We start from the raw sequence: 143858 nt of genomic DNA, 5'->3' as shown, positions 1-143858 counted from the left end.
GATGATTTTATGAGCTTGTTTTGGATAACTGAGCCCCTTGAGGACCACGAGAATGAGTGTGTTGTCATTCTGCCTGGATCCCACTATTCAACCACTGCTGCACAAATCCACGGACCCCATGAGACCCGATCTGTTGTGATTCTCCTACGTGTCACCCCAGAGGTGTCTTGTGACTAGTCAGTTCCAGCAAGCCTCATGTCCCTCCATCTGTTCATATTAATCATCCTTCAGAGTCCAACCCAAACACTGCATCCTTCACACGAAGCTCCCCTGGCCTCTACCTCAGTATTTTCAATTCTGGCTGCACATTAGAATCTCATGGGAAGTTTTCAACCATACCATACAAAAGCCAGGGCCCACGTGAAAGGTCCTGATGTAATTGGTGCGGAGTAAAGCCTGGGTATTAGGATTATTTAAAAATCTCCTCAGATGATTCTAACATGGATTAAGGACCATTGCTCTGGCCAGAAGAATCCTTTCTCCTGTGAACTTTATAGCAGTTTCTCTTTAATGGCACTCAACAAAACTTTAAAAACATGTTCTACATTTAATTGAAATTGTATAAATATGTATTTTATTTCTCCAGATGGGCCACAAGCTCTTTGAGGACAGAGCCTGTGTTTGATCTGCGTCCTCCAGTCTCCAGTGGGGTTTACCCAGGGACGTTTGTGTATACCATCACCTGAGCTCAATAAACACTTGTTAAATTCACACCCGAAGCCTATCCCTGAAAAAAGAACTAAAAATAGCAAGAGCTGCATGACCTTAGGCAAGTTACATAACCTCTGAGCCTCAGGTGAAAGACTGGGTTCCAACCGTGTCCATCTCGCCTTATGGTGGAAACGTGTAGGAGCCAGCAGGGCAGGAAGTTATCATGGGCTAACCCTTCCTTGGCCACCCTCTCCCCGCATTTCCTGTTTTTCCTTCCCTGATTTGCTTTTTCTCCTTGAGACTTAGCACATGTTCTGTGTTTTTACCCGTTTATCTTCTTTACTGTGTGTCTCCACCCACCCCCAATGGAAGCTCCCTGAGGATAGAGAATTTTGTCAGTTTGGTTCACTGCAGTATCCTCAGCACTCAGAACAGTGTCTTGCACATAGTAGGTGCTCAATTTATTTGTTAAAAGGATAAATAAATGTTAGCCTATTTTTATTTATTTTTATTTATTTATTGAACCCCTGGAGAGCTTGCTGAAACTGATTGCCAGCTCCCTGCCCCTAGAGTTTCTGATCCTGGAGATCAGGGCTAGGGCCTGAGAATCTGCATTTCTTGGTTTTTTTTTTTTAAAGATTGGCCCTGAGCTAACGTCTGTTGCCAATCTTCCTTTTTTTTCTTTTCCCCAAACCCCCCCAGTACATAGTTGTATATTCTAGTTGCAGGTCCTCCTGGTTCTGCTATGTGGGATGTTGCTTCAGCGTGGTTTGATGAGTGGTGCTCAGTCTGCACTGTTGAAACCCTGGGCTGCCCAAGTGGAGCACATGAAATTAACCACTGGGCCACAGGCCAGCCCCTGGCTATTTTTAAAAAGAAGTTTAATCCCTTTCCTCTACACCAGTAACATAAGTCACTTTTTTGGTAAATAATTGTAATTGTTTATTATGAAAACTTCCTTTTCCAGTAAAATTCTATTTCTAACATAAACATATATATTCTGCATTCATTAAGTTTTGGAAATACAGTCTCACTTCTGAGCTAGTCAGCAGTTCTGTTTAAGTGCAGGAAGGGCTGGAGCAGGAGTCAGGGGCATAGTTGGAACTGTGTATGCAGATTGCAGCAGAGGAACAGGGTCTGGGATGGTCATTTGAAGCCAAAGAAACCTGAACATGGGGCGCCCCCGCAATGTTGATTCCTAGGTGTTCCAGAGGACGATGACTGTGATGACAGAGGATGCCAAAAAAAGGAGGTAGAGGCGGAAGAGGAAGGTGTCCATCCTGCAGCCGAACTCCATCCACAGGTCAGTTAGCTGGGCCCTTGTCAATTCTGAGCCCCCATTTCGCTTTGCCTCTCTGGGTCCCGGCTCCTTCCCTACCAACTCTCCCGGCTCCTTCAGGCCTGTGGAGAGGACAGAGACTCAGCTGTGAAGTGGGAAGGAGACAGGATTAGAGAACTGGGGCGTTGGGGAAGTCAAGAGTGTGTGGACAGGGTTGACTTCTCTCACCAGGCAGGTGGGAGGGGGTGAGGCCCAGGCCCTTGTTTTCCTTCTGGTGTGCAGTGGGGTAGCATCTCCTTGAGCCGGTGCAGTATAGAAGCAGGGAATGGAGCCACCGAGGCATGGGTGGGGGCTGGGTGGTGGCCAGGTGCAGCAGGTGGGTGATGAAGATGGTCTCCAGCAGGCTGACCACCATCAGGGACAGACACAGTGCAAAGTAGACACCTGAGGGCAAAGAAAATTGTGAATAACCCAGGGCAGATTCATCTCTACGCTTTTCTTAAGCTTCTTTCCCCAAATCCAGTCTTTCCTCAGAACCCCTTCCCTCCTCAAGTGGAGAGGCAGCCAGCTCTCCTGGTTCCCCTCCCTGTCCGCTGCTGCCTTTGCTTGGTGGGGAGTGGCAGGGGCCATACTGATGAGGGGGGTGCCACTGGCAGGGAGCAAGTCGCTCATCCTGAGCAGGAAGACGTTGTAGCCCAGCAGGAGGGTTATCTTGAATGGAGCACGATTCTCATTTTCTGCCGGCAGGTAGAAGCTGAGGGCGTCGATGGCTATCAGAAAGCTGCTGGGCACCAGAAGGTTTATGACGTAGAGGCTGGGCCTGCGCCTGATGGCCAACTAGTGGGGAGGAGAGAGCAGAGAGCCAGGTGAAGCTAGGGCTGAAGGGAGACTGAGGAATGGTTCCAGCCCCTTCTTTCCTTGGTGTCCTCACCCCAGCAAGGGGCATTTCTAGAACAGGATGAGAAGCAGCGTTCATGTGACTAAAGAGACTCTCCCATACCCATCAAAGAAAACCTAAGCCAGACCTGGCAGATTCAGAAAGGGGGGCTGCATTGGAGGGCTTGGGGGAGAGGCAGGCTGTGAGAGTTACGGTTCCCAGGGGCTTTCTGGTCTTGGGCAAGTAGTGAGAGGGACTTAAAAGAAAGGGAGGGAGATATGGAGAATGGGTAGCCATGCCAGAATCTCTGGGCTTACAAAGAACGCGATCCGGTCAAAAAGTCTGGAGCCCACAAACGTCTTCAGGGTGGCCTTGCTGATACCCAGGAGCTCCCACTCCCCTTGCCTGAAAACAATGTCACGCGAGGTGTCCACTATCTCCCACACTTCCCTGTCCATGCCCAGTGACATGGTTTCCGCTGCAGAGGAGACAAACATTCATTCAACACACATCTTTTCAGCACCTGCTCTGTGCAGGGCTCTGAGTGATGAATTAGAAAACTGCTTCAGCTGCCTTTTTCAGATTGCCCTGCAACATGGCTTCCTCACTGCTCAATGGCCTTCTTTCGATTTTTCAGGAAGTATTGTCCTCTCTTAAGTTCAAGTGCCTCCCACCCCACCATCCACACATCTTCAACTAGCAAATACTCCACTGTCCTTTTTTATGCATTAAAATAAACCCCACTTTGCCTGTGTGTGATTTTTGGCTGCCCCACTGGTTGATCCCACAACCTCCACTGCAACTCACCTGTGTAGATGAAAGAGCTAAAGGTGAGCGTGCAGTTCTGCTGGTCAAAGGGGAAGTAGAAGATGTCCAGGCTACAGACACTGGTGATCCGTGCTGGTTTGTTATACACGATGTCACCTTCGTGAGTCATATATGCAGAGAGGCCTTCTGGGATCTGATCCACATCCGTGCTAAGCGGCAGAATGGGAGGGAGGCAAATGCTCTGGGTTTCATGTCAGTTTAAGTTTCTCTCTTAAGGCGGGGCTTCCCAATGTTGCTCATTATGGCCACTCTGTCATCTTTTTCCCATTTCCAGGGGAGAAGTTAATGACCTGTGATTGTGCTCTTCTCTGAACGAGTTTTTAGTGGTCCCACTGAATGGGTTTGCCCTGCACTGCCCTGGCCTGCTCCTTGCAGAAGGGTCTTCCCTCCAGCTTTCCCCAGCCCTGATACCCACGATTCCACGATGAAGATGTCTGGGAGCCACAGATTCTCAGCTGTCACAGCGAATTTATTGATATTACCACATTCTTTTGGGTTCCAGCTGATGAATGGGTTATTCCAAATCTAGGGCACAGAGAGACGATTATGGCTGAAACCTGGAGCTAGTTTATGTCAACATCTCCTACCCTTTCATTCTCTTAAAAATATACACATAGGCATGTATTTTTTTCTAAATGTAGGGACTATAGGCATATGATAAAACTTCAACCATTTCAGAAAGGTGTGATATAAATCACCATCTTCTCCCTCCTCAGTTCACTCCAACTCAGTCCACATCCCCAACACAGTCCTATTATTAACAGTTTCTTGTGTATCATTCAGAAAAAAGTTAATAGATATTCTAGCATTCTTTTAAATTTACACAGATAGAATCATACTGTGCACACTGATGCACAGGTTTTTTTTTGAGCTCATCTCCTTTTAAACTCTGATTCCCCTTCTTACCCTAGTGACGTCTCCCTTTCTCTAGCTGACAAAGTCTTACTGACCTTTTCCTTCCCACTCAAGGGAAATCTTAAGCTGGGTGCTGGATACAGGTGGGAGCTGAAGCTTGCTTAGGGGCCTCCAACTGTACTGCCCTCCTTCTGTGTATTTTCCATCTATATCTTTCAAAGATGATTGGCAGCCCAGAAAGCTATTTGTCAACACTGCTGACCACATTCTGGTTGGATTTGTCTATTCCCTTGGGTACTGTCGATTTGAACAAATGTCATTTTTGCAAACAAAGCCAGAAAAAAAAGGGGAGGAGAAAAAGAAAAGAAGAAAGCTGAATTCACATACCATCTTTACCCACAGAAATGACGTCAGCAGCTGAAGTTGTACATTCTGACAACAAACAGGCAAAAAACATTCAGGATCATTAATGCCATGAATTCAAGTCCTAGCCTACCTCCTGCCTTTGTTTCCTAAGTGGTCCCTTGTGACAGCTCAGCTTTTCAATCACAAGTTCCAAAAGAAAGGTAGGTCAGAAAAATGCAGGTTGCATGGAAAAAATAGGGGAAAAAACAGCATGGGGGCCCATTGGGAATATATTTTTTGTAGAATATTCCCATACAGGCAGGACTCAAGGACAAAAGTTCTCTGCAGAAGTGTTACTGCAACATTCCCCTTCATGTCTCTCTCCCCTACAGGATAAACACCTAGCTTGTGCAAAATCCATTCAGGGGACTCATTGCTTACCCCTGGACCAGTGCATTGTTGGTTGACAGGGTAAAGAGTCTTTGGTCCCTATAAGAAGCCTATAGAAAGAATGTAGGAGTCAGCACTCACCACTTCCAGGATGGCAGACAGGGTGAAGGAGATGTTGACATGAGTGGGGATGCTGTAGTTGATGAACGGACGGAAGTCCTTCTGGTCAAAGATAGCCTGGAGGACAGCAGGGTTCACCCCATACTGGTCAAAGCCTGAGCAATTGATGGTGAAAGCGTTTGCCCTTCCTATAGAGAACAGAGACCCTCTGAGATGGGAATAGGGCTTTTGTGTTTCCTAAGTGAGAGGAGTACCAGGGCTGGGGCCTGAGAGACTCTCTGCAGAGAAAGAAGATGTGGACATGGTTGAGGCATGTGAGCCCCTCCTTTCTGGGCCACGACTCCCTAGGGGGCCAAGCCTTTCCTCCCAGGGCTGGGGAGGATGGGCTGGGCTGGCTGGTAGGCAAATGGCGGAAGTGGATGTGAGCTGAGTCAGGGCTCAGACCATTCTTCCTGTGCTTTTCTCCCTCATAAAGCCTACCCAAATCTGTATGCAAACAGCCACTCTGGGGAGTCCTATTCGTTCCATACTCGCAACTCTGAAGTTTTGGCCATTATCTGACCACACTTTTTTCTTTCCAGCTCTATTATGAGTCTTCCTCATAGTCACTGAACAAAATTTCCCTAAAATTTTTTCTCTCAATTTTCCCTTTCTACATCCATGTTTTCCCATTTCCAGAAAGGAAAAATTTGGAGAGAAGTAAATATAAGTGTGATGTAAAATACGTGGGAACTTAAGGAATGTTGTATTCAATGTGAATTTACTATCTTCTATGTGCTGTGATCTCTGCCCTTCTCAAATTCAGTGACTTCTAAGATCTGTGCCATTTTCCTTCAAGCCATTTTCCTCATCACCATCTTGAGAAGATCTCATTGATCATCTGCCATGGGGTTGGCGGAGCTATACAATGAAATGTAAAAGCCCTTCTGCCCACCTCAGCCACACCCCAACCCCAGATGACTCTGTGCTTATTCCTGTAACTATGAGCCAGCAAGTTTTTTCCCATAGCTCTTCCACTATCTCCCCATACCAGTAAACTCATAAGGTACATCTCCAAACTAGAGAGAAACAAAACCCAGGGGGGAGAAACCGTTGTCCTTCACCGCCCCCCCCCCACCCCGCCCCACATCACCTCCTCTATGACAAGATCTTCCTAAGTGAAATGGGAAAGGAGTTATGTTATTGTCAATAGGACCTAAGCTACCCTGTTCATAGTTGCTACATCTTGGTGGAAAGGAAAAGTTGGACATTATAAAGGGGTGGAGTTGGAGAGGTCGTAAAATGGAAGGAAAGACAATTTGGTAGATGCCTATGCAGGCAAATTAGAGAGGGGCTGTGTGTACTGATCAGTGAAATGGGTTTTTCTGTCCCCAAAGGAAGCCAAAACATAGATACTACAGAGAAAGGAAATGTTTAACCCAGCTACTTCAGATGCTCTCTGGTTCTGGAGAATGAGAAGGTTTCTGGATTTTGCCCAGAACAGCATTTTTATCTTTCCACGTTCTTGCCCTATCTTACCTTGAAGTAGAAGGCTGACAGTGAGGCAGAGGAGGAATCCGCCTCTCAGAGGCCACCCCCCTTCCATCTTGCTCTTCTGGACTCTTCTCTGGGGAATCACCAGGAACCCCCAAACCCTTGAGCTTAAAGAAGCTCAGACCACACCTTGGTTCCTGGTTTTGAATACTGCTCATGACAGGTGACCGCTGACTGATGAGAAGCTGTGGCCAGAGAGGTCACAGCAGAGTGTCGTGCTGTGTCCCTGTCCAGGTATGCCTTCCGGGCTCCAGGCAGGGAGGAAGTTGGGCCGGGACTAGGGGAGAAGCAGCCTTGTCTAGGTACATGGTTTAAAATCTGAATTCCAAGTACGTTTCAGGGAAAATAGGAGACTTGGGAGATAGGGCAGCGGAGGGTGTTGATAAAGCCTCATCAGGTCCTTATGGAACTATCGTGCCTCAGAGAAAGAAAGAGCATGGACCACCAGGAAAGGGATGGTGGTGCTCTCTTGTAATTTTGTAAGGCAAAAACATGTAATTATTTTATTGCAGACCTAGAAATGTGTCCTTTCTCCAACTGTGGACTTTAGGGATTGTTGTCAATATTGAACTAAGAAGCTGGATTGAGGAGTAAGCTCCTTCTTCATGACATAAACCTAACAGGTCTCTGCTCCCATAGCTGGCACTGTAGCACACATCTGCATCCTCCCTTGTTTGCACTATTGCTATAGCCTCTTTGTAAGGCGTCCTCTATATAGTTTCCCCCCATCTAATCCTTCATTTTGCCATTCTGCTAAAATGGAACTCTCCTGCTTACCCTTCCATATCTAATGTCTCTAAAGGCCTACAGCCCTGGGGCCCTCAGGGTGTGTGTGTGAGCAGAAAATAATTTGATGAGCCTTTTGAAAATACCTGGACTCATCCCCTACCTTCCCTATGGAATTGTGTGTGTCTGTGTTTAAATTTACACACAGTGAGTGTGGTTCTATTCACACTCACTGTATTGAAAACCATTGTGCTGGACTATGTTACAATATAACAATCAGGATATTGACATTGATACGGTCAAGATATAGAGCAGCAATGCCAGGATCCCTCATGTCACCCTTTTATAGTGACAACAACCTCCCTCCCCACTCCCCACTGCCTGGCAACTATTAATCTGTTCTCCATTTCTATAATTTTGTCATTTCAAAAATGTTATATAAGTCAAATCATACAGTATGTAACCTTTTGGGAATGGCTTTTTTCACTCAACGTAATTTTCTGGAGATGCATCCAGATTGTTGCATGTATCAGTACTCATTCTTTTTTATTGCTGAGCAGTATTCCATGGTGTGGAGTACCACAGTTTGTTTAGTCACTTACTCATTGAAGGACATCTGAGTTGAAAGGGAAAACGCTTATTTCCTGTATTTTATTCACAACACTTCTGACACCAACTGTGTGTTTTTTTCCACACACCAAGCAATTCTGACACTGACTACCCAGAGTTAACACAGATACAACAGGTTAAGGGCTCAGTCCCATAAGACTACCCCCAACTTCAGACACCATCCCGAGTCCAGACTTCCCATACTTCTGACCAACTGACCGTGAACCGAGGGTTCCCACAGCCAACCCCCTCCTCAGGTTCGATAATTTGCTATAATGGCTCACAGAACTCATGGAAACACTTGCTTATGTTTACCGGCTTATTATAAAGGATATAATAAAGGATACAGATGAACAGCCAGACGAAAATGTACACATGGCAAGATCTGGAAGATTCAGGAGCTTCTGTCCCTCCCCATGGAGTGCCACCCTCCCGGCACATGGATGTGTTTGCCAATTCAGCAGCTCTCCGAACCCACAGTTTACGGAGTTTTAAAGGAAGCTTCATCACATAGGCATGATTGATTATTAACTCATCCTCTTCAGAGGATGAGGATTGGGGCTGAAAGTGCCAAATTTCTAATCACGGCATGGTCCTTCTGGTGATCGGCCCCCACCCTGAAGCTATCCAGGAGTCTACCAAGAGTTGCCTCATTAGAACAAAAGATGCTCCTGTCATCCAGGAAATCCCAAGGGATGTAGGAGCTCTGTGTCAGGAACCAGAGTCAAAGACCAAATACTAGAACAAAAGATGCTCCTGACACCCCCATCACTCAGGAAATTACAGGGGTTTTAGAAATTCTGAGTCATGAACTGGGAGCAGAGACCAAATACACATTTTCTTTGCAGAGTTGTAAGCAAAGTTGTTTACAATTTTTGTCTATTATGTATAAAGCTACTGCAAACATTTGTGTGCAGGTTTTTGTGTGAACATAAATCTTCTGGAATAAATATCCAGCAGTACAGTTGCTGGGTTGCATGGTATTTGCAGGGACAGTTTTTAAAGAAACTACAGAACTCTCCCAGAGTGGCTGTACCATTCTACATCCCCACCAGCAATGCACGAGTGATCCAGTTTCTCTGCATTTTTAAAGGTTTAGAACTTTGGATAAGCAAGGATTTCTTAAAGCAGGATCCCCAAATCATAAACATAAAGGAAAAGATTGATAAATTGAGCGACATTAAAAATTTTAAACTTTTGTTCATCAAAGGACACAAAATGTGAAAAGTCAAATCACAACCTGGGAAAATATCTTTGCAACACTTAAAACTAAAACAAAAAGTAAGAGAATAATAAGTACAAAATTCATAACTGTTGTTAGCTACTTGGAGGAAAGGGAGATGGATATGTTGGGAAGGTTCTCACAGAAGACTCAGAGAGGCGGACGGCCCCATGGCCCAGTGGTTAAGTTCACGCGCTCTGCTTCGGAGGCCCGGGGTTTCGCCGCTTTGGATCCTGGCACTGCTCATCAGGCCACGCTGAGGCAGCGCCCCACATGCCACAACTAGAAGGACCCACAACTAAAATATACAACTATGTACCGGGGGTGCTTTGGGGAGAAAAAGGAAAAAATAAAATCTTTTTTTTAAAAAGGGAAGACTTCAAAGACAGTTGTTGTAGGTGGAGATGCAGACAGACTTTTACTTTTCACTCTACACCCCATATATAATGTTTACATTTTTTACTCATGGGCATATTTTAAAAACAGTTTTATTGAGGTACAATTGACATAAAATAAATGGTTTAAAGACTATGCTTTCACAAGTTTTAACATATATATACACCCATGAAACCATCACCACAATCAAGATAATGAGCGTATTCATCATCCTCCATAATTTTCTGTGTCCCTTTGCCATCCCTCCACACTGCCCTTGTAATTCCTCCCCTTCTTCTGACCCCCAGGTAACCACTGATCCGTTACTATGAGTTACTTTTACATTTCCTAGAATTTTTACATCCTCTCTTCTTTCCTTATATAGTTATTTAAAGCTATACATTTCCTTTGAAACACTTATCCCCAGTAGTTTTCATATGTACTAGTTTCAGTTCTAGAGATTGTTTTAAATTCAATTTTTCTTTTCTTTTCTTTTTTTTTTAAAGATTGGCACCTGGGCTAACAACTGTTGCCAATCTTTTTTTTTTTTTCTGCTTTTTCTCCCCAAATCCCCCAAGTATACAGTTATATATTTTAGTTGTGGGTCCTTCTAGTTTTAGCATGTGGGACACCTCCGCAACGTGGCCTAATGAGTGGTGCCATGTCTGTGCCCAGGATCCAAACTGGCAAAACCCTGGGCCACCAAAGCGGAGCGCGGGAACTTAACCACTCGGCCAGGGACTGGCCCCCCCCCTTTTTTTTAAGATAATTTTTTTTGTTTTTATTTATTTATTTATTTTTGAGGAAGATTAGCCCTGAGCTAATGTCCACCACCAGTCTCCTCTTTTTGTTGAGGAAAGTTGGCCCTGAGCTAAAATCCTTGCCCATCTTTCTCTACTTTATATGTGGGATGCCGCCACAGCATGGCTTGATAAGTGGTGCATAGGTCTGCACCCAGGATCCAAACTGGTGAACCCCAGGCCATGGAAGCAGAGTGCATGAACTTAACTGCTACGCCACTGGGCCAGCCCCGATTTTTCTCTTTGACTTGTTGAGTTATTTAGAAATATACTTTTTAGTCTACAAATGTGGAAGAGGGTAGGTTATTTTTTTTTGTTATCAAGTCCTAGTTTAATTGTTTTGTGATTAAAGAGGCAGCATAAAAAAGTGGTTAAGAATATGCGCTTTAAAGCTAGACTCCCTTGAATCCTAGGTCCACTATTTATAAGCTGTAAAATCTTGGGCTTAAATTACTTAAGTTACTTAACCTCTTTGCCTCAGTTTCTTCATCTATAGAATGGATGACAATAACAGCTGCTATCTCATAGGGTTATTAAGAGGATTAAATGGAATAATAATTATAAAATGCTTAGAACAATGCTGGTACCTAATCAGCACTGCATAAGTGTTTGTTAATGACAATAAAAATAAAATATCAGAGAACACAGTCTGATTGCTACTAAATTTTGAGACTTGCTTTATAGCCCATGCATACTTATTTTTCATATTCTATATGTGCTTGAAAGAATGCACATCTTTCGATCGTTGAGTGTAGAGTTTTGCATATCCTCATTAAATCTAATTTAACTGTGTCAAGTCTATTTCTTTCCTAATGTGTTATTCACTGAAATATGTTGAAATTTCTCATTATAATGGTAGATCTGTCACTTTCTCTTTGTAATTCTTTCAATTTTTGCTTTATATATTTTCATGCTATTTTACTAGGTGCATTCAAGTTTACAATGTTTATATCCTCCAAGTGATTAAACATTTTATCATAACGTAGCAATCTTCTTTATCCTGAATAATTGTTTTGTCTTCTTTTTAGAGTTTTTAAAAGTATAATTTTCAGTAGAAATGTGACATACGTACAGAAGAGGGCTCAAATCGTTAGTGTACAGCCTGATGCATTTTCATACACACACCTGTATAGCCACCCCTCAGAACAAGAAATAGAACTTGATAGGTACTGCAGGAGCTCCCTCCACCCTCTTCCCAGTTGAATAGCAGAATGTTAAACAGCGTATGAGGCAGTCTTTATGATAGGTGGATGCCAGCCCTGCCTTTGAGCTCTTGGGTTACAGGAAAGACACCCTCCTTTCACGATATTGAGTAGAATATGTCACTGGCCTGTGGATCAAGGTCATACTTTTTTTAAGTCCCCATTTCAGATGGGGCACTTACAGACATAAAAGTATGTATTCCAGAGACGTGCCTTTTCAAAGTTCATTTTGGTCATGGGACTCATTGTAACAAAGGGTTTATTTTTTGACATTAACCTTTAAAGGGAGTTTTTCCAAGTAGCCAAACAAGCCCCAAGACTAATATATACGTAGTACTCATGGGTTCTCAAAGGTCAGTTAATTGGTAAACATTCCGTGACCCATACAGCAATAGGTGCCCTTTCCCCTGCTGTCCACAGAGCTTGAGTGAGCCAGCAGTGTGTTTACAGGTGTCGTAATCACTTTAAGGGGAGGGCAACTGATTTTGGTTTTCACTTCTGATTTCAGTTTCAATATTATTTATTATTGGAGTATAGCAAAAGTGGCTGTTTGAAAGTTTAGCCTGTTACATGCTAGTTTGAGTAAGTATTTTAGATGCTTCTGTGCAGTTGAATGAATGAGAAGGATCACCAATGACCTTGCCCAAGGGCTCTATTACCTGGCATCCTGCCAGCGCAGGCTCCTTGTGGGCGCACCAGGAGCTGGCAGTGTCACATTTCCCTGTGAGAGCAATGAGGCGAGTTCTTCAAACATTGCTCTGCTCACTGGAGACACTGATTGGAGACTCTTTGATTCCAGCCATTTCACAGAGGGACATCACGTTTACCGAATCTAAAATATTTTTGCTGTGATTATTGGAATGCTATGAGATGCTTTTCCATCAACTTAAAATTTTTTAACTCAATTTTTTGTGTAGAGAATACAAACCCTTAATACAGAGTTCTAAAGATGCCAGCAGGGTATATAGGGAAGTGTCACCATTTCCACCTCTGCCCTCAGTGTTAACCTCACTAGAGGTAGCCATTATTTTTAGTTTTATTGTTTTTATTCTATACTGTATACAATATAGGATAAATATATCCTTCCAAAGACAGCAAACTCTATTTAACATTCCTTTTTTTGTTAACAATAGTTCTATTGAGATAATCACATACCATACATTTCACCCTTCACACACTATTCTACATCTTGCTTTGGTTGTTTATCAACTTTTTATTATGAAAAGTGGTAAACATACAGGAAGGAGAGAATAGTTTGAAGAACCTCCATATACCCATCAACCCAGACTCAACAGTTATCAAGACTTTGTCACACATGTTTTATCTAGCTCTGTTTTCTTCTTTCCTCTGCTCCTTTCTCCTCCCCTTCCTCCTTCTCTTTTGTGCTAAAATGTTAGAAAGCAAATCCCAGACACTATATCTGCCTTGTTTATTTTTGCTTTTTCTGAGGAAAACTTGCCCTGAGCTAACATCTGTGTCAACCTTCCTCTATTTTTTTTAGGTGGGATGCCACCACAGCGTGGCTTGATGGGTGGTGCTACGTCCACGCATGGGAGTTGAACCCAGGAACGTAGGGCTGCCTAAGGGGAGTGTGCGAACTTAACCACTATACCACTGGGCCAGCCTCATATCTGCCTTGTTTTTTCTTACTGATGATTTTGTCTGAGATTGACAAGCCATTCCAACTTACTCCTGATTAGTATTTGCCTTAAATATCTTTTCCTAACATTTACCTTTAGCTTTTCTGTGTCCTTATGTTTTAGGTGTGTCTTTAAAATCCAACTTTACAAACGCTGACTAAATTGTTGAGTTTAATCCACTTACATTTATTTTGATTACTAATATATTTGGATTTATTTCTGCCATTTCATTTCACACTGTTTCTTTTTTTCCTCCTTGCTTGCCTTCTTTTGGATTCATTTAGGATTTTCTCTCTTTATTTCATTTTCCATTTTTTACTGATTTGGAAATCATATACTCTATTTCTGTTATTTTGGTGGATGCCCTTGACATTTTACCATTCAGACTGTGAAAGATTGTGACCCAGATGAGTAAGTGCCCAGAAGCCCAGGCCTATTCTCTTCCTACATTGCATCTTTCTTCTCAACATATACCAGTGGCCTTATGGGAGGTTCCCTGTCATCAGTTGAACAAGGAAGAAAGGTTTGGGTACAGTTTACACGTGGTTCTGTACAATATACTGACGCTACCCCAAAGTGTACAGCTATAGCACTACAGCCTCACTCCAAGATGGCGCCAAAGGACAGTGGTGAAGGGAAAAACTCCTGGGGGACAAAACTTTCAGCAATGTGCCTGGCTGTTCATTCTTCCTGGAAGGAGAGATGGCTGGAGGTATAAATTTATGTGATTATAATCCATGTGCAGGGGGTAATGGTTTAGTTGGGTGTTCAGGTAACTTGTAAAAAACAACTGGAATATTGGTAACAAGAAGATCTAGGGAAGAGATTTGTGAATAGACCTCTTCAATCGGGCACAGAATGTGAAGATATTTTTGTCTTGAGCAACCTCAGCAGAGGAAGATGTTAATAATCAAGTTGACAAGATGACCGAAGCTGTGAGAAAATGTCAGCCTCTTCCCTGAGCTACCCATGCCCCTGCTCAATGGACTCATGAACAACACGGCTGTGGTGAGAGAGATTTTGTGTGAGCTCCACAATGTAGACTTTCACACACTAAGGCCTACCTTGTTACAGTCACCGCTGAGTGCCCAACCTGCTAAGAAAAGAGACAAACACTGAGTTTCCAATATGGCACTGTTTCCCAGGGGGTGATCAGCTAGCTACACAGGGCAGTTTGGTTACACAGAACCAATTTCATCATGAAAGGGGCAGAGTTTTGTTCTCACTGGAATAGATACTCGTGCTGAATGTGATTTCCCTCCCTGCAATCAATGCTTCTGCCAAAACTACTATCTGTGAACTTATAAAATGCCTTATTCCACCATGAATCCATACAGTCTTACCCTTGACCGAAGAACTCATTTTATAGCAAATGAAGTATGGCATTAGGCTCATGCTCATAGGATTCATTGGTTTTATCACATGCCCCATTAATCTGAACCAGCTAGCCTGATAGAACAATAGAATGGCCTTCTGAGGGGCTGGCTCAGTGGCACAGTGGTTAAGTTCGCACATTCCCCTTCAGTGGCCCCGGGTTCACCGGTTCCGATCCAGGGTGCGGACATGGCACCACTTGGTAAGCCATGCTGTGGCAGCCATCCCACATATAAAGTAGAGGAAGATGGGCACGGATGTTAACTCAGGGCCAGTCTTCCTCACCAAAAAGAGGAGGATTGGCAGCAGATGTTAGCTCAGGGCTAATCTTCCTTAAAAAAAGAATGGCCTTTTGAAGACTTACCTATGATGGCAGCTGGGTGGCAACATCATGGGGGAGTGGGAGTAAAGTTTTCCAAGGTATGGTGTATGCTATAAGTTAGTGATCAATATATGGTGCCATTTACCCTATAGGCAGGATTCAAAGTCTAGGAATCAAGGGAGGGAAATAGGAAAGGTTCCTCTCACTATTATCCCTAGTAAGCCACTAACAAAATGTTTGCTTCCTATTCCTGAAATTTTGGGTTCTGCTGTTCCTGAAGTCTTAGTTCCCAATAGAGTAATGCTTCCACCAGGGGAGATAGCAATGGTTCCAATAAACTAGAAGTTGAGACTGCCACTTGACCTTGTCTTTGCTTTTCTGAATTTTCAATATGATATACATAGATATGGGTTTCTTTTCATTTATTCTAATTGATATCTGTAATGAGCTGACTTGTGTCTCCTCAAAATTCGTATGTTGAATCACTAACCCCCAGTATTTTAGAATGTGACCGTATTTGGAGATAGTGTCTTTAAAGAGGCAATTAGGTTAAAATGGATCTTTAGGATGGATCATAACCCAACATGACTGGTGTCCTTATAACAAGAGGAGAGATAACCTTATAACAAGAGGATGAGAGACACCAGTCATGTCCACAGACAGAGGGATGACCATTTGAGGGCACGGTGAGAAGGTGGCTATCTGAAAGCCAAAGAGAGAGGCCTCAGAAGAAATAAAACCTGTTGACACCTTGATCTTGGACTTCTAGCCTCTAGAATTATGAGAAAATAAATTTCTGTTGTTTAAGCCACCTAGTCTGTGGTATTTTGTTATGTAGCACTAGCAAAGTAATACAGCATTCAATCATTTCTAGAAAATTCTCAGCCATTATATCTTCAGTATTTCCTCTTCCTCATTCTCTCTTTTCTTCAGGAAACTACCATTAGACTCATATTCAGTCTTGTAATTCATACCTTTGAACTTCTTCTTAATATATTTTGCATCTCTTTGTGTCTCTCTGCCAATTTCTGTGTAAGTTTTTCACGTTTGTCTTCTAGGTTACCAATTCTCTTTTATCTGTGTCTAATTTGCTTTAACCCATTCATGGAGATTTCTTAAAATTTCAATAATTATATTTTCCATTTTCAGAAATTATACTTGCTTCTGCTAATACACCTGGTTATTTTTATAGTCCTTTCTTCAATCTACAAAATCTTTGCCTACCACAGTGTTGCAATATGTTTTGCTATATTTTCTTCTAGAAGTTTTAGAGGTTCAACTTTTATGTTTATGCCTATGATAAATTTTAAGTAAATTTCGCATAAGGTGTGAGATAAGGGTAGATATCTACATTCCACATAAATATCTAGTTGTTTCAGTACAATTTGTTAAAAGGATTACTCTTTCTCCGTTGGATTATTTTGGCCCCTTGTCAAAAATCAATTGACCATAAATGCATAGATCTATTTCTAGAGCCTCTATTCTGTTCCATTGATCTACATCTATACTTACATTGTCTCACTTACTGCATCTTTACAGTAAGACAAAATCAAATTGTGTAATTCCTCCACCTTTGTTCTTCTTTTAAAAAATTATTATGCATTTGCAATTCTATATATATTTTAGCATCAGCTTGTCAACTTTTACAAGAACAAACGAAAACTCCTGTGCTTTCTTGTGAATTAAGCAATGCTTTTCAAGAAATTAATAACCTAAAAATTTAGAGGAGGAAACAGATGGTGACATAAGAGTCTCCTAAACGTCCCTCCTCCCACAGACACACAGAGAAATTCCGTCTGAGAGAAATCCAGAAACTAGCTGAGTGACTCCTACACATCAGCCAAATGAGAGAATATCCACATCAAAATGGGTAGAGAAGATGGAGACACTTTCGCCATAAACACCACCTGTGGTACAGCACCATGTAATTTGGAGGAAACCCTCAATTTCCAGCTTCTCCCTGAGGAGTGAAGTGTTTGGACTGCACATCGGAATGCACAGCATTCCAACTTTTAAGGCTCCCACCCAAGGGTTGGGTGCCCAAAACACCTATCTCTGAAAGCCAATAGGGCTTGCATCCACAAGCAGATTTTTCAGCAGAGACTTTTCAGGCCAGAAAAAAGTGGGATGATATATTCAAAGTGCTGAAAGAAAAAACCCTGCAAACTAAGAATGCTCTTCCCAACAAAGCTGTCCTTCAGAACTGAAGAAGAGATGAAGAATTTTCCAGACAAACAAAAGTGTAGGAGTTCCACCCCACTAGACCAGCCTTACAAGAGATGCTCAAGGGAGTTCTCCAAGCTGAAATGAAAGGTTGCTAATTAGTAACGTGAAAACACATAAAAGTATGAAACTCACTGATAAAGGTAAATACATAGTTAAATTCAGGATATTGTAATATTGTAATAGTGGTGGATAAATTACTCATAACTCTAGTATAAATACTTGAAGACAAAAGTTTTAAAACTACCTGTAACCACAATAATTTGTTAATGGATATACAATAAGAGAAGATGTAAATAGCGACATTGAAAACATAAAATGTGGAGGAGGGTGTATAAAAATGTAGAGCTTTTGTATGCACTTGAAGTTAAAATTTTATCAGCTTAAAATAGACTGTTATAACTCTGAGATGTTTTATGTAAGCCTCATGGTAACCACAAAGCAAAAACCTATAGTAGACACAAAAAATAAAGAGAAGGGAATCAAATCATACCACTATAAAAAAAATCATCAAATCACAAAGGAAGAGGTCAAGAGAGGAAGAAAAGAACAAAGGAATTAGAAAACACCCGGAAATAATTAACAAAATGGTAAGTCCATACCTATCAATAATTACTTTAGATGTAAATAGAATCAATTCTCCAATCAAAAGATATAGAATAGTTGAATGAATAAAAAACAAGACCCAACTATATGTTACCTACAAGAGATTCACTTTAGCTTTAAGGACACAGGCAGAAAGTAAAGTGATAGAAAAAGATATTCCATGTAAATGGAAACCAAAAGAAAGCAGAGGTAGCTATACTTATATCAGACAAAATAGACTTTATGGCAAACACTGTAACAAGAGACAAAGAAGGTCATTATATAATGATAAGGAATCAATTCATCAAAAGAATATAACAATTGTAAATATTTATGCACCCAACATTGGAGCACCTAAATATACAAAGCAAATATTAACATCTGAAGAGAGACATAGAAAGAATACAGTAATAGTAGGGAACTTCAATATCCTACTTTCAACAATAGCTAGATCACCCAGACAGAAAATCAATAAGAAAACTTTGGACTTAAACTACACGTTAGACCAGGTGGACCTAACAGATATATACAGAAAATTCCATCCAACAGCAACAGAATACACATTCTTCTCAAGTGCACATAGAAAATTCTCCAAGATAGATCCTATGTTAGGTCACAAAACAAGTCTTAATAAGTTTAAGAAGATTGACATCATATCAAGCATCTTTTCCAACCACAATGGAATGAAACTAGAAACTAGAAAGCAGTTACAAAAAGAAAACTGGAAAATTCACAAATATGTGGATATTAAATAACACACTCCTGAACAACCAATGGTAAAAGAAGAAATTGAAAGAGAAATAAAAAAATATTTTGAGATAAATGAAAATGAAAACACAATATACCAAAACTTATGGGATGCAGCAAAAGCAGTTCCAAGAGGGAAGTTTATAGTGATAAGCCACCTACATTAAGAAAAAAGATCTCAAATAAACAACCTAACTTTACACCTCAAGGAACTAGAAAAAGAACTAGCAAAAATAGACTAATTCTGAAGTTAGTAGAAGGAAGGAAATAAGAAAGATCAGAGCAGAAATAAATGAAATAGAGACTAAAAAGATGACAGAAAAGACCAATGAAACGAAGAGCTGTTTTTTTGAAAAGATAAACAAAACTAACAAATCTTTAGCTACACTAAGAAAAAAAAGAGAGAAGATTCAAATAAATAAAATCAGAAATGAAAGAGGAGACATTACAACTGGTAACAGAAATACTACGAATAATAAGAAACAGCTATGAACAACTATATGCCAACAAATTAGACAACCTAGAATAAATGGATAAATTCCTAGAAACATACAACCTACAAAGACTGAATCACGAAGAAACAGAAAATCTGAACAGACCAATTTCTAATAAGAAGATGAACTCAGTAATCAAAAACTTGCCAACAAGATGTTACTCAAAGAGAAAAAACCTCCAGTTATAGGATTAATAAATTTGGGGATCTAATGTACAGCATGGTGATTATAGCTAATAATTCTGTATCATATACTTGAATGTTGCTAAGAGAGTAGATCTCAAAAGTTCTCACCACAAAAAAGAAAAGGTACCCATGGGATGGGATGGAAGTGGTAGCTAATACTATGGTGATAACCATTTTGCAATTTATAAATGTATCAGATCAACACATTGTATACCTGAAACTTACACTTCTAAACTCATTTACAAGGCCAGCATTAGCCTGATACCAAAGCCAGACAAGGACACTATAAGAAAATAAAATTACAAGCCAATATCCCTGATGAACATAGAAGGAAAAATCCTCAACAATATATTAGCAAACCAAATTCAACAGTACATTAAAAGGATCACACACCGTGATCAAGTGGGATTTATTCCTGGGATGCAAGAATGGTTTGACATAGGCAAATCAATAAAAGTGACACATCACCTTAACAAAATTAAGAATAAAAATCAGATGATCATCTCAATAGATACAGAGGAAGCATTTGACAAAATTCAACATCCTTTCATGATAGAAATTCTCAACAAACTGGGTATGGAAGTAACATACCTCAACATAATAAAGGTGGTATATGACAAGCCCACAGCTAACAGCATGCTTAATGATGAAAAGTTGAAAGCTTTTCCTCTAAGATCAGGAACAAGACAAGGCTCCCCACTCTCACCACTCCTACTCAGCTTAGTACTGAAAGTCCTCGCCACAGCAAGGAAAAAAAATAAAAGACATCAGAATTGGAAAGGAAGGAGTAAGATTGTCTCTATTTGCAGATGACATGATTTTCTATGTAGAAAATCCTAAAAACTCCACCAAGAAACTATTAGATCTAATCAACAAATTCAATAAAGTTGGAGGATACAAAATTAACATACAAAAGTTAATAGCATTTCTGTACATTAACAACAAATGAAATGAAAAAGAAATAAAGAAAATGATCCCATTTACAATAGCATCAAAAATAATAAAATATTAGGCATACATTTAGCCAGGAAGGTGAAAGATCTTTACACTGAAAACTTCAAGACATTTGATGAAAGAAATTGAAGGAGATGCAAATAAATGGAAAGATATCCTATGCTCTTGGATTGCAAGAATTAATATTGTCAAACTCTCCATATTACTGAAAGCCATCTATAGATTCAATGCAATCCCTATCAAGATTCCAATGGCATTTTTTACAGAAATAGATTTCATAATTTTTTATTCCATTTTACTTATTTTGCTTGTCTCATTTCTGGTTTTGTAACAGCATTTTTAGCTTAGCATATTTAACTGACTGTTTCATTGCCCATATACAATATTTCAGCTGCCTTATGGGCTATACAGACATAAAAATATGCTAACTTGGCTGGTGAGAGCTGTTTAAAATATGTTGCTATAGAAAGTATATTCTGAATCCTAAACCAATGATTTTATAGATTAACATTTGGAATATAGATCATCTGTCAGTTGGTAATCATCTAAATGTAGTAATTAATATTGTAAAAGTTAAAAACTGGCAGTTTTTCAGTGTCACATTTTTGGTCTTTGAATGTCTATATTTATTTGCTTATTCATTCTCTTCCTTGTTACAAAAAAGATTTAAGATATTTTACCCAAATGCATAGAACTGAGAGTATAAAGGGAGATAAGCAAGTAAATTAATTTCTCTAGGTTAATGCATGATTGAATGTATAACATTTGTCAATGTTCTTTTTCTTTTCAATGTGCTTGAGGAAGCTTACTGCAGTCTATCCAGAATGGGTTTTTTTGGTTTATAACATCACATAAATTTCAGGTGTACATCATTATATTTCGACTTCTGTATAGATTACATCATGTTCACCACCAAAATTCTAGTTGCCATCCATCACTGTACACAGGTGCCCGTTTACCCCTTTTGCCCTCCCTCACTGGTGACCACCAATATTCTTTTAATACCAATTAGTAATTTTAATCTAATGTAAGCTCGAGTCAGTTAGCTCCATAAATAAGACTACAATTACTAATCTAAAAATAACTAAGTGAAAACCTATACAACAATAAAGATGAACAAACTGTTGCTATTCACACAGCATGGATAATCTCACAAACATAGTATTGAGGAAAAGAAGCCAGACATAAAATAATACGTACTGTAATTTCATTGATATAAAATTCATGAACAGGCAAAACTAATCTAGAAGTTAGATTAGTGATTACCCTTGGAGAGAGTGAATGGGAGTAATGATTGGGAGGGACCTCAAAGAGGGTTTTCTCAAGAGTTGGTCTATTTCTTTACCTGGGTGGTGATTATACAGGTGTGGTCAATTTTAATAATTCGTTGAGTGGTACACATGTGATTTGTACACTTTTCTGTATGTATGTTATATTCCAATAAAAAGTTTAATTTAAAAAATTAAGTGAAGGAATATAAACTTTTTTTTTATTGTGTAAGGTTTAGGCATACCAGCTGTGTGTTGCACTCAATATATTAAAAGGCTGAGTTAGTAATTTAAGATATTGCTTAAGAATTATTGAATATTGAAATAAGAAATGGGGTGTCTATTTCATGTCTAGTGAAGATCATATTAGAACAGGGTGAAGCAGGTCACTGAGGAGTAAGCAAGACCTTGGCACAGGAAATGTTGGCTTTGGGTAACTTGGCAGAATTATTGAATTATCCTGAAGGGAAGAATCTTGAAGAATGACATTTCCTAATTGCATTTATCTTCTACCTGTTAAATTATGCCTTTATAAGTCCTCGTGCTTGCTTAGTAAGGAGCTCCAAACCTTTCTGGTGGTTCCTTGAGACAGGTAGCCACACATGCTGTGGAATATCCTCATGGTGTACTTGAAAAATGCTGCTTATTTTGTATAGATTCCGACAACATGCTATATATGTGGAATAATTAATATCAGGAGTATCAATTCTGAATTATTAAGGATGATGATATAGACTAATTGTTCTAAATGCCAGAGATGGATGGGAGCCTTTCAAAAGAACTGGTAAAAAGATAAAGGAGAAATAATAGTGAAAGATGTTAGTATACGAAAGATACAAGGGAAAATACAAGAGGAGTTACAGAGGAAGGTGAGAGAAAATGGTGCTGAAAGAACAGAGAGATGAGCTTGCTTTTCAGAGAGATGAAAGAAGAGAGGGGATGTGTATGAAATATGGTACTGTCTGTAGATATTCTGGATTTCCAGGAAGTAGAAGGAATCAGAGACAGTGATGAGACAAAACATACAATGAGAATGGTCAGATATATGGGGTGCCAAAAGAATAAGTAGGGAGAAATTCTTCTCAGAATTGTTTAAAGAATAAGAAAATAAACAATGAGGTGTTAGAAGATTGTGAGGATACTCTTGGATACTGCTAATGAAGGGACAGAGTGGGAAGCTGGTAGAAATGATGACCCAAGAAGTTAGAAACATAATCAAGCATTTGAGGAGAGTGGTATATCCAGGGCCAATGGTCTGGGTTTTACAAGGAGTTCATAAATTTCCAATGCACGCTCTTAACAGAGGTTTACAATAGGAAATGGAGGAAAAGGAAATAAAGTTATCACAAGGGCTACTTCATATATATATATATAACATATATTCATATTCATATATATTATATGTAATAATATTTATTATATATACTATATATATAATATAATAATATTATATATACTATATATTTATATATTTTAATATATATAATTTATATGATTATATATTATAATATATAATAAATATTATTATATATTATAATATATATGTATTTTTTTTAATGGGAGAATGATATTGGAAACCAGAAGCACTCCTTCCCAAATTGTGAAATACCCCTCGCATTCCTGCTTACATGTCTAGGCTAGCACTAGTTTAAAATGTTTTGCTTCACTGTCAGATTGTGTTTTAGACCACAAGCCTCACCTCAACTCTAACATACAATCAGGACGTTCTTTTGCAAAGGACATCAATATGTATATAGATCACCATATCAATATATATCTACCTATAAATATCAATATAGATATAGATATAGATTGATGATATATATATATGTCAATATCAAATATAATAGTTTTGGCACAGAAAACCTAAATTCACATACACATGAGGTAGGAAAAAATTACAAGATGACAGACATCGAGAGAAGTATCAATGTGGAGATGGGAAAGGAAAAAAGATGATGCAAAGCTGATCTTAAGAAATTTGAAATTCCTCAAAGGTGCAGTAAACACTCTTCATTTTAAGTTATTGGCAAAAGTAAAGGACGAGTTTCTCAGTGATAAATATGTTTCAAGTAATGGAAAGAAAGAAACACAAGAGAATCTGCAAGCAGAAATGCCTTCACCAGTGTATAAGTTACGTCTCTAAGAACCCAAAGATACTTAAGTTGACACGTAAAAATGGGCTGCTAATTTTCCACATTAGATATGGAAAAATAAAATAAAAATAAATACCAGTATGGGATAAAGGGATTACACCTAGAGCTGGTAAAATACTGACTCTTGGTCAACTGGCATTCGTTCATACGTTTAATCATTCGACAAGCCTGTATTAAGCTCCTGTGATGCGTCAGGCGTGGTACCATAGACTGAGCTGTAAAATGGATGAGACTTTGCACCTGCCCTTGAGAAAAGCACACTCTCTTAAGGGAGGCAGAAATGTAAATAAATCCGTAAAATGTATTCACTGAATTGAAATATAATCCAGAAATTTGCCTTTGGTATTCTTTTCACTCTCCTCTCAGTCTCTGGCCTTCCCCAGGGCCTTGGTCCACCTCGCTATTCGAGTCCACGAGGATGAAGTCTGCTGATGAAGGCTGCAATACTGTTAATAGGGAACTCTGTTTTAAAATAGGGTGTATTTGATAGTAAAAATAATACATGCTCATTGAAAACAATTAAGAAAATACAGACAAGGATATAAAAGAAAATAGCAATCGCTCATAACCCCATTATCCAGGACAAAGTTTGCTCATGTTTCAGTGTCTAGCCAACTATATCTTTTTTTCCTGCATTTCTATTTAGCACTCTTTTTTTTTTTTTTTTTTTTACAGAAATTATGTATACGTACCGTTTTGTAACTTGTTTTCTCCACTTTATATGCCACGGACCTGTTTCCATGGTATTAACATACATCTATCTACATTCGTACTTTAAACAGCTGCATAGCATGCTGTTGTTCGGTTGTGTGATCACTTTTTAACTTGAACCCTTTAACTGAGATCCTTAACGGCTCTTCCCAGCCCTCCTTGAAGCATATGTATTCAGAAGGCCCTCTCTATTTGATTCTGTGAAATCAGAGGAACCTGTCAGAATAAAAAAAGTGACACAATGTATTATTTATTTCAAAGAGCAATTTCAGGAAGGAGAGAGGTAAAGGAAAGTGAAATGGAAACGGTTGATGAGAGGAATATTTTGTGACTGTAAATATTTTATAGTAATTTCTTGCAAATGAGACTTGATCTTTTCATTCTTTTAAACTTCGAAAGCGACTGAAAGACAACATCAAATCAGATTCCACCTGTTTAGGGTGAAGTATCAAGCTTCTGCAGAGGACTCGCCACTCTAGTGTTTGTGGACCTGTCATAAATGTACTGAGGAGCCACTGCTTCCTGAGAAGTCGTTTATTGGGACAATCAATCAAGGAGAGACTCGACTGACTCTGACCTCTGCTGATGAAGGAGTCAGAAGTTCGGTGTGGCTAAGGAAAACTGAAAGTGCGCAGGAATGAGGAACATGGCATATGAGAAGTCAGGAAATTGTCTAGGGCTGTTCTGAACCTGATTGGTGGGGCTGTGTTAGAATTTTGGGAGTATAGTAGGGAACAAGATAGTCACTGGGGATAAGTGGCCAAGATTAGGAAAGGGGCCAGATGTGGCTGACTTTAAGACAAGGAGAAACTCCAAGCTGTGGTTTACAGGGAGAGGTGGTCATGGATGCCTAGGTGTTCCAGAGGATGATGACTGTGACAACGGAGGCGGCCATGAAGAGCAGATAGAGGCAGAAGAGCAGGGTGTCCATCGTGTAGCTGAACTGCACCCACAGTCTGACCAAATTTTGCCCTTCATCACTATCATCAGGGACAGACATAGGACACAGTAGACATCTGAGGGCAAAACAAATTGTAAATAGCCCAGGGCAGATCCATCTCTAGACTTTTCTTAAGCTTCTTTCCCCAAATCCAATCTTTTCTCAGAACCCCTTCCCTGCTTAAGTAGAGAGGCAGCCAATTCTCTTGGTCCCACCCCCCCTGCCTTTGCTTCCTGGGGAAGGGGGAGAGGCCATACTGAGGACAGGGGTACCACTGGCAGGGATTAAATCATTTATTGTGAGCAGGAAGATGTTGTAGCCCAGCAGGGCTATCTTGAATAGGGCATGTTTCTTGTTTTCTGCCGTCAGGTAGAAGCTAAGGGCGTTGATGGTTATCAGAAAGCTACTGGGAATCAGAAGATTTATGACATAGGGGCTGGGCCTGCACCTGATGGCTGCGTGATGGGAAGGAGAGAGTGTAGAGAATATGCCAAATAAACTGAAGCCAGAGGGCTCACTTTGTATACAGTAGTTGCCTCTTATCTGCAAGGGATACATTCCAAGACCTCCAGTGGGTGCCTGAAACCGTGAATAGTACTCAACCCTATATACACCATGTTTTTCCTATACGTACACACCCACGATAAAGTTTAATTTATAAATTAGGCACAGTAAGACATTAACAACCATAACTAATAATGAAGTAGAACAATTATAAGAAAATACTGTAATAAAAATTATGTGAATGTGGTCTCTCTCTAAACATCTTATTGTACAATTTTCCATCTTAATGCCTTTTCCATCTCAACTAAGCACTTACCATGCACTTGCAGTGTGAGGTGTGACAGCAAAATCAGCATGAATTTCTTTTCCTTCTTCACAATTTCATGAATAGAAGACTCAGTCTTACTGTAGATCTTAGCAACCTCAATGAACGATATTTTTCTTTCTTTATTAAATTGAGAACTTTCACCTTTTCATTTTAAAGGAAGCACTTTATGGCTTCTTTTTGGCATATCTGAACTACCAGCATCAGTACTCTTGCACTTTGGGACCATTATTAAGTACAATAAGGGTGACTTGAGCACAAGCACTGTGATACAGCGACAGTCGATCTGATAACCGTGAGGGCTACTGAGTGACTGGCCAGTGGGTAGTGGGTACAACGCGGATACACTGGACAAAGGGATGACTCACGTCCCAGGTGGGAGGGGGCAAGATTTCATCACACTACTGAGAATGGTGTGCAATTTAAAACTTACGAACTGTTCATTACTGGAATTTTCCATTTAATATTTTAGGACTACAGGTAACTGAAACTGCAGAAGGCGAGGCCACGGATAAGTGGAAACTCCTGTATTTGACTATCTAATCCTTCCTGATGTACTCTTGGGCTGGCTATGGGTGACCTCGTTAGGTAACACATGCACTGAATTGTGCCCTCTATAGAAGCACCCCCAATTTGTTGTCTAGTTTTCATTTGTGTCCAATAAGCTGGAAACACAAAGATTGTAGACTTTTTCAGGACAAGTAGGGCCCTTTGAACCATCACATAGGTGGCTGTTCCATTCTGAGCAGTAGTGCTTATAACAGCTCAGTCGCTTCTCTTCTCTGCAGGGTGGGAAGGGAGAGGTGGCACTGGGAGGCCCAGGGATCCTTCTTTAGGGCAGTTAGGGTAGAGAGTGGAGTGGGGAGCAGGTGCTTAACCCGATGGAGCTTCTTTTCACATCTCAAAGGGCCTTTGATCAAGAGGAAAATCACAGAGCAACTGGGATCAGAAGTCAAACAGGGACTCCTGGACTTATATAAAACATGATCTGGTCATATAAGTTGCTGCCCACTGACATCTTTAGGGTGGCCTTGTTGATGCCAGGAGCTCCCATTCTGCCTGGGTCTGAATGATGTTATGAGACATGTCTGTTGTCTCCCACACTTCCTGTCCATGCCCAGGAGTCAGCTTTCCTCTGCGAGGGTAGTGGGGGCAGCTCAGGCTGGAAGTGCTCCCAAGCCTCCTGCCCACAAAATTCGATTCCTCTCCCATTAAGCATCTTCAACAAATTTTCCTCCCTGTCCTTTTAAAGCAGGGCACCCACGTTTTCTATTAAGTGGGTTACGGGACGAGCGATTCGTGTGTGTATGGGCTGGAGCATTGATTTTTTTGTTGTTGAAAACAAGAGCGAGTCAAAGTTGTCATGGGAATATTGGATATAACTCAAACTTTCCAAAGAACTTTTGGAGTCATTCCTATTTTTCTTCTCAATTCCCCAATTGTATGATATTGTTTTAGTGGAATCAAACTTGAATAGCTCAACATTTTTATAACACATGCCTGCCTGTTATGAGGATTAATTTATCTAAATCTGCCACATGACACCTGGTGGCATTCAGTCGCATTGATTTACTGGTTTAAGTGTGTTAGCTATTAAAGTTAAAAGGTTTGAGCTAAACATTATAGGGGTCCAGCAGCTCAGGGTCAGGTGGGCCTTCTTTGGTGCAAAGGCCATCCAAGATCTAAAGCAGTAGTTTTTTAAAACTTTGTTGAGGAATTAAAGCAGGAGCTCTTAACCCTGTCTGCACCTTAGCATCATCTAGGGGGATATGAAAAATAACAGTACCTGGGCCCCACCTTAAATGATTAAGTTGGAATCTTTGGGGTAGTGCATAGTAATTGGTATTTTGAAACTGCTTTAGTGGGCAGACAAGGTTGAGAAACACTGATCTAAAACCTTCCCCAATAGTACCTACACCACTTACATATCTTCCCCTGAATCTGAAATAGCTACCAAAACATGTCTTGCTCACCTGTGTAGAGGAAGGACCTGAAGGTGAAGGTGCGGTTCTGTTCGTCAGAAGGGAAGTAGAAGATGTCCAGGTTACAGACGCTGGTCACCTGCACTGGCCTGTAGTACTTTATCCAATCTTCACTGCTGACATGCGTGGGGAGACCTGGACGTGCCCAATCCACATGAATGCTGCTTGTGAGAGAGAGGGAGAGGTGGGCGCTGGGGGTGACTTAATCAGCTGTCTCTCTCTTTCTTCCTGGGTCTTCCCCCACTGTGCTCTCTTTTTGGCTCTTTCTCTATGTCGCTTTCTCTTGCCTATTCTGCTCCTCACAGTGGTTTGCAGGAGTCAATTAATTGACACTGTGCCCCTGTCTGAACCTTTTGGTGTCCCTGTGCCCTGCGCTGACCCTAGGCTGGTATTTGCAGATGGGTTTCATGCTGGCTTTCCCCAGCTCAGATACACACGATTCCATGATGACGATGTGTTGGAGCCACGGGTTTTCAGCTGATACCGTGAGTTTATCGATGCTGACACACTCTTCCGGGTTCCAACTGATGAAACAATTGTCCCACATCTGTAGCCAGGGCAGTGGGAACAGAGGTGAGTGATGGTGGAGCTTGTCCAGGCAGCTTCTCCTGTCCTTCGCATTCTTCTTTAAACTCTGATCCTCTAATCCCACTCATGTCCCTAAGACCACAGCCTATCTCTCTTCTTTATCTAGCTAGATGTCATTGGAAAAGTACTCCTTAATGGCCTTTTTTTCCGGGAAAACCTTAAATATGGCCTAAAACCACTTGTACCCAGAAACACACCACTATATTGGCCTGCAACCACTTGGCCATTTTCTTGGATAACTATTTCTACCTTCCTAAGCTGCCCAGGGAGATTTGTGTCCCCAGGGCCAGTCCTGTTCTAGATGGAGTTATTTGATCCTAGAAAGATTTGTACATTGGGTAGAAGTTTGGACTGGAAAATCTTTAAGGCACTGCTCAAATTTAAACTTATAAATGGAAGTGCAAAGAGGATAGCTGAATCTGCCTTAACAAATTAATCCACAGGAAGGATGTCAAAAGCTGGAGCCGTGCATCCTGGTAAAGAAATTCCCATCTAGGGGACTAGCCTGGTAGCACAGTGGTTAAGTTTGCGCACTCCGCTTCAGCAGCGCAGGTTCGCATCCTGGGCACAGACCTACACACCGCTCATCAAGCCATGCTGTGGTAGCGTCCCACATATAAAATAGAGGAAGATTGGCATGGATATTAGCTCAAAGATAATCTTCCTCAAGCACAAAGAGGGAGATTGGCAACAGATGTTGGCTCAGGGCCAATCTTCCTCACCCCTCCCCCCCAAATAAAAGAAAGAAAAGAAAAGAAAATCCCATCCAGGATTATTAGTGCAAAAAGACTTGGCCCATGCCTATCTCATATTCTTACCAATATTTACCAACTTATTGGGCCAGACATAGTTCTAGATGTTCGACTGTCTTTTCTTTACTTGTCTCCCCTTGTACAAGGGACAATTCAGGTTTTAATTGACATATAGATCACTTCTTTCTAGAGCATTCCAGAAAGGACAGGACTCAAGGACAAATCCTTCCTGAAAAAATATCATGGTAATATTCTTCTTTATGTCCCCCTATCCCATAGGAAAACCCTCTAATTTATACAAAATCCATTCAAAGTACCTATTGTTCACCACTGGACCCATACAATGTTGGGATGACAGGGCACAGGGTCCTTGTTTCCTATTAGAAACTGTGGAAAGTGGGGACCAGGTCTCACCACTTCCAGGATGGCAGACAGGATGAAAAAGATGTTGACATGAGTAGGGCTGCTGTAGCTGATGAGTGGACGGAAGGCCTTTCTGTCAAACCCTGCTTGGAAGGCAGCAGGATCCACTCCATGCTGGTCAAAGCCTGACCAATTGGTGGTGAAAGCGTCTCCTCTTCCTGTAGAGAGCAGGGAGTTGATGAGAGAGGGCCTCTAGTGCCAGGGTTGGAGCCTCTCTGTGGAGACAGGAAAGAGAGGACACACTGGGAAAAGCAAGTGAGCCCCTCCTTCCTGGGCCAACACTCCCCACGGCCAAAGCCCTTCCTGCCAGGGCTGGAAAGGATGAGCTGGTCCAGTAGGCAAATGGTGGAAGTTGATGTGGTGAGCTGAGTCAGTACTCTATTCTCATTCCCGTTGTTTCATCCTCATGCAAAACCTGCCCAAATCTGTATGCAAAATCGACTTTGGTGCAACGGCAGTCACTCCAAGGAGTCCTTTAGTGGACCCATCACAGGCCTCTTGGGTCCACCTAGTAGGACCACTCAGCACTGCCCTAAAGCTTGAAGTCCAGGCCATTTAGAAATTTGCTCTAATGTATTTCTCTTCCTCACTCTCAGGGACTTCTGTTTACTAAAGCAAGAACTAACTGATTTATCAAGAAGATAAGAGAAGGAAACAACTGCACTCATGTAGGTAGATTATTTGGGAAACACGTAGTAGGTATTCTGAATGGGTGCTTACCTCGGTATTCTGTGTTTATTTTGCCCTTCTCAGATTTAGTGACCTCAGGTATTTGGGGTTTATTTCCAGCATCCGGATCATTAGGCAATGTCACTGTGCATATACCATATGTCACATATTTCACATAGTGAGGTCTGCGTGGTTGTTGTCTCTTGGCCATGGCCAGGGAGCTCTCTGTGTAGTTCCTGTGCAGAATCTTTGCCTCATTTCCATCTTCATGTGATCTTTTTCTCTTCCTTCTCCTCTACAACTCCATCTCTTTCCGTGTTTAAGGTATGTACCCAGACTGGGAACAAATATTCCCTCGTGGAAGCAAAGATTCCACTCCCTTCCACCTCAGGTTGACTCCCACTCCCCCTTGGCACTTTATTTATTCCCTCAGAGCACATTTAAAGGTTTTATTTTTCCTTTTTCTCCCCAACGCCTCCTGCTACATAGTCATGTACTTTTTTTTTAGTTGTGGGTCTTTCCAGTTGTGGCATGCAGGATGCCGCCCCAGCATGGCCCGATGAGCGGTGCCATGTCCACACCCAGGATCTGAACCAGTGAAACCCGGGGCCGCTGAAGTGGAGCGAACAAACCCAACCACTTGGCCAGAGGGCTGGCCCCTCAGAGCACATTTAAAATCAGTGGCTACTCTTATCAGAGATATCACATCAAGGGAAAAAAAGACAGGCAGAGTGGGACGGCGGGAGCGGCATTGGAGGTCAATGACAAGGTGGAATTGGAGAGGTGGTGAAATGGGTCAGTTTGGCAGAACTCTATGCAGGCAGAAATAGAGAGGGCTGTGTGTCCTGATCTGTGGGAATGTCTTTCAATCTGTCCCCAAACGGAAATCAAGACGCTGACATTATGGAAGAAATATTTAACATGTTAGTTCTGAATGTCCTCCAAGTGCTAGAAGGAAGTTCCTAGATGTTCTTCAGATCTACAGTCTGGTCTTTCCTGTTCTTGCTCCATCTTACTTGAAGTACAAGGCTGATGGTAAGACAGAGGAGGAATCTCCCCTAGCTTGTCACCCCCCTTTCACCCTCCTCTTCTGGACTCTTCTCTGGGAACTCACCAGCAGCCCCCAAAACCTTGAGCTTAAAGGAACTTGGAGCACACCTTGGTTTCGAATACTGCTCATGACAGGTGACCATTCCTTGATAAGAGCCTGTGGCCAGAGAGGTCACAGCAGTGTCCTGCTGTGCCCCCGTCCAGGTATGCCTTCCAGGCTCCAGGCAGGGATGAAGTTGGGCCAAGACTGAGGGAGAAGCATCCTGTTTGGCAGCTCTATGCTGAGATCAATAACAAAATAACTTGCCTTGATGAGAGAGCGTGGGCTGGGGAAATAAGAACTATGTTCTTCTAAGGCCAGAGAATCTGCAGATTTGGAAAAGTGATAAAATCTAGTGATTTGGTTATGCATTCATTAGGGATAATTGCAGATACCAAATTATAAGCTTGATTCGTACCTTCATCATCTATTGTCTATATTTTTCCAACAGCCGCTGACTAGATTTCCTCTTTCCAGTCTGTCTCCCTGATTCATTTCCCCCCAAACCAACGTTCTCCATACATTTTTTATTCTATGCATTGATTACATGCTAAGACAAGTCATAAAGTTTAGATAGCAGAGCTGTTTTTAACTTCTTCGTGTTGTCAATAGTGTTATACATTATCATAAACTAGTAATCTCGGCTACCATCAATATTATGGGCATATGTCAACATTATGTCTTATGTCACATCTTTATAAAAAATACAGTTGGACCAAATGAGTGAATTGCAGCCTTGTTATACTCAGTATCTTAGTTACATTTCCAGAAAGACTTGGAAATTTTTTTTCTTGCGGAAAGGGTAAAGGTTCAGACCTAGAATACAAAAGAAAGTTTGTTCTGCATGGAAGATCATGACAGCCCTAAAAAGAAAGTGCTAAGGAAAGCAGAAGTGACTTAGGGGCCCAAAGTGGGGAAGTACAGGAGAGAGGGCTGCCATATCTTCCATGCGAAGTTTGAAATATCTGCCGTCCTTCAGCCCCACCGGCTCTGCAAGTCATTTCTTCCCTTCTTTGGAAATTTGGCCAAAGGATCGAGCCCATCATGCCACTGAGGGCCAAAGTACTGCTGTGTCTGTAGCCACACAGACACACCTGTGGGGTGCTGGACTCCTGGACTGGCTGACAGTGAGGGACTTTCCAGGGATGCTTGAGTTCCGTGGGTAGGGTAGGCTGCCAGACCTTGGATCCAGGAAAGGAGGGTTAACTTCAAGCCCTGCTGAATGTGGGTGAAGACAGGTGATGTACATCTTGCTTTTATCAAGGTCGGCTGAAAAACTGGACCCATGTCTATAGATTGGACTTAGAAGTAGATTTAGGTGCCATGAGATGGAGAGGATGGAGGCGGGAGAAGCAAAGAAGTGAGCACATGCTCACTTCCTCCCTGGGGAGTCAGAGATTCAACTCTGGGATCTGGAAATCTCAGGTGCTGCTGCTGGTTAGCTAACATACCGAGCACTTTACTGCAGGCCAGGCATTGTGATGCTCGTGTCTTCCCTGCCTATTTTATGTAATCCTCCCAACAACCCTACAGTGCAGATATTGAATAGGAGTATGCCGAAAAAAGAAAGGAGCCAAGTAAATAGAGATGGCAATGGGAACTTGTATCTCCCAACCATCTTTTAGTAAATTTGAGGAAAACATAAATTTTATCATTAACCAGAAGAATTGGACACCCACAATCAGTTGATCATCTATTTTTAAAAAACACCTGAAGTGATGAATTAGAGACCGTTTTCAAATAAAGCAATGAAAATTATTGTACTTAAAGTAACCGGGGTTGTAGGTTTTCCAATGCTTATAGCTTACAACAAGCCATATAAGAATCGCAACAGGGGCCGGCCAGGTGACATAGTGGTTAAGTTCGTGCACTCAGCTTCAGTGGCCTGGGGTTCATGGGTTCAGATCCTGGGCACAGATCTACATGCTGCTCGTTAAACTATGCTGTGGAGGCATCCCACATACAAAACAGGGGAAGATGGGCACAGATATTAGCTCAGGGACAATCTTCCTCAAGCCAAAAAAAAAAAGATTGGCAACAGTAGCTCGGGGCCAATCTTCCTCTCCAAAAAAAAAAAAAAAAAAAATCAAAAAGAATCACAACGTTTTCAGCATAGACATCAGGTATCTTTCTACCTTCAGAATTCTTTGAGTGTACAGGGTACTTTCCACATTGGCAAGCCCTCCATCTCAGACAAATAATTAAGCACCTGGAATGCTTGTTTAGGAGGCCTGCTAGCTTAGGCTAGCTCTCATTTAGAGTTCATCCCAGGACAGAGCTCCTTGTTATAGATGTGGCTTGGGCATCTCTCCTGGGTAAGCCTGCCTCCTCCCTCCCTTCTCTAGTGAGCTCTCAGAAAGGGGAGCTTAGCCCTATTTAGACAGAGCTTCAGTAGCTGGGTTATCATTTTCTAAGGCCGTTGGGAACAGCTGTCCCCTACATTCTCTGGAATATCCTGGGGTGTCTCTAGGACTCCAATTTTGGCTCCAGGCATATGTCTCTTCTAAGCCAAGCTGTGGGCTTTGATGGTGACTCGGAACTAAGAGACAGTTCAGAAACTCTTAGCTGATTCAGGGGACGTCAAGAGGGTCGGGGACTTCCTCCACACTCTGCCTTCTCTGGGCATCTTTGGAGCCTCCATCTTGGATTCCTCTAACACTAGGATTCTTGGACGCTCAATTAGGACATCTGAAAACAGAGGCTCTCAATTTGAGCTTTAACTGCCTCTCTGGGCAAGTCTGGGGCCGGTGAGGACTCCTGTGAGCCTGGAGTTGCCTGGAGCAGTTTCTCCGCTGCTGATATTTTGGGCTAAACAGTTCTTTGTTTGGAGGGCTGTCCATTGCAGGATTTGAGCATCATCTCTGGCCCACCAGATGCCAGCAGCATTCTCCTAGCCCAGTTGTAACCATTAATAATGTCTGTAGACATTGCCAAAGGTCCACTTGGGGGTAAAATTGCCCATTGTTGAGAATCACTGGCAACCTGGATTCCTGGGGATTTACCCCTTTTTTGTATCTTGAATGATTATAGGGTGGGCACCATGTCCTTGCCTCCTGCTCCTTGTTCTGACTGGCAGGGTAATTTCTAACCTGTCTCCATGAAACTCCCGGGATGTACAGCGAGCAGCCACTGTGAGAATCCTTTTTGGGCTTCTGAGTATTGGTATCTGGTGTCCTCATGGCTGTCCTCTGGGGAATCAGGAACAACAGGTTGGGCAATAGATTCCCTGAGGCTTCAGGATCTCAAGGCCAGCGGCACAGACACTGGATTTAGGAGCCCAGGGTGAGCTACAACGTCTGAGGCCCAGAGGCAGGGGTCTAGGGCCCAGGCCAGCCTGCAGGATTGGGGTGAGTAGGCTTGAGAGCTTGCTCTCCTCTGAGATGAGGGCAAGTGTCACTTTCTATCAGTTTTTTAAGCCCTGTGGAGGCACCAGATGGGTATTGTTCTGCCCTGGGTCATGCAGCTGGCTCTGTCTGAGGGTGGCTGAGCAGTCAGAATCAGGGGGTTTCAGAGAAGCCAGAGGCTGGGCATGGGAGCACTTGGCCTTCGGGGGCTAAGGAGAGGCAGCAGTGGTTTGAGTCAGTGCTAAGGATGTGGCTGGGCTAGGTTTCCAAGCCCTTCGTGTTTGGGGGGCCCCTGGGTCTGTTGGTGGATACCATCAGCTTAGGCATAGGTGTTTCTAGAGATCTTTGCTTTCCCCTAGGGTCTCCTAAACTTTAGTTGCCGTTTAGCAATAGGCACCCCACCTGGAAAAGCATTTCCTTCACCCTCTAGCTGCCTCTTGTTTTGGAGGATGGCCTCGTGCAGTATCAGCTAGCCTTCCCGGGAGAGTAGAAAGCCAAGGTGAAGAATCTCTCTGGAAGCCCCAAGGGTACCATCAAATCCTCTGCCTTCACACCTGGTCACCTTCTTAGTGGACTCACTCCTGGTCTGGCTTTTTCTAAATTATCCTCCACTGTGCTGCCTGTGTAGCTTGTGTGAAATGCACATCCTTCTCATACTTGAAATCTTTCCAGGGCTTCCATCGTCTACAGCAGTTGTGCTAAGATTGCCGGGTCTGACCATTTCCTGGGCGCTGCTGCTGCTCCTCCTGAGATGACCCTTAGAGAGTCACTGGCCGCCAGGCCGACATCTCGCTGCTCAGCCGGATGTAAAAGGCGCTCCCTGACTTCTCTCCCGTCTATCTCTGCATCACTTTCGCCTTGGATTTTATGTTCCAAAAGAATTGTTCTTATCTTTACTATGTATGGGAATTACCTCATGTGCCTTATCTTCACCCCTCTGGTCCTAAATCAGAATCTTAGCCCAAATCAGAATTGCAGGCTGGAGTGCTCAGGAATTTACTTTTGTGTGTGTGTGTGTGTGTGAGGAAGATTGTCGCTGAGCTAACATCTGTGCCAATCTTCCTCTATTCTGTACGTGGGACACTGCCACAGCTTGGCTTGGTGAGTTGTGTGTAGGTCTGTTCCCAGGATCCGAACCCGTGAACCCCAGGCCGCCAAAGTGGAGAGCACGAACTTAACCGCTATACCACCAGGCCGGCCCCAGGGATTTACATTTTTAACTAGATCCACAGCTGATTCTGATGCAGGAGGCACTTAGACTATGCATGAGAAAACGCTACATATTAAATAGCACCCCAACACTCATATGTGATTTTACAGCTCCATAGTCCCTCAACCTGAAACACACCTTCTACCATTGATCTCTTGTGCCACAAATAAATTCTTAAAGATTCAGCTCAACTGAAGCATGCAGTCTTCTGTGAAGCCTTCCTGTCTCTGTCTCTGTCTCTCTGTCATGAACACACACACGCACCCCTGAACTCTGTTTTGACTCTTAAATTGGGAACAATCTCTTTGCACGGGCATCTCTCCTTCATGCTCTTGGAGAGCAGGAAGCACATCTTGTCCTTTTTTGGGCCCCCTGGGTGTGGCATATAGCAGTAGGTAGTCAATAAATGTTAGCTGAAAACCTGGCCCGTCTGTCCTTTTACTACTGATGGGGAGAGAGACACAGGCATCTTGGGCAGATGTGAGAAAGGTGGTTGGGAACTCATGGGAGTCCTGAGGCCATCTCAGAGAAGGTACCTGCTGCTCCTAGGGTGTGGCTGGGGTGTGGGCCCACGTGGGTGCTGTTTGGTGGAGGTGGGGGTTGGCAGAAGCTCAGCGGTCTGCAGCAGGTGGGATCCGGAGGGCTGGAGCCAGGGCCCAGCCTTTTATTTCTGACTGCCCCCTTTAAGTTTCCAGTATAGGCCAGGCTCAGAAAGGCCTAACCGGAGCTACCATTCACTGAGTTTGTGCCATGTGCCCTATACTGTGTTAGGTATCCTCACAAGTGTTTTGAGAGGTCAGTACTGTAACTTCCATTTTACAGATTAGAAAACTGAGGCTCAGAGAGGTTAAAAAAAAGTCTCGCTCAGTGTCCACCTAGGTGGAAATTGGTAGAATCTAGATTCAAACCCAGGTCAATCTGATTCCATTGTTCTTTCCTTGCTCTTTTCATTACTCCATATCTGGGAAGTCTTGTGGACTGGATTATGAGGCTCTTAGGTTTCACCAGTGAAATCCCAGGGCCTAGACAAGGCTTAAATCCAAAGGTAAGCAGTGGAGACAGGAGCTGTAGTTTTGCAAGTCACAGATACCAACACCTTTCTCCTTAGCTTGTTCCAAGAGAATCATACCGCATGGCCCTCTGTGGCCCCATTCACTGGGACCCTGGGGGATCAGGTTTGAGAATATAGCTGCAATCTAGCAAGGGCAGAATCAGATGTTGGAAGGAGGAAACGAGAGCCATGGTTTTGCAGGCCTGATGGATGGCGATCACGTACAGAGGCCAGGGCTAAGGACCACGGGAGGCAGCCGAAACATCCAAACTGCAGGGTGGGTCATAGCTGAGGTCAGGCTGGCTGTGGTGTCTGGAGCAGGAGAGAGGAAAGGTCCTGGGACTCTGGAAAAGCACCTGGAAAGAGTGCCATTGACGAACATTCACCTGTAGCTGCCACTTTAACGGTCCAGGCTCTGAGCCCAGGCTTTCTTGAAGTATGACAGCCCCATACTTACCACTTCACTTTTCTCCACTTCATTTTTCTCATCTAAAGAATGAGGGAGTTGAATACAGAAAGTCTGTAATTCTTTACATCTGTTGTCTCCCACCCAGAAGTGGATTTGGGATTACTAGGTCTCAGTCTACGTGATAAATTGATGTTGTGTCACATTTGGGTCTTTAGTTTCTGTAAACTTATAAAAGATTTTTTAAAATCTATATTGTAAAAATAATTTAGTCTGTGTTATTAGCTCTATTTCACAAATGAAGGAATTTAAATTTATAAGGTTAAGTCATTTGTACAAGGTTACCCAGCTAGCCGTTAGAACCCAGGGCTGCCAGCTTTCAAAGTCTCTATACTATACTATACTATTTTTTTCTCTGCTATATAGAAGAACCAGTGCCAATGAATAATCAAACAAGAGAGGTTCTCAGAGGGAGGATCAGAAGTTAGAGAGAAGGAAAAGGACAGGCTTGAAATGAAGTCTGTGCCTTCGCATCCCAGAATGGGTCTGAAGGAGGAGGAGAGGGAGGCAGAGACGGTAATGAGATGATAAATTTCAATGTCAGGTTAATATGGAACTGAAAGAAAACATAGAAACCACGGAGAAATACTGCTTATATTGATTTAGAGAAAAAGAAAGTGAAGAAAAATGTTGCAAGGACCGCAGGGTGGCCATCAAATCAAATCTTGCATCAAATGCAAGATGGCCCAGGCAGGACCAGTGCTTGTCAGCAGATTTTTCTAAAAAGGTCATAAACTACCTTGCAAAACCTTTCAGAGGCTTGCCACATAACAAGAGGAAAGTCATTAGCACAAAGTGTGCTTATCATATGATTGTGTTATAGATGAAACTGAAAGGCAGCGACCGTACCTGTTAATTTTCTGGGAGAACTCTAGTTTCAAAGGTTCTGTGTGATTCTCAGTTATATGTTAAGATCCCGTGTTCAGAGTTTGCTTTAGGAGAAAATAAAATCACCATAATGATATCATGCCTTCTCTTACTGAAAGGAGATATAGCATCTTAATTCCTGTGTCAAAAAAGATAAATTACATTTTTCTGTTCAAAGAAAACTTAAAACTACATGTTGGGAAAAAACGTGAAGAAAATAAGCAGAGAAATATGCATCGTGAAAGGTGGAAAAAAGAAAAGCAAGCAAATTGATCTTAAGCAATTTCAGAACCCCTCAAAATTTGGGTAAATGAGCTACTCGGCAAAGTCAAGGATGAGTTTCCAGGTGCGATGACTATTTCAGGATGGGAGTGCAGATACAAAGGTATCTGGCAATAGATAGCAGCTGCAAAACTAAATCCATAGAGAACACGAGGAAAGATGGATTGCCCAGATCACATTTGGGGAGATATGCACTCCAGAAAGCAGAGGAGAAAGTGCAAGTAGTGAACCTGAGTGTGACGACTTATGATGGGGGTGTGGAGGGAGGGGGTGAGGAGCTGGGAACACTGAGGGAGGCAGTAAAAGGAAATTTAAAAGAAAGTTGGTCTTAGGGACGTGCTCTTTCTCTTTTAATTCTCCTAAAGTGTTAGCTGATAAACTGATAAAGACTTGAAGTGGTATTGACGTCGCAACATGGGACCCTTAGGGAACCTGTCTGGTTCTCAACCTCAGTTTGGAGGGCAGTGTGGCAAAGGGGAAGAGTCCATGTCTAGAGTCATCCTGCCGGGGTTCAGACTGTAGCTCTGTCACGTACCTCGCTGTGGAACCTTAGGGGACAGCTCCCTGGCTGTCACTTTACCTCTCTGTGCTTCATTCTCTCATTTATTTCATCTCATTTATTTGACTATATAAAATGAGGATGATAATAATACACAACCACAGTTCTAAAACCTAGAAAGCTTTGAAAACCAAACAATTTTTCACAAATCATTTGGTGTCAAAACCTGACCTGAACAGAGGTGAGACTATTTATAGTTTCATTTTTGCCATCTGGTGAGGCTACTCACAGATTCCACTGCAGAGATGTTAATGTGTTTGATTACAGGGTGCTGCCACATACCCTACTTGGGGTGTTCATAATGTATAATTCACGCACAATTGTTACCTTTTTAAAATCTGACAAATTCCAAATTCCAAAACACATTGGGCTCCAAGGGTTTGTGGATCTGTGGTTCCTACTTCATAGGATCACTGTAAAGATTAAATGTGCTTATTCACCTAAGCACCTAGAAACATGCCTGCCACAGATTAATAACTTAATATTTTGTTGGTTATTGTTGTTACTATACTGTGTCTTTTCTAAAGGCCCACCTTGTAGAAAGCTGTGAGTTGAAGAACTGTCAAAATATAAGCATATACGTTAGTTTATTCAGGTGAATGTCAGGGCTCCGGATTTGAGCCTAGGTTGTGTATACACTCGGTCTTGGATATGGCTGGAGGACTGGTGATGGTGAGGGCAGTGCTTGACAGGGTTCTGGAAACTGGGGAGCCAAAGACCTTCCTGGGGAAAAAAAAATGCAGAGAAAAAAGAAGGAAAATTAAGGGACATAATTTTAGCTGGAAGACTATGGGTCTGAGTGCAAGGAGAAATTCAGAGTTTAGTGGGATATTTCTGCCTCAATACGCCCAAGTTCCCGCGGACTCCAGCCTGAGTCCCAGCAGAAGGAGACTGCAAGGAAAGAACAAGTAACAGCTGGGCCTGGGGACTCAGCATCCAGCAGGGAACATCTGCCTCCACGGGATGCAGCCCTCCAGTGGCTCGGGCTCTGAGAGGGCAGATGCTCCTGCAGCGGACACTGAGTTAGGACCTCGGGCCCGCACAGAAGCAGTGGCACTTCCAGTGGACACTGGGAGCCTTGTCATCCTCTGAGCATCCTCTGAGGGAGCCGGAGGAGTTTGAAGAAGAGCAGTGGAGAAGAGGAGCCAGGCAAATATTGTTTAGTGTACAATATTCTTTTTTTTTTAAGATTTTATTTTTCCTTTTGCTCCCCAAAACTCTCAGGTACATAGTTGTATATTTTTAGTTGTGGGTCCTTCTAGTTGTGGCATGTGGGACACTGCCGCAACATGACCTGATGAGCGGTGCCATATCCGCACCCAGGATCTGAACCAGCGAAACCCTGGGCCACCCAAGTGGAGGGCGCAAACCCAACCACTAGGCCACTGGGCCGGCCCCCTAGTGTACAATATTCTGACTCTCTTTTTACTCTTGGCCTATTTTGACCTGGGAAATTTAGACTTGGGATAGAAAGTAGCAGAATAAATGAAAAAAAGGAAAAGAAATGGTTGCTAAAAGTAAAAGATTATGTGTGAGTTGTAATTGCTCTCAAGTCTGTGCTTTTCTGAACCTGGGTGTCCAGCAAACCATACAGCTCTCAAGTACAGCAATACAGTGGGGCCTCTACCTCCCCCAGGCAGCCAGTGGGAGAGACGGGCCAATAGACAAAGACTTGCAAAATAGGCGCGTGCTAAGAAGGGGAATTTTCCAGTTCATATGGGGGCATTTGTGTTACTCCCAAGTGAAGCAGGTGCCATCTTCAAATGTGCTTTCCTTGGCCTAATGTTCTTTATTTAGTATGATTAAGGGCACATTAACTCTAATTGCAACCCCGACACTGTTAACGGTAATTCAGGATTATGTTAACACTCTAAGTGTTTAATGATGAATGAGTCATATGCCAGGGTGTGACAAAAGGCTTCACTCTTGAAGCAAGAGAGGCCTGGTTCTGGCACATTATTAATTTCTGAAGCTTAAATCCAGGATAACTAGATTTAGGAGGTTAATCCCTATTTTATTATATTTCTTTGTAATAGAGTTGGGCCTCTTCTCTCCCCTCTCCCCACTTTCACATGTTGTCTGATAGACTTTTAAAAAAATAAGAAAATCCTTCTTACTTTGGTGATGAGAAGTTTCCGCAAGAGGACTCTCAATCTCAAGATTTTTGATACTATAATATAACGCAGGGAAGAGCCGATGCTTTCTGCAAAGGGGTTTATTGGGGGTGATTCAATCAAGGAAGTATTCCAGGAACCTATACCCTGAGGATCCAGGCAAGCAGGACTTGTGGCAGGGCTGAGAGGAGCTGATGGCAAGCAGGAACAAGAACCTAACTCTGGAAGGGCACAGGAAATCATCCAGATCTGGTTGGAAACTTCAAAGGACTGTGTTGAAAACAAGGTGGTTGTCAGGGTTGTGAGGCTAGAATTTGGACAGGCATGAGAATCTGGCTGGTTTCTGGAGGCAAGAGAAGCTCCACATTGGGGTTTTCAGGCAAGCATCTGCCTAGGTGTTCCAGAGGATGACGACCATGACAACAGAGACGGCCAGGAAGAGCAGGTAGAGGCGGAAGAGCAGGGTGTCTATCGTGTGGCTGAACTGCACCCACAGGCTGACCAAGTGCTGCTTCTGAGCCCTATCTTCCTGCTGGGCCCTTGTTGACCCAGGGAACCCATTTAATTCTGCTTTTCTGGACCTGACACCTTCCCCGCCAACTCCACCGGCTCCTTCACAGCTGTGGAGAGACAGAGACTCAGACATGGGCTGCAGAGGTAACCCAGGGAGGGATGGGACAGGGAAGGATCCAGGGGCAGAGAAATGGAGGTGTTGGAAGAGGAAGTGTGGGTAGTGCTGACTTCCCTCACCAGGCAGGTGGGCCAGGGTGAGGCCCAGACCCTTGTTTCCCTTCTGGGGGTCAGTGGGGTAGCATCTCCTTGAGCTGGTACAGTATAGAAGCAGGGAATGGAGCCACCGAGGCATGGGTGGGGGCTGGGTGGTGGCCAGGTGCAGCAGGTGGGTCATGAAGATGGTCTCCAGCAGGCTGACCACCATCAGGGACAGACACAGGGCAAAGTAGACACCTGGATGGAAGGTGGGCCTGAGTGAGGGCCAGAAACACCATCTAGGACTTCTTGTTCCTTCTTTCCCCAGAGGGTCCTTCTCTAGGATCCCTTCTCACTCTGACCTGGTCCCACTGGTCCCTCTTCCCATGGCACCTCCCACCTTGCTTTTATTCTCCTAATGGAGGGAGGGGCCATACTGATGAGGGGGGTGCCACTGGCAGGGAGTAAGTCGTTCATCATGAGCAGGAAGACGTTGTAGCCCAGCAGGAGGGTTATCTTGAATGCGGCACAATTGTCATTTTCTGCCGCCAGGTAGAAGCTGAGGGCATCGACGGTTATCAGAAAGCTACTGGGCACCAGAAGGTTTATGATGTAGAGCCTGGTCCTGCGCCTGATGGCCAACTGGTTGGGGGGAGAGAGGGAGCAAGTGAGGAGTAGGCTGGGAGGCTGCCATGCCAGTTGAGAGCAAGAGTTGAGATTTGTCCTAGACCAAACTCTAGTAAAGAAATGTTATCTCAAGTCCCTTTCACTGTCCTGTCCCTTAATAATAATAATAATAATAATAATAATAATAATAAATCAAAGTATCTTAACCACCACAGTCTGCCTTTCTAGGATTTGATTCTGCCATGCTGCTTACCTCCGAAATGTATCCCATTCCTTCTTGGCCCAAAGTGTCAACTTTCTCTACATAAATTTTTATCCCTACCCGTGTGCCCTCAGCAAGACTATGGGACCAGATTCTTAGGTAAAATCTTGTGCATCTTATCTTTGTATTTCTGCTTGTTTCCTCCTTAATGTCCAATCTTTAGCGATTTTGCCCGTAGACATTCAAGACCAGTGGGAGGGAAAATAAAACAGCGGCAGATCTTTTGAGATCACCAGGATTTGGAGTCAAAATATCCCTGAGACAATGTTTCCTAATTTTTCCACTGCCTCTTTTTAAAAATAAAAATTCCTGCCCTCTAAAAAGTTCTGATAGCTCTGGTGGGTGAGAAGCACACCTCACTGTGAATCACTGCCGTAGGAGCTCCTCCTTCCTTGGGGAGGATTAATCCGTCAATATTTACTGACTACCAGGTACTTTTCTGGGTACTGCAGACTTATCAGTGAAAAAAAAAAGTGATAAAAATCCCTTCCTTCATGGGACTTGCTTTCTAGTGGGAGATCTTACATTCTGTGGGGACATAAACTATGCATCTTAGGAGAAGATCACAACCAGGGCCCCTGAGCTCACATAGAAAACGATTTGGTTGTACTGGTTGGTGCCCACGGTCATCTTCGACGCTGTCTGGTGAATACCCAGAAGTACCCACTCCCCTTGCTTCTGAATGAGGTTCTGTGACATGTTCAAAATCTCTTGCACTTCCTTCTCCATGCCCAGGACCATTCTCTCTGCTGCAAAGGAGATCCAGACAACTCAGCCTCCCCAGAGGGTTCCAACCCCTTGCCCGGACTATTGGGTTCCTCGTCAGTAAGCCTCCACAACCCTTTCAGTGAGATTCTCTCACTGTTCCCAGCTTTCTCGCCTCTTCTCTCTCAAAACTCTTTCTCTGCCTCTCACCAGGCTATTATAATGAGCCTCACTCACCAGGGTAGATGAAAGAGCTGAAGGTGAATGTGCAGTTCTGTTTGTCAAAGGGGAAATAGAAGATGTCCAGGTTACAGATGCTGATCACTTGCATTGGCTTATTGTATTTGATTTGACCTTCACTGTTGACATAAGCCATGAGATCTGTAGGTGTCTGATCCACATCCATGCTGTATGTGAGAAGGACAGGGAGGAGGTGGGTGCTGTGGTTTTCTCATCAGACTTGAACTTTGTCCCCCAGGTCACTCCATTTCTGTGCTCTAGCTCCACTCATCTGACTCCACCCTTCCACCTATCTCCATGTTCTGAGGGTTTTGTAAGCTCCTCAGTTCAGACATTGCTCATTTCTAAGCTGAGTTATTGTGTGGCCCCTATCAGTTACGTTGTGCCCTCCCCTGGAGATATGTGTCCTTCATGTTTTTTCAGCCTTGATACTTACAACTCCTTGATGAAGATATCAGGAAGCCATAGGTTCTCAGTTGCTATGCTGAGATGCCTGATGCCCCCACATTCTTCTGGGTTCCACCTGATGAATGGATGGTACTAGATCTAAAGGAAACCATGGTGTGGAATGAACAGGGGGTAGAAACTAGTTTTAGTCTTGCTCTGTCCCCTGCATTTTGCATTCTTTTCCCTGCTCATTTCTTCATTCTCCCATCCCCTCTCTGGTGACAGCTGTCACAATGTCACTAACAAAGTCTTACTTGCTTCCACTTCTCCCTCAGTGCTCTCCAGGGAGACTGCGAGCTTGGCTTTGGATTCCCTGGGATGAAGCCACTTAAGTATTGGCTTCCATGGCCTTGGTTTATGGCGCCTTCTCCCTGTGCTCCATCTCTGCCCTCTTAGACTGGCAGAAAAATCAGGATGTTTTGTGTTTTTACTGTTGGTCTGGCTCTGTTTGAATTTATCTAAATCATGGATATTCTTGGCTTTATCCACCATAATTTGAAAAGTTGGACCTAGGAGTGGAAAAAAGGAGGTAGCGTGGTGAAGGGGAAACTGAGTTTATCATACCAGTTTTAGCCACAGGAACGATGTCATCAGTTGAAGTTGTTCATTCTGGAAAAACATTTTTCATCCAAGATCATTAACTCTGTGATTAACTCCAATGCCACCACCCACCTCTTACTCATTTCCAAGGCTGTTCTATGTGGCAATAATGATTTTTGTTCATAAGCCACTGAAAAATATAGGTCAAATAATCCAGGGTACATGGGAAATGTAAGTGAAACAACCAGTATGAGAGCCCATTGGGATTGTGTTTCTAGTAGAGTATTCCAAAAAGAGACAGATTTTACCTGCAGTGATGTCATTGTAGCACTTCCTGTCATCTCTCCCACCCCACAGAACGAGCTCTTAATTTTACAAAATCCAATCAGGGTACCCACTGCTCACCACTGGACCATTGCAAGGTTGAGCCAGGACTTACTACTTCCAGGATGGCTGACAAAGTGAAGGAGATATTGACATGTGTGGGGCTGTTGTAGTCGAGGACAGGACGGAAGCTGTTTCTGGCAAACACTCCTTGGAAGACAGCAGGATCTACCCCATGCCAGTCAAAGCCTGAGCAATTGATGGTGAAAATGTCTCCTCTTCCTGTAGAGAGCAGAGACCCTGTGAGAGGAGTGCCAGAGCTGGGACCTAGGGAGTGTTTCTGCAATGAGAGAAAGCTGGAGGCTTGGGAGAAGCTTGTGAACTCCCCTTTCCTGGGCCAGGGAGCATGGGCTGGGCTGATAGGCAAATGGTGGAAGTTGATGAGGTGGGCTGAATCAGGGCTCCATCCTCAATTCCATTGTTTCTGCCCCCATGCAAAACCTGTCCAAATGTGTATGCAAACTCAGCCCTGACCACTGCTTTTCAGTGTCCTGCTTTGTTTGTGACAATCTCACTACAAACCTCTCCACCTTCACTCAATGTCCTTCCACTGCTCATCTCTGTCCTTGAGCCATCTGTGTGATGTCAGTGACAAATTTTGCAGTCACAGTTCGCCTCACTGTATTAGGAAGGCATAGGTGATCGTGCATTACTGGTGAGGGAAATAATCAGGTAGGTAGCGTGAGATACACGGGACTTTATAGGAAGGAAGGAACTCAGTTTTTCTACTTGATGAGTATTTACTTTATCTCTACTCTGTGCTGTGATTGTTCTTGTCTAAAACTCAGTAGCTGTCACCACTGAGACTATCTTAAAGAGAGTTCCTCATTTATGTTACCTGCTTGGCCTCTCTAGCCTTTTGAATTTGCCTTTGGATGTTAAGATTGATTTCCTTGTGTGATTCTTAAAGAGCCTTGGGAAGTAATTTCAAAATCCCATGCCCTGCCTAGGTGATCACAGGTCTTGTCTGATTTAGAATGTGCAAATATTTGGTTCATGGTAGAAACAAGACTTGGTATGCTTAAGTGGGCCAAAGTCATCAGCGGCTTAACCTGTTTTATTCTGGAATTATTTCTGTTAGAGAAAGCTCCAGGGAGGGTAATCAGTGGCTTAGAGAGCAAACGGAGAGCAGTTGCTTCAATGAAGATGCTTTACAGACTGAGTTAGTATGATGCAGTAAGAAAGGCTTAAGACCAAATCCTGTTTCTACTGGAATCATGTCACTCTCTCTCAGCCTCTGTTTCCTCATCTCTAATACTGGGAGGATAAAACCTCTCTCCCAGGGGTTTTATGTGATTAGAGATAATATTTGTATAGTGCCTTCCCCATCCCAAGCAATTAATGAATTGAAGCAGAAATAGAAGTTGTTGTTTTCCTGCCTCTCTCAAGATTGCTCACGTTGCTTCAGCCTGAATGGAATCTTCTGGACTTAAAATGTCTGGGTTGGCTGAAGCAACCCCAGTTTCTGTGAGCTTAACAGCCTTTTCTCTCAGCCTCACTCAGCTGGATACTGATAAGGATCATCCCTCCCCTCTCCTCAGCATCACTTTTCACCGTTTGAGAATTCCTTCCCCTCTGGGAAGTCCTTTTTTTTTTCTTTTTTAAAAGATGACTTTGGATCAGCATTTCTCAAAGCATTTTCAGCAGAACGCTAGTTCTGTAGGATGCTAAATGCTTCTCTAAAAAAATTATTTTTGTTATGTCAAGTTTAAATAAGTCTGGGAAATGCTGAATTAAACAAGGCTAAACAGGCTTTATTATTGTAGGATTTCTCAGAATATTTAGCTAAAATATGGATATGACTTGGATATCACATACATATTTCCCAAACTTAGTTGACTTTGGAAATGTCTTTTTCTCAGGGTATCTTGCAGAACTAGTACTCCATGGATTATTTTTGGGAAACACCACTTTAGGTAAATAGAACAAATCTAGAAGAAAAAAACTTTAAAAATTTCTTGAACTTGCTACACATAGAATATAGAATGCAAGTAGCATATGTATAAATAAATCAAGAAATATTAAAAAATAAACAGATAAGCATTTTTTAGATAAGTCTTTTATTTTTTTATTTTATTTTTTTTTTAAGATTTTATTTTTTCCTTTTTCTCCCCAAAGCCCCCCGGTACATAGTTGTGTATTCTTCGTTGTGGGTTCCTCTAGTTGTGGCATGTGGGACGCTGCCTCAGCGTGGTCTGACGAGCAGTGCCATGTCCGCGCCCAGGATTCGAACCGACGAAACACTGGGCCGCCTGCAGCAGAGCGCGCGAACTTAACCACTCGGCCACGGGGCCAGCCCCTAGATAAGTCTTTTAAAACCTGATGTTTGATTAGAACTCTAAGAACCTACAAGCAAATAGAAAGTAAAATAGATATAAATTTCAAGCTTTTTCTGAATTCCTGAGCGATATAAACTTAGACTGACTCAAGCAGGAATCTTTTTTTCTTTCTTTTCCTTTAGATCAGTGGCCTGCCAGCTGCAGGCCACATGTCATCCACCTAGGTCTAATTTTAGTATCAGAGTTTAAAAACATGCTCAGGTATTGTTACTTCTCAAATATGCTCAGACAGTACCATTTTAGTAGCTGAAAAGCAATGCTGACTTTTCTCATTGGTGGTCTTGTAATCAATGAAGTATATAACTTGTGTTTTAAGGGTATATATCTTTTCCTCATGGGACTCAATAAATGAATTATTTTGAATCAAAAATAAACACAGCCTGCATAGATTTTTAATTTTCCTGAGCTGACATTCATGCCAAAAAAGCTATCACCAATGTAAAGTTGCTTATCTCTTCTTCCGATCAAAAGCCCGTATCTATAAAGAAAAACACTTGAGGGGCCGGTCTGTGGCCAAGTGGTTAAGTTCGCGCACTCTGCTGCAGGTGGCCCAGTGTTTTGTCGGTTCAAATCCTGGGCGCGGGCATGGCACTGCTCATTGAGCCATGCTGAGGTGGCATCCCACATGCCGCAACTAGAAGGACTCACAACTAAGAATATACAACTATGTACCAGGGGGCTTTGGGGAGAAAAAGGAGCAAAATAAAATCTTTAAAAAAAAAAAAAGAAAAACACTTGAGAAAGTTTTTGGGGAATGCTGGGAGTGACAGCTCTTCCAGTCTGCCTAGGCCTGTTTTAGAGAGAAGGCTCCATCCGGGCTGGCCTATCGATTTGGGCTTCTATGGCTTAGTGGGACTCTGTTGGCTCCCATTTGTGGCCTGACAGGTGCCTGGTCCAAACTTCACAATAATGTGGGAGAATCCCCCATGCACATTTCACCATTAGAGATGCTAGACATACTGTATCATTTTATTCAGTTGAGGAAGTAAGCCTTAATTATCATTCTGAGAGGAGTAAAATCTCAAGGCCTGTCTATGAGCTGTGATGCTTGTTATTTTAGCCGAGTAGATTTAGATGGTTGTTCTGGGTGGAGGAAACAGCTAGAATAAAAACATGGAAATCAAGTGTTGTCAGGACCTCAGATTTGAGTAGGAGAGTGACAGGAAACGAAGCTGTGGTATTATGCAGCGCTAGAGCACGGAAGGTCTTGTAGACCAGGCTAAAGTTTGGTTTAATTCTGTAGCCCATTAGTTCCCAAGCCGGAATAAGGTTCAGACCTCTTTTAAGGGAAACAATTCTCCTGAACCACTGATGTTGACTTATTAATATTATAATATTACTTAAATATGTATGCTCATAAACCATGTATAAAGTCGTTATGCTGGGGCCAGCCCTGTGGCCTAGTGGTTAAGTTCGGCGCACTCCGTTTTGGCGGTCTGGGTTCAGTAGGGGGTGCAGACCTACACTACTCATTGGCACCATGCTGTGGTGGCAACCCACATACGAAATAGAGAAAGACTGGCACAGATGTTAACTCAGGGCGTATCTTCCTCAAGCAAAAAGAGAAAGATTGGCAACAGATGTCAGCTCAGGGTGAATTTTCCCTAGCAAAAAAAAAAAAAAAAATTCCTTATGCTTATAACTCTTATACCACTATAAAATTAAAATAAAATTACAAATTATGTACATGTAAGACTACAGAATCAACACAACACTAATTTCATGTGGTGGATAATATTGTTTTGTTAAAATTAGATAATTGCTATCAATTTTTTCCTCTTTTTAAGAAGGTGCTAATTTTTTGAACATTTATCTGTTATTTTGTTGGGCCAGTTTGACAGTACATCTCAATATAATAGTACTTAAAAATTTTTTTAAAGCCATTCTTCATTTCATTCTAACTACTACCCTTACTGCTAATGAACTTGGGAAGTTATTACTGTGAAGGTAGGAAGTGTGTAATTCTTTCCCTCATAAAGTGTGTGTGTGGTATTGAAGCCGGGTAGCTGAGGGTTTCTGTAAATATTCAATAAGAACATGATTACCCTTCAACCTTGTTCCCAAAACAGACACAGATGAAAAGAAGCTAATCTCGTTAATTTGCTGTTTTCTTGTTTAACCTGAGGGGTGACTCAAGGGTCACAAGGATTTATGAGCTTGTTTTCCAGAAGAAAAAGAATGCCTTTAAATAAGTTATGATCACCAGATAACCAGCCCCCAGCTGCTGCTGATGCCCAGAAGTCTGGCTGCCCAAGGGCTTATCTGGAGTGAAAGGAATATGGATTTCCCCTTTGTTTCTCTGAAATTCCACCTCCCAAGCCCCTAGCTCTATAAAGACTCCCTGCTTTTTTCTTTTGTTGAGGTGGATTTGAGAGAACATATCTTCCCACCTTCTTCTTTTGGCCAATTCGAATAAACCTTTCTTCATCTCCAAACACTGTTGTCTCAGTGATTGGTTTATTGCTCACTGGGCACACAGACTTGAGATTAAGAGGTTTGGTGTCACTATGACTTACTACAATGTGCCTATATTACTGTGCACTGTATGAATACTCAAATTCTCCCACACGCAGTTCTCTATCGAAAATACTGCAAAACTTTTGTCTCTATACCATGCTATCATGTCATTTGGCTTTCATTTGGCATTGTTTACATCTTAAATCCTCTTTTCTTTTCTAATTGGCCTGAAACCATTAAAGAGGTACATTATTCTGTTATACTATATTGTTTGCGTGATGTCAAATAAAAAATTCAATTTATCAACTACTTTTAAAGAAAGTCTTATTCCATGAAAATGACTTTCATTGTAAAAATTGATCTGCAAAAGAGAAATTTTGTCTTTATCACTGACAGAAGGAGTCAATATGAGTGTCTCGGCAGATGTGAGGTGACTGTTACTACTTGACATTAGCTCCTGACAAGCTGGATAGAAGAGGACATCAAGAGGCTATTGCATTCCAGCACTTCTCCTGTCAATGAACAAGACTACCACCATCCACCCAGTTCTGCAACCAGAAACCTAGGTGTTACCCTTGGCACCTCTTTTTCTCATATCACCATATCTAATCCATCAACAAGGTCTGTTGATTTTACCTCTTAAATTTCTCTTGAGTCTATCCACTTGTCTCCATCTTTTCCACCACAATCCTAGTCCAAGCCATCATTATCTCTTTCCTGAATGACAACAGTCACTCCTAGCTGGGTCTTCCCTTCCATTCCAGCTGCCTCTAATTCTTTCTCTCATCTGCCAGCCATGGTGTAGTTTTCAAAATGCAAATCAGATTTCTCATCTCTTAACCCATTCACCTTTCGAAACCTCGTGATGGTTGCCTTTGCTCTTACTTTAAACACCTGTAACATTGTCTAAAAGGCCTTTAGAGATGTTCCCTTCCTTCCCCCACCCCCTGGCCTTTGTTGTTCCCTCTGCTTGGAGTGCTCTCTCCTCTGCCCACCTCCACCGTCTTCACCTCGCTAACTCCTACTATCCTTCAGATGAAACATATACCTTCCGTACTTACCACAGTTACAGTTTAAATTTGGATTAATGTTTATCTAGGACTCTAAGCCCCAGAAGGGCAGGAAACCTGTCTGTTTTAGATCCATTGTATCTCCATCAAATATTGAATGAATGAGTATATTTAGTACATTATCCAACATGAATATTATTTTAAAATACTTACAATTCTGCATGCAACCTAGATTCTCTAGCTGCTTCCCAAGGGTTGGAGAATATCGCCCCCAAGACACTTCATAACACAAATACATATCAAGGAGGGGATATCATCGATACCATGTCAATAAGTTAAGTCTAAGTCTAGCCCAGGCTTTCCTTGGACAGGTCGAGATAGTAGCATAGCCTATTGAGGCCTGACACCAGAACCGTATAGTGTTCATTCATTCTTTTTTTTTAAAAAAAAATCTATAATCAATCTATTTGAAGTATTTCAGGGAGATTTTAGGAGCTTTTTACTTTATCTGAAAGTATCAGATATGCATCTTTGGGTACCACAGTGTCCGAGGCATGGTTGGAAGTACTAGTAAGCTTTGGAGAGGTGGTTTGAGGTTTGCTGAGGAAAAGTTTTCTTTAACCAACTCCGTGGCCAGAGGTGCTTCAGGAATCCTCATCAGTAGAGGTTGATATATATCGGTCTGCAAGATTCGTCTGTTAAGTTGCATATATCCCCATTGAGAGGAGAAATGGTTTATTCCTATAATATTAAAACTTTTTTATTATGAAATACTGAAAGGCTACCAAAAAGTGCAGCAAATGATAGTAGAAACACACATGTACCCACCTCCAAGATTTGTTGAATTTTAACATTTATAAGTCATTTTTTAAAGAAATAAAGCATTACAGAAACAGATGAAGCCCCTTGTGTATCCCTCGCTGATCTTTTTCCCCTCCCACCGACACCAAAGGTAACTACACCTTGAATTTATTGTGTATCATGTCCAGGCATGGTTTTATATTTTTTTAATACATATGTGTGTATCCACAAATAACATATCATGTTTGTACATGTTTACAAAATTAATACAAGTGGAGTTATACAATGTGAGTCTTTTTGTTTTTGCTCAACATTGTTTTTGAGATTTACGCATATTGATACATTATAGCTCTTGTTCTTTAGCTGTTACATAGTATCCCACTGTACAAATATCATTATCTAGTTACCTGTTCTCTTGTTAATGGACTTTAGATTCTTTCCACTATTACAGACAATGCACAACGAATATACCTTCTTGTGCACATGTGTGGGAGACCCTTCAGGGCAGCTTTTCTTGGCTAATAGCATTAAGCCTTAATGCCCTAAGGTATTCATTGTGCTTAATGAATTAACTTCTCCCCTTGACATCTAGAATGATACTAGCTATGTGTTACCCTTGGGAGAATTGAGAAAATAGTCTCTCAAATAATTTTGTGCAGGGCTTAATTCACTTGCAGAAGCCATTGAGAAAAGCTAGTCTAAAGCATATACACAGAAGTGGAATTGCTGGATTCAAGGATAGGCATACATGATAGAAACCATTAGCTTCAACCAAATCTGTTCTTTCCTACTTCCATTGTAACAGAGTCATAGATGGCTCATAGCTGCCCAGCTGAGGATTACATTTCCCAAATTCCTTCAGTTAGATGTGACCATATGACTAAATCATCACCAATAGAATATGAGTGGAAATGATGTACATTGCTTTCTGGCTGCTGCCTTAAGACCAGATCACACCTCCTCTACACTCTCTTTTTCCTTCCTTCCACCTGGGCGACTGGTGATAGCAAAGAGCAGAGCAGCTTTGAAAGCCATATGTTGAAGCTGACAGAGCCGCCATCATCCTGGGTCTCTGACTGACTGCAAGGAGCAGAACTACACTGCTGATCTGTTTTACTCATTCAGGACTTCTACGCGTGAGAGAAATAAACTTCCTGACTTCATGCCACTGAATTTTAGGGGTCTACTGGAGGTCAAACCACACAGTCCATTTCCAACCAGCTAAATTTGGCCAAGTTGCTCCTTAATGTTGTTCTATCAATTGATACTCACTCTAACAGAAACGTGAAATATCCTGTCTCTCCAGATTCTTGACAACACTTGGTGTTGTCAGATTTTTGCATTTTCCTGTCAGATGGGCATGAAATGTTATCTCACTGCTATTTTAATGTTCATTTCCCTGATTATTAGTGAGACTGGGTGTCCTCTCATATTTGAGTGGCTGCTCAGGTTTCCTTTTCTGTGAACTGTTGCTACCATTTGCCTATTTTCCTATTGGGGTTTTTTGACATTTCTTATTGAGTTGTACAAATTATTTGTATATTTTGTATTGAAAAATTTCTTGGGGCCAGCCTGGTGGTGCAGCAGATAGGTTTATACGTTCTGCTTTGGCAGCTTGGGGTTAGCCAGTTTGGATCCCGGGTGCGGGCCTGTCCACTGCTTATCAAGCCATGCTGTGGCAGGCATCCCACATATAAAGTAGAGGAAGAAGGGCATGGATGTTAGCTCAGGGCCAGTCTTCCTCAGAAAAAAAGAGGAAGATTGGTGGCAGATGTTAGCTCAGGGCTAATCTTCCTCAAAAAAAAAAAAAAATTGTCAGTTACAACTTGCAGTTTATCTTTTCACTTCATGGCATCTTGTACAGAAGTTTAAATTTTAATATAGTAAAAACTTACCAATCTTTCCTTTATTATTTGTTTTGGTATCTTATTAGGAAGTTCTTCTCTACTCCCAAGTTCACAAAGATATTTCACATTTTCTTCTAAACTTTTTAAAGTTTTCCCTTGCACAGTTAGGCTTTCGATCTACCTGAAAGTGATTTTTCTGCGTGATATGAAGTAGTAATCCCCGAGTTTTAAAAAAATAAGGATAACCAATTTTTCCAGCACCGTTTATTGAGTATTCTTCCTTTCCCTACTGATTTATAGTGTTATAAATCACTGTTACAGATCAAGTTTACAAAAATGCATGAGACTAGTTTGAGTTTCTAGGCTCTTTATTCAATTGCATTGGTCTATTAATCCATCCTTATGCAATTAAGGATGCATTAATTACTTCAGCTCTATGATACGTTAGTTTCTTCACACGGGCTAGTTGTGTAAAGGTGGACAAGTCACTTTACCTTCCTTTTTTTAAAAAAAAAAAATCTCTGAAATGGATCATCATAATACCTACGCATAGGGTGATTACAGAGATTAAAAGAAACTAGATGTAAGTAAGGCACCAGCTACGGAGCAGGTAGGCACTCGAGTAGTTACGTTATGATCGTGTTGAAAGTACAGATGAAACACAGAGAAAGAAAGTGATCAATCTCTTTGGGAACCTCAGTTTCATATATAAAAAGAAAGGGATGAGTTGGCATACCATTTTGTGGCTCGTGCCACTAAAACCTGTAATCCTGGGATTTGACTATCTAGAAAGCAGGCAGCACAACATTATGTGATGGGCGGGTGGGATTAAAGTGAGAAAACTGATACCAGCGAGGAATGCAGGGTAGAATCGTGAGTAAGCAGTCGTGAGCTGGTAAGTGCCACACAGATCAGATTGGGGGCTGGTTGGTCGCGAGGACACAAGAGGCTACCATGACCTTCACAGCGTTGTCCGGTGCATAAACGAACGCGCACCGTCGTGACCGCCCTGCCGACAAACACTGGGCTGGGCACCGACACAGGGCTACTGTTAACCCTCCTGGTCACCCACTGGGGCACAGGGCCTCAGAGAAGATTCCAGACAGGCTCGCAAAAGCGCTGGGAAGGATGGTGCAGAGCCTGGAGCGCGGTGGAAAGGAGGAGCAGCCTGCACCTCCTCCAGGGCTTCTACGGTGCTTCTGGGAAATATAGTCCTTTGCTGCGTACCCAGCCTCGGGCTCCTGCAAGGCGGACTACAATTCCCTTCAGTCTTGGGGATTCTTTGTGCAGCACGCTTGCGCAGTGTGGCGGCCAATGCCGCTATAAAGGCTTGTTTTGCTCTGGGGCTGATGCTCGGGAGCGTGGTCGAGTGGCCGGAGCGGCCGTCCTGGAGCTGGGGCACAGGTAAGGAGCGGCTTCGGCAGCACCCTTTTCCGTCTCCCTCGGTTGTCACGGGGGTCATCCCTGTGCGTTTCCTCCAGGGCTGGCTGACTGTGATCAGGGATACGAACAGTTCGGGGGAGGCTGGAGACCTGAGGAACGGGGCCTGGCCTCGCTCTAATCTCCCGCCGCCGCCTCCTCGGGACGCGACCCCTGAGGGCCCGCGGTGAGGCCCTGGTGTCGGAAGGCAGGTAGGGTGGGATGAGTAGTCTGGGTGCTGGCTGCATTCCGACTGCGGCCACCAGGGGGTGCTGCGCCCGCGGCCCGTGGGTGTGGGTGGCTATCACCTCGCCAGGCCCCAGCTGGCCGTCGGAACGCCCTAGGGCCAGGGCATCCCAGGCGAAGCTGGCGTGAGAGAAGCCTCCATCCTCAAGGTTGTGGGGAGGTGGCCTGAGGCACCCGCGCTCAAGCCGCACGCCAGAGCTTCTGAGCTGCCAGCGACCTTAGGAGTCATCCTCTCGTTTTTTGCCAATGGGTAAATGGAGGTTCGTGACAGAGGCACGCGCAGCAAACCCTTGGCAGAACCTGGAATGAACCCCTATTTCTTGACTGCCGTCAGTGCTCTTTCCACTTCCACCACACAGAGCTGCATGAGCTTTGTATTTATGACACAGGGGTCGTTTGGTTTCTGCACAGACGTGGGGAGGTAGGAAGCAGATGAGCAGAAGAATGATTGGCAAAGTTTCAGAGGGTTCTGAAGGAAGCAGAAGGGTCGCTTCTATATACTGGGGTCTCCAGCATGAGTACGGAAAAGGTGCAGAAGATTGGAGGCACAACAAGTGGATTATAGGCGGGTGGGAAATACCTATCTTTTTAGCTTCAGGTCTTGTGCACCTTCAGGGCCTGGAATGAGATTCCTGAGGTGTTGGAAACCTGCTAAGAAGGAATGTTGTAATGAAGGCAATTTGGAAACACCAGTCTGGCTAGTTGGGGTTCTTGTACTCCAGGCAACCCCCTCCCCCCATTCAGTTTCCCCTGCATCATTGTGCACTTTTGTCACTGCAAGGAGAGTGTTGATAAAAAAGGCAGTTGACCAAGTGGCCTCAACTCCGTTGACTTCAAGTCTGGGCACTTCTTTGGGATTCTCCCACTTCAATTATTCTGCTAGTGCTGTCACACAGCTCTGGCTCAAACATAAACAAAAATCCCTTCCCGTTTTTCCTCTTAATATCTGAATAAAGTTAACGTTTTAGAAAGAATTTTGAACAACTTTGAGAACAGAAGAAAATAGGGAAATGCAAATAGTATCAAAAAAAAGTCTGACCTGGTGATCCTTCCTTAGTTGCCTGCTTCAGATTTGGGCCTTGTTTCTTTCCAAAATCTGTCAGGCTCCCTAGCTCTTGGCTGGCCTCCATGTGGGGTGCCCTGTCTTATTTCCTTGAAACGCAGAAGATGGAGTTCTCCTTAGTGTCAAGGCCAAGAGGTGGTAACTTTGTGCCTGCTCAAGGGCTGGCTACTCTCACGGCTGTGCCTCTTTTCCCGGGAAATTAAAGAAGCTGGGTGTTAGAGGTGATGGGAAATTGCTTCCCACACCCTTTGTACATAGAATAACTTGAAATAAAGTGTTTGAAAGAAACTTTGGTTATCATGAGTTGTTAGACAATTGAGATGGTCTTTATGTTCTTCGTGACACCGCATTTGGTATTGTGAATGAGTAACTTTGCCCTCCTCCCTTTCAAACTCCCTCCCTCTCCTCCTGCCTTTTTGCAAAGTAGGACTAATCTTTTCCATGTCCAAATAATCAGCTAGGCTAGGGAACCTTTGGAGGGGAAGGTTGGACTTCTGTGATCCCTGTAACAAGATGGATTACGCTGATCTGCAGCTGCATCCTAACGTTGGGGACACTGGCAGATGCCAGGTCTGTTTATAGTTTAGGCTTAATGAGGTCTCAGTGACGTGAGAGCCGTGCTCTTGGTTGTAAGCCGGTGTTCTGTATGGTGCAGTTTGTCATTGGACAAGGTGACCTTGTTTTTTTCTTTTAAAGATAAGTAACTTAACATTATCAACTCAGGGTGCTTGAACCGGACCTCTGAAAGGCAAAAAGTCTAGCTTTCTTTGTGCTGGAAACACATTTCTCTGTGGAGGAGATTTAGTCCTTTTTATTTAGAGGATTAGTCAATGTTCTTCTTTTTTCTGATACCTTAAAACATAAATGGTAGCTGTCAAAATTTCCTCTGCAGAGCCGTACTTTGAAGTTATGGTGACAGCTAAGAATTTATGGAATCCAAAAGGCAACACAGCTACACTTCTTTAATTTCTAGTGAGGCTGGTCTGAAGGGTATTTTCTTAGCTTGCACCTGGAAAGCTTTGAGGCATGTTCGAGTCGGGGAAATGTTCTAGAGAGGTGTGTGTGTTTTATTTTTTCAGAAGTTACCAGAATGATGGATATGGCGTATGGATTAGAGTTAGCCAGGCAAGCAAAGGGTTTGAACAGTTTCAAGTAGATATTAGGTAAGACTTGGTAGTATGGGGTGGGGAATTTGTTTTTTAATAATAGCTTTGTTGAGATATAATTTATACACCATGAAACTCACCCCTGGTATATTCGCAGAGTTGTGCAACCATCACCACTATCTAATTTTAGAAGACTTGCGCTACCCCAAGGGTAATTTGTTTTTAAAGATAAGGTATAATACTGCTTTGCATTTTATCTGTGTAACTCCAGGGAGCTTTAAAATAACGACAGCTAACCCATTACCTCATTAGAAAAATGCAGAGATGGGATATATCATTGGTAGAGAAGTGTTTTCTAAGTTTTCATTTCATAAAATTTAGTAGGAGAAATGATATCCACTTTAAAATTGTTTTCTAATCTTTATTTTTCCTAAGAGGTGGGAGGAAATAATTCTTCTTGATTCAATTACACTGAATTTTTTTCCTTTAAAAAATGAAATGGTACTTGAAAATTTTTTGAAGAATTATTTTTATAGATAAAACAGTAGAAAACTTTAAGGCGTTTGTCCCATTTTTCTTGTTTTAAAGCTCTTTCATATATAATTAAGCACAATTTAGAAAGTATCTGTTCTTGATGAATTTTTAATTTCAGAAATCCTCAAGTGAAACCAAGAGCGTGTGAGCCCTGGCACCTCCACTCAGAGAAGATGAAGGATATTGACATAGGAAAAGAGTACATCATCCCCAGTCCTGGTTATAGAAATGAGAGGGAGAGAGCCAACACTTCTGGGCAGCACCGAGACCGCGAGGACTCCAAGTATAAGAGAACTCGACCGGTCAGTATTTCCTGTCCTAAGCCCCTTTTCTTATCTGTTTGTTGTGCTAGACCACACCTTATTTTTTTCATATCATGCACTATTAAAAAGAAGTTTCTTTTTCTTTATTGGCTTTAGGTCACTGTTAAGAATTTATGGTTACATATGAAGGAGAAGGAGAGGTCAGCTCTCAGCCTCCTGCCTCCTCCCTGGTGCTCTCCTCTGTGCCCCATGTACCTTCCTTTGGTGCTTTCTGAAAAGACTTGGCCTAAGAGAAGACAACTTATGGGGGTGTAGAGGGCTGGGGAGGGAGCAGGGGCAATAGGAACAACTGAACTTCATTCTTGTACTTCAGATGGGTTTTTTCCTCTGCCTCTGTTGTTTGTGTTTAAATGTGGCTGCTTTGGAGAGGCTCAGATTTCAGAGCGTACTTGGAACCTTCTAGATTGTTGTGGGATAACCAGTACGTTTTTCAAGTAAATCCATGAATGTAAAGGAGCTCTTAGATAATAATCTAGTTTTTTCCAAGGGAAGTAATGAATATACATTTTAAACCAGAGGAGATATCTTTCTTCTTAGGAAAAAAATTATACCTTTTCTTAAATTGCAAAAATAAGGAAGAATGGGGGTGACTGGGTTTAGGAAGTTGAGGTTTGTGTTCGTGTATTTTTTATGTGAAAACTTGAGAAAGATACGGGTTTTGCAAGTGACACTGGTCTCTTTAGCCAGACATTACTTGTCCCTCTTTGGTGTGTGAAAGCTGTTGTCTTATTAATCAGCATTTTCTCGCTAATGGATGTTTTCTGTCCCCACTGAATGTTATAGAATGCTTTCCCATTCAGGCTTAACTTTGGAGAAACATAGATTCAATGTAATCAGGGTCAAATCCTTAAGGTGCCAGTTTTGTAACTTTTTTGTATCCTTTTGTCAAGACCTTATGTTAATTAAACATCTGTTGAATATATTCTGAGTGCTAGACACTGTTAGTATAGCCCTTCAATCTGGAAAAAGTTCCAGAGGTAATATTGGAGCAGAGCTATGAAGGAGGATCAGATGGGGATGCTTTCAAGCTACTTATATCATCTGTGTCTTAGTGGTTTATGAATAAAATTGTATTGACAGTAAACCTAACTCATGGGATCATTGAGGATTAAATAAGATAATATGTATAAAATGCTTAGAGTGGTGCCTGCCCCATAGCCTGTACTCAATAAAGGTTAGCTCTTAGAATTAGTTGTCTAGAGCGTAGGGTGTGTAAGAGAAAATTCTGCATGCCATGCTAAGAATCTTAACACTAGGCGTTGGGGAACTATTGAGAGTTATTGGGAAAGGTTTTTTTTTCTTTCAACTTTTTATTTTGAGATGACTGTAGATCCACATGCAGTTGTAAAAAATAATACAGAGAGATCCCAATACACTTTATCTAGCTTCTCCCAATGGTAGCTTCTTGCATAACTACAGTACAATATCACAACAGGATATTGATTGAGCTTGATACAATCCATCCACCTTATTAAGACTTCACCAGTTTTACATGTAGTCATTTCTGTGTGTATTTTATGCAGTTTTTTCACATGTGTAGATTTGTAGGACCACCACAACAGTCGAGATACAAAACAGCTTCATCACAAGGATCTCTTGGCTACTCTTCTATAGCCTCAGCCACCTGCCTTCCCCTTTCCTCCAGTCTCTGGCAACCACTAATCTGTTATCCATCTCTGTAGTTTTGTCATTTTAAGAATGCTGCATAAATGAGATCATGTATATGTAACCTTTTGAGATTGGCTTTTTTCACTCAGCATAATTCCCTTGATCTATCTAATTTGTTGTGTGTTTCAATAGTTCTTTCCTTTTTATTGTGAGTAGTGTTCTCTGTTATAATATACCATAGTTTGTTTAACCATTTACCTGTTGAAGGACATTTGGGTTATTTCTAGTTTGTAGCTATTACAAATAAAGCTGCTTTGAACATTCGTGGATAGGATTTTGTGTAAATAGAAGCTTCCATTTCTCTGGATGTATGCCCAGGAGGGTAATTGCTGTGTCATATGGTAAGTGGATGTTTAGTTTTATAAGAAACTTCGATACTCTTTTCCAGAGTGACTGTACAATTTTACATTCCCATCAACAATGTATGAGTGATCCACTTTCTCTGCATTCTTGCCGGTATTTGGTGTTATCATTACAGGCATACCTCATTTTGTGGTGCTTTGCAGGTATTGCGTTTTTTACAAATTGAAGGTTTGTGGCAACCCTGGGTCGAGCAAGTCCATCGGTGCCATTTTTCCAACAGCATTTGCTCACTTTGTGTCTTTGTGTCACATTTTGGTCATTCTTGCAACAATTCAAACTTTTTCCTTATTATTATATTTGTTATGGTGATCTGTGATCTTTGACCTTACTATTGTAATTGTTTTGGGACGCCAAAAACCATGCCCATGTAAGATGGCAAACTTAGTCAATAAATGTTGTGTGTGTTCTGACTGCTCCACCAACCAGCCATTCCCCCATCTCTCTCCCTCTGCTCGGGCCTCCCTATTCCCTAAGACACAACACTATTGAAATTAGGCCAGTTAATAACCCTACAATGGCCTCTAAGTGATCAAGTGAAAGGAAGAGTTGCACATCTCTCACTTTAAATCAAAAGCTAGAAATGATTAAGCCTAGTGAGGAAGACATCTCGAAAGCCAAGATAGGCCGAAAGCTAGGCCTCTTGCGCTAAACAGTTAGCCAAGTTGTGAATGCAAAGGAAAAGTTCTTGAAGGAATTTAAAAGTGCTACTCCTGTGAACTCATGAATGATCAGAAAGCCAAACAGCCTTATTGCTGATATGGAGGAAGTTTTACTGGTCTGGATAGAAGATCAAACCAGCCACAACATTCCCTTAAGCCAAAGCCTAATCCAGAGCAAGACCCTAACTCTCTTCAATTCTGTGAAGGCTGAGAGAGGTGAGGAAGCTGCAGAAGAAAAGTTTGAAGCCAGCAGTTGTTGGTTCATGAAGTTGAAGGGAAGAAGCTACCTTTATAACATAAAAGTGCAAGCTGAAACAGAAGGGCTGATGTCGAAGCTGCAGCAAGTTATCCAGAAGAGCTAGCTAAGATCATTAATGAAGGTGTCTACATTAAACAGCAGATTTTCAATGTAGACGAAACAGCCTTATATTGGACTTTCATAGCTAGAGAGGAGAAGTCAGTGCCTGGCTTCAAAGCTTCAAAGGACAGGCTAACTCTTGTTAGAGGCTGATGCAGCTGGTGACCTTAAGTTGAAGCCAGTACTCATTTACTATTCTGAAAATCCTAGGGCCCTTAATAATTATGCTAAATCTACTCTGCCTGTGCTCTATAAAGGGAACAACAAAGCCTAGATGACAGCACATCTGTTTACAACATGGTTCACCAAATATTTTAAGCCCAGTGTTGAGTCCTACTGCTCAGAAAAAAATATTTCTTTCAAAATATTACTGCTCACTGACAATGCACCTGGTCACCCAAGATCTCTGATGGAGATGCACAATGAGATTAATGTTGTTTTATGCCTGCTAACACAACATCCATTCTGCAGCCCATGGATCAAGGAATAATTTCAACTTTCAAGTCTTATTATTTAAGAAATAAGAAATTTTGTAAGGGTATAGCTGCCATAGTTGGTGATTCCTCTGATGGATCTGGACAAAGTAAATTGAAAACCTGGAAAGAATTCACTATTCTAGATGCCATTAAGAACATTTGTGATTCATGGGAAGAGGTCAAAATGACATTAACAGGCGTTTGGAAGAATTTGATTCCAGCCCTCATGGATGACTTTGAGGGGTTCAAGACTTCAGTGGAGGAAGGAACTGCAGATGTGGTGGCAAGAGCAAGAGAACTAGAATTAGAATTGGAGCCTGAAGATGTGACTGAATTGCTGCCATCTCATGATAAAACTTTAATGGCTGGGGAGTTGCTTCTTATGGATAAACAAAGAAAGTGGTTTCTCGAGGTGAAATCTACTCCTGTTGAAGATGCTGTGAAGATTGTTGAAATGACGACAGAGGATTTAGAATATTGAATAAACTTAATTGATAAAGCAGCAGCAGGGTTTGAGAGGATTGACTCTAATTTTGAAAGAAGTTCTGTGGGTAAAAAATGCTGTCAAACAGCTTCTCATGCTACAGAGAAATCGTTTTTGAAAGTAGAGTCAATCGGGGCAGGCCTGCTGGCGCAGCAGTTAAGTTCACATGTTCCGCTTCAGCAGCCCGGGGTTTGCCGGTTTGGATCCTGGGTGTCGACCTATGAACTGCTTGTCAAACCATGCTGTGGCAGTTGTCCCACATATAAAAAGTAGAGGAAGATGGGCACAGATGTTAGCTCAGGGCCAGTCTTCCTCAGCAAAAAGAGGAGGATTGGTGGCAGATGTTAGCTCAGGACTAATCTTCCTCCAAAAAAAACCCCAGGAGAGTCAATTGATGTGACAAACTTCATTGCTGTCTTATTTTAAGAAATTGCCACAGCCACCCCAACCTTCAGCACTACCACCCTTATCAGTCAGCAGCCATCAACATCAAGGCAAGACCCTCCACCAGCAAAAAGATTATGATTCACTAAAGGCTCATGATGGTTAGCATTTTTTAGCAAGAAAGTTTTTTTTGATTAAGGTATGTACATTGGTTTTTTTAGACATAACACTATTGCACACTTAATAGACTTCAGTATAGTATAAATATAACTTTTATATGCACTGGGAAGCCAAAAAATTCACGTGACTTGCTTCACTGCAATATTTGCTTTGTTGTGGCGGTCTGGAACCAAACCTGCAATGTCTCCGAGGTATGCCTGTATTTTTATTTTAGCCATTCTAATGGGTGTGTCTGATATCTCATTGTAGTTTGTTTTTGTTTTTGTTCTCCTGAGGAGAATTTTCCCTGAGCTAACATCTGTTGCCAGTCTTCCTCTTTTTGTATGTGAGCTGCCCCCACAGCATGGCCACTGACAGACGAGTGGTGTAGGTCCACACCCGGGAACCCACCCCAGGCTGCTGAAGTGGAGTGCGCCAAACTTAACCACTAGGCCACCAGGGCTGGCCCTCATTGTAGTTTTAATTTGCGTTACCTAATGGCTAGTGATGTTGAGCTGAGACATGATTTTTAAGACTCGCGTTTTACTTTAGGAAGATTAGTTTTGAGGCAATGTGGAAAAAACCTGTCTAGGAGAGAGAGACAAATGACAGGGAGCAGTCAGCAGTCACATGTGTCAGTGCACGTGAGAGAGGCCAGGAGTCTGTGTCCAAGCATAATAGTGAGGGTGGAGGAGAGGGGAGAGATTTAGGGGCATCTCTGGAAGGGCAGGGAAGCATTGGGGTGCCTGGGATTGGTGGTAAGAATTTAAAACTATTAATGGACATATGGGAAGAGAAGGAGAAGATTTGGGAGGTAAGAATGAGTGTGCTTTTGAACATGTTAAATTTGAAGTGCATCCAGGTACAATGATCAGCAGATAGTTAGAGCATAGGCAAGAAAGAGAACAGGGAAAAAATGTTGGAGTCATTAGTGTGTCTGTGTAGATGAAGCCTTGAGATGAGCAACTTACCCATGATGGCTCCCAGAGCAAAAAGAGGGAGAACCTGGGAAGCTAGTATGTGGTCCTGTGAAGTTTCTGGGGACAGCGTCCCTGTCCACTGGGTTAGGGGAGAAGTGACATTAGGGTATGCAGTGGCAGCAGCAAGCTCTTCCTCTGTAGGGGAAGAACTGGAAATGGAGTCACTGTTGTGCCTTTTATCCCCTAAGTTATTAAGTCAGGTACCAGACAGCAAGTTTCCTTCATGTGACTGAGCCTCAACTTGAAGAAACAGGAAGGCTAATACCGCTTTTATAAAATTTGAGGAGTCCGCATGAGTTTCATTTTCATTATCCTTTCATGTTTCCTAAACTTTTAAATTTAAGTACTGTTTTCCTGATTTTTACCATATCCTGTATCCTCTGAATTTTTTTTTTACTTAAAATATTTCTTTTACTCTACTGTTTTTTTTCCTTTTTGCTCAGCCTTGACCTAAGCAATCAAATAATGGGATTATGCAAACTATTTTTTACACACATTAAAATGGATGCAAAACTGTCAAATGTTTTCAAAAGTTCACATGCCATCTAGAATCTTCTTGCATGTTGCTTGTCAAAACCCCAAATCTCTTAGATACATTTATCTTGCACTTGTCTCATATGATAACAGTTTGCTGATAGAGGGAACCAGCAAGATGACAAAAAAATTTCCGGTTCAGAGATGGTATAAAAATAGATAGTTTAAGTAGTCGGGAAGCAGACTATATAAGCATACAGTTTTTAAAAATGTAAGCAGCTGATTGGGTAGAGATTACAATGTCATGTCACATGATCATAACCATCATTTCTATATTAATTGTTAGAGAGGAAATCTGGGACAGGACCTCCCAGATGCCAGGTATGCCTAATAACCATCAGAAATAAAAAAATAGTACCTCCAAGTAGCAAAAAATAAGGATACATCTGTGGCTCTTCATTGGAAAACAAGGTTTCATTCACCACCATTAGCCTTTGATAGGGTCCGGTTGACATGGAAGCGTGAAACTGTCAAACTGAGGTCAGGTAAAGCGCCAAGGAACAAATCCTGATTTGAAACAGGCCAGTGATTTTTTTTTTTTCGAAGCTGTAAGCAAAGTGGCACAGTCCACAGTTTGCCCATGTCTTAGTATGGTGACCAAATCTTTCCTTTGGAATAGTCTTTGGGAAAATTGCTCTCATCACTCACATCTTCAGATATTTGTATCATATCTGCTTAGAGATAAAGTAAAAATAATGCATTTTCACATCTACCCTTTGTTTAGGGCAGTTAAGGTAATGCTTGTGGCCACACACAATTTGATGCTTAACAGACTTCCTTTAATCTTGAAGTGTTAATAGGGGTGCCTTCTGTTACTATTAGTCCTTTGAGCCTAAGTATTAACCTTGGCTGGCGTAAGGCTGGCATCGTTTCAACTAACGTGAAGATTTATGTCTGGACCACTCCATCACGCTGTTACTGTGTCTGAGGCATGACGCTCCAGGCACAGCTCCTTTTCATATAAATTGCATTCATCTATGCACATGTGGATCACATAACTCCATGAGCCCTGGTTTGTTTGTGTTAAGATTGTGCTGTTGATTCATTTTTTAAATTTAGCAAACATTTGAGCACTCTGCAGATGCATGCACAACCCTGAACAAAGTAGTCTGGTGCAGATGAAGATCGATTGATGCTGGGCCGGCCTGCCCTCCAGTAGAAACGTAAACTCATAGGCGTGTACACAGATTACTGTAATTTAGGTGCTGTGGAAATTAATAAGAAAGACAGAGTGCTTTGCTGTTTGAGATCAGGGAAGACGTCAGGAAGAGGCAGCATTTGATTGGAAACCTTAGGGATAGGTAGAATTTGGAGAAAATGAAGAACATGCCTGGCAGAAAGAGTTATAGATGGGGAGGATGAGGCCCCATTGGCTTTAAGCATAAAGTGAAGTCACAGAGGTAGAGGGATAGGTCCGTGAGTTTCAGATAATCTATGTTCTTGAGTAATAGGCCAAGCAGTTTGGATTTTAGTTGCTTTAAATTAAAATTTAAGCAAAAGCAAGACAAAGCTATTTGATGCTTTTATAAGCTTTTTTTTGTTGTGGTCTTTGGTTGTTTTCTTATTACTCTCAAGCCAAAGGCAAGGGTGACTTGTTTTCCACCAGCATGTCTAATCTAGGAAAGGAGGAAGAATGGAAAATAAGCAGAAGTCGATTAGAGTTCATGTGCCATTGTTACTGCTCACTCTTTTTTTCCCTTCTCTCAAGTGTTCCATTGGTGGAATTTTATTTCTACCAACTTTAGAGTATTCTGCCTGTAGGAAAGGTGGCAAAGCAAGTATTCACAGAGTCCAGGGACCCTCACGTAGTGTCTCCTTTGGTTCCATGTTAGCCTGACCCTTTAACCTTGGTTGGAGTTTTCATAATTAGTGAATTGAAATATTTTGGTGAGCTGACTTATATCCTAGAGATCAAGGATGTGGCTCTAATCTCTTACTAGAAATATGATTCTAAGATAAATTATTATGAAAGAATTATGGTCTCATTATAGAAAATGTGCAACTTGTAGAAGATTATAGAAAAAAATAAATCACCCTTAACCCCTCTACCCAGAGACAACTATTGTTATCGTAAAATAGTTTTGTCTAGTACTTTACACTTTTAGAGACTTTGAAAGCTTTTCTTTGCGGACTAAGGGTATATGAATTTGCACCTTTATGTTTTCAAAGTCAAGACTATTACCTATGAGTCTACTTGGTTTTAGGAAGGAGAGCAGGGTAAAGGAGATTATGCAGTCTCTGTATTATTCTTCTCTTGATTGGTACTCAGTGACTCAGCAGATTTTCTGGACAGTCAGTGATAGGATGAGTAAGAATGCCTGCTTTTTTTTCTTTTCCCTGTAGGCATCCATAAAGCTTTATAAAGCTCAGTACGGGTGTGATACGGTATCTGGCATGGGGCCAGATGTTGGTCTCCAATAGCAGTCTGGAGCTCTCCGGTGGAGATGACAACAGCGCTGCTATTGGTGCAGAGCCCAAGTGGCTTTCGTGCATGGCGACTGAATCTGCAGCGCCGTGGGTCTCCTGAGGTTGGCCTGCTGCGTGATCATGAGCTCCTTCACACAGTCTGCCGCAGGGCTGCTGCCGCCCTAGGAAATGCTGCTTAAGGGAAATAAATATAGCCTGTTGGCGTGAAAGGCGCTTTCTGTCAAAAGGGAAGAAAAGTCGTCGAACCAGCTTCCTGTTTTTTTGAGCAGTTTTAATTACCTAGGTCTTTATTTTGTTAAGATATATGACTTGGAAGTTACAAATGGTTAATGAAAACTTTTTAATGAAATCTTGGTTCTGCTTTTGGGTGGCCTTTTGCTAATGCTTTCTTTAATGTCTCACCATTCTTCCCCCCGCTCTTGATCAAAAATTAAAAGGTCAATGCCAGGAACGGGAAGCAGGGCCTCCAGAAGTCTTTGCGGTGGTTGAACCTGTCAGTATCAAAATTACAGACTAATGGGAAGTTAATTTGGTGCACGGAAGTCCCCTGATTAGCAGAATTAAGCTTGTCCATCCCTTCCCTCTCCACCTCCGTTTTAGGGAGTTATCCTATTTAGATAATTAAATGTTGTATGTTTTAATTATTTAAGATTATTTTCTGAATTAGTTGTTCAAAGAACCAACTTAACTCCGTTGTTAGATATCCGATGAAAACTTCTGTTTACCAAAGCAGATACGGTTTCGAGCAGTCACTTAGTTTTCTTAAATGTTGCATCCTCACAGTAGAGAAAGAGCCAAACTGCCCACATCTTTACCTTGTGTTTGCTTCTCACCATTGTCAGCAGTTCCAGTAAAAGGGTCACCTGACGGGACCGCTAATGTCTCATCCTGGGCGTTTAACATGGACACACTCAGGCTACTAGGCACTAAAGGAAGTTTTATTTACAGATTATATTTTGGCTTTTGTTTTTAAAGCTAAAGCCTGAAAATCTTGAAGAGACTTTGTCCAAAGCAAAAGACTAGCATTCTACTATCTAAATTAATGGTTCTCAGTTCAGGCTGCATATTAAAGTCACTTGAAGAATGTTAAGAAAAAAAAAAATTGATTAGGGCCCTATCCCAGACCAATTAAACCAGTCTCTGGGGTAGGGCTCAGGCATCAGTGTTGTTCCAAGGCTCCCCTGGTGATCCTATTATGTACCCAGCACTGAGAACCTCAGTGCTGGATCTCATGGAATAAAGTCTCTTCTATCCCCTTAACCAGCGGGGCTCCAAGAGTTTCCTATGAGTCTTTTTTCCCCCGTGATTCATTTTCAGTTTAATCCTTTGAAACCTTATCATTGTAATAACACAGTTAATCTCACACCCAATGTAATAGGAACTTTGAATAAGTTTCTTGGAATTTAGCTTATGAAACGACTGAAAGCCCTCAAAATCCTGCTGATTATGGGGTAATGCTAGATTATGAACTGCAGAAAAATACCTGTTTTCCCATGGTGGTGGTGGTAAGTTATAGGCATTGGGTTCATATATTTCCCCATGTGAATTGTATTAATAACTGATCCTCGGCATGAGGGTAGCCCGGCGTAGTTGCAGCTGAGTGAACTCATGCATAGTTAATTCATAGCTGCTCTGTGGGAGGGCTGGGATTAGCAGGTGCCCTGAGTTTGAATAGTAGGCTCTTTCTACTGTATTCCACTTCCTCCGCTTGAAGGTTGTCTTCTAGAATTTTGCCATCCTTCCTGATTGAAGTGGCCGCCATTTGGGAGTTCTTAAGGGAAGTGCTTGAGATCATGTGAATAACCCAATGAAGTGAGGCTATGGTGAGAATTGGAAGAGAAATGTCCTTTGTAGTTTTCTTTAGCTTAGGGAAAGCCTGAGGTCAGCTGGTCTTGGGAGGGCATCAGCTTTAAATTTCTTTTTTAATTTAAAAGAAAATTTAAATTTTTTTTATTAATTTTTTTTTTTTTTGAGGAAGATTAGCCCTGAGCTAACTGCTGCCAATCCTCCTCTTTTTGCTGAGAAAGACTGGCCCTGAGCTAACATCCGTGCCCATCTTCCTCTATATGTGGGACGCCTACCCCACAGCATGGCTTGACAAGCAGTGCCATGTCTGCACCCGGGATCCGAACCGGCGAAGCACGGGCTACTGAAGCAGAACATGCGAACTTGACCACTGCGCCACCGGGCCGGCCCCTAAATTTATTTTAAATTTAATTTTTAATATGTTGAATCTCTTAAAACCTGTATCTCCTTGTATGACAATTCCCCTTAAAAGTTTGTCTTTCTAGATGTTTGTCATAAAGGCAGCAGTGGGTCAGAAAAACTTTAAAACTTGGGCCAGAAGGATTTCTAAGAAGAGGCTGCCCTTTCTGTGTTTAAGATCTTGTGAATTAAGGAGAGGAGGAATATGCTGTGGGGTCTGAGGCCTGTCCATTCTGACTGTGCCCCAATACTGCTTTCTTTGTGGGGCGTGCCAGACAGGAGTATTGCAGTCTTTAACCCCCTTGGAAGCTGAGAGGTGCCTGTGCATTGCTGGTGGCCGTCTGCCGTCTCTGCATTCAGCAACAGCTTGGATGGTTCTCAGCCCTCAGGCTTGGGTAGGTTACCCTGCTGTTGTCCTGCTGTCAGGAAGGGATTTTTCAGCCTGGGCAATGATTTCTGGCCCCTCGTATATTGTCCCAGGGGCCTCCCTGCAGGGAGAAAGCCCGTGGTTGCCCTGTCAGCAGACATTCCACTCTGGCAGCCTGTTAAAATGAGATGGGACGAACCAGATAAGCGGTGGCCATGCCGTGTGTGCTCGGAGCACTAACGATCACAGCCACGGGGATGGTGTTAGTGTGCACAGAGGGGGGCTAGTCTGTTGAGCAAGCATCTGTGTTTGCTTATGGATTGAACGTTCCTCGTTTCCCTCACCAGATGGCACTTCTGTGACTGTGTTTCCCTGACCTTTGTTTGAACCATGGCAGAATCTGAATTTCATTGTCCCCATTTAGCTTCCCAGTGTCCCCACCCTGCCCCGTCGTCATAGCCTTGGTAGGAAAAAAAATGCTCAGTGTCTTCTGGCCACATAGTCCTCAGGAGGATATGCATGGCAGTCATGTTTCCTTGTTGAATGTTTTCTCTACTCCCGGGTCAAGCAGTATTTTCCCTTTGGAATGAATCAGCTGCTGTGGAGTCCTCTCTCTGTGGCTGAGTCGTCTGGTCATGAGGAGCCTTTCAGTCTGCAGTGCCCCTTAAGAGAAATAAAGAGAAATGAGTGCCCTCATCCTGTCTCAGAAGAAGCTTGAGAAAGTTACTTCTATAAAGGATTTAAAGCATCGTAAGGTAAACAGCAAATAGTCCTCATAAAATACATTCCCTTAGATCAGTGTACATCAAGCACGAAGTATGTTAGCTGGTTAGCTATGTGGGGTTACCTTAGCACTACTGACATTCTGGGGCCGGATCAGTCTTTGTTGTGGGGGCTGTCCTGTGCATTGAAGGATGTTCAGCAGCATCCCTGGCCTCTACTCACTGGATGCACAGTTGTGACAACCAAAAATGTCTCCAAATATTGCCATATGCCCCCTGGGAAAGCCAAATCACCCTCTCTTGAGGACTACTTGGCTAAACTGTCCAGTACTGTAGCCACTAGCCACATGTAGCTATTGAGCATTTGAAACATGGCCAGTCCGAATTGAGATGTGTTATCTATAGAAGATACACACCGGATTTCAAAGACTTAGTACCAAAAAAGGATGTAAAATATCTCAAATTTTTTATTGATTACATATTTAAAAGATAGCATTTTGTCTATATTGCATTAATAAAAATATATTGTTAAAATTAATATCACCTATTTTTACTTTTTTAATTTGGCTATTAGAAAGACTTGTTCTATTTGTGGCTCACATTATATTTCTGTTAGACAGCACTGAGCTGGAGTGTTGATCTACTGTAATTAATTATTTTTCTTTTTCCTTTTTCTCCCCAAAGCCCCCTGGTACATAGTTGTGTATTTTTAGTTGTGGGTCCTTCTAGTTGTGGCATGTGGGATGCCGCCTCAGCATGGCTTGATGAGCGGTGTCATGTCCATGCCCAGGATTCGTACTGGCGAAACCCTGGGTTGCTGCAGCGGAGCACATGAACTTAACCACTCGGCCACGGGGCCGGCCCCAGTTTTTTTTTGAAGAAGAAGATTAGTCCTGAGCTAACATCTGCCACCAATCCTCCTCTTTTTGCTGAGTAAGTTTGGCCCTGAGCTAACATCTGTGCCCATCTTCCTCCACTTTATATGTGGGACGCCTGCCACAGCATGGCTTGACAAGCACACCCAGGATAGGAACCAGTGAATCCCAGGCTGCCGAAGCGGAGCATGTAACTTGGCCACTACGCCACTGGGCTGGCCCCTGATCTACTGTAGTGTAGCCATTAATCTTGTATTAAGCATTTAGTTCCCAGTAAACCATTGGATTTAAATTATTGTTTTCTTTGAAAAGTTTTCCTGTAGACATGAATGTTATGGAGATAAAGAGCATGTAAAGTGTTACATATTACCAGTTTGCTCTCCTTAGCACCTGCCAGTGGCATATTAAAAATTGGTCCACTGTTCAGATGACATATGTCTTCTATTTCCTTCCTTCTCGTATTGGATATCTCTATTTTTAAGGTATATGTGGTTGTATCTTAAAATTTAATTTATATTTCTCAGTTGGTGACATTGAATTTAGAGGCTGAGAGAGAGAAGCTTTTGAACCAGTTTAGTACATTTTTCTGGATTTTGATCTTTTATAGATCCTAAAATGTAACTGGCGTAAAGGCAGTGACTTTGAGGAACAGGGTCTGCTTGTTCACTCCTGTGTCCCTGACACCTAGAGCAGTGCCTGGCGCATAGTAGGCCCCTAAGTATTGTTGGATGGATGGATAAAAACATCATATATTTTTCAGTAAAGACTGGCTGTTCAAAATATATTATTTTATTAGTTACCTGATCACTCCTTTAGCTTTGTTCTCCTTCCCCTTAATGCTCATTTCGTTATGCAGAAAGTTTTCCTTTTTGTAGTGAAACCCATCCATCTTGCCTTTGATAAGTTTCTGGCTTTGAGGGAAGCTGGAGACTATCTCCCTTCCATAGCTGAGCTAAATAGTATGCTACTTAATTCTCTTTCTTCTGTTTGTTTCATCATTGTTATGTAACTTTTTGGGGTTAATCCCAGATGGGTTAACATACAGTGTGAAACCTGGCTCTCCATTCATCTCCAATCTGTTATTTATTTGTCCCGACAATGTTCACTGAATCATGTTTCCTACCCCATTAGATTATTTACACTGTCTTGTAGTAATCCTTTATAGCTTAAATATATTGTCTTCTCTCTTGGTTCGTTTCCATTTTTAATACATTCAACCTTAGAATATTGATAACTCACTTTACAGAATGTTAATATGGTAGGATAAACTTTAAACAGACACGCTTTTTTCCCTGGCATGCTTGGCCAGGTAAGCTTTCTCAGGAAGCCTGGAGCAGAAGAGAAGTCGTGCATCCAACCAAATAGTTAGAAGTACGAGACATCTGTGCAGTGACTGGCAGGGAAGTATAAAGATATTTTTATGTTTAAATATCAGTCTGTAATGTATCTATCTTTTGCATCTGCTAATCTTTGGTTTAAAAACAATCAGGAGGCTGGCCCGGTGGCATAGTGGTTAAGTTTATGTGTTCCACTTTGGCAGCCTGGGGTTTGCGGGTTTGGATCCCAGGTACAGACCTATATACTACTCATCAAGCCACACTGTGGTGGCATCCCACATACAGAATAGAGGAAGATTGGCACAGATGTTAGCACAGGACCAATCTTCCTTACCAAAAAAAGAAAGAAAAAAATCAGGACCCGAATTTGCAATTGAGTAAAATAGTTTATTTACGTTCTACTATTCTAACCATGTACTTGTGACTTTAAGTTTGGAATCTCTCATTTGCTTATGAAGAGGTTAGTTAGGAGAGTCAGAGTTTATTTTAATCTGATCCTCACCCTGGGGAAGAGAGGACAGCTGTCTGTAAAGTTACATCTGAGGTCATTCTGTACAGTGGTGACTTATTTGCTTGTTTTTTCTTTGAAAGGCACATAGCATAGTGATTAAGAGCCTCAACTCTGGAGCCTGGATTCAGATCTCTGCCGCTGCTTCCCACCTGAGTGCCTCAGTTTCCTCAGCTGTGAAATGGGGGAAATAATAGTACCGACCTCACAGGATTGTTATGAGGATTAAATGAGTTCGTAGTTGTAAAGCATTTAAAACAATGCCTGGCACATAGTAAATGCTATGCTGGTTGGTTATAAATTAATTTGCCCATATTTTCCTGTCATCTTCAAGTAAGCAGTTTGCCTTTACAGATACATACTAGTTAGGAGATCTGGCTAGAGGTAGATTGCCCTGGCTTCCTCTTTTCCTTGCTAAAGTCCCGGGGTGGGTAGGATAGCGGCAGCCTCAGGTCAACAAAATAGAACTGAAAGTACTCAAGCTAAGAGCAGTTCTCTTTTGCAATAATACTGGATACATATTCTATAATAATAAGGTTAATTGAGCAAACTGGATGGATGTCTAATTGCCAGAAGTTACATTCTTTACTCCTGTAATCCCACTGATGGAATTTATCCTAAATGAATTGGAAAGAGAAAAATAAACTATAATTGTTTATTATACAATTAATAATCAGATCAGTGGGGAATCTAAATCTAAAGAAGATTCTTCAGTGGTGTGTCATGCAGCATTAAATCATATTGCAAATTGTGAGGCAACATGAAGATATTTTAGTTGACATTGAATAATAGGTACCTAGCTCTGTACTACACTAAGGGTCAGGGATGCAAACAAGAGTAAGGCAGCGTGCCCTCCAGGAGCTCTCACCAGAAGCATCCCACTGCAGTGGTACAGGGACTGGGAAAACGTAGAAACGAGGAAATAAATTCCCTGATCTTGAAAGAGTCAGGGAATGCTAAAAGAAAGAGGAAATAGTTGAGATAGGCCTTAAGATTTATCAGATGAATAAATTGGTATTATAGTTAATACGTATTAAGTGTTTGTTATATGCCCAGTACTTGCTAAGCACTTTTCATTATCCCATTAATTCTTCTCAACACCATGTGGTAGGTGCATGCACCATTGTGAAAATGAGTAAATTGAAGCTTAAACTGGCTAGGTAACATGCTGGTTGGTGACACAATCAGCATGCGAACCCGTGTCTGTCTTCTGAAATCCATTCACAATCACTGTACTTCACAATGGCCTCCAACTATGGGAAAATTCTGTCTAGGGAGGTATTCATACTTTAAGACCATAAAGAAAATAGTTTTATTGGAGTAAGAAGATTTTCTCTTGATTTTTGTGATAATGTTATTTTAACATTCAAGAGTTCTTGCCAACACCTAAGCATCTGTTGCTTATTGTTTTGAGAGACCTGTTTCTGAAGGAGCTGGTGCGGCTATGGAGCAGGATTGTTTCCTTCAAAACAGGGGATCCCGCATAGATCCTCTTATGTCCGTCAGATATTTCATTGTCCTCACCTAGGCAGTGAGTAAGATACGATGAGATTGACAGTTCGGGAAGTAATGTAGGAAAGAATAGCAAAAATGGGACATGACTTGGGAAGCGGGTTGCTTAGAGTGGCAGCTTTTGATTCTCTTAGATCAAGAATATAGACTTCTCCAATACCTGTACTGTGGGAAGTCCTATTCTATGTTTTATTGTTATGTGAAAATTTGAGGATTGGTGCTAGTTTAACCACTTTTATGGAGGTTTATCTTTGTTGGGGTAAAATTATATGGGGTTTATCTTTGTTGGGGTAAAATTACACTGAATGTCTTGTTCTAGCATCAAAAGCAGTACAAGAGCCCTCAGTCTCTGTCATGTGACAAGCATTTGATGATGCTGGTGTAGTGCTCACGGGATGCCGCGGGGAATGAAACCTTGCCTGTAAACTCATCTGAGACCTTTTTAGGAGCCTCTGCATTTGACATTCTCCCATACAGGAAGTAACTTACTACCCAGGAGATGGTGGAACATGACATCATTATATACAATCAAAGGAACAAAACTCCTGCAATAAGAGGATTTTGTTGTTGATGTTAAGTCCATTCACTTTTCTGTTCATATATTTTGATGAAAACCATAACTAGGCATTTTAGTGATGAAGTGAAATTAGTGTACTATACACATAGAAATTGGCATATTCTGATTCATATTCCAGCGTCTGGAACAGTCTTGCACATAGGTGCTCAGTACATTATTTGTTGAAAGAATGAATGAAAGAAGATGTGACGATTTTAGTTTCCTCTTAATGCTACTATGTTATTCTCATATAAGAATGCTAATGGATGGCATGCCAAGTTTTCCTTTCCTTTTTTTTTTTTTTTAAAAGATTGGCAGCTGAGCCACCATCTGTTGCCAATCTTCCTTTTTTTCTTTTCTTCTTCTTCTTCTCCCGAGAGCCCCCCAGTACATAGTTGTATATTTTAGTTGTATTTAGTTGCCCTTCTAGCTGTGGCATGTGGGACACCACCTCAGCATGGCCTGATGAGCGGTGCCTTGTCCACGACCAGGATCCGAACTGGCGAAACCCTGGGCCACCAAAGCTGAGCGCATGAACTTAACCACTCGGCCATGGGGCCGACCCCAAGTTTTCCTTTTCTGATGCTGTAATGTCAAAAGATGTTTATAAAACTCTCCTAACTCTTGAACTTGGTTATTCTGGAAAGGCAAAAGGAAGAATAAAGTTGGAGATATCACACTACCCTATTTAAGACTTACTACATAGCTGCAGTAATCATGTTAGTGGTATCAGTGGAGGGATGGACAAATAGGTCAATGGAATACAGTCCAGAAATCGACCCACAGAGGTATGGCCAACTGCTTTTTCCATAGGTGCAAAAGCAATTTAATGGGAAGATGATAGTCTTTAACAAATGGTGTTGGAACAACTGGACATCTGTAGGCAAAAAATGAGCCTTTACCTAAGTCTTACACCTTAAACAAAACTTAACTCAAGGTAAATCATAGAGCTAAATGTAAAACTATAAAACTTTTTTTTTTGAGGAAGATTAGCCCTGAGCTAACATCTGCTGCCAATCCTCCTCTTTTTGCTGAGGAAGATTGGCCCTGAGCTAACATCTGTGCCCATCTTCCTCTACTTTATATGTGGGACGCCTACCACAGCATGGCTTGCCAAGCGGTGCCATTTCTGCACCTGGGATACAAACCAATGAACTATGGGCCGCCGAAGCAGAATGTGCAAACTTAACTGCTGTGCCACGAGGCTGGCCCCTAAAACTATAGAACTTTTAGAAGAAAACATAGGAGAAAATATTCATGACCTAGAGTTAGAAGAAGAGTTCTTCGACATGATGCTAAAAGCACAATCTCTAAAAAAAAAAAAAAAAATCAATAAATTCAACACGATCAAAATTAAAAATTTTTGCTCTGTGAATAGCCCTATTAAGACAGAAAATATTTGCAAATCATCTGACAAAGAGTTTGAATCCATAATAGATAAAGAACTCTCTAAACTCACCACTAAAAAAACAATCCACTTAGAAAATGGGCAAAAGACTTGAACAGACTCTTTACCAAAAAGGATGTATGGGTGGCAAATAAGCACAGGAAAAGATGTTCAACATCATTAACCATTTAAAATCATGATAAGACGTGACACCATACCTAGTTGAGTGGCTAAAATAAAAAATAATGACAATATCAGGTGATGACCAGGATGTGGAGAAATTGGATTTCTCATACTTCGCTGGTGGAAACATAAAATGTTACTGTGATAAATTTCTGTGACAACTAATGTTTGAATCATACGTCATGCCAAGCTGCTTTATATACGTCTCATGCTGTCAAAAGTTGAAATAAGAAGCGAGATCTCCTTTCCCGTACAAATTTGTAGTGGATATATTTTCTGGGCTTAAGTTACGGTTCCAGCAGTGTGTTTCAGAACCTCAATGAAGTACAAAGGAAACTGCCATATTTCAAGGTCCATTTATTTTAGAAATAGATAGTGACGATGGTTGCACAATATTGTAAATATAATTAATGCCTCTGAATTGTACACTTAAAAATAGTAAAAATGGCAATTTTTATGTTATGTGTGTTTTACCGCAATAAAAAAAAATCCATTTAATTGTGCCATTCAGTAGCTTCCACCTAACTTTCAATTGGAAGTGATTAGTCTGCATGTAATGGGAGGATAAAGGCAAACATCAAGAGAAAAATCGAATAGAATTCTATGATGCCTTTCAAGAGGTGAATATGCTCAACTAAAATCATATACTTGTGGATTGATTTTCAGTATTTGGGAGTACCTATCTGTGTGAAAAGACATTTTCAAAGATGAAATTATAAAATTTCATTACAAGGCAGCATTAACAGATGAAGATTTGCAGTCGATTTTGATGAAGGGAAAATGATTTTAAACTCCAATTAAGTGAAATGTTATTCCCCTGTAAAAGAATTCCATTCTTCTCATTAGTAGAACTGTATTACAAAAAATTGTACTCAATTATTATTACTATGTTTTGAATTTTGTCAATAAACATTTTGTGGAAACTTCTTTTTGTAATATAGGTACCTACCTAATAGTCTCAATTTTGCCTCTTGGCCCACAAAGCGTAAAATATTTACTATCTGGTCCTTTACAGAAAATTTTACCAACCCCTAACTTAGAACATTGGTTTTTCACACTTTCTTCTTTTCTAACGTATGCTTTTAAAGTGTCCACAATTTCACTCTATTCTCAGCTTTAGCCTCATCCCACAAATTTTGATGTGTTATCATTTCTTACCACTTAGCTCAGGATATTTACTAATTTCTATTTGATGTCTTCTTTAACTTGTATTATTTAGAAGTGTATTGCATAATTGCTAAATATTGGAGATGTTCTTGTTATCCTTGTTGCTGAATTCTAATTGAATTCCAGAGTGGTCAGAGTCTGTACACAGTCTTTTGAATTTCGTTGAGGTTTGGTTTATGGCCCAGCATGTAGTCCATTTTGGCAGATATCCAAAGGGCACTTGAAGTTGTGTTATTTTAATTTTTTTCTCTTCTTCTGAAGCTTTGGATTTCCGAGTAAGTCTGGTCCTTGTAACATTCTGTACCTACCCTGTACCTAGTCTCAGTTTCTACTTCCTTGTAGTAGGTATGTTTGTATTTTTGGTGTATCTTTCTTCTTTCTCAACCCTGTGATTTTCTTTTCTTCCCCTTGTGCTTATAAGCAGCTTAAAGGTAAAACAAAACACCTTTGTTGCATGCTTGAATCTCAGCCACCTGTAGTTCATTATTAGGTGCCGTGGTCCTTAACGACTAAGTAAGTGTTCACCTTGTACCTAAGGACTTTATATGAGTTGATTCTTTTCTTGGTGTTGACTCATTTGTCGTGTTGTGGTATTATTCTTTTGAAACTGGTCCACCTCGCCTTTGACTGAAGGAAGAAAATGTGCTTCCCAGTTGCCGGGGCAGTGTACTCTCTGATACTAAGCCATGCCTCATCTGAAGACGCCTAACTGTGCACGCGCTTCAGCTATTCTATTGAGGAGAGAGCTGCCTGGGCATGCAGGTGACCCTCATGCACGAATTCTGCCCTTTTATTTCTGCTCATATTGGAGTTGCCTCTGTTCTGTGTGGAAAAGAAGTGGTGTGTAAAAATAGAGACTCTGCTTTGTGTAAGACAGGTGCTGCACCGCTCACCTTTTTCTTGATTTAGAGATCTGTTCTTTCTTGCTCTTTCACAATAATTGCTGGAAATATTTGTGATCATGTGAGATAGAGATGATGTACTTAGAATCCTTACTTGAGGAAAAGAATGCTTCTGCTTCTCCAACAGGAAGGCATGAACTTTGAATTACTTTTAGAATAAGTGGGGACAGATGTGTCCAGATTCTTGGCCCACCCTCTTCTGCCATAGTCAGACTTTGGATTATATGCGTTTTTGTTAATATGATTAATTGGTATTTATAAGCTTTATAGTAAATATGTGTAACTTTGTATTTCAACTCGTGACACCTTCTGCTTCATGCTGCAGAAATGTGGGTACTGGAGCTCTCTCGCTGTGCAGCCAGGGTGAGAGCCCCTGTTCTGCTCTGTTGCTGGTAAGAGAGAGAGAGAAGGCAGGTATACCTCCTGGTTTTTCCTGCATGACAGAGCTGTCTAATTGGGGGTGAGTGTGAAGTTTTTGTCCCCCAAAGTGGGCAGTAGAATTTGCAGTGAGTAGTGAAGTAACTGACTCTCAGTCCACACTGGGAAATGAAAGATAAAACATTTTGTGTGTGTGTGTGTTAGAGGAAGATTAGCCCTGAGCTGACATCCGATGCCAAACATCCTCTTTTTTTCCCTTGAGGAAGATTAGCCCCGAGCCAACATCTGCACCAGTCTTCCTCTACTTTGTGTGTGGGATGCCTCCACAGCATGGCTGATGAGTGGAATAGGTTCACGCCTGGGATCTGAACCTGTGACCCTGGGCTGCCAAAGTGGAGCATGCAGAACTTTAACCACTCGGCCACAGGGCCAGCCCCAAAACATTTTGATGATAAAAATATAAATTTTAGAATGTGCAACTCAAAGAGTGAATCCTAATGTAGACTCTGGACTTCAGTTAACCATAAGCTATCAGTTTTGGCTCATCAATTATAACAAAGGTACCACATGAACACAAAATGTTAATCATGAGGGTTGAGAAGAGAGGGGGAGATGAGGAGGTACATGGGAACTCTGTACTTTCTGCTCATGAAGTCTATTTGTTTAGAAGTTTTAAGTCTCTGGTTTAAATGTTCCTTAGGAAGTTCATATCATACAAGTTAGTGTTTAACTCTGATGCTGGGATTTCTCAGGTAGGATGAATCTCGTTTGCAGTTTGAGCTGCTGTGTCAGGGAGATTTGCCCCTCTCTGTTTTTCTCATGTTCATTAACTGCTTTTGCCTTGTCTCCCTGTCTGTTGAAACAGTTGGAATGCCAAGATGCCTTGGAAACAGCAGCCCGAGCTGAAGGCCTTTCCCTGGATGCTTCTATGCATTCTCAGCTCAGAATCCTGGATGAGGAACATCCCAAGGGAAAGTACCATCATGGCTTAAGTGCTCTGAAGCCCATCCGGACCACATCCAAGTAAGAGACTCTTCTGGTCAATGACTTGTCCGTGAAGCACCAAAAGCAGTTTTGAAAATGTGGGCTAAGATTAGACCATTTAGGGAGACCTGTTTTTAGTCAGAGCTCTGTTTACTAAACAGTGTATTATAAATGCTGGCTAGCCTCTCCATGTGCAGTGACAATTTTCCACTGTGGGTTTTCTTTCCTTAGACACCAGCACCCAGTGGACAATGCTGGGCTCTTCTCCTGTATGACGTTTTCTTGGCTTTCTCCTCTGGCCCGCACGGCCCACAGGAAGGGGGAGCTCTCGATGGAGGATGTGTGGTCTTTGTCCAAGTACGAGTCTTCTGATGTGAACTGCAGAAGGTAGGCGTCTCTGGTCCACCCTTGTCTCCCACATACCGGATGCGTAGGGCCTGAGCTAGGAGTATGGGTCTGCCAGTGTGAAGTCCACAGCTCTGTGTTCTTTTAGCCTCTCAGCTATCCTATGGAGGGAGGGTAGCCTGGGGATGACTTTCTCTTTGCTCTTCTGCTTTATTTCCTATTTCACCTTTGATCCTGTTTTAACCACGGGCTTTCTCTCTCTCTCTCAGCCCCGCTTCTCTTCCTGAGTCTGCAGGGAGATTATGTTGCTGCCTTGTGACAGAATACATTATTATGGTAGCTGATTGTCATGATTAAAATCTAGTGTACAACTTTACATTTTACCACGGGATCCTTCAGGAAGGGTTGGGGACCCTTGAGAAAGAAAGTTCTTATCCACAAACAAATTCTGTTCAGGGATAATTTTTCAGGGTGGAAGGAAAGACTTTCGTTCTCATCCTTTTTTGTATCCTGAGAGGCTCCCTATACAGGGTAAATATGTAGTTACCCAGAAGGGTATTTTTTTCCAGAAGGCGAACACTATGTACGTAATTTTAAAGGAGAGACTGGTGTGAGTGGTGTCAAAGCCTGGAGACAAAAAGTGGTGGCAGGAGGGAAGCTAGGGTGTGTATATTCCCCTGTGGAGATGTGTAACAGAGAACATGTGCCCTTGTTAAGACTAGAGAGACTGTGGCAAGAAGAGCTGAATGAAGTTGGGCCAGACGCTGCTTCCCTCCGAAGGGTTGTGTGGATCTTCTGCCGCACCAGGCTCATCCTCTCCATCGTGTGCCTGATGATCACGCAGCTGGCTGGCTTCAGTGGACCAGTAAGTTCTAACCATTCTTTCTGACAGTCTCCAGGGGCCCGGCCATGGCCAGCTCTAACATTCTTGTTCTGTTGCAGGGGTTGTACTCACCTTTGGGCTAGTTAGCAGCCTTAGAGATGCCTCCAGGTCTGTTGAAAGGGAACACTTGATTTTGGAGTGAATGGTGGCTTGTCAGCAGCTGGAAGGATGAGGGGCCCATGTTATCAGAGAAGAAATGGAACTGGTTTGCTTTCCTGGGGCGGGGGTAAAACTGAGTGATTCCAGCTCTGCACAGGACTGTGCTTCTTTGCTGTGTGTTGACATGAAATGGCAGTCTTGGTTCGAGAAGATGTGTCTTGCAGTGCTGTGCGTGGGCGAGAGCAGCATTGTGTGGCATAGGCTGTTGAGCCAGTGCTGGTGACACACCGAATGCCCGGAGGCAGAGTTGTCATGTGTGTGTTGGTTCTGTGGCAAATGAGCCCTGAAGAAACTCAGAAGGCTGTTGAGGTTTTTAGAGTCTAACCTAGAATCCATTTTAAGTTTTGGTTTATAGTATAAACTGTGTGGCAAGTGTTGGGGTGGCAGCCTTGGTTTTTTTCTTGTGTGTACTGAAGCAGAGTAGGGAAGAGAGTGATGTTCACACTGTTTTCTGGACACCTGTTTCTTACACCTGCTATGCTGCCTGACACTTAAGACTTTGATTAAATCTATTCTCTACATATTTGCCTTGAGACATCGGAGCAGTAGTACTACTTATACTGTGCATTTTCCATGTGTGGGTAAGCTGGAGGTTCATGGTTTTGGTAAGTATGTGCCTAAGATGCATGGTGATTTAGGTAAAACTAATTTGCAGTTTTTCTGTTTTTTGGTTTTTTTTTTTTTTTTTAAATGATGGATACCTTTTTAAAAATGTTGATCTCTTTTCTGAAGCAGAGAACTCTACTTTTCTGGTACTGGGTTTCTATATTAATTGACCAACTAACACACTTTTGTATAAGTTTTAAGTCAGAGGGACCATGTAACTGAATATTATGTTATTGACCAAAATGGCAAACATTTTCATAGGACCAGCTTCCCCCAAGAAGAGCTTCTGTCATTGTTTCACTACAGGGCTGGTGGCTGCTCTGATCTTTTGTAGAATTCTTTCACCTGGGTGGCACAGTGTACAGGCTTTCTTGATTCCATTTGGCCAATGCAAGAATTTCACTGGCTCCCTCCCCCCCCCAGAAAAATTCCATAGATTGTTGGGATTTTAATTTTTTTCTTGGGGAAAAAAATGTACCTATGCATGTTCAGCTTGGGGGCCTTAGTCACTTCCTTGAGCATCTGCATTCTCCTTAATCTCTCTTTGAAGGCACAGCGCACTGGAATACTAATCTCTAGTAAATTCTTCTAGACGCCAGGGAAAGCTGAAACCTTCCTTTAACAGGAAAACAGTAGCACGCTTTTCCTTCTCTCTACCCTCTTGGGGAAGAGCACCTTAAGGCCCCTGTTATTTCATGGGATTCCATCCTAGAATGATCGAGAAAGCAATGATCCCATCCACAAGCTCTCTAATTGATAAAAAGATTTAAAATTGTAATTAATGCAAACTTCTTTTTTTTGGAGCTCCAACTCTAATAAATTTCTTTTTAATTGGAAATTAAAGAATCAGACTGGTTTTGAGATTAGTGCTAGCAATGAGCATACCTTCCGTCTGTGGATTTAAGTCCTTTCGAGGAACGTCCATTCTAGATTTTTTCACATTTTCTAATATGGCACGACTTTCAAACTGGCTTAGTCTGTTCATACAGAATCTATATATGAACCGACTCCCCAAATATGGTGTCATATTTCCTATCTCCCCTCAGGCCTCACTGAACCTTGGTGTGCAGAACAAATGAAACATAATCAAGTTATTGTATCGTGTTTTGTTTTTTTAAACAGCTGGCCAACCAAGGCTGGACATTTTTGATCAAGACAATCCAAGGTTTCAGTGACACCAATGGACCAGTGCTCTGGGCAGGACATCCAAGGGTCACCATAATGTTAATGGAGTACCACAGTCTATAAGGGGATGGTCCTGATTTAATAAAAATGGCCAAATTGCTAACTTTACAGAGATGGTCTGTGGCCTCCTTGGATTCAACCCGTTTTAAAAGGCCTGACCTATGATTTGTGGGTAAAGAATTAGCATCCGCCCCGTAGATCAGCCAGGGAAGGCTTCCTCCTGCGTGCGATCTCTTGGTGAATGCTCACCCTGCTCAAGGGCCTTTTGGGGAAAAGGACAGTGAAAAGCCTCTAGAGAGGTAAGTTCCCCACCCTTCCAACCTCTCTCCAGCTGCAGCTTGCTTGGTGCTGTCAGGATCTGGATCTGGGGGGTGTGTCTCTGTAGTGGAACCAGTGACAGAAGCTGTTCTTTAGAATTTTCAGGATGGCTGTGTTCCGCGGTCAGAATGAGAGAGTCAAGCTGGGCAGAGTCTCTCGCCAAGAGTTCAGGTAAGGTAATGTTTATTCACTGGGAATGCTTTCCACAGCCAGACAGCTATGCTGACAGTCTCGAGTTTTCTCCCAGTTTGTTTAAATTGAAATGATAAATTTGTAACTTTTTAAAACTAAATTTTGGTTGGCTTTTTCATGAAAACCTTTTTTTGCTTTATCCCATACAAAATGGTTTGAAATGTAATTGTTTTTAAAAAAACCACATGTGTTGGAAAATTCTTTAATCTGCTGTTTCCTCTTTTTCCCCCCTCCTTTGAAAGTTTTGCATAGTGTAAGCATTCGTTATGTCTATACCTTTCCCCTGCTCCTCCCCGCTGGGAGGTAACTAATGCTATTATCCGGTGCTGAAAAATGGCACCGTAAAGCTATGGGAAGGAAGGAACCCCAAACTACAACCTGCTGTCCTTTCACGCCTTCCTTTGGAGACTCTTCCATCGGTGCCGAGGTGTGTGAGAAAATGCTTTACTGCGCCGCCATCTTACTGAGTTGCTTCACGTGAGGAAAATGGGGTTTTGACCCTGCCACTCAGTGACTCAGTTCCACATTTTGGATTGCATACTGGAAAAGAAGCCAATCTTCTTGCTAGTAAACCAACAACCCAGCTGTATACAGTGGTGACCAAACAATGGATATAAACCTAAAAATCTGAGGGAGGGGAGAGGTGAAATACCATAGTTCTTGGAATCTGAATTATCCTATTTATTTGAGCAGGTTATTTATTGAGACTTGACATAAACCTGATTGGAGGGGATCTCTTAGGATCTAGTGGACATCTGGTATTAATTTCCTCGCAGGAAAAACGAGAAATACCAATTAACCCAGAGAGAGTCTGGGTTCTGGAATTCAGCATTAGCTGCCTCAGGACAATTGTGTCTGACCTCCATTTTTGTCTGTCATTCACAGCTGGCTCCCAGCTACAGTGCCCTCTGCTATAAGGATCCGGGGTAGATGGGTGGATGGGTTTCTCGTTAATTTTTTTTTCTTCCTTCAGGGTGGGGGACTGGTTTTGGCTTTCTTTTGTTGTGGTTTGTTTTGTTTCATTTTTGGCAAGATCCATTTTAGCTGCAAGGACTTGAAAAGACTGAAGGATGCCACCAGTTTTTCCTTGAGGCCTAGATTTTTGAATTATGTCCTGAGCGGAACTCATTCCTCACAGCCTAGTGGACCAATAGCACCAGCGATTTTAAGCAGTGACCTTTTTGGGGCGTTTTTAGTTTTGTTTTGTTTTCTAATTCTCTTTCCTTAGCAGCAAGGTCTTTATTCCTGGAGAATCTACTCCATTGCACACTCTCTGCCACGTCAGGAGCCCTAACCAATTAAGTGCTGTCAGCTTGATGTACTACTCCGGACTCTGGAAACAGATATTGGTTTTATTCTGTATTTCCACTGTGTGTAGCTAAAACTACAGTCGGAGGCCAGATGACCTGTTAGATGGCTAGCCTTGTATAACTCTGTATGTTCCCATGTTTGTTACCGCAATGCTCCTGTTGTACAGTGTCTGTGAGATGCTCTTTGAAGATGGTACTTTTTTTTTTTTCATTTTCAATAAAAGTACTTTACCTCCCACTTCCTGGTATTTAATCCTGTCGCTGAATGTGCCTGTGTGAGTGTGTGCTCCGGCGCTGCAGGACCTCAGAGCTGGAGGTGGCACTCGGTGGTTCTTGGGGGCTGGCTGCCTTCCCTCACTGCAGGTGGTGTTAGACATATGCTACCTGAGGTAACACGTTTTTGTTTTTGGGAGGGCGCGGGGAGTGGGGAGGGCCCACGGGGGGGTCTCTGGATTTTTTGATAGTCTGTTTCGTTTGCTCTCTTCTGTACTATTAAACTGCTGATGTTTATTTTCAGGAATGTTTTGCAAATGCACTTCTCACTCTTCCCCAGTCCAACTGTAGGTACACTGTTCCTTTTTATCAAATAAGCACGTTTGAAACGATCCAAAAAAGAGGTCTTAATTTCATTTAAGAAATGTATCGATGTGTGGACATACTGGAATAAGGTCAAATATATACTTTTTAATGACCGTGTGTTTAGAATGAATTTCAGCTCATGAACAGGTTTATGTTACGTTAGAAAGAGTAATGGTTTGGGTGGTGTCCTTAAGGAAGAAAGTTTCAAATTAGACCTACCTCCTGGGAAATGCCCTGAGTAAATTACCGCAGGCAGGTGGTCAGGAATATTTGGTCCTCCAAGAAGGTTTTTCTCTGCTTATGCACTTATCACTGTGCAATGGAGCTGCCTCCTCTTTCTAACTTAACATAAAACTGTGGCGTAGTGTGTGGGTGCTGTGGAGATGTTGACGGCGGTGTGTGTTTCTCCCTGTAGGCCTTCGTGGTGAAACACCTCTTGGAGTACACCCAGGTCACAGATTCTAACCTCAAGTACAGCTTGCTGTTGGTCCTGGGCCTCCTCCTGACGGAAATCGTGCGCTCTTGGTCGCTTGCACTGACTTGGGCATTGAATTACCGAACTGCTGTCCGCTTGCGGGGGGCCATCCTAACCATGGCATTTAAGAAGATCCTTAAGTTAAAGAACATTAAAGAGAAGTCCGTGGGTGAGGTGAGTAAGGGGTGTTTGCTTTAGGGCAGAGAGAAGCCTGCTGGCTTGAGCTCTTTCTTTCAGTTGGCTCCCTGCTTTGTCCTTCATCTTCCTCCTGAGACAAGAGGCCTTCGTCCTTGCGGGATCCTCTCACTGCTCTTTGTGTCTCGTAGCTCATCAACTTGTGCTCCAACGACGGGCAGAGGATGTTTGAGGCAGCCGCCGTTGGCAGCTTGTTGGCTGGAGGACCCGTTGTTGCCATCTTGGGCATGATTTATAATGTCATTATTCTGGGACCAACAGGTTTCCTAGGATCAGCTGTTTTTATCCTCTTTTATCCAGCAATGGTGAGTAAGCATTCTTTGCTGTATTTTGGCAGCTTCTCCTTAGAGGAATTACTTCCAGTGGGTTATATATAGTAGGCAGCACTGAGGTATCACATCTCTGATTGGAAATTTCCTCAAATTAGATACCTGGTTTGGAAAGGTCTAGAAAGAGCTAGGTAGTGTTCATTCCATACAGGTGGAATTTTGACTGGAGAAGAAGTAAGGTGTCACTCGAATAAAGGCAGTGTCTCCTAAAGAGATTAAAAAAGAGTCTGAGTGAAGGAGAAGGCCAGCAGGTGAACCCTGCCCCCAGGGAATACAGGAATATTTGAGTCACCCTGTCTCAAGTTGACGTCAACTGATATGGCTCTCTGGCTTCCCCTTGGTAGAGCTCGATATCTGTGATTACTCTGAGAACAAATACTTGTTTATCTTAACTGCTTACAAAGGGATACAAATTAAATAATAGTTGATCACTTTTAACTTAATAGGCCACTTTTATTTAAAAAACAGTACAAGTCCACAATACTCATTTTATTTATAATCATCTTAAGCACGTTTATTTCCCGGAAAGACTAGACAGTTTTTAAGTTTGAATAAGCTCTGATTTGGTGTGACATTGCTTTTCCTTTCAGATGTTTGTATCACGGATCACTGCATATTTCAGGAGAAAATGTGTGGCCACCACAGATGACCGTGTCCAGAAGATGAATGAAGTCCTCACCTACATTAAATTTATTAAAATGTATGCCTGGGTCAAAGCATTTTCTCAGATTGTTCAAAGTGAGTTTAACAACTTTATATGTGTGTATGGGAGAAGTCCTTTGGCTTCTTTGCTTCCTGAGCACGTTAGCTACTAGGAATCTTAATATCATAGGACCATAATATCTTAGGTTCTTATAATATCTTATAATCTTTACATTGAGAGGGCTCTTAGAGACTTGAACCTACAACATCGTCTCATGGATGAGGAAATTGAGACCTAAGAAAACTGCAATTTTTTCCCCCCAAGATAACTCAGCTGGTGCTGTGTAATACATTCAGTTCAAAGTCCCCTATCTGTACTCTCATGCCGCCCATAGTTTTCTGTCCTGGCCATGAAGATATCACAGAAAACAAGATCAGGTAGCCGCTGGGAGCTGCACTTCCGCCCCCTTCACTCTGGGTGCATGTGCACCACAGATGGTTAGGTCTGAGATCCTGGGGCCGTGTAGGGAGAAGCTGGATTGGGGGTCAGGATAGCTGGCCTCTGGGCCTAGCTCTGCCACTCACTCATAGGAGTTTTTTGGTTTGTCGTTTTGTTTTTATCTTTTCAAACAATTGATTTATATTGAGTCACAAGGTTCTCAGTACCTGACCCCATCCTGATCCATAAATTCAATGCAGACGTAAACATGTCTAATAGGTAAACGCTGCAAAGCTTGGAGGAATAATTAGCATAGACGGGGCGTTCAAAAAGACCTCAGCAAAAGTCAGAATGGTGGGCCTTAAAAAAGGTGAAGTTTAAGGAGGATGTATTTAAAGGCACTTTACAGTTTAAAAAAACCAAGCATATTTATGTTGAAACTTAATTTAAATATAAAAGATGTGGGCTATTAATTGACCATAACCTCATCGTGAGCCAACCTGAATACACTGCAGTTAAAAAGTTAGTGCAGTTTTAGATTGAATAGAAATACAGAGTTCAGATCAAGGAGGCTGTTATATTTTCACTGCTTGGTTTGTCGATGAAACCTTCAGGAACATTGTGTCCAGTTCATAGGCTTTATTTATGAGTGGTCATCCAGAGGAGGTGACCACTCAGAGGCGTCCATCAGTAGATTAGGCTGCTTCACTAAGTAGTAAATTCGTTGCCAATTGAATGGAATAAATGGATGCTAAATGGACATCTGCCAAGCATGTTGGCAGAGTGACCACAGATGGTCCCTTCTTGCCCTCAAATTCTATAGTTTTATCATCATCTTTGTGAAATTCCATTCATCCTTCAGCCCTTGACTTGGTATCTTTACCTGCGTGTGTGAGTTTGAAAAGAACATTCTTGCTCATTATGGACTTGGCAAGGCATGTGACAAATGTTAAAGCAATGAGTTGGATTTTTTAAAATAGGACTTATGAGCTAGCTCTAAAGATAGTTCCCAGTGTCTTGGACAGTGGTAATACCTTTAAGGTCAATGTATAGCTTCTCAGAAGAATTACTTTTATGCTTGAAAATTTGCTTGAAAATGCCTCACCACTTTCTTGTTATGCTTCCTCCTCCATGATCTTTAGTACTCTGCGGTTGCTCCATTAACAAGGTGTCAGTTTTGCAAATATTTAAGAAAAATAATTCCACCTTCAAAAATTGTATTTCACTCACCTTCCAATCATCCTTACTGCTTTTTGTGTGAAAGCCTCTCTCCCAGCAACCACATACAGTAGGCATCTAATAAATCTTAGCTCCTTTTTAATTCTCCTTTGCTGTTGTATAGTCTTTCCTATAAATACCTAAGCAAGAAATAAACAGCAACCAGGTAAGCAGACAAAACTGCCAATTGCAGGTCCAGTTAATGTGTTCATTCCTTCTAAACATAAGAAATTTGCAGTAAGAATCAGACTAAGGCAGAAGATGATCATTATACAGAGATGTAGTGACTGGTTTCTGTTAGATTCATTCCTGTGACTTGATCCATTTCAAACTTCAGTCTTCTGTGCTGCTTTAATGATAGTAACTGATAGTTGTATTGACCTAGTTTTTGCATCATAGGTGTTAAAATATTGTGTTAAAACCTGTGTGTGTGGGGCCGGCCCTGTGGCTGAGTAGTTAAGTTCCCACGCTCCATTTCGGGGGCCTAGGGTTTCGCCAGTTCGAATCCTAGGCACAGACATGGCACTGCTCATCAAGCCATGCTGAGGTGGCGTCCCACATGCCACAACTAGAAGGTCCCGCAACTAAAAATATGCAACTATGTACTAGGGGACTTTGGGGAGAAAAAAGAAAATAAAATCTTTTAAGAAAATAAAAAAATAAAACCTATGTGTAGCTGAAGACCTACCAAGTCTTGTTTGCTGACAGAGGAGCAATATCCCATGTTTTCTTTTGACTTGCTTTTTAGAAATTGACTTGCTTTTTATTCTTAGAAATCCGAGAGGAGGAACGTCGGATATTGGAAAAAGCTGGGTACTTTCAGAGCATCACTGTCGGTGTGGCTCCCATTGTGATGGTGATCGCCAGCGTGGTGACGTTCTCTGTTCACATGACCCTTGGCTTCGACCTGACCGCAGCACAGGTCAGTGAGCCCTCAGGGCTGGGGAACGTTTTGGAAATATCATGTGTAGAGATGCTCTGGACCTCTTGTTACTAGATTTGGATTTTGCGTTCATGTGATTAAGCCGAGAAATGGAAGCGTAGGGATTAGCCCAAACGCACAAATAGTGTACGGGTCCTCAACCCAACTTTGGATTTAATTCCAAAAATACTGATTGTGCTTTGGTTCAGATTACTGAGAATTTTAATTGAAGTTCTCATAAAAACTCTACCTTTAAAAAAATGTATCTGGGGGCCGGCCTCATGGTTAAATTCGCACGCGTCACTTTGGCAGCCCAGGGTTCACTGGTTCGGATCCTGGATGCGGACCTACGTACCGCTCATCAAGCCATGCTGTGACGGCATCCCGCATAGAACTAGAATGACTTATAACTAGGGTATACAACTGTGTACTGGGGCTTTGGGGAGAAGAAGTAAAAAAAAAAGGCAGATTGGCAACAGATTGGCTCAGGGCCAGTCTTCCTCACCAACCCCCCACCCCCATCCCCGCCAACAAAAAACAGGTATTTTTTTTTTTAAAGAGTATCTGACTTGTACTAACATTTGACAGTCAAGTTGCAGCCTTCTTTAAACCTGAAAGGAAATTGATGAGATCTTGTTATTTTCATTGGAAGCCTGATCAGACTCAGTTTCTTCCCTTTTCCTGTTTTCAGGCCTTCACCGTGGTGACTGTCTTCAATTCCATGACTTTTGCTTTGAAAGTTACACCGTTCTCAGTAAAATCTCTCTCAGAAGCATCGGTTGCTGTCGACAGATTTAAGGTAAGTGGCTCCCCTGCCCTCCTCGGTGTCAGGAGCTGTCCCTGGCAAAACTAACGGCCGCCTTTATTCCAGCGGGTCACACAGGCTGTCTGCACTTCTGTTCACCTCTAGCCTTTTGGCAGATTGGTAAGAAAGGAGGAGTGGAGGAGACTGAATTAAGGGACTTTTTCAAATAAATAAATAGCTGTGGGCTCCCAGGATTTCAGTTCCCCTTCAGAGCTAGTCCCTGGGCCTGGGCCTGATGTGGTTTATGTCCTAACTTCCTGGGCCTTTAAGTGACTGAACCTGGAAGACCCGAGCTGTCAGGTGACTGTCAGCTTTTCCTCACCTGACCTGCCGTCTGCCTCTACCAGAATGCTCTCGGCATTTCGGTTGGTCAGTATGCTGCTAAGCACTTGTCGATACTTTCTTTTCCTGCCCTGGGGTTGTCACTCAGGATGCAAGGAATGCGGTGACGTGGGAATAGTCATAAAACGAGATCATGTTGAAAAGTGCAGTTCAGTTCAGTAAGGATCAGGTTTTTTCTTGAGGGGGTTAGTTGATCAAGCCTTGACTCTTCTTTGTGCCTTCAGTGATACAAGAAGATATATTCGGGAAGGTGGAGGGAGATAGATATTTGAAGGTGATTAATACTTAAAAAAAAAAAAAGAGGAGGAACAGCACCTGTGTGGGCTGGACTTCCCTGACAAAGCTGCTGCATGGAGTGGCTCCTGCTAATCCTCCTTGGCTAGTGAGAGCAATACAGAAGCAGTGCTGGTGGCTTGAAGGCTTGAGGCTCAGGTGTTTAAGGATTAAGAGCATCACCTTAGAGGTTCAGGAGAAAACAAACTGGGTTTTTCTCTTAAGAAGAATGGAGAATAGCTTCCTAAGACTTATTTGTATTCTACTTGTTTACAGTTAACCAGGTGAATTTTGTTTGGTTAAGAAAGCTAGTCCTCAAGAATGCACCCCATGCCCTCCCTCACCACCCCGGCCTGGCTGCTAGAAGTCCAAGAGCCAGAGCCGTAGGAAAAGAAATAGTCTGATTGTAATCAGAGCTGTATTTTGCTGAGCCCACAATATCCAGCCGTGGAAGAAGGCAAATGTTTTGACCATAAGTTTGTCCCTCTGTTTGTTTCTCTATCCTTGTTAGTGGGTGGAATTGGTGGCGTTTTGGATGAAGGAATAGGAGTTTATAGTATCTCGCCTTGTTTCTTGAGAGCTGTCTTTTCTTCGCTTACTAGTGAGAACTTGTATTAGCAGGTGGCTTTTTGCATTATTGCTCCTTCCTCTATCCAGGAAGCTTCAGAGTTAATAATAGAAGCAAAATCACCCACAGCTCTACGATATGCCCCATGAGACTTTAGTCCCTTTCTAGCTTGTTTCTCTGGGTAATCTCCTCCTCCTCCTCTTCCTGCTCCCCCTCCTCTTCCCTTTCTCCTCCCCTCTTTTCTCTCTCCCTGCTGCTCCTCCCTGTCCTCCCCGCTCCTCGCCCTCTCTCTCCTCCCTCTCTCCCTGTTCCTCCTCCTAGGAGGAGGATAACTTGTAGAAAGGCAATGAGTAGCCACCTTGTGACTTTTCTGATAAGATTGTCACCAGTATAGGGTTGCCAGCTTTAGCAAATACAAACACAGGACACCCACTTAATAACTGCATGGGACATACTTATATTAAAAAATTATTCATGATTTATCTGGAATCAAAATGTAACTAGGCGTCCTGTGTTTTATCTGGCAGCCTGACGAGCAGTCCCGTCTTCTGCTCAGCAGATACGTTCTAACTTGATTCTTCCAGTGAATGAGAGGTGTGTTTTATGGTCGGTGTCCTGTGGTCAAATTGAGGTTTATGGTTTCTGTCCCTCTAGGATTCTGTTGTCCTGGCAGGTGCAAATGCAAGTAGATACAAATTCAAGTGTGGGGAGGGCGTGTGCGCCTCAGCATGTCCGGGCAGTGAAGTGAGGCCTAAACCCTCCCAGGAGGAAGGTGGGGCTGCAGGGAGCCCGTGGGAGGAAAATGTGGGGAAGGAGCTGTTCAGACTAGAGGCACTAGCATCGTTTTTAATAGTCCGTTGAGGCCTAAAAGATCGTTTTAGTAACTCTTGGGGAAGAGAAATGATGAGAATGCTGTCAGCGTATGGTTTACTCTGTGAAGGTGGTCAGAATGTTATTCTTAGCTCTGTCTTCTCAGGGAGTGTCCGAATAAATGAAACCAGCAGCTGTTTTCAGAAAACTAACCCTAAGGTTGACCAAGAGTGAAGATTACCCAGGAGATTTAGAACCATGGTGCTTCTGGGAAGATGGGGAATTAGGAACGGATAGGACATGTGGTTACTTAAGGGAGGAAAAGAGCAAGCTTAGAAGTTTAGGATCTAGGAGAAAGGACTTGATCTTGGGGAAGAGGATTATATGCTACGTTTCATAGCACCTGCAAACTTTAAAATACTTGGGGGTTCTTAGTAACTAAGCAGAGTCCTGACCATAAAAGTCATCTTTTCTCTAAAGACTTTCTAATGTTATTTTATAAAGGTTTTATTTATTTTTTTTTATCATATTGGGAATCCAACTGGGATATCGTTCTATAGAGAAGATCGCTGGTTTAAGAGAATTGTTAGAAGTGGGTTCAAAGTCACGGGCACATGTAAGTCCTGGACTGAGGTTTATTATGGTCAGTGTTTCAGATCTAATGTCAGAAACACTTAGCTTTTCAAGCATTCCATTTTCCTTCCCCTAACATAACTCAGTGGGACTCTAGGAATGAGTAGGGGGACAGAGTCTTGTTCTCTTTCCAAGGGTGGGTCTGAGGCAGATACCCTTCAATTCCACGCAAGTCCGTTCCTTTGGTTGTTTGAATCCTCCCAAGTTTCAAGGCGGGACTTGGAAGACGTGAGGACTTGTTGGCGAGAAGATGTACTCTACCTCTGATGAAACGTTCGCTACTCTCTCTAACCTGAGCTAGCTAGGCCTCATCACAGTCTCGGCTCAGCCTCTCCCACCAGACCTGTGCTGTGTTGAGCTGAGGGAAATGCACAGGCTTGGGGTTCTGCAGGAGTGGTCTGGAAGGGAAACAGAGGGATGAGGGTCTGTGTAGGAGAGCAGTGCGCCCCTTGGTTTTCCTGCTAGCATTTTACTACCTGTGACTCAGCGACTCCTGGGTAAGAACAAAGGGCTGCAGACTGGTGAACTCAGTGTCCTTTGGTCCACATTGGACTGGCGGAAAAGGAACAGGTAGTTTAGCGTGTAACTGCAAGTGCAGTGTTGGGCCATTGACAAGGCTCCTGTCCCTCCTGAGGGTGTCCCCACACCCCTGTGACCTCTCAATGGGCCTGAGGCTGGGCTACACTAATGAGCTGCCTTTTGCCCTTCAGCTTCCTTCCACTGTATAGCCTGATGTGTTTTGCTACGTGAGTGTACGCCCTAGGCTTGTCTCCCTGGTCTTGATCCAGTGTCTCATCTTTGCACCTCTCTCACAACTCCTATCAGAGTTTGTTTCTAATGGAAGAGGTTCACATGATAAAGAAAAAACCAGCCAGTCCTCACATCAAGATAGAGATGAAAAATGCCACCTTGGCATGGGACTTCTCCCACTCCAGTATCCAGAACTCACCCAAGCTGACCCCCAAAACGAAAAAAGACAAGAGGGCGGCCAGGGGCAAGAAAGAGAAGGTGAGGCAGCTGCAGCGCACTGAGCATCAGGCGGTGCTGGCAGAGCAGAAGGGACACCTCCTCCTGGACAGTGACGAGCGGCCCAGTCCTGAGGAGGAAGAGGGCAAGCATATCCACCTGGGCAGCCTCCGCTTACAGAGGACGCTGTACAACATCGACTTGGAAATCGAAGAGGTAAGCCCTCTGCCTGCACCCCGTCTGTCTACCGAGGCTCGGTTCTGGAAGAGGAGGCAGCCGGTGTTCCTTTTAGCAAAATACTTTGTGGCCGGAAGTGATTTTGAACTAAAGAGCAAATCTGGGCGGCTCCACCTCTAAAAGGAATATTTAGGCGTTTAACAATAGAACTTTGTAACAACTGATCCCATGAGATGCTCATTTTACAAGCGAGGCAGTGAAGCATTCAAGTGGATTTTCTGAGAGTTTGCCCTGAATAGATTTCTGGTTGTTAGAGTTGTATATGTGAGCTGTAATAATCATTTCTGGTTGTTAAAACTCTGTGTGGGCTTCTCATTACCGCTAGGCTGTGCACAGCACAGAACCTGACACGTAATAGGTACTCTCAGTGCTGCTGTCATCGACAATTCTGTGGTAATTGTTTATTTTTAATGTGAGTAAAGGATCATTTTGGAATATGATGTCATGGCCCAGGTAGCACAGGACTAGAGTCTCTCAGAGGCCCTCCTGTAGAGAGTGGCTGGAACAGAGACTCCAGGTTCAAGGCTTCTAAGATACAGAATACGCCTGGGAACCAGCAGCGTGTTGAGGGCTGCATCATCCGGAGGGCCCCAGATGGATATGGATCCATTCATTCAACAGCCGTTTTTTGAGGGCCAGCTCTGTGCAGGCACTGTTCTAGGGCTGGGGATGTAGCAGGGAAAGACCAAACACAAAAATCCCTTTCCCCCTGGAGCTTACATCCTAGTGGGCGAAGGCAGACAGTGAACAAGTAGGATCGGCATATTGTAGGTCAGATGGCAATGAGGGCCTATGAAGAAAGGGGAAGGGAGCAGGGAGCAGGTGTGATTGCAATTTAAACAGGCTGCCTGAGGGAAGCCTCATTTAAAAAGGAGTGTTTGAGCGAAGATCTGAAGGGAGTGAGAGAGTGAGCCTGTGGGTATCTGAGGGAAGAAGAGCATTCCAGGCGGAAGGAACAGCGCAAAGCTCCTGAGCCTGCGTTGTGCCTGCTACTGCCACAGAGTGAGCAACGTGGGGAATAGTAGATGTTGGGGCAGAGAGGCATTTGGGTGGCAGAGCCCCTGTAATGACTTTGGCTTTACTCTGAATGGGAAGAGAAGTCGTTGGAGGGTTTGGAGCAGAAAAACGACATGAGATCTGACTTAAGACCGTCACCCTGGCTTCTGGATTCAGAGGAGCATGCTGGGAAACAAGGAAGGCGACAAGGAGAACAGTTAACCCAGGAGAAACCCAGGGTGTCTTGGACCAATGGTAGTGGTGAGAAAGGTTTATCTACATAACTGGAAGTAGGGAGTAGTGGGTTCTAATGCCGTGTGACTAGAGAGGCATGTTACACAGATCCAGAGCTAGAAGGAAGAGAGAATGAAGCCCCCAGCTCTTTAGCGCTATAAGTGAGAGGGAGATGGTCCTGAGTGAGACCACCTGAGACATCTAGTATAGTTCGTCACTGGAAGGTGCTCAAGTCAGGTTTTGACTTCAGTTAACTCATAGCAACAGGCCTTGTATTTAATAGTGATTATCTTGATTTTTAGGCAGCTCTACTACATTGCTACTCAGCTCTATTAGAGGATTATTCCTCATATTCAGCTGAAGTTTGCTCTTCTCCTATGTATGTGATGATCCTCATTCTGCCCTTGGGAGCCCACATTCCCGTGACAGACCTCTAGCTATTGAAGGGAGACACGGTAATGCTCCCAGCCTTCCTCTTTAGGGAGGGGCAGGGAAGTTAATGTTTGCCTGATGTCTTCTTGCCAAAGGCACTTACTTCATTGTTGGTGTCTCCTTTAGTCACCATTTAGTCATCATAACAGGAGTTGTCTCTGTGTAAACCTAACTGACCGGAGCAGACATGGAACCTGTGACTTGGTCTCCTCATTACCAGCAGGTGGTAATCTTCCCAGCTCCTGGGCCGTGTCAAAACCTTTGTTTGTTTAACATACTTTTATTAAGTACCAGACCCCGTCCTTGTTCTACAAGGATGACTCCTTCCCTCAAGTTGCTCAAAGTCCAGTGAGAGAGAGAGAGAGACAGTATCAGTTTAAATAACAAGGCCAAGATCACACAGTTGGCAAATGCTAGTGGAGTTGGGATTCAAAGGCACATTGGCTGCGTCCAGAATCCATGCTCTTTCCACACTGCCACTCTTCATTCCTTCCTTCGCTGCGAGACTTGAGCCAGCACAGGGTTGGTAAACAAGTGGTAAACAAATCATCTGTTCTTGAAAGCTTTTACCACTTCCCATTGAGAACTCTTTATTTTGCCTGAGGATATTCAGTTTGTCACAGGCTTGGTTTTCTATTTTATGTGGGATTATGATATAAATCTTCCTCAGATTCTTGGAAATTTTTTGTAGAAAAATGGAAACAACAGTGCACATAGTTTTTATTGAAAACAATTTATAGACCCTGGAGAAAAAAGTCGTAATAAAATAATTTTTAAGAGTCCTGCCTCTCTTCCAGAAACAACAGCAAAAATCGGCAGATAATCAGACAACGAGGGTTACCAACAAAGTAGAAAGGGGGCTAGGCCTTTCTATAAGTGATGTGGGATACTTAATGTGTGTGGCATATTTATTTTTCCAAAAGGCTTACACATCTGTTAGCTCACTGTATCCCCACAGAAACCCTATGGAGTAGGTTTCTGATGAGGGAGAAAACAGAGGTAAGTGTCTTGCTGGCTCATCAGGATGACAGTTCCCGTATTACGGGCAGTTGTTAATGTGTTTTTCCTCAAAGAAATCAGAAGTCCCTAGAGATGAGTGGTCAGCAGTCTCCTAATGACCTTCCTCTCCCTATGTGCTTTGTCCAGGGTAAACTGGTTGGAATCTGTGGCAGTGTGGGCAGTGGAAAAACCTCTCTCATTTCAGCCATTTTAGGCCAGGTAAGATTTTGTTATTGTCCTTGGCATTTCCTGCTTCTTTCTCTGGGCTCTGCTTAGCAAGGGTCTCAGGAAAAATGAACTTATTTTCTGAAGAGAGATAGGAAAGGGAGAAACCAAATGAACCCTTAGTCTGCATCATGCAACCTCATTCCCACCCCTTCACAGCATTGTATCCGGAAGCGGGCTCAGTGGACACCTGATGAATGACTTGTTAATACCCAGCTGGAGTCATTTGTTTCTCATGCCTTCTTTTATTCAGCACATATTTATTGAGTGCCATAGGTGTGCCAGTGTGTTGGGAAATGTCAGAGATAAGAGATGAACAAGCTGCAGACTGCCAACAAACGGAAGAAGCGGGCTGACCAGCCTGACCTGCCTCCCTGTCAGAGAGACAGCTGTCACGATTTGATCTAGAAGCAAAGCCTCACTCCGTTTTCAGCCTAACCGTAGAAAGAGCTATGCTCTCAAGGAGTTCACCGTCTAGCTGGAGAGCTAGACCTTCTAGACACCAAGCATTGCAGAAGGCGACGAGTGAAGAGTGTGCAGAGGGCACAGCAGCGGGCTGTCAGCGTTTACAGTGGGGGCAGAGAGGAGGGTCATCCAGCCAAGACCAATTATCTTTTACTATGTTTTAGAACCAAATAATCAAGAAAAAAACAAAAACCCAAGGTACTTCCACCTGCTTTTCAACTTGAATTAATCTAGCTTGACTTAGATCGTTGAGATGAGGATAAACCTGAGATTATTCCTACCTCCTGATGGATGAAGTCCTCTGAATCGTGTATCCATACTGAGGAAATTAAACAAACGGGAGAAGGGGTTGGGGAAGAGTGTTTTACAGCATCCAGGTTATGGGATATTTTGTCTTGTTCATCGTCACTGTCACAATTGGTAAGAGTTGTGGCTTTCCTCGAGACTGGTGGTGCCTGGGGTAGTCTGAGGAAGGCTGTGTTCAAATCATCTGGAGTGGCAGCCCCCCCTTCCTCTTTTACTTTATGAGATTCGTCGATGCCTGGGCCCTGCCATTGGTCTTTGTAAAAAGCCGAAAACCTGATTTCTGATAATCAGCTAGATTTAGGGGCCAGTGATGAGAGACAGGAGAAGTGAAGGGAGGGGGAGGGTTGAGTGGGCAATGGTTAGGTTGAAAACTGAGTGGGTCTTTGCTTTTGGATCAAATCGTGACAGCCCCCTCTCTGCCAGGGAGGCTAGTAATGCTGGTCAACCGTGCGGCTTTAGAGTTTAACTCTGTTAGCAGTCTGCAGTGTGGGATGTTGGTGCTACAGCAGCCAAAAGAGTTGGGTTTCCACAGTAGAGCCTCCTTGGGTTTTTGAACACTTGAGTGTGTATCAGAGTGCTTACCAGCGTATGAGTATTTGGTCCCACTGTGTTACGGTCTGTGGCGGGTACACCTGTGCGTGTGCATTGTATCTTATGGTGTTTGAGATGACAAGCTTGTATGTGCAAGTGCTACGTAGGCTGCTTGATGAAACTTTGTTTCTAGCTATAGCATTCCTAACCCAAGACACATGTCTACTGTTGGTCCCAAAAGGAACCCTGAAAGAGGACAAAATGGATAAATCAATTCATATCAATCACTGCAACTGAAAACACAGTTCAAAGCATGTGGCTCATCATACAGTCACTTCATGTTGGAGGCGAGGGTCCGTCATCATTGTATGGATACTCTATAATATTAGTTGGCATCTAACTGGAATTTTTTTTCCCTTTGGTCCCCACTTTACAGAAGCACCTGGTCTAGCCAACAGCCTGGATTTATTCTGTAGATGAGTTGGCCTGCCCTCGTCTTGAGGCAGGGACTAGCTGTAAATCCGTTCAGCATCCTCCCCAGGGGAATTCTAAAAGGGCCTTCCGCTTGTGCTTCCCTTAATTAAAACAGTTTGCAATTAGGAAGAAAAGCTATAAAGTAGCTTATGGGTTGCTGGATGAAGTGTTTGTTCATTCAAGTCATGGGTTTCCTGGGTTCCCATCACACATAAGCAAGGAGAACTTTGATTTTCTTTGCGGCTGTAAGCTCTCTATGGGACAAAGGTGAAGTCTGGATTTGGGTCCAAAAAGCGTCCAAGGAAATTGCCAAAACTTTCAACTCTCTTGTGGAATGTGGGGGGTTCTGTTGTCTTAGGGTGATGATTTTGCATTATGATGCCATTGGATGGTGTCTGTCTCCCTAGATGACACTTCTAGAGGGCAGCATTGCAGTCAGTGGAACCTTCGCTTATGTGGCCCAGCAGGCCTGGATCCTCAATGCCACTCTGAGAGACAACATCCTCTTTGGGAAGGAATTTGATGAAGAAAGGCAAGGAATGTTTGGTTTCTGTCATGCTTTCCATCTTGGCCGTGTGAGACGCAAGGCAACCCAAGTCAACAGGCTCTGCTCCAACCCTGTCCCTGATGTTAGGTCTCTTTGTCTCCTTCAGATACAACTCTGTGCTAAACAGCTGCTGCCTAAGGCCTGACCTGGCCATTCTTCCCAACAGTGACCTGACTGAGGTAGGAGCCTTCTGCCCGTGATGGGGCAGTGTGTTTAGCAGAGAAGATTCTGGAAGATGGGTGGCAGGGCTATGCCAGAGCCACCTCCTAGGAGTGCATCTGAAATGTGTGGGAGAAGAACCTCCACAGGCAGTTTTACTTTTATTGGTACTTTACATTAGGAAAGCATTTGTTCCTTAGGGCAGAGATATCAACACCACCTGTTTTAACATATAAATATTTTATTTATATATTATACATATATAAAAATATGTGTTTATATATTATATAAAGTATATAAAATATATGTAAATGTATATAATATATAAAATATATATAAATAAATAAGCATATAAATATTTCATATGTTGTGTAGATTTTAAACAAAATCCCGTTGTTGGTTCAGAGTTAATATTTTCTACACTATTCATTTTTAAAACCCTCAGTCAAGCATGTGCATGTTGAGCTTTCCTCCCTGAACTTTATTCTGCCAACCTGCTTACTCAGATACAGTCTGTAGAGAGCCCTCTTGCATTGGGAAGAAAGAAGCTTTAGAACAAATCCATCTTTCTTTGGTTCTCTGCCCTGGAGCCATTTCCAGAGGCGTGTCTTTGGAACTCCTCTGTGCTCTTCAGTGTTGATACATGTCTCCCATGACCTGCCCCGGAGGTCTCTGGGGCTGGCACTTATTCAGCTGACTTCAGTTAAATCTCTCAAACCAGACTTGGTGAATGGTTTAATTCTCTGGTTCTTAAATTGTGGTCGAAGATAGCAGATCAGCAGCCTTAGTGTCACTGGGAACTTGTTAGAAATGCAAATTCTTAGGCCCCACCCCAGACCTAGTGCATCAGAAGCTGTTGGGGTGGGGCCCAGCAATCTGTTTTAACAAGCCCTGCGGATAATTCTGATACAAGCTCCAGTTTGAAAACCTCTGAATTAATTGAGTGTTTTTTAAAAATACAGAGCCAGTTACCATTTGACAATCGATTTATTCATTTGTTCATTTAGTAACATTTATCAGGTACTTGTTATGTGCCAGCCACAGAAACTGCCGGGCACTGGGAATACAAATGAATAGGACAATGATCGATGCCCCAAAAAGCTTACAATTGAGGGGCTGGCCTAGTGGCACAGCGGCTAAGTTCGTGCGCTCTGCTTCGGTGGCCTGGGGTTCACTGGTTTGGATCCCGGGCACGGACCTACACACTACTTATCAAGTCATGCTGTGGCTTGTGATGTCCCACATATAAAAACAAAAATTAGAGGAAGATGGGCACAGATGTTAGCTCAGGGCCAATCTTCCTCAGCAAAAAATCAGGAGGATTGGTGGTGGATGTTAGCTCAGGGCTAATCTTCCTCAAAAAGAAAAACAAACCCTTACAGTTGAGAGGATGAGACCCCCAAACATATATGCACAAAATAAGCTGATGAAAAAGAGTGCCTTATCTTTTGGGTGTTAGTGGAGAAGATGGTGGGGGAGGTTTCTCAGATGACGGGATGCCAGAACTGAGCGGGTACAGTACAGGAGAAGCATGACAGTAGTCTTGTGTGTTTATAATAGACACACACTTTAAAATGGCTTCGATCCCATGGGTGGTAGGGGGATTGGCAGTGGAGGTTGAGACCTGCTGGGGAGCCAGGGGGCAAAGGGCCTGTTTTGTACACCATATTTGGGTGTTTAGATTCTATCCTTTAGGGCTCTTGAAGAGTTTTAAGCAAGGATGAGACATGGTCAGCTTTGTGTTTTGGGAAGATCTTTCTGCCTGTGGAGAGTGGATTAGAATGGGGTGTGCAGGGGGAGTGGGAAGGCCAGATATAGGCTTGATTAATAACCAGATGGTTGTGGGAGAGGAGGAGGTGACTGGGCTGACTCTCCTAGTTCCCATGTGGGCCCTGGAGGATCACAGAGGCCATTCATGCAGGTGGGGAATTCAAGTAGAAGGAGCCAGTTTGGGTGGAGGAGAGGAGAGGTGACTGGGGTAATCACTAAGGTTCTGGACTTGAGCTGGAGGCTTCACTGTGCTTTCTGGGCCCCCGTAGATTGGCGAGCGAGGAGCCAACCTGAGTGGTGGGCAGCGCCAGAGGATCAGCCTTGCCCGGGCCTTGTATAGCGACCGGGACATCTACATCCTGGATGACCCCCTCAGTGCCTTAGATGCCCACGTGGGCAACCACATCTTCAACAGTGCTATCCAGAAGCACCTCAAGTCCAAGACGGTTCTGTTTGTTACCCACCAGTTACAGGTATGGTGCTTTCTTCCCCAGGCTGCCTACCTTGACTTGGGAAACCAGAAACAGGGAGGTGGGCTTGGTCCAGGTACCTTCACGGGGCTCCATAGAGGTTCCTGGAGTCATCAGTTGTTCATTTCCTCAGCAAACAGCCCCCTGGCCCGTTATACAAATAAAGCTTGTTGTACCAATGTACCAGATGGCCATCTGAATCAGAGATCCTTGGAGCATGTTAGCTTTGCATATAAATCAGTAAGTAAAAGGGCTGAGAGGAGTAGGCTGAAAGTGGAGTTTGAGTATGAGATGGTTTGGAAAGAACTGTGTTAATATCTATATGGAAGTGGGAACTGTTTAGGGAAAACAAGCTCTTCTCCCTCTGTCATTCCATGACTAGCAGACACTTGGGAGAGCAGCTCAAGGATGTTGCCATCTGCTTCACATATGTTGTCAAGTTTAGGGGGCTAAGCCTCCATTCTACCACAGAAGGTCTGTAATTATGTGTATTTCTGAGTGCAGTGAAAGGGCGTGAAGTGTAATGCAAGGCTCATGTGACTCCATCAGCAGATTTATGTCAAAAACTGCAGGAACTGCTCTTTGAAATACTTCTCAAGGGACAATAAACTAAAGTGGGGGTTCTCAGTCTTGGCACTATTGACATTTGGGGCCAGATAGCTCTTCATTGTCGGGGGTTATCTTGTGCCTCCCTGGCCTCCATCCACTAGATTGCAGTGGTACCTCTTCCCCAAATTGTAACAACCAAAAAGATCTCCAGTTATTGCCAGATGTCCCCTGGGAGGCCAATCGCATCCACGTGAGAACCGCTGAGCTAAGGTATGGGTGTTTGAATGTATTTGCACAAATATCAGCAACACTACGTTGTCCCTGCCTTTGTTTCCAGTACCTGGCTGATTGTGATGAAGTCATCTTCATGAAAGAAGGCTGTATCACAGAAAGAGGCACCCATGAGGAACTGATGAATCTCAATGGTGATTATGCTACCATTTTCAATAACCTGTTGCTGGGAGAGACACCCCCAGTTGAGGTAAGATTCATGTGGTGTTTGTGTGCATCTTCTCCTTTCTAGCAAGGGAGACGTGACTGTAAGTGAGTGGTGGAGACATCTCAGCTGAACTCAGTGTCTGGGTCTTATTGGCAGGGGCCCTATTTTCTGGTGACCAGACTGCTGTGTTTTAGTTCACATACTATGGGGCTGGTCTTCTGTCACTGAGAACTTATTAATAAGGCAATGACTGGGAGAAGGATACGGGCTCAGTATGTGCTGCTGTGCAGTCATAGCGTAGTCTCAAGAACTTCAAGGGGCCGGCCTGTGGCATCGTCATTGGGTTCAAGCACTCCACTTTGGTGGCCCAGGGTTCATGGGTTTGCATCTCAGGTACAGACCTATACACTGCTCATCGGGCCATGCTGTGGCGGCATCCCACAAACAAAGTAGAGGAAGATTGGCACAGATTTTAGCTCAGCAACAATCTTCCTCAAGCAAAAAGAGGAAGATTGGCAACAGATGTTAGCTCAAGGCCAATCTTTCTCATCCAAAAAATAATTAATTAAAAACTTCAATCCTGATTGAAGCATTATGAAGCTCCTTTCTTAATAAACAAGTGAGTAAGGAGCCAAGGAAGAGAAATCAAATATTGCATACATTTGAAAATGATCCATGGTATCCTGACTGCTGACTTGGCACTCATCAGCTAACACCCACTGTGTCCCAATTACTGGATTAGGCATTTTATAGAAGTCATCCTGTTTAGTCATTTTAACAGAGCTGTGTGGCAAAATGTGATTATCCCCCACTTCTGCAGCTGAGGAAACGTAAGCTCAGAAAAGTTAAGCAGCTTGCTAACGAGGGCAGTTTGACTCCAAAGCACTCTTTCTGCCGTGCTGCCCTGCCTCTTGTGACAACACAGAAAGATGGCGGCTTTCCACAGGTTCACTCTGGGCTCCGAGTTGGTCAAATGCCAGGGAGTACTTAGTTGGTGCCAAAGGAGTTGTTTTTCCTGCTTGCCAACCTGCTCTCATATTGAACTCCTCATTCTGTGGTTACCTGGGGTCCTGGGGGTGTGCTCAGTTTGGGCTAAAAGCTACTTCTAAGCTACCAGGTCATTTTGATGTCTGAGAAAGATAAAAGCAGAAAGTTATTGAGACCTTTTCTGGGAGTCTTATTTCAGTCTTTGGGTGTCATCCTGTTTGATTTCAGGTACAGTACAACTGACTGTTCATGACTGATGCGTTTTAGGCCTTTTGCTATAACTCAGACATTCCAGTTGTCATCAGTAACTTCCACAGAAAAAAACGGATCCAGGTTTGGATTCAGGATCTCTCCCTATGACTCTCAGTGTACTTTGGACTCTTCAGATTATTTCCTCCTCACTGTAGACGTGGAGGGGAAACTGAGAGGGGAGAGAAGCTAAAATATGAAATGTCCAAGGAGCAGAAGAATATTGAGTCTGTATGTTGTCATGGAGGAGCATGCCTTCAGTATGTCACTTAACTTTCCTGAGCCTCAGTTTCCTCATCTTAAAAATGGGGATGCCTCTTGCCTCTTAGAGTTGTTGCATCAATTAAGTGAAATAATACGTGATGTTCTTACTCTAGTAAGTGGTCAGCAAATGATAATTTTCTCTTTAGACAGTGCATTTGTTCATACACTGCAGTAAATATAAAATTTCGAGCCCTATCCGGGTTCTGGTTCAAGATGGCGACATAGGAAGATCTTGAACTCAGCTCCTCCCACAGACACACTGAGTCCGCAGCTACATATGGAACAGTTTCCTCTTTAAAAAACCTAAAACCTGATTGAGTGACAACTAAACACTGGGTGAACGAGAAGAAAACCACGTCGAAGCGGGTAGGAGAGGCTGGGACACGGTCTCACCATAAACCCCACCCCCAGGATGGTGACCCACACTGGGCGGGAAGTCAAAACCTGGAACTTCTCCCTGAGGAGCAAGGGATTCGAACCCACATTGAGCATCCCAACCTTTAAGACATACACTTGAGAGTTGAGCCCCTAAAACATCTAACTTTGAAAACCAACAGGGCTCACGTCCTGAGACTCACAAGACTGAGGCGATCTGAAAAACTGCTCTTAAAGGGCTCATGTGCTTGGACTCACCCACCCCAAGGCCCAGCCCAGCGGCAGCCGATTGCAACCAGACTTAGAGCGGAGGGGACTCACCTGCTTATATTAAAGCATCGGCCTGAGGGGCAGGCATTTTATGTAACACACATGTCTAGAAGCCTGCTGGAACACTCTCCAGGAATGGAAAGTGACAGGCACCATCTTCACACTCTCCCTTTGCCGTGTTCCAGAGCATCAGTGTCTCCTGGAGGGGAGCTTTTACAGGCATATAGTGCCCCGATTTCTGCGGCTACCACCTGGAGGATGCCTCTTGATCACCTTGGCTCTGGAGGTCGGGGCAGCTTGCACTCTTGGTCCTATGGTACTGTAATAATCAGTGTCTGGCACCCTAATTTTTGTGACTGCTGCTAGGGGACATCTCTACATCACCTGACTCTGGTGGCCAGTGGGGCTTGCTTATGGGTCCCACAGGACTATAACCAACTGAGAAGGATTTCTTCAACAGCTGCTACCCCCCGGGGCACAGCAAGCTGCAACAGACTCAGGAGCTTGGTCTTTCTGTGAAGGAAGCCTATTAGCTTAATCATCATGACTGCAGCCTAATTGAACTAATTAAACATGCTCGGCCTGGAGCTTTGGCCTGAGGGGCAGGCTTCAGGTTTGGCACACATTAGTGACCTACAGAGCTGCTCTCCAGGAGTGTAGGCTGTGGACGCCATCTTGGTGCTCTCCCTCTGCCTTGCTCCAGCTCGCCAGTATCACCCAGAAAAGAGTGTATGCACTTGTCTGGAGTCCTGACTTTTGCAACTGCTGCCCAGGGGACACCTTCAGATCACCTGGCCCTAGTGGCCACCGGGCTTTATGCTTGTAGTCCCACAGGACTGTATATACTTGCATACTTTTAAAAGCTGATGCCTAAGGATAAACAAATTCACTAAAGTTGCAGGATTCAAAATCAATACACAAAATTTTGTTGTGTTTCTATATACTAATAATAAACTTTCAGAAAGAGAGATTAAGAAAACAATCCTATTTACAATGGCATCAAAAAGAATAAAATACCTAGGAATAGGTTGGTGTCAAGAGGGCGGCGTAGGCGGACTCTGAACTCACCTCCTCCCACTAACATAACCAAGTTACAACTATTCTTGGAAAAATTACCCCTGAGAGAGAACTGAAAAGTGGATAAAAAGAACCCCCGCAACCACGGACTGCCCTGACTGAGGTAGAAGAGGCAGAAATTCCTTTCTATTCGTTTCTCTTAAACAGGGACCCCCAAAATATATACACTTCAGACTTACGAAACCTACATGTGCTGCCGGGTCAGAAGAGAACTTTTCCAGAAGAATACAGGCCTCAAAGTCCCAGAGAGGCTTGCAGACCATTTTGTGATTCCTAAATTCTCTAATTTCTGCTTCTGGCCATAGTTTTGGGAGGACACTGACCCCTTCTCATGGGCCTCTCTGGCTATTTGGAGGCCCTGGAAGGCACTTCTAAGTTAGTGGGCCCTCACCACTGGTGTTCACCAAAGACAGCCATATTCCATATGAAAGGGGGTGTGTGTGAAAGTGATGCCGCAGACTCTATGCAAGATATCAGAGAGGCACTTCAGCTAAGCAGCAAATAAACTTAACCCAGATGTCAAAAAAAAAACCCCAAAAAACCTAGGAATAAATTTAACCAGGGAGGTAAAAGACCTCTATATTGAAAACTGCAAGACATTAAAGAAAGAAATTGAAGAAGACATAAATAAATGGAAAGATATTCTATGCTCATGGATTAGAAGAATTAATATTGCTAAAATGTCCATACTATAGATTCAGTGCAATCCCTATCAAAATTCCAATGGCGTTTTTCACAGAACTAGAACAAATAATCCTCAAATTTGTTATGCAACCATAAAAGACCCTAGATAGCCAAAGCAGTCTTGAGAAAGAAGAACAAAGCTGGATACAGCATGCTACTGATGTCAAACCATATTACAAAACTACAGTAATTGAAATAGTATAGCGTTGGCATCAAAACAGATACATAGATCAATGGAACAGAATAGTGAGTCCAGAAATAAACCCCTGGTCAATTAATTTACAACAAAGGAGCCAAGAATATACAAGAAAGAAGAGAAAGGATAGGGAAAGGACAGTCTCTTCAATAAATGGTGTCGGGAAAATTAGATAGTCACATGCAAAAGAATGAAACTAGACCACTATCTTACATCACACACAAAAATTAACTCAAAATGGATTAAAGACTTGAGAATAAGACCTGAAACCAGAAAACTCCAGAAGAAAATATGGTTGGTAAGCTCTTTGACATAGGTCTTGGCAATGATTTTTTCAATCTGACACCAAAAGCAAAAATAAACAAGTGGGACTACATCAAACTGAAAACCTTCTGCACAGGAAAGGAAACCATCATCAAAAAGAAAATGCAATCTACTGAATGGGAGAAAATATTTTGCGAATCATATATCTGATAAGGAGCTAATATCCAAAATATATAAAGAACTCATAAAACTCAATAGCAAAAAAATCAGAAGATTTGAATAGACATTTTTCCAAAAAAGACATACAGATGGCCAACAGGTACATGAAAATCATTAATCATCAGAGAAATGCAAATCAAAACCACACTGAGATATCACCTCACACCTGTTAGAATGGCTCTTATCAAAAAGACAAGAAATAAGTGTTGGTGAAGATGTGGAGAAAAGGGAACCTTTGTGCACTGTTGGTAGGAATGTAAATTGGTTCAGTCACTATGGAAGACAGTGTGGAGGTTCCTCAAAAAATTAAAAATAGAACTACCATATGATCCAATAATTCCACTTCTGGGTATTTATCCAAAGAAAATGAATACTAACTTGAAAAGATATATGCACCCGCATGTTCATTTCAGCATTATTTATAATAGCCATGGAAACAACCTAAGTGTCTATCAATGGATAAATGAACAAAGAAAATGTGATACACAAACACACACACACATACACACAGACAACAGAATATTATTCAGCCACAAAAGAGAATGAAATCTTGCTATTTGCAACAACATGGATGGACCTCGAGAACATTATGCTAATTGAAACAAGTCAGATAGAGAAAAACAATTGCCATATTATCTCTTACATGTGGAATCTAAAAATAAATAAATTTTTTTAAAAAGCCTAACTCATAGATCCAGAGAATAGCTTGGTGGTTGCCAGAGGCAGGGGGTGGAAGGTGGGAGAAATGGATGAACTGGTTTGTTTTTTGTTTTACTTAATTTAAAAAAAAAATTAGAGGCCTATCTTATGTTCCAGATGTGGCTCTAAGTTTTATATTATTTTCTGATTTTTTTCACCATCGATTTAAAAAGGCTAGTGGGGGGGGGGGGCCGGCCCCGCGGCCAAGTGGTTAAGTTCACGCACTCTGCTTCAGCGGTCCAGGGTTTCGCCGGTTCGGATCCTGGGCGCAGACATGGCACCGCTTTTCAAGCCATGCTGAGGCGGCGTCCCACGTGCCATAACTAGAAGGACCCACAACTAAAAATACACAACTATGTACTGGGGAGCTTTGGGGAGAAAAAGGAAAAAAATAAAATCTTTAAAAAGTCTAGTGGAGAGCAAAGTGGGGTCATGAGGCTAACCATGACATAGAATTAAACATAGTAAACTATATTAAGAGAATTTTCTATGTAAAGATATAAGAGGAATTTGGAAAGGAGAGCTTAAGTCATTTCTATTTTCTCAGGTTCAGTTTGGTGAAAGTTTATTAATTCCCTGTGTGCCCTGTTCTGGGCAGTCTGGGTGCTAGGCCCTGTGTCGGTTATAACCATGCATGACATCATTTCTGTCCTTGATGGACTCAGTCTCCTAGGGAAGCCCAGTGCTCTATGCTCTTACAGGGGCGCTGTACACAAAGTCACATTTACAGCACTGTGCTGTTTCAGAGTACTAACCAAGTGCCTGGGAGAACAGGGGAGGGGTCAGCCTTATTCTAGAGGAGTCTGAGTTGCCTTAGGAAGGATGTAAGATTTGAATCCCTCTGAATGAGGACAGCTGTGACTGAGTTGGGACTAGGGGAGGGGCATTTCAAGTGAAAAACACAGGAATGGGAGAGGAACTTGCAGAGTTAGGCTAGGGCCAGAATGTGGAGGTCTTGCAAAAGCAGGCTGAGAGGTTTGAGTTTATCCTGCGGTAGCAGTGGGAAATGATCAGATCTATGATTTGATTAGTGATGTGGGGATCGGAGAAGGGAGGAATGGAAGTGATCCCAGCCGTAATACTTTGGTCAAGTCGGGGTGGATGAGAACAGCCTAAGGGCTACTGTGTTTGGAGTTTAGGTCTTTAGAGAGAGCAGTATCAATGGAATAACAGGGTAGGAACCCAGATCTCAAAGATTTAAGGAGTTGAGGAAGTACAAGAAATGAGTATAGGTGACCCTTTCAAGAAGTCACATGTCTCTCTTTTCAGTAATAGCAGCTCGATAGATGCTTCTCTAATATTTCCTTTGGACATTTGTCTGAATGGCTGTATCATGACTGGAGACACTTTTTTTTTTAAATTAGATTAATTCAAAAAAGGAAACTAGTGGTTCACAGAAGAAAACACAAGAGAAGGGTCCTAAAACAGGATCAGTAAAGAAAGAGAAAGCAGTGAAGCCAGAGGAAGGTAAGGACCTTTTTTGAGATTTTAGATTTGTCATTAAAGTTTATCAGTAATTATGCCATGCGGTAATTCATGATGTTTGATAGCATTGTGTGTTGTAGAGTACCTGGCCTTATATTTCTGAGATAACAAAATTCTTGTATAATATTAGGAGACCGTGAGGCACCTTCTGTTTGCTTAAACGGACCAAGGCAATAAGAATGACCTTTCATCTTTCCCAAGAAGGCCATATCTTCCTCTGTGGGGTGGGGTCAGGTGTAGGTAGTCATAACTGAGTCATGTTGAGTAAGGAAACATTGAATGGTGGGTAGAGATGCCCCTGTCCTTCCTATGACTCACCCCTGCTCTTTAAAAGCCAGTGCCAACCAGGACAGAGGTGTTGGGCTCCAAGAAGGCCCACGCCCTCCGTCGCTCCTGTTAGAAGGATACACCCCTTGGCTTGTCCTGATGAGACCGCAGCAGGCCTGTGGTGAGGAGTTACAGCTAGGGGTTTTCCTGCTTGACTTTCCTTATCCAGAGTCCTTGGTCCTGTTTTTTAACCCTTTGTCTTATTACCTGGAACAAATCTTGGGAGTCAGAAAAGCTATTTTCAATACCTTAGGTATTTTCACCTTTGTGAATTTTAAGCTGCATATCAGTTGACCAAACAAAAAGAGAGAGAGAATGCAGCCCTGTTTTGAAGCTCTCTTTTTGTTGTGTCCCCTCCTCACCTGACTTTCTCTTTCTACTGTAGTTGACATACAACATTATATTAGTTTCAGGCGCCCTCACCTGACGTTTTGAATCCAGGACTTTCCTGGGTTTGCCACTGCTTTGGAGATGGGCCTGTTTTCACTTCCTTGTTCTTAAAACTGCAGCAGAGGGGGCCGGCCGCATGGAGAGTGGTTGGGTTCGCGCACTCGGCTTTGGCAGCCCAGGGTTTTGCCGGTTTGGATCCTGGGTGCAGACGTGGCACTTCTCATCAGGCCACGCTGAGGCGGCGTGCCGCATGCCACAACTAGAAGGACCCGCAACTGAAAATACACAGCTGTGTATCAGGGGGGCTTAGGGGAGAAAAAGGAAAAATAAAATCTTTAAAAACTGCAGCAGAAGTTCAGAATTAGGAGTTGACCTCCTGATTTACCACTCCCTACCTCTTTTCTTTCTTTTGATAAGCCACATGTGAGATTTTGACTTCACGTATGATTTCAGATAACCTGACTCTCACAGCCCACAAAATAAACACAGCACAGAAGGCTGAGACATCTGTCAGTCCCTGCCACAGGCAGTACGAAAAAACAGACTATCCTTAGGAAACATTTGTTCTCATCTACATAGCCACTAACCTGGAGACTCATAATTCTTAAAGTGCTCATGGCGGGTGTGGCTTGTTCCAAGATAATTAAACATCATATGTGATGAAGAGGCAGAGGCTTCTGGTAGGGCTGTTTCTCTGTAGTCTCACATCAGCACCAGTCATCTGACCACCCTGGGAGCTCCAAGGAGATATCCCTGAATTTTCTGTCTCTTCCTCCCGCCAATCACCATGTCCTGCTGAAGTTACCTCCTGAAATTCCATCTCCATTGCCATGACCCTGGTTCTGGCCTTTGTCATCTCTTACCTAGAGTGTTACAGCTGTCTCCTTTTAAATCTGTCCTCCATCAAGACAGCTGAGGGATATAGTTAAAAATAGGAGACCAGCCAACCCACTTTCCTACATGAAGCCTTTCAGTGACCTCCTATTTTCAAAGCCGTGTTTTCTAACCTTTTTCCTGATATGGCACATATAGAAAATGCCATTATTTGTCTGGGACACTGGGATGCATGGAAGGGGCTGATCGCTGCCAGAGGTGGCTGGTCTGGCCATCCCAGGCCCACCTAATAGGGCTGGGGAGGCAAAGCTCCACACACACCTGTAGCCCATTCTCTTGAGGAGATCTTGTCTGAAGGATAAAGTTCAAATGCCTTCACCCTCTGACCACAGCCTGCTTATCCACTCTTCCTGTGCATGTAATGTCCTAACCATGCTAAACTGTCTGTACTTACTGTTCTGCTGTTTCCCACCTCTGTGCCGGTGCTCGTGTATTTCCTCTGCCCCTACTGTTTCCCTACTTGGCCGACTTTGGCTTCCCTTCAAGATGCAGTGTAGACTGCACAGAAAGTCTTCCCAGGAACCTCCCTGCTAACCACCCCACAACTCCTCCAAGGAGGGTAGGAACACCTCCTGGGTGTCCCCCTGCTGCCCTGAATAGAGCTCTGGGACTGCATTTAGCACACTTTACTATAATTGCATGTTTGTTTATCTGTCTGTCCTACTAGACTGTGGAGGGATCCTCAGCCAGATCCCGAGGGCAGGGACCTCGTCTTAATCCTCTTTACCACTCCAGGGCCTCTTCCTGGTCTTGGTTTGTAGTAGGTGATTAATAAATATTAAAAGGATGAACAAAAGCTTCTGATGAAGAGGAAATAATGCTAATCTAGGGCCCTGTGAAACTATGGGCTCTCTTTGATTCTGCTATTCTGTAGGTGACTTCGTTTTGGAAAAGTAGCCTTTTCTTTCTGAGTTTGTGTTTCTTTTTTTCTTACCTAGGGCAGCTCGTGCAACTGGAAGAGAAGGGGCAAGGCTCAGTGCCCTGGTCTGTATACGGTGTCTACATCCGGGCTGCTGGGGGCCCCTTGGCCTTTCTAGTCATAATATCCCTTTTCATGCTGAACGTGGGCAGCACCGCCTTCAGCAACTGGTGGTTGAGTTACTGGATCAAGCAAGGAAGTGGGGTAAGGTTACTCATTTCAAGGGAAAATTATATGTCTAAGAATATGGCCATCTCTCTGTATTCCCTGGCGATTCTTAGGGAAATGGCTCTAGTTTTCAGTTAAAAGAAGCAATGAACAAGGATTACCTAGGATAGAAAGACCCATCCCTAATGTAACCTCACAAGATGGTTGCTCCTGGACTAACTCACGGGGCCGTGGAGCTTATCAGTAGCACACCTGTAGCTGTCGGCCCTCGTCCATTAGAAAAGAGAGAAGAAGGGGACAAAGCCTGCCTTGTGTTTGCCACAACCAGGTCCCAGAGTCATTATCCTGCGTCCTCCCTGAGCTGAGAATGGCCCTAAGGAGGGGTTCTCAGCAGTCCTTAGAATCTTCCTCATAGAGCCTTGCCTCCAAACAGAACACCACAGTGATGCAAGGGAACAAGACCTCTGTGAGCAGCAGCATGAAGGACAATCCTCTCATGCAGTACTATGCCAGCATCTACGCCCTCTCCATGGCCGTCATGCTGATCCTGAAAGCCGTTCGAGGAGTGGTCTTCGTCAAGGTATGCAGTGGTGGCCTCTGCTCCTCCTCTCCTTGGTGACTGTATGGTCAGGCTTCGGCGTGGCATCTCAGATTTATTCTGAGGAAGGGAGCTCCTTTGAAGTAGGGTGGCCCCGGTTGAAATGACCTGTAGCCCATTAACCTCAGCCTTTTCTTATTAGTCACCTCCTTCCTCCATGGCCTTTGCTCTTCTCCAGCTTTGGGAGTGGATGTCCTGTGGAGCAGGAACTAAGCCTGCCTGAGTCACCGGGTCCCTGGACCCTGATCACTTTGTGCTCTCCTCCTTAGGGCACACTGCGAGCCTCCTCCCGGCTCCATGACGAGCTTTTCCGAAGGATCCTTCGAAGCCCTATGAAGTTTTTTGACACTACCCCTACGGGGAGGATTCTCAACAGGTTTTCCAGAGACATGGATGAAGGTATTTCTCACCACTTCTTCCTGTTCTTTGGAGCACAAGCTGGAGCTCACTGTGCTCGCCAGCCTTCTAGATGACTTGCCAGATGTGCAGGTCTCTCCAGCTTTAGATTCTGAGAGAACAACCCCTGCTGGTGTTCACCCCAGGAACATTATAGTTTTGGCATTTTCTCCAGATTGCAACTTGTGTTTAGGCTAAGGACCCATCTGATTTTTCATCCTCCATCTAAGTTCTCTCATTTGATCTTATTTAACCTAAAAACAAGTTCAGAGGATTGAGTTAGTGTAAAGGCTTTGGACAGGGGCATCTCAGATTCCAAAACACGCATTTACTTGGGGGTAGTGCATTGGTCCTGGACACCTACCGCCTACAACCTCTGGCAGGTTTTCTGGATGCTACATGGCCTGTGCCAGCACCAGAACTTAATACTCCCCTAGTGCAGAATAATAGTAATGCCGCCTGACATGTATTGAGGGCTTCCTGTGTAACAAGCAGTGTGCTGAATGTTCTGTGTGCATATCCTAATCCTCACAGCAGCCCTCAGAGGTGGGTATTGTTTCACCCTCTGAATGCCTGGGGAAGCTGAGTCTAGAAAGGTTGAATAACTTGTGCAGGATCGCACAGCTGTTAGATAACAAAGCTGATCTTTTTACCCCAGAACTAGTGTTTTTAACTCCTGCCCTGTGCCGCCTCCAGAGAAGCATGTGTTTCACATGTTGATCGGCCAGTGTAAAGCGCATGGCCAGAGGTAACAAGGGAGCAAAACCATCACTGATACACAGAACTGATGCATGACACGATCCCATTTCTGTTAAACACACGTGTGCACACACAAATAGAGAAAAGACCGAAAGAAAAAAATCAGTGGTATCAACATGTCTGGGATTTGCATGAAAATACTTCAGCCAAAAAAAGAAAAAAACGTGAGAGAGAGGAGATAGCCAAAAGGAGATGAAGAAAATGTTGATAACTGTTGGATATTCTCTTGACTTTTGTGTATGTCTAAAACTTTCCATGATGAAACATTTCTTAAATGTTAGGAGGAGTTCATGGGTATTGGTAAGAATATAAATTGTTTATTTTCTTTTGCATATTTATTTCCCAAATATATTCTACAACAAAGCATATATTACCTGTAAAGGGGGAAAATTGTTTAAAAGGGTTGGGCAGCATAGTGAACCAAAAAGAGGGCACAGGGAAGAAAGAATGAATTTTCTTGGGAAAAGAAAAATTAGAGCAACCAGGTTTCTAGATTTTTCTTTGATCAGACTGTTTAGAAGACAACACACAAATTTCAGATAGGGGAACCTCTTTTTGTTTTCTTAAACTTTTGGTTCCGTCTTCCCTGTTTGTGGATCCCAACAGTCTGACACTTGTTCCTTTCCGGTTTCCCCAGTCGATGTGCGCCTGCCGTTCCAGGCCGAGATGTTCATCCAGAATGTCATCCTGGTGTTCTTCTGTATTGGAATGATCGCAGGGGTTTTCCCATGGTTCCTCGTGGCAGTGGGGCCCCTCTTCATCCTCTTTTCAATTCTGCACATTGTCTCCAGGTAAACAAGAAGTGTTGATGTCTTCCAGGGCAGAGGATGAAGCCAGAGTTGCTAGTCTACCACTCTGACAAAGAACTCATTCTCTCTCCAGGGTCCTGATTCGAGAGTTGAAGCGTCTGGACAATATCACACAGTCACCGTTCCTCTCCCACATCACGTCCAGCATACAGGGTCTTGCCACCATCCACGCCTACAACAAAGGGCAGGAATTTCTGCACAGGTTAGTGCTGTTGGGGGCCAGAGAGCTCAAAGGGGAGCCAGCATCCCAGCGTTTAATAAGAGTCTAAATGGCCTTTCAAAGCCAGAGCTAAGGATTATAAAGCTCATTACTTTATATTTAAAGTATACTATATTTTTTATACTATATTTAATGTATCAGTGATTTAATGATCTCTGATTAAAATTCACTTGCTTGCTGGAACTCCTCTTCTGAGCAAATGAGAAGACGAGAAAACAGCTTTGGAGTCTATTGGTTTTTGGCTCTGAACGGCTATATTTGATAGAATTTTGCTCTTTTTTTTTTTGAACAGTGGAAGAGTCATTGACATTAGAGTGACATTTTACTTAGATGTTGAACATTGTTTATATGAGAAATTTATGTTCATAGATAGCATTCTGGAGAGTTGTATTAACAAGAGATTGAAACTAACCTAAATGTTCTTCATTAGAACACTGGTTAAATAAGCTATGGTATCCCCATGTGGTGGAATATTATGTGGCCCGTAAAAAGAATGAAACAGCTCTCTAAGTACTAACATGGAGTGATCTCTCAGATGCATTAGTGAAAGAGCAAGGTACAGATGTGTGTGTATGGTATGCTCCCTTTTAAGTTTGTGCTTATATATATAACGTTTAGAATATCTCTGAAAGGATACGCAAGAAACTAATAGTTGCCCAACTGGAAAGGGGGACTGAGTAGCTTGGGGATGGGCAAGAGAAAGACTGACTTCTCGTGGTAAAACCTTTTATACCTTTTAAATATTCTATTTTGTGCATATATTGTGTATTCCAAAAATTAAGTAATTAATTTTAAAAAGAAAATCTAGAATAGAAAGCTTAGGTTAAATGACTCAGAAAAATACATTCGGACTTTAAGTGAAAAAAAGTAAAATACACTGTGTACATGTGTGTATACATATACACTTAAATGTGAGTGCATTGAAAAAAATCCTGGGAGGAAATGCAGCAGAATATTAACTCTGGTTTTAACTGAGTGGTGAGAGTACTGGACTTTTGCATTTTCTTATTCTGTGTCGCATTTTCTAAATTTTCTCTAAAGGGCGCATATCTTATGTAAGGAGGAAATGTGATTTTTTTCTAAAGCAAAGCACATTTGCCTGGCAAGACTTCCTTCTCTGGAGTTCTAATTGTTTGCAGCGCCCGAGCCTTCAGATGGGGTCTGCTCTGCTCCCCAGGTCTCCTATTGACAGTAGTGTCTTGCTCCTTCAATGGCAAAAGTTGTCCAGGTCTTTTTTACTGTGGTTTAGCTCACTGTTCCTGGCTCTTTGCCTCATGGCCTTGGGAAACAAGTACCATTCTGCCCAATGGTGGTGCATCAGCAGACAATTTCCACTTTCATATTCATTCAATTTTTCCTGGTCTTGGGTCATTTCTGCAGTTTGCCTTTATATCTCTTTCTTTGAGAAAGTGACCCCAGACCTAAGACATTTTTCTGAAGCTTAACAAAACCTCTTTATTTTGTCTCATTCCCTCAGCTTTCCAGATGCTGTCGAAGTAGATATTTTTCCTAACATCTTTAATACATTTCTTTGAAAGGGTAAAACTAGAAAACCCCATGTCCTCCTGTGAGTGGAGCCTGGAATACTCTGTACTTCTTAAGTTTCCCTATCATTCTCCTACTTACAAACAGGAAGTACTTAAATCTTAGCCCTCCATCTGTAAGTCACCGAAGCTTTGACATCATCCACAGCCAGGGTTGTATGGTACTTTATTTGCCTATTTGATGTTCTGTCTTCCTCACAGGTATCAGGAGCTACTGGATAACAACCAAAGTCCTTTCTTCTTGTTCACGTGTGCGATGCGGTGGCTGGCTGTGCGGCTGGACCTGATCAGCATTGCCCTCATCACCACCACCGGGCTGATGATTGTCCTCATGCACGGGCAGATTCCCCCAGCCTACTCGGGTCTTGCCATCTCTTATGCTGTCCAGGTCAGTCTCTGGGATGAGGGCATCATCTTGGCTCGTGTGAGTCCTTCCTGTGTTGGCCTAGGAGAGGCATGGTAGGGGGCTCTGCCGTAAGCCACTGTTTCACCTCCCTTCTCCTGGTCTGCTTCAGCAGGAACAATCTGGACTTGGCTGGGGCGGGGAGGATGGGAGAGAGATAAGAGTCATTTATAGGAATAAAGGGATTTAAGTCTGTTGCATGTATTTAAGAAATAGGTGCTCTTTTCTTCATAAATAAACATGATTTTGAAAATAGTTTCTTACTTGTGGGTTTCTGTGTTCACCACCTTCTCGTCTCTGGCTTCTTCCTAGTCTTCTAAGAAATACTGTATCCTCAATATACTTCTTCTGTGCATTTTATTTTCAGGCCCCTGGTTTGCCTAATACTGTTACATATGTAAACCCTTCTGGTCCCTAAGGATGGTTGAAGGTCTTTAAATAGCTCAAAGAACAATTGGGAACTTGAACACTGACTAAATATTTGAAGATGTTAAAGAATTATTATTACTTTTTTAAGATGTGATAGTGGTATTGTGTTTTTAGAGTGTTTATGTTTTAGAGAGATATAAGCTAAAATATTTATGGATGAAATCATAGGCTATCTGGGATTTGCTTCCAAATAATATAGAGGGCTGGGGTGTGGCAGATGGAAGAATGTTGGTTATAAGTTGGTAATTTTTTACAATGGATGTTTGGTACATGGGAGTTCATATACTGTCCTCTCTGCTCTTATAAAATGTTCGACGTTTTTCCATATTGGAAAGATAAAAGTTAATAAGTAACCAAAGGAAACCCAAGAAGAGATAGGTGTCTTCACAGATACCCAAAGGTGTCTGTCCACGTTGTGCAAATTTACTTGATTATCGGATGGGGAAGAATGTGTATTATATATACAGCATTGCAGAATCCTCAGTCTGAGGTGCACAGGGGCTCTGCGTGCACTTTTTGCAGCCTTATTTCTCTTATTTGACTTTCCCAGAAGTATTGTCACTGGTTGCTCATATATCTCCATTTGTCATGACTGCCGTGGCAGGTCCAGGCACAAGTATGAAGCCGGAAGTTATTCAGCTACACATGCATGTTACTGGAAATGAAAAGATAGGTGGAGAATGTTTGGATACAGGAAAGGTAGTGCCAGCAGAAGCGTGATGCCCCCTGCATTCATTGAGAATTGCAGTTGACTAGGGGTTAATAGGCATTGTCTTAGATGTTTGCAGAATGACTCAGTCCCTAAAACCAGCTGCTGCGGATGCCCAGGTCGTTCTTACAATTGAGTTCTGATCCCCTAGATGAAGGATGTTTTCACTGTTGGCCCAGTATGTATTTATAATGAATTCTTTCTTGGATTTTTCCTTTCCATTATCAGTTAACGGGGCTGTTCCAGTTTACCGTGAGACTGGCATCCGAGACAGAAGCTCGATTCACCTCGGTGGAGAGGATCAACCACTACATCAAGGTCAGGCTGCTCCAGGCCTTTCACTGCATCTGAGCCTTCCTGGGGTTGTTTTACCCTTGTACTGCCACAGGTGGATGTGCAAGGAAGACGCTCGTGCTCTCTGCCTTATCTTATCCTGTGGGAGAGGACCAGCAGTCTCTCCAGCTGGAGATGTGTGGAACGGAGAAGAGAATAGCATAAGAGTTTCCTAACATATTTGTGAATTGTGTCTGATTAAGACCTTACGTTCATCAGCTAATTTCCAAAATGTTTAGAATCTTGTTAGTGAGTTAAGCTGACTAATGTACCATTTTCCTTACACTGTTTAAAACCACGTATTGTTTTAAATCTTAGTCTAGTTTACTTGTTCTTAACCAGGGATGGCTGTCAGGATCCCCTACTGAGCTTCAGGCAAAGGCAGACGTGGGCCTCATCTCTGGAGATGCTGATGCTGTAGATCCATCACTAATTCTAAACTGCATTCACGATTTAGAAACCAGTTAATTTAGCTGATACTGAGATTACTTGGCTCTTCCCACCTTCCCTCAGTAACCTCTTGTCAGCTGTCTTGTCATGGGGGAGTGGCTTGCTGGTGTCCTAATTGTAACTCTGAAAGTAGTTTTGTATAGAGAGACACAGAGTCCTGACGAATGAGGATTCTTTTTTTTTTTATAATGAACCAGCTCGTAAGTTTTCCTGCAGGCATGGTAGGAAATAACTGTGGAAAGGACTTTTTTTTTTTTCCTTTTTCTCCCCAAAGCCCCCTGGTACATAGTTGTATATTCTTCATTGTGGGTCCTTCTAGTTGTGGTATGTGGGATGCTGCCTCAGTGTGGCTTGTTGAGCAATGCCATGTCCGCGCCCAGGATTCGAACCAATGAAACACTGGGGCGCCTGCAGCGGAGCATGCGAACTTAACCACTCGGCCACTGGGCCAGCCCCCAAATGAGGATTCTTAAAAGTTCTCATCACAAGAAAAAAAAATTGTAGCTGTGTGGTGATGGATGTTAACTACATTTATTATGGTGATCATTTCACGATGTAAACATATATTGAGTCATTATGTTGTACACCTGAAAGTAATATATCATTTATATCTTAATTTTAAAAAACAATTAAAAAAAAGAAAAATGACCCTTTCAATTGAGAACTAGTATATTATGTAAACTGCATTTTCTAGCATTGTTTTGACAATGAACCTCACTAGTCATAGGATATTTCTGAAACTTAGAAATTCAGAAAGGATGGCAGGTAGCTATCAAATATATCTGCTAATAGGTGTTCCTTATGTTTATACATTAGCCTCTTTGCCCAGTGTTCTTGTCTGTGGGCAGGTGTACATACAGGTATGTAGTGTTCGATTTAACATCGCTGTTAGTGAGGGTCTCTTGCTGGAGAGGTCACGGTGATGATCAGGCATGGTACAGAGTGGACCCTGCACAAGCCAGTCACATTTCTGAGGACTGGCTCCCCACTGCCAGTCCCCAACCTGGATGCCTGTCCCAGCATGGAGTCCTTCCAGCTTGGAGTTTTAGACTTCAGTTCCCCACTCGCTGCCCAGCACGTGATAGTCTTTGGCCCTTATTTCCCTATAAGGCTGTGAGCCCCATGATTAGTTGCCAGAGAGTTTTAAAACATTGGGGGTATGACTGTTGGTAACAAAAATTACCCAAGCGGTTGTATTAAATACATCATTTTGAAGCTAGAATGGATTTCCGAGATTGTGTAATCCCATGCCCACAATTGCAGATGAGAAAATGAGACCCAGAGTGAAGAAGTGGTATATCCAGATCGCCCAGCTGGTTAGTGGCTGGGAATTGGGAATAGAGTCCATGTCTCCTGGATTGACCGAGATACGTCAGAATGCCAGAATCTGATTAAATGTTAGTTTCCTTCCTTTGGTTTAGGCCAGTAGTTTTGAAATGGTGGAATTCTATTTCGAGTGGAATATTTTCGAAGAATTCCCATAAAAACTGCCGTGGTTGAAGAGGCATGGAAGCCTCATGCCCCACCCTTGGCCTGCACGGCAGTTGTATGGAAGAATTCCGTAAGACGGAAGGCAGGTTGAAAGCCACTGCCCTTCCCCAGCTGCTGCTTGCCAGCCATTGGAAACTGCTTAGTGTGAACTTAGTAGCTGTTGTGCTCTGTCTAGTTTAGTGGTGATAAGCATTTACTGCCCAGGGAATCTTTCACAGCAAGGGGACAGGATGGCAGCCGCCTCTCTGTTGCTGTGGTTGTCCTGGTCTCACTTCCCTATGACAAAGCCTTGCAGCTCCCACAGAATCTGTGGTCAGTCTGAACCAGCCACTTGTGTCTCCCCAGACCCTCTCTTTGGAAGCACCTGCCAGAATTAAGAACAAGGCTCCCTCCCCTGACTGGCCCCAAGAAGGAGAGGTCACCTTTGAGAATGCAGAGATGAGGTACCAAGAAAATCTCCCTCTGGTTCTGAAGAAAGTGTCCTTCACCATCAAACCTAAGGAGAAGATTGGCATTGTGGGACGGACGGGATCGGGTAAGGATGTGCAGAGGCCTCTCTGGAGAAACGTTTGAACCTATGGGAGTGAAGTTTGGGCCCATGATTTGCTGTTTACTGAATATCACTCTTATCCTTTTAAACCAGATCCCTGTTAAATGAGTGATTAGTGTCTCAGGTCCCCTGAAACCAGTGTTCTAGGTTTATTTTCAACCCGGCTTTGATAACATTTAGCACTTTTCCTAATCATAGAAGTATACATCCTCAGTGTAGGAGACTTGGAACGTATAGCCAAGAGCAAAGGGAAAAGCACCTGTAACTCCCCTCACCAGAGATGATTACGTTAACATTTTTGTGGATGTCTTGTTAGGCTTTTTCTTTCTTCCTTTTTTTTTTTTAAAGATTGGCACCTGAGCTAACAACTGTTGCCACTCCTCTTTTTTTTTTTTAATTGCCTTTTCTCCCCAAATCCCCCCGGTACGTAGTTGTATATTTTAGTTATGGGTCCTTCTAGTTGTGGCATGTGGGACACCACCTCAACATGGCCCGATGAATGGTGCCATGTCTGAGCCCAGGATCCGAAACGGTGAAACTCTGGGCCGCTAAAGTGGAGCACACAAACTTAACCACTTGGCCACAGGGCCGGCCCCCTTGTTGGGCTTTTTCTATCAACAGGTAATGTTTACAAAAACGGGATCCTTTTACCCACACTGGTTCATGGCCTGCTTTTAAAACTACCAAATATTTTTCATGTCAGTTAGTATTCTATGACATGATTTCTATGCTGCATGATATAAAATTCTATTTTATGGATGTACCATAATTTATATTTAACCAATGAATATATTTATATTTCTATGAAGTCAAAATACACAAAAAATGTAAGGTCTCTATGATGCATTGCCAGTATAGCCTCATATTTATCAGAAGCTAACTCAACTCTAAATAAGGAACCTATATTGCTTTCAAGACAGAAATTATTTTCTTGGTCTGACATCAGTTGCAGAGATAGAGAATTCGCCTTCATTTTAGACATTTTACGTCACTCATTCTTAGAAGGTTTTACTATATGCCCTTTGGATTTCTAGGGCCAACACTTGAATGATTAGTTTCTTTGCCTGTCTTTCCTGAATAACATTTCAAAGTCTGAGTCTCGTCTCCTATTAGTAACCTGTTTGCCCGTGTATGTGAGGTCTCTCTGGCTCAGTTCTCGTTAGCTCTCTGGGCTCCATGCTTCCTTGGCATCGAAACTCTTTTAGCTTTTTTTTTTCTTTCTATTAAAAAAAAAAAAAGCCTTCTATCTTTTCTGGCCAATTTACTTTAAAGAACCTGCTAAGAAGAAAAGAAAAAGTCATTTCCTGCTTTCTGTTTGAAGGCATTTCATGTCAAAACAAGACACTGCCTCTGGGTTTCTTATACTGGAAAGAGAATGTTCAGCCAAGGAGGATTACCGCCCCCAGAGCTCTTGTTTTGCTCTGTCCCTCAAATCCCCTCTCCTGCACTGGCCCGCAAGGGCATGCTGCTCTCCTGAAAGCTCTGCCTGATGTCCCTCCCCGTGATTTCCCTTTAACTCAGGTGAGACGGGCAGAAATACTCACCGAGACTTTATTAAACCATAAATGGTGACAGAAGAGAAATCAACAAGAAAAACAAAATAATTATAAATAGTCTGACTTACAAAGTCTAAACTCTGGTCCTAATAAGCTTCTTCCAAGTCTCGTCGACCCCTGGCTCTGCTGTGATCGCAATCAAGAACACCACCGTGAGGACTTCATTGCCCCTTTTGCCAGCACATTCCATCAGTGCAAAGGTGGTCTAGATTCAGAGAACTAGAAAACCTTCCAGTCCAGGTGACCCCAGCCTAGGCATTTTTTGTTAAAGTGGAACAGCTTGACCCGTTTATTGGAGCGCCATTCCTTCTTTAGCTCAGACGTTGAAACAAACGCTGTCTCAGCACAGCGGGAAGGTCTCCCGCCTTCCTTTTATCTGGGTGAGGGGCCCCTACCCAGATCCCCCAAGCCAGATAAAGCCGTTCACTTCCAGGAGGGGAAGGCCTCATTAAGAATTGTCCTGCTACGAGGATTTGGATTTCCCAACTCGTTTCTCGTAGATGGATGTGAGGATTGCTGCCTGAGGAAGATGGATGTTACTTTGGGTTCGTTCCCATTAGGTTGTTTGAGAGGATTCTGCCCAGGGGACAATTCCGACAGTGGGGATATGGCCGCATCACTGGGGCAGGGCAGGATATTGGTACCCCCAGTGACCGCTGAATAGAGTCATGAAGCTCTCAGGAGAGGTCTCTCAGAGCGTGGAGGCAAGAGGAGGGTAGGAGGGTCAAGAACCAGCATCCTGCTAAGGAAAACTGGTCTAACCGCTAAAAGCCTGCAGTTCTAGATCTAAACTGTGGGTCCGAGTTGCAGAAAGGTAGTTGGGACCATGTCAAGCTTTTGGGGAGGGTGGGGGCGCTATATACAGAGAGCTTTTTAAATGTTTATATCCTTTGACATAGTAATTTCAGTTCTGAGAATCTGCCCCAAGGAAATCATCTGAAAAGTAGGAGCAAAGTTTGAACCATAACATTATTATAATAAGTTTTAAATAAACTGTGTGTCCAAAGTTAGAGGACTGGTTAAGTAAGAAAGAGTACATCACATGATGGAATATATTGCAGCCACTAAAATTTTATTTTGAAAAATTTTTAATAGTATGGTTGAGTTCTTATTACATAATGTTAAACAGGAAAAGGCAATTGCAACATTGTATCTGTGATGTATTCTCAACTCCGAGGAAAAGACTGAAAGGAAAGTGTCAAAAATAACAGTGGTGTGATTATGAGAGATGGATATTAGCTTCTTGAATTACTTATATAACTTTTAAAATGAAGATTCAATTAAGAAAAGCTGTTCTGCTTATCACCACAATACTGAACTCATTATTTTGTCCCCAAACCTGCTTTTCTGCCACAGCTCCCTATCATGGCAGAGTCATCTCCAGCCACTTACTGACTCAAGCCAAAACCTCCTCCCCTTGTGTGTTCACCCCAGAACTTCTTCCATCCTGAGCTACTGTGGTGGTGATGGAAGGCCTTGCCTTGTTTCTCAGCTGCAATAAGGGGACAGAAGAGAGAGAAGACATCTTGTCCTCTGGTTTGCCCCTAGCTCTTTGCTGTAAGATTTCTTGTTCTCCTCATTTTGCCTGAGAAGCATTAAAGCCTGTGTCCCCATTCCTAAGGTGAAAAGGAGGTATTTTTCTTTTTTTTTTGTTTTTTGAGGAAGATTAGCCCTGATCTAAAATCTGCCACCAATCCTCCTCTTTTTGCCAAGGAAGACTGGCCCTGAGCTAACATCTGTGCCCATCTTCCTCTACTTTCTATGTAGGACACCTGCATGTCAGCATGGCCTGACAAGTAGTACATAGGTCCACACCTGGGATCTGAACCGGCGAACTCCAGGCTGCCGAAGCGGAACGTGCAAACTTAACCACTGTGCCACCAGGCCGGTCCCGGCATTTTTCCGTTTTACTGTTATGACAGTGTAGCAGTCCCTCCAAAGTCTTCTCAGGCTGAAGCTGTGATTTAAATGTATATGCTTGGGAGCTCAGGGAAGTTCATCGTTTTTTTTTCTGTTTCTGGCTATCATTTGATACAATATCTCAGCTAATCAGTCAAAATAATAATCGAATAGAAATCGAAAAATAGATTATTTTGCCCTCACAATAAACCAGTTTTGTCCTCACAGAATTTGCTAATTGAGCTACTTTTCTGCATGTCTCCTGACTCACCAGGGAAGTCCTCTCTGGGGATGGCCCTCTTTCGTCTGGTGGAGTTATCCGGAGGCTGCATCAAGATCGACGGAGTGAGAATCAGTGATATCGGCCTGGCCGACCTCCGAAGCAAGCTGTCCATCATTCCTCAAGAGCCCGTTCTGTTCAGTGGCACCGTCAGGTGAGGATCTGAGCGCCCATGTGCTTCGTGCCTCATTTCAAGGTCAAGTGGGTGTGTGAGAGCCTCCATCTGGGACCCAGGTCCCTCATCTGGGACTGAGATCTAATGACCCCTGGTCTAGTGCTTTCCCACTACACCGTGTGCTTCCCATTGCAGAAATAAGGGGCAGCACCACTACACAAGCCACTTCATTAATACTAAACAGGGCCTGGAGGCCCTGCAGTCTGGTGGTAAAGAAGTCAGAGAGATCTGAGCTCAGGTCTCTGCTCTGTGACTTCAGACAAGTTACTTGACCACTCCTAAGCTTGTTTCCTTATCCATAAAATGGGGATATTATTAAAACTTGTTGTTGTGAAGATTGAATAAATTCATACAAATTATACAGCACGGAGCCTGGCAAATGGTGAGCGTTCAATAAACGGTAGCAGCCGTCATCAGCCTCATCACCATCATCTTCCCTCATCCACTCGGCACTCTCATCTCTCCCAGATGCGCTCAATGTTGCAGTTCTAATGATGGTTTTTAGGCATTATTACTATTCATGTTTTTCCGTTTCCCAGTATCTTCTCCCACCTTTGATACTTAGTCTGGAATGATGCCTCTCTCTGAAGTCGGCCAGCATACCAAAGATAAAATTCCTCTTCTTGACCTGTTAAAATAGTTACTAAGAAGGAAATATATTTAATCCCATTGTCTTTCCCTATACTTCATCTTCCCTTTAGCCTTAAGCTTTTTTTTTTTTTTTTGAGGAAGATTAGCCCTGAGCTAACTTCTGCCAATCCTCCTCTTTTTTTGCTGAGGAAGACTGGCCCTGAGCTAACATCCGTGCCCATCTTCCTCTACTTTATATGTGGGATGCCTACCACAGCATGTAGTGCCAAGCAGTGCCATGTCCTCACCCGGATCCAAACCGTCAAACCCCAGGCCGCAGCGCCACCGGGCCGGCCCCATAGCCTTAAGCTTTTGCATGCTAAAAACAATGGGGTTCCATAATTCGCATTCATTTCTATTCAAGTTCCCTCTCTTTCTAAATAGAAGCAGCTTTAACTTTATAGTTGACCTAGATAGGGCTTCTTTTTTTAAATCATTCTAAAAGTAATATTGCCATTTCTTCTTTAATTTTTAGCAGTTTCCAAAAGGCATGGGACCAGCTTAATTTCAAATAACTGATGGCAGTGTTCAGACTTGTCTTTAAAACTAGGTCCTCCTCCTGCACCCCCTCCCCCGCCTGTTCTTCGGAAATGGCATTTGAACTTACTGACTCAAGGAGGTTTGGTAGATAAGCTGAATTCTCACCTATGTTCGTGGAGAATCAACACTTCTGATGTGTTTGTTTTGGCATTCCTCTAAAACTCTCATGAATTTGGGGAGCACAGACTGGATCCGTTGATGATGCTATCCTTCCCCTCAGGTTCTGAGGTCAAACAAGCAACAGCAGAAGAGAATTTGAATCTTTTTCTTTTCTTTTTTCTTTTTTTAAGATTGGCACCTGAGCTAAAACTGTTGCCAACCTTTTTTTTTTTAATTCTTCTCCCCAAGGCCCCTCAGTACATAGTTGTATATTTTAGTTGTGGGTCCTTCTAGTTGTGGCAGAATTCGAATGTTTTTGAAGATTGAGGTCTAAAATGAAGAAATTGAGAGGTGTTGCCAAGTCTGCTCTTCCTTCCCATGAATCTTTCTTTTCTTGGTGAGGAAGAGTGTCTCTGAGCTAATGTCTGTTGCCAATCTTCCTCTTTTTGCTTGAGTTATTCTGTGCCAGACCCTGCTGCTCTAGAGAGCAACAACAGTAACAGTAACAATAACAGTTGCAGCTCAACTTGTCGAGGACTTACTGTGTGGCAGAGCCTGTCCTGAGCATTTTAATTGTATTGATTCATCAAATCCTCAGAACTCCGTGAGGCACGTGCTGTTATTCCGACTTTACAGATGAAGAAACTGAAGCCCTGAGAGGTTAAATTATGTGCCCAGAGACAGGAATTTGCACCTGGGCTGTCCGGCTGCAGCCATGCTCTCTGGCTCTCCGCTCACTGTATTGCCTCCTGAAGTTATCACGACCTTGAGGAGAGGTCTGTCTGTCTCTCCAAAAACCAGAGTCAGTCCTGCTTCCTCGGGGGTCTTGACTTGTTGTTACCTTTCTTTTTCCAGCATCTTCAAAATCTCCTCATGTGCTTTTAGATTTGCACAGCCCTCCCTCATCTTGAAAAAACTTTTTACACTCTCTCTGCTGCTCTCTTTACTCTTTTTCATTTATTCTACTTGTCCCTCATGCCTTTTTTTCACCTATAACTTTTTTTTAACCTAATTTTGCTCTTCACCCACCAAAGGCCAAAGTCAGGGCAACATTTCTGAATGACTATTTTGAGCTTTCCTTTAGCTTCCTGACAGAAGGTCCTTGAGTCCCAGAGTCTCCTGCCCTGAGTCCCACGGCTGCTAAGGAGGCGCCCACCCCAGAGGACAGGACAGTGTGGCCCAGGACAGTGTCTTCCATGTACCAGGAGGGGATTGCTGTGTCCTCTCACACTCCAGGAGATATTCTTGGCCTCATTTAGCACTGGCCAACAGGCGAGCTTCGAATATTGCTAAAAATAAAGTAAAGAACCAAAGGTGAAAATGCTCTTTTGGCAACATGAGGACTCCAGGAGTTCTGACTCTTAAAAATAAATGCCTTCGTGTTCAGAGGCTCTTCTTTCTCTCCGTCCACCCCATTTGAATACTTTTGATGCAGTGGAGGCATGACTTTGCTTCCGTTTCTATCTGTGGGTCAGACCCAGGGCCATCTGGCTGCTCTGATGAGGCTGTATTATTTTTCCTTCCTGACTGAGCTCCCTGCTGAGATCAGTCTGCCTTAATGTGTGTGTAGACCACCTGCTGGTGTATGTAAATATTCCTTAGTATCTGGAACCCTCTGCTTCGTCTTCAGAGGCTCCTCCGCTGGTGTGATGAGCCTGGGGGTTGAATGTCAAGCCTCTCAATGTGTGTTGTGAGTCTTCCCCACAGAAAATCTGAGGAGGCAGCTACTCCGTGAGCAGGCAACTGCACGCTGAGGTGCTTATCATGTGTCTAATGAGAGGTATCTGATGAACTTCCCAGGTCTGTTGGCTTCCTAGGGATGTCACAACAAAGTACCACAAACTGGGGGGCTTAAAAACAATAGAAATCTATTCTCTCACCATTCTGGAGGCGAGAAGTCCAAATCCGGGTGTCTGTAGGATCATGCTCCCTCTGGAATCTGTAGGGGAGGAGTCTTCCCGGCTTCTTCCAGCTTCTAGTGGTTTGCCAAGCTGGTGTTCCTTGGCTTATAGATGCTTCATTCCAGTCTCTGCCTCTGTTGTCACATGGCCTTCTCCCTTTGTGTGTCTGTCTTTACGTGACCCTCTCTTATAAGGACACCAGTCATCCGGTATTAAGGGCTCACTCTGCTCCACTCCTCCAGAATGACCTCATCTTAACTAATTCCATCTGCCATGACCCTGTTTCCACATAAGGTCACCTTCTTAGGTACTGGGGGTTACGATTTCAACACATCATTTTTGGAGGACACACTTCAACTCGTAACACTAGGCATCACTATATGGTATTAAAGAATGCTCCCAAGACGAAGTCTATCCACACACTCCTGTCCTGGAAACCAACATTGTGGACTCCTCCTGTCTTGAACATATATTTTTTGAGGTCTTACTCTGTGCAAAGGACTCAACTCAGCAGAGGTGAGAGGAATCTGAACAATTAGGAAAATCCAAACCTAGAATTAAACAATCCTGCCAGAAAGAGGTAGAGAAAGGGCAGATTTAAGCAGTAGGTGATGGGGGCCGGCCTGGTGCTGCAGTGGTTAAGTTCGCACGTTCCGCTTCTCGGCGGCCCGGAGTTCGCCAGTTCAGATCCTGGGTGTGGACATGGCACCGCTTGGCAAAAGCCATGCTATGGTAGGCGTCCCACATATAAGTAGAGGAAGATGGGCATGGATATTAGCTCAGGGCCAGTCTTCCTCAGCGAAAAGAGGAAAATTAGCAGTAGTTAGCTCAGGGCTAATCTTCCTCAAAAAAATTTAAAAAATAAAAAAAGCAGTAGGTGATGGACGAAACCAGCAATCCAGAAAGTGCAGTGGTAAACTGTAGGTAGCAATTTATCAAGTTACTGGTGCTGGGAGTTCCAGTGGTAGGTAATTGGATTTTCCACAGGCAAACAGATCACAGCAGTGGAGACTGGACAGTATTTCGAGACTCCATTTATAACGGGGAGTGCAGGGGTAGAACCAGAACGAGCTGGAGCCCCAAACCTTGGGAGCCTGAGCTGGCTGTCTACAGAGGAACTTGGGCACATGGAAGGACAACGGGGATTGAATTACCAGAACTGAATTGCAAGGGGGAGATTCAAGCTCAAGAAGAGGGTCTGGTGACTCTAAATGGGAACCACAGTCAGAGCAGGATGCGGACCCAGAGCAGCCCAGCCCTGAACCGCACAGCGACTCTGGCTGCAGTTCTGCTCCCTGAGGTTGGAGCTGACTCCTTGTAGTGGGCAAGGTGGTCCTTCAGCACGGAGTCCTGTGGCTTGGCTGTATAGAGACCGGGGCAGGCAGCACGAGCAGGAAACCAGGCAAAGCAGGACGTGACCCCTGTTTGGAACCCATCATGATTTCCCACGGGGCGGGGTGCCCCTTCTTTCTAGGTTTGATAAGGACTTCCAAAAGACTCTTTTAAAGGACTCTGAGGAACTTGTTTAAAAAGAATAAGGACAATAAGACAATAAAAATGATAATAAATAAAATGATTTTTTTAAAAAGCTCTCTGAGGGGGCCGGCCCCGTGGCCAAGCAGTTAAGTTTGCACGTTCTGCTTCAGCAGCCTGGGGTGTTGCTGGTTCAGATCCTGGGCACAGACATGGCACCACTCATCAAGCCATGCTGAGATGGTGCCCCACTTGCCACAACTAGAAGGACATAGAACTAGAATATACAACTATGTACTGGGGGCTTCAGGGAGCAGAAGAAGAAGAAGAAAAAAAAAAAGAAAATTGGCAACTGATGTCAGCTCAGGTGCCAATCTTTAAAAAGAAAAAAACGCTCTGGGGGTTATGGTCCAAAAATGAGACCTCTGTTGCAACCCCAAAGGTCAGGAATTCTGCTATAAGGTATGAACAGACTCCATGAATAGGAGAGAGAGTATTTCATCGTGAAAGCCTGCATTGCCACCTGGGTAAATGTACTTGGAGGATTGTCTTGCTAACCCTGCCCTTTGGGAATCCTAGAAATCTTTGTTGAACCAGGTAAAAGTGTGATTAACCTTGTATCTCTCAGACTCGGACAAAAAACACAGGTTTCAGTTTGTCCCTAATCTGTTGGTCTATCGGTGTAGAAGTTTCCTCTAAAAAGCAGCTGGAGAGGAGAACAATAAATACGGAACTCGCCAACCCAGATGCGTGTTCAGACAGACTCCGAGTGTTAGAGGGAGAAGGAAGATCAGGTGTGTCACTGTCTCCTGGTTTTGTCTTTTTGATTAGAAGCAGGTGAAATTTGAACGTCTCCTTAGATTTAGCCCGTGGTCTGCGATCGCATAGTTTTAGATTATCAACAAATCGGACTACCTTCTTAATTCCTAGACAGTATGCCTGGTAGAGGACAGTCTCCCCATCCAAACCTTCCGCAGCTAGGACTTAGCAGAACTATTTCTGATCCTGGTACTCAGGATCCTGAGATCATGGTGTCCACTTGGAAAATGGACTGAATATGTGAATCAGAAAACCACCAAGCACTGGAACCAGGCATCTAACGTGTCCACATGTACCTTGTCCATTTGAAAGTGTCTTCTGTGTTCCAGGCACTGTACATAGACTTTCTCTAATGTTTATAGCAACCTACCAAGTTGTGTCACTATATCCCCATTTTATAGATGAGGAGACTGACGAGTAATTTGTCCAAGGTCATACAGATAGTAAGAGGCAGAGTGGGGATTTGAGCCTGCCTGGATCCTACTCGTGTGCACACTCTCCTAGTTGTGACACACTAGTGCTTCTTACCAGCAAGTCAAATAAGAATGGGAGGAATAAGTTCTCTTACTAGACAGCGTTCATGGGATGCAACAGTGAATAAGATCCAGACCAGGATCCTGATCCAGTGCTGGAGAGAGAAATGAACAGAGTGACGAGTGCCATCATAAGGGTGACCCTAGGGACACCTGATCCAGCCTTGAAGGGTCAGGAGAGACTTCCAGAAGATAGCATCTAAGTGAGACCTGAAGGACAAGAAGGAATCATAGCCAAGGAACAACAACAATGGCAATAATATAATAATAATAATAGGTCTCACACATGCAGTGCTAACCCTGCAGCACGTGCTGGTAAGTGCTTTATGCACATGGAACAGAGTCCTTGCAACCACCTTTTGAGGGAGGTACTCTTTTAGCCCTATCTTACATGAGGGGACCAAAGCATAGAGAAGTTAGGCTAGCTTGGCTAAGGTCACACAGCTGTAATTGACAGACGCCGTGTAGGAGTCAGGTTCCAGAGCCCTTGTTTTTACCAGGGTCTCTCAAGCAAAAAGGTGGGGAGAGGGGCACATGTTCCAAGTGGGGGAAGCACGTGTGCCAAGGACAGGAGGCACAAGAGAGCAGAGCCGGTTAGAGAGCCTCCCAGGTGATGGAGATGGCCCAAAGGATGTGAGCCAGGCATGTGCCAGCCTGCGCTTCCTCCTGTCAGGTACAGTTCTGTGATAATGACCTGCTTGTATTTGCATGCTCGTAATTAGTAACCCCAGACATGGAAACAAATGTGGGACAGAGCTAAGGTTCTCCCAAAGACTTTCCTAGTTTCCTTATGCCAAGCATAATTTTATGAGCAAAGTAAATTACACTTAATACCTTTCAGGTTACTAGACCTGTAAATGTGATGTTTAGATCAAGACAAGATACCCAAAATTAATGTAACATCCCAATTTCCACCAAATAGCTCTTCCACCTCTCCACCCTCCTCCTCCATGGCAAAGAGCTTTTTCTCCTGACTTTAACATTTCCAGAAATATCTAGTCCTGTTCTTTTGCGATCATCCTTGATTTCCTTGAGGTAGATACTGCTGGTACAGTAAGCAAGAATAGTCCCCAAACTGGTTTTCTGTATCAGTAAATTCCTTCCTCTTGAGTTACCCTTTATGTTCTCCCTTCTCTGCAGGGGACTCTTCTTTGTTTCCAGGGGTCTGATTAGAGGTGATTAAAACATTAGCCAGCCCTGGTGGTCTAGTGGTTAAGACTCAGTGCTCTCACCGCCGTGGTCCAGGTTCATTTCCTGGTCAGGGAGCCACATGACCTGTCTGTCAGTTGTCACACTGTGGCAGCCGCATGTTGCCATGATGCTGAAAGCTATGCCACCAGTATTTCAAATACCTGTGGTGGACAGATTTCAGCAGAGCTTACAGAGTAGAAAGAAGGACGTGCCACCCACTTCTGAAAACATTAGACATGAAAGCCGTATGAATAGCAGTGGAGCGTTGTCTGATGTGGCGCCGAAGGTGAGAGGATGGCACGAAAAGACCAGGCAGGGTTCCGCTCTGCTGTACAGAGGGTTGCTAGGAGTCAGAATCGACTCCATGGCGCTAACAATAACAACAACAAACATGTACTAACTTTTGTTTTGTGTTTTGCATATCTTTTATAAAGAAAAGAGAGGCCTAGTCTGTTCTCAGAGACATTCCTGGGACGGGCAGGCATCAGCACGCGCATCTCAGCTCCTGCCTGTGGCTGGTTGGGGAAGGAGCCATCTGTGACCTTGAGTGGTTGGAGCCCTCCTTTTCCTGTGCATGTTTGAACTTTTACTGCAGACAGCCTCTGCAGTGTGGTTGCTTGCATGTTGGATCTGAGAAATTCCTATTAATGTTTCTTTCCAGATCAAATTTAGATCCCTTCAACCAGTACACTGAAGACCAGATTTGGGATGCCCTAGAACGGACACACATGAAAGAATGTGTAAGTAAAGAGCAGAGGGAGAGCCTTGCTGGAATTTAAAGAGTGGAAACACAGTGATGCTGTGGTCACCCTCCAGCCTGCTCTGGCTGCCTCTGTCCAGCCAGCCTGCCCCTCTCCCTCCAGGAGGTCTGTGGAGGAGCCCTGGAGCAGGCACTCAGGCACTCAGAAAGGGCATAAAAGTTGATATCTCCTGTCCCTCCCCTTTCCCCTGCCTGTAGTCCTACTGCTCTTTTATTCTCCATCAATTGAGAAAATATTAATGACAACCACTCAGAATTCAGTAATGCTTTTAAATTAATTTCTGTTAATCATAACAATAGAACATGCTTTTGAAGCATCTATGTATATGCAAAAGATATGTTATTTATTGGGTCTGCAGAAAGCATGCAGTATGTGTATGGATTCAGAGCCCTCTTAGAGTAACTCAGGCCCCCTCCAGGGGCCGCAGTCTCCAGATGGATACTGCTGGCCTGGAGTAGGGTCTCTTCTGCCCCTGGGTTGAGTCAAGCTCAGGATCCCCTGTCCTAATTCAACTAGATCGGCTCTGCTTTTATCTCTTTTATATTTGGCTTCCCCAAACAATTTCATTTGAAGACTAGCTTCTATAGCTTAAAAAATATATATACATGACAGCCATGGGCCTACAGCTTTAGACTTCAGAAATGGGGTAATTTTGTTTACCCTATCTCCTATGGCAGGACCATATTTTCAGTGGCCCCCAAATTAGGGTCACTATCTGACAGGATTTAGGGACATAAAAATGTTGGAATTTCTGGGACGTCTTGATGATATGAAGCTAAGAGAATAGTATATTTGATATATGGACTATCCTAGAAAATGTGGATCCTGGTACACATGATCATCACACCTTTACCTTCTTTCTAGATGAGCCAGGTTCTTGGCTAATAATTCTTTCATCTGTTTCAGAATAATTTCCTTTAGCCACTAGATTTTTTATAAAATTTAGTTTCTTTTTTCCAAAATTTACTTTTTACCCTTGTAATTTCTACTTTCTTTCTCCCTAGATTGCTCAGCTACCTCTGAAACTTGAATCTGAAGTGATGGAGAATGGAGATAACTTCTCAGTGGGGGAACGGCAGCTCTTGTGCATAGCAAGGGCCTTGCTCCGTCACTGTAAGGTAGGGCAGGTTGGCGGGTGGTGGGAAGGGGAGCAGCGGAGAAGAACGGGAAGAGGGAAGAGCAGCCTTTCCCTGGGGCACGCGGTCCGAAGGCATTCCTGGCTCTGAGCACAGTGGCATTTTTTAAGAGAATGCCCAGAGATGTTTCTAAATTAACCTTCGTGCAGTTTGAGTATATGGGTGTTTTTTGTTTTTATTTTGAACTTCCCTGAGTCTTTAGTTTCCAAGGGCGACTTCTGTTTCTGGTCAATGAGTAGTTGTAGTGCTGGAAAGCAGGAACTTAGAGGATTTTAAAACTGTAAGAGATATCCAGGTCATCATCCAGTGCCTTCACTTTATAGACCAGAAAAGGGAGGTCCAGAAAGATACTGTACGTGTTTGGAATCACAGAGCAAGTAGGGGCGAGTATTTTGTTAGATGACTATGATATATATATTCTGGGGTCTTTTGAGGAAGACTAGCCCTGAACTAACATCTGCCAATCCTACTCTTTTTGCTGAGGAAGACTGGCCCTGAGCTCACATCCATGCCCATCTTCCTCTATTTTATATGTGGGATGCCCACCACAGCATGGCCTGCCAAGTGGTGCCATCCCTGCACCCGGGATCCAAACCAGCAAACCCCTGGCCGCCGAAGCGGAACATGGGCACTTAACCGCTGCACCACCAGGCTGGCCCCTGATACATATATTCTTTTATTGGTAGAAATTAAGGCAGATGTATGGGCTTTAATTATATCAATTCTAAACAAAAGGGTATTTTCACATATGTCTGTGGCTACTTAGAAAAAGCAATATATGGTATGAAATTTAACTAATGAAATACCGTTTAGTAAAACCTAGATTAACCAGAATGCTTAAGGAATTGGTTGGATCCCTCTTTCTCCTCTCCTCCTTGGCAGATTCTGATTCTAGATGAAGCCACAGCTGCCATGGACACGGAGACAGACTTACTGATTCAGGAGACCGTCCGAGAAGCATTTGCCGACTGCACCATGCTCACGATTGCCCATCGCCTACATACAGTCCTAGGCTCTGATAGGATTATGGTGCTGGCCCAGGGACAGGTACTGAGCCCTTGGGGGACCTTGGCTTGGCATTGGCCTTGTCTGGGAGGAAAACTGGCCCCTGGCAGGGATGGGCTGATTGCCATCTTAGCGTGGTTCTGAGCATTCAGCTAAGCAGCCTCAGCTACTCTAGTGTGGTTGCTGTTGGGAGGAATACAGCCCTCCCACTCAAGGGAATGAGTCAAGGGCATTCTTCTCGGGTTCTCATTTTACTTTATTACCTGTTCTCCTCTTGCTTGTAAACAGTGACACTTTGACTTAGGGCAGAGAACCTGTGTACTTAGTGATTCACTCACATGCACAAGAATCACCCAAGGCGTATCGAGACCGGCCACCACATGTTTGCTTTTGCCATCATGCAGTGGTGCCAAACTTCTTATCCTGCCGTTCCAGGCTTCCCCACGATCTGGCCCAGGCTAGCCTTCTTCATTTCCCACTCTTCCCTTGCAGGTGCTGCTACTGGTGGCTAGCGTCAATCTTGCATCCCCTAAGCTTTTTCCCCACTGTTTTTACTTAAACACTTCCATCTGCCTAAAATGCCCTTTCCTCTCGTTCCCTCTCCCATATCTATCTGCTTACAACCTGCCTCATCGGCTTGTAATTGTGTGATTCCCTGTCTCCCCTATTAGACTGTATGCTCTCCAAGGGCAGGGGTCCCACCTCATTCATCTTTGGGTCCCTGGTGGGGCTCAGTACTACATTTCTTTGCACATGGCAGATGTTACATAAATCTATGTTGGACAGATACCTCCTTTGAGTGCCCCTGAGATGGAAGTAATTAATGATTTGGCGGAAATAACAAACCAGTTACAGTGTGGCTTGTCTTCTGTTACCAATGATACTGACTACCGTAACAGCTACTTCTTTTTTTAAAAAAAATTTTTTTTTTCCTTTTTTCTCCCAAAGCCCCTTGGGTACATAGTTGTGTATTTTCAGTTGTGGGTCCTTCTAGTTGTGGCATGTGGGATGCCCCCTCAGCATGGCTTGATGAGTGGTGCCATGTCCATGCCCAGGATTCGAACCAGCAAAACCCTGGGCTGCCAAAGCAGAGCGTGAGAACTTAACCACTGGGCCACAGGGCCGGCCCCCATAATGGCTACTTCTATTGGCTGTTTACAGTATGGCAGCCACTGTGCTAAGTGCTTTACATATAGTCTCTCAGCGTGTAATCCATCATCACAACCACTGACAGAGAGACCGCTGTTATTAACTCCACTTTACAGAAAAGAAAACTAAGACTCAGGGAACTCAGATACCTGCCTCAGGGCCACGGGAAGTGGAGGGTTGGGGCCGAAGTCAGGCCAGTTACTCCAAAGCCAGTGCATTACACTCCCCCACTGCCCTGTCTATTTGTGGAGAAATATTGAGAAAAGCATTTAACACGGCTGATTTAGGCTGGGTGTCAAAGCCGAGTTCAAGAGAACATGGGGCTTAATGATTTTTTTCCTCATCCTGAAATTATGTTAACATTCATGGTTTTTTGTTATTTTCTTTGTTTACATTATCCTAAACGTTTCCCAAGTTTCTATTATACATTAGTACATAGGGCTACTACTCTGTACGTAGATATGAAATGGGACGTAATAAAAGAAGGTAATGGGCACTGAAAGCACCTTCTGGGAAATTCTTTCTTAAAGACACATCCAGACCACTCTGTTTCTGTGGGTGGCTCGATGTTTTTTTGGAATGGGGAGTGATTAGCTCTTTATGATGGACTCTATCCTTCCCTTCCCTTAATTTGTGTTTCTTGTTAATTAAAATCTCCCTGTAATTTTAGGAAAACCTGAAAAACACAAAAAAGCTTAAAGGCAAAAATAAGATCACAAGTCATTTACCCCCCAGGGATAAGCATGGTTAATACATTAACTTAGCCCCCAGCGGCATTTTTCACGCACTTGTACACACAGACTCTAACAGATAGGATGCGCTGTGCTCTAGACACAATACCAGGATGAAAGAGGCTTGGAGAGCAGGTGTTTATTATCCCACGTGGCAAGAGGCCAGAGGGGTGGTTATCCAGCAGGTCGGTGATGTTGGGCTCTGCGTCATCTTCCAGCCCGTGCCTACCCTTCCCCTCCTAGGGGAGGATGTCTGCTCTCACACCAACATTATATCCTCACACCAGTCTTAAAGGAAGGACACTTTGCCCTTATGCCTATCTCTGTTGGGCCAGACAGCCTTTCGTAGAAGCACCCAGGAGACTTCCCCTTATATCTCCTTGGCCAAGGTTGTGCCCCATGCTTTTGCCCTGCAGCTGGAGAGGTTGGGAAAGTGAGTATGTGGCATTTTCAGCCTCTATCATGGGACGCAGGTTCTGCCAGTATATTGTTCAATTTTCTCCTGCAATATGGTTTTCAGTGGCTGCACTGAAGTTCGTCATAGAAATGAATAATTGACTGAGTCACCCCCTTACTCACTTCCTTTTTTTCCCTCCAGCTGGCCATCCTGAGCTGTTTCATTCCCATCTATAGAATTAGATCTGCTTGCACAACAAGATGACACTTGCCTGCCATGAGTTGTAATTTTTTTTTCCCCTCTAGTTTATAGGACCTTGTTGATGGATTCCTTTATAGCCAAGGCTGAAAGAATTGAGATTTATGTGAAGGAGATCTGAAGGTCTTTCTCTCTCACTTTTCCCTTATATTTTGCTTAGTTTAGAAAAAAAAAAAAGGGAACCCATTTGGGCACAGCAGGGCTAGTTGAATTGTCACCCTGATTGGATCCTCAGGGGTCTTTGGGGTTTGTCCCCATTCCTAAGCAGTGGATCCCCTGAATCACCCCGAGTGTCCCTGAGTCACATTCTGATGCCATCTCCTTCCTTTGCAGGTGGTGGAGTTCGACACCCCATCGGTCCTTCTGTCCAATGACAGCTCCCGGTTCTATGCCATGTTTGCTGCTGCGGAGAACAAGGTCGCTGTCAAGGGCTAACTCCCCCCACCGCCACCGCCGAAATCTCTTTTCTTTGGAGCATTGCCATTCCCTGCCTGGGGCGGGTCCCTCATCGTGTCCTCCTGCGAAACCTCGCCTTTCCCGATTTTATCTTTCGCACAGCAGTTCAGGATTGGCTTGTGTGTGTCACTTTTAGGGAGAGTCATATTTTGATTATTGTATTTATTCCATATTCATGTAAACAAATTCTAGTTTTTGTTCTTAATTGCACTCTAAAAGGTTCAGGGAACCGTTATTATAAATGTATCAGAGGCCTATAATGAAGCTTTATACGTGTAGCTATATCTATATATAATTCTGTACATAGCCTATATTTACAGTGAAAATGTAAGCTGTTTATTTTATATTAAAATAAGCACTGTGCTAATAACAGTGCAAATTCCTTTCTATCATCTTTGTACAGTTTGCTGTACTAGAGATCTGGTTTTGCTATTAGACTGTAGGAAGGGTAGCATATTGTTTTTCTCTAGCTGGTTGCTTCACGGTGCCGGGTTTTCTGGGTGTCCAAAAGGAAGACGTGTGGCAATAGTTGGGCCCTCCAGCGGCCCCCTCTGCGCCCCCCCAGCCGCAGCTACTCCAATGCGGGGTAGAGGGTCGCTGGCGGCCGCGCAGAGCACCGTGAATTCTCAGGGCTGCTGCTTTGTGTCCTGTTGTCACGTCACTGTTTCTGTCGGGAGAGCAGTGGGGCAAAGCCCTGGACCCCTTTTCACTCCCTCCGTCAGGAATGAGAATCACAGAAACATTCCTCGGAGCGGGGGCGTTTCTCTCCTGCCTTCCTCTTTTTGCTATTGTTTCTAAACAAGAATCGAGTCTGTTCACAGAGGGTCCCACTGCCTCAGGTTCCTAACGCTGGCCACTGCACAGAGCTCTCCAGCTCCTAGACCTGTTGGCTCCACACCCTGGAGCCAGCTGCTGCTTTCTCCGGTGGTACTTTTTCATTTGGCTGGTCCCACACCTCCACAGTTCAGTGACGGGGTTCAGGATTTTGTGGGTCTGTTTTCCTTTCTCACTGCAGTTGTCGCACAGTCTCTCTCTTTCTCCAAAGTCTGCGACTTTAAGCAGCTCTTGCTAATCAGTGTCTCACACTGGTGTAGAAGTTTTTTGTACTGTAAAGAGACCTACCTCAGGTTGCTGATTGCCGTGTGGTTCGGTGTGTTCCCGCAAACCCCCTTTGTGCTGTGGGGCCAGTCGCTCAGGTGGGCGTGGTCGCTGCTGTCATCAGTTGAATGGTCAGCGTCGCATGTCGTGACCAACTAGACATTTCTGTCGCCTTAGCATGTTTGCTGAACACCTTGTGGAAGCAAAAATCTGGAAAAAGTGAATAAAATTATTTTGGATTTTGTAAAACTCTTGGTGTATAAAGTAGTTCTCTGGGAAGGGAGCAAGATGTCTTTGAATGACTTTGGAGTACCGGAGCCTTGGATCAGAAAATCCAATGATGGAGTTGCATCTGAGAAGGACCAATAGCAGAGCTGGTTGGTGGCACAGGGCATGGGGCCCAGCGTGCCTGGAATCATCTGTGCTGGGCCTTGGTCCCTGCAGCCTGTCTTCACCAAGTAAAGCTCCTGTGCTGCTAATCAGAGGGCAGGGAGTGGGGAAGGTGAATGGTTGTGCCGAAATATATTTAAAATGAACAGTTTGTTGAGGGCTCTCAGTAATTTGAACAATATAATTGCTCTCCAGCCAATTCATTCAGATTAACTCATTGAGAATTAAGTACGCATTCAAAAGGGTACTCATTCTAAAGTTTGTCAGTATATTGTGTTGGATGCAGCCAAGAAAGCTTTTAAACTATTTGGTATTGGTTCTGCTGACCATCAGTGGAAATCATAAACCCGGCCTTTTTTGTAAACTACTGTCTCGAAAAATCAGGGACTTGGCTCTAAAGTTGAAAATTCGGTTTCTTATCATATTTCAAGTGCTCAGTAGCCACATGTGGCCCGTGGCCACTGTATGGGATAGCACAGCTACGGAACATTCCCATTATTGCAGAAAGTTCTGTTGGACAGCATTGATGGAAACAACCACTTTTACTGATGCACTGGATTTACGTTCCAGGAAGGGTAAGCGGTCAGCAGGTAGAGCCCTGTGTGATCGTCCTGTTCAAGCTCTCTGCTGCGCGTGACGCTAACTTCCCCTCCTTTCAGTTCTGTTCTCTCATATCTCTTGGGTCTCCTACTCACCCTTCTTTGCCCCCTTAAAGGAGGCATTTGCCTGCTTTCTGCCCACTCCCTTCTCTCTCCTTGCATGGATTCTTTCACTCCCGCCAGTACAGTGCCCAACCTTCACCTGTGGGCTTGGCCTCTCTCTTTAGTACCAGTCCCCAGCTCCTGCTGACTGCCTCTACTGGGCATCTCCCAGGCACCTCAAACTGCCTCTCAAAAATCAAACAGTGCTCCTTGCCTTAATTAGCAGTACCACTGACTTCCTTAGTCTTTCAGGCTAGAAGTTGAATTCATTTCCACTCTCCTGCTCCTTCCCAATAAAACGCAGTCACTTCCAGGTTCTATGCACCACCAGCCCCCCCGCCCCTGCTCTTTTCTCTCCCTCTGCCCTAATTAAGGCCCACCCCGCTTCTTTTCTGTAGTGTAGTTACAGGCTCATAACTCGTCTCTCTGCCTCAGTGTCCTCCTCTGAACCATTGTGTATACTACTGCCAAAATGCAGACCAAAAATGCAAGTTGGTCAAATGCTTTACCCTCCAAAGATCTTCAGTGAACGGTTGCCTATAGAGTGGCCCATATTCCTTAGCTTAACAGGGTTTCCATTATCTGCCTGCAACCATCCTTTACTCAATATTCCTAAAAACAAGCTAGTGTATTCACACCTTTAAGTCTTTGCTATTTTCTTTTCTTTTTTTTTTTTAAAGATTTTTTTTTCCTTTTTCTCCCCAAAGCCCCCCCGGTACATAGTTGTATTATATTCTTCGTTGTGGGTCCTTCTAGTTGTGGCATGTGGGACTCTGCCTCAGCGTGGTTTGATGAGCAGTGCCATGTCTGCGCCCAGGATTTGAACCAATGAAACACTGGGCCACCTGCAGCGGAGCACGCGAACTTAACCACTCGGCCACGGGGCCAGCCCCAAGTCTTTGCTATTTTCTCAGCCTGGAATCCCTTGATCCCCTTGTGTCAAACAAAGCCATGTTTTCCATTTTAAACTCAGTTCCAATACTTTATTTTTAAAGATTGGCACATGAGCTAACATTTGTTACTAGTCTTCTTTTTTTTTTTCCTCCATTTTTCTTCTCCCAAAGTCCTCCAGTTATGGTCCTTCTGGTTGTGCTGTGTGGGACACCATCTCAGCATGGCCTGATGAGGGTGCCATGTCCATGCCCAGGATCTGAACCAGCGAAACCCCAGGCCGCAGAAGCAGAGTGTGCAAACAACCACTCAACCATGGGGCCGGCCCCTCAGTTCAAATACTCTCTCCTCCGCAAAGCCTTTCTCTTCAAACCAGAATTCTCTGGGTTCCTACAGCCTTTGCTTACACATCTGTTTTAAGGTTTATTTCCTTTTCCTTTGCATATTATAGTTAATTATTTTCTTATAGTTCTGCCCATGAGTATAAACTTCACAAAGGCAGTAAATCATCGTATTTTTGTATGCCTTATAACTCCTGGCTTCCGTATTATGTTTCCATATAGCAGGTGTTTATAAGTATCACACCGTTCAGCTGACTCGACTATTGCCTTATCCATGGATGCACAGTGAATATTTGTTCATAGAAATCAGTGTTGTAGACTTTCACTGTGGTCATGGCAAAAAGAAATTTGATTTCTTCAAAGAGACGAAAAAGTGGCGTTGAGGAAAAGAGGCCTTTATGTGGAATGACTTCAGGAAAGCCAGAAAGTAAGAATGCCCAGCATACAGGGGATAACTTCTTGATGTACAGCTCTTTCCTACCCCTTTCCTGATTGATCACTCAGAAATAGGGCCTGGCAGTGAAAGTAAATGAGCCACAGGGGCCACAGAAAGACTCAGTTAACTGAAACCTTATCTTGCTCTAATGGTTTGCCTGCACTGTTGTGTGTCATATTTCTTTTAACAACTTTTTTTCTGATTATAAAAGTAATGCAAGCTTTTTGTACAAAATTTGGAATATGCAGAAAGGTGGAATGAAGAAACCAAAAATTGCCCGTACCCTATTGTGGCAGAGTGTATTTTTCAAACGTGGCTGCAGCAGCATCGCCCATCTCACATGCATTCCTGCAGTGTGACCTTGCCACTCTCCCATCAAGAGGTGGGGTCTGTTTCTCTACCCTTTTGAATCTGAGTGGGCTCTGTGACTACTTTGACCAATAGAATATGGTAATACTGTGCCAGTTCTGCACAAAACCCTCTTGTGACCTGGTAGCTCACCGTGTAAGCAGTGCAACTATCCTAAGTCCACCACACCGTGAGATTCACAAGCCACATGGAGAGTTCCTGGAGGATGAGATACCACATGGAGACTGAGTGAGGCCAGGGAATACTGAGGCATCAGATGTGCGAGTGAAGAAAGCCTTTTGGAGTGGAACCTCCCGCCCCAGCCGTCCCAGCTGACGCCACATGGATCAGAGATGAACCAGCCAGCTGAGCCCTTCCAAATTCCAGAGCAAAATAAATGTTTTTAAAGCCACTACATTTTGGGGTAATTACACAACACCACTGAAGCACCCATCACCCCAAAATAGTGAACATTATATTGCTTTTTTTGTTAAAAATTCAAATAGCACATAAATGTAGAAAATGTAGAGTGGAAATGCATCTTAATAACATCCCACAAAGGAGACAACCACTGTTAACAATTTGATCCATGTTTTTCCAGTCTTTTTTTCTAAACACATAACAGCATTATTCATTGGAAATATAATTCATTAAAAACAAAATTGGGATAACTTATGTATACACAATTTGTATGATTTCAACATATGAACATTTTCTCAGGTCAAATATTCTTCAAAAGCATGATTTGGGTAGTTTTATAACATTTCCTTGTAGAGATTTATTTGCTGCATTCAACAGATATTTATTGAGCATCTAGTATATGGCAGGCAGTGTTCTAGGAACTGACAGCACAGTACTGACAATAAAACAGAACATCCCTGTCCTCATGGAGTTTATGTCCTATTGGGAGAACAGGCGAGAAGTCTGTAGTAAATCAGGTAGGATTCAAACCCAGACAGCCTGATTCCAGACTTGTAGTGTTTCTCTCTCATCTCCTAACCTTACCCACAGGAGTAAATGCATATGCTGGACCAGATGGTCTCTAAGGTTTCTTCCAGCTCTGATTCTATGACTAACGTGGATCAATAGATATGTCCTGAAAAACCTGAATCCTGATAAGCTCATTTGAAGCATAGCTTCAAAGCTATGCCCATTCCTCCCAGCTCCCATGAGGGAGATGGTGTGTATTTGGGGAGTGGGGGGAATCAA

The 143858-nt window shown here is 43.1% G+C and overlaps 2 protein-coding genes and 1 non-coding gene across 7 annotated transcripts; 1 reads left to right on the top strand and 2 right to left on the bottom strand.

Moving 5' to 3' along the window:
* Positions 1 to 1758: 1758 nt before the first annotated feature.
* Positions 1759 to 6930, bottom strand: LOC106780847 (5-hydroxytryptamine receptor 3C-like). The gene is made up of 9 exons (XM_014732679.3): positions 6864 to 6930; positions 5367 to 5533; positions 4878 to 4922; positions 4051 to 4160; positions 3615 to 3784; positions 3125 to 3285; positions 2563 to 2767; positions 2159 to 2374; positions 1759 to 2052 (listed from the first exon to the last, which is right to left on the bottom strand). Exons 1-9 carry the CDS (start codon positions 6928 to 6930, stop codon positions 1850 to 1852), a joined length of 1344 nt encoding a protein of 447 aa, XP_014588165.1. The 3' UTR covers positions 1759 to 1849.
* Positions 6931 to 42028: 35098 nt separating this feature from the next.
* On the bottom strand, positions 42029 to 44308 carry LOC100066962 (5-hydroxytryptamine receptor 3D). The gene is made up of 4 exons (XR_002801664.2): positions 44177 to 44308; positions 42746 to 42987; positions 42388 to 42620; positions 42029 to 42257 (listed from the first exon to the last, which is right to left on the bottom strand). It is a non-coding gene; the product is annotated as a 5-hydroxytryptamine receptor 3D (transcript).
* A 10631-nt stretch (positions 44309 to 54939) lies between these two features.
* ABCC5 (ATP binding cassette subfamily C member 5) lies at positions 54940 to 139791 on the top strand. 5 transcript variants are annotated; one of them, XM_001497097.7, is made up of 30 exons: positions 54940 to 55408; positions 58491 to 58674; positions 80152 to 80309; positions 80502 to 80657; positions 81333 to 81480; positions 86263 to 86496; positions 86649 to 86822; positions 87437 to 87584; positions 89919 to 90067; positions 90759 to 90866; positions 94324 to 94680; positions 97510 to 97581; positions 99771 to 99895; positions 100017 to 100089; positions 102109 to 102312; positions 103196 to 103339; positions 109946 to 110048; positions 112616 to 112800; positions 113198 to 113344; positions 113632 to 113761; positions 115155 to 115308; positions 115400 to 115528; positions 117292 to 117478; positions 118860 to 118949; positions 121251 to 121440; positions 125185 to 125344; positions 133213 to 133291; positions 134317 to 134430; positions 135331 to 135495; positions 138322 to 139791. In XM_001497097.7, exons 2-30 carry the CDS (start codon positions 58546 to 58548, stop codon positions 138421 to 138423), a joined length of 4314 nt encoding a protein of 1437 aa, XP_001497147.2. In that variant the 5' UTR covers positions 54940 to 55408; positions 58491 to 58545; the 3' UTR covers positions 138424 to 139791. The 5 variants fall into 5 exon arrangements, with proteins under 5 accessions (XP_001497147.2, XP_023479171.1, XP_070099458.1 ...); XM_070243357.1 differs by lacking the exon at positions 54940 to 55408 and adding an exon at positions 58084 to 58178; XM_023623401.2 differs by lacking the exons at positions 54940 to 55408; positions 58491 to 58674; positions 80152 to 80309; positions 80502 to 80657; positions 81333 to 81480 and adding an exon at positions 81558 to 85832.
* The last annotated feature ends 4067 nt before the right edge of the window (positions 139792 to 143858 follow it).

Source organism: Equus caballus, chromosome 19 (assembly GCF_041296265.1).
Source record: "Equus caballus isolate H_3958 breed thoroughbred chromosome 19, TB-T2T, whole genome shotgun sequence".
Taxonomy (NCBI): Eukaryota; Metazoa; Chordata; class Mammalia; order Perissodactyla; family Equidae; genus Equus; species Equus caballus.
Note: the sequence above shows the minus strand (reverse complement) of the source record. Positions and strands in the feature narration are given on the sequence as shown.

What these genes read in the sequence shown, in the direction of transcription:
- LOC106780847 (XM_014732679.3), bottom strand. Translation starts at nt 6,930, where the DNA reads ATGGAAGGGGGGTGGCCTCTGAGAGGCGGATTCCTCCTCTGCCTCACT. An exon ending in TGTCAGCCTTCTACTTCAAG is followed by an intron (nt 5,534 to 6,863) that starts GTAAGATAGGGC and finishes TGTTCTCTATAG; the next exon opens with GAAGGGCAAACGCTTTCACC. An exon ending in TGTCTGCCATCCTGGAAGTG is followed by an intron (nt 4,923 to 5,366) that starts GTGAGTGCTGAC and finishes GTTTGTTGTCAG; the next exon opens with AATGTACAACTTCAGCTGCT.
- ABCC5 (XM_001497097.7), top strand. Translation starts at nt 58,546, where the DNA reads ATGAAGGATATTGACATAGGAAAAGAGTACATCATCCCCAGTCCTGGT. An exon ending in AAGGAATTTGATGAAGAAAG is followed by an intron (nt 99,896 to 100,016) that starts GCAAGGAATGTT and finishes TGTCTCCTTCAG; the next exon opens with ATACAACTCTGTGCTAAACA. An exon ending in GAGAGACACCCCCAGTTGAG is followed by an intron (nt 103,340 to 109,945) that starts GTAAGATTCATG and finishes TTTTTAAATTAG; the next exon opens with ATTAATTCAAAAAAGGAAAC.